We start from the raw sequence: 121896 nt of genomic DNA, 5'->3' as shown, positions 1-121896 counted from the left end.
ATGGCACATGGACTGATGTCACACGCAGGCACTTAACAAAAGGAAAAAATTCTGTGCAAGTCTTCACTGAACATCCCTCATATAGCATTCTGTATCTTGTGTACCTCCTTTCTTGTAAAGCAGGATAATTACAGCAGTCTTCCAGATTTGGGGAATTGTTCACCTGCACAGATATCCTGTAAAAATTTTGAAATTCCTTTTGTATTACTTTATTTTTAGGTTGAAGCCTTTCTATTGACACATCATTTGCAGGCACCTTCCCTTTCTTCATATCTAGAATGGTTTTACACATCTCATTTGACACTGTTTCTAGGATGTCATAATTAACTATGGGATTTGGATTAATCGCTTTAACTGTAGAACCATTTCATTAAATATATGAATGCTTATACAATTTTCTCTGTGTTGTTGGTTACTCTGATGAAATGTGATGACTATGCAATGTAAGTTTCTTCTGTTATTTTCAATAGTTTCTGAAATCAAAACTTTCTAATCTTCTCTAATGCATTACCAATTAATACTGTTTAGTTCTATCAAGTTCCTATTATGGTTTATATGAAATGTTCACTTACTCTTTAATAGATGCATTTTTACATTTGAGCTTTTCATTTAATGCCAAAATGAATATTTTTCAGTGATTGATTTCCAAAAGCAAAAATACTCTTATGTGCAACAAAAATTTCATAAATCCATCCCAGTTTATCTATAAAAATTTACTGCCACTTCAAATGCACATGTATTTGCCACTGGTATACCTTCTCTATTTACCTGATCAGGCACTGTTTTTTGTTTATACTATTGTAATTCTAGAGAAACCACACATCATTATACTGTAATTCATATCTAAGAACGTACATGTTTTGAACATAGTTATAATTGTATAACAACTAAGAGTATACGACACTAGTTATTTGAAAGCATTAAAATTAAAGCAAAATAACATATATAATTTTACTGTGTAGGATTTGGCACTTTATACTCTCAGCAATTGTCACTGAACTGATAGCAGCTGGTCCGTACAGGTCACACATAAGATATTCTTTAAGCTGACCCAAATTTAAATAGTCACTACAAGCATTATAATTTGGTCTCTAATTGGAAAACAGTCAATATGGCGCTGTAAGTAAAAATCATGAACACCAGAGATTGCACTAGTACTAATTTACTAATTTGTTTTACAGAGAGACACAATTTCATATCATGTATTAATGTGGCCATCCTATTACACTCATTTTCAGCCAGCTCATTTCCAGCCTGCTATTCTTCGTACATATATGAGAAAATTCAGTTGAGAAAAATGTTAAATTACAAAGAGTGTGAATGGCTCCACACAAAAGGTGTGTCCTCTCAATTTATGTTCTGAGTGACCTGCCCATCCTTTCCAATCTTCTCCTAACCAATCAATGCTTCTTTCTTTCCTGAGAAAGGAGAGAACAAGTTCGGAAGGCTAGGAATAGTATACTCTACATTTAAGTGTTTCTGTACAGTGCAGTACATCCAATTTTGCCTTCTGAAAGCAAGTACTGGCCCACCACCTTGTCTCTTTGGAACACACACACACACACACACACACACACACACACACACCTATTGAAATGCAGATTCAGTATGTGGCAAATAATCAATACTGAAGCTCATAAGATGGAACGGTTTGTGTTTAAAGATTTAAAAACCTTCTTACATTAAAGCTCTAAAAAGTATCATAATGTGACACCAAAAAAGTAGAAGCAAAAACTTGAAAGTGGTTACTGCCTTTGCATCAGCCTTCAAAAAGCAAGACCTTGGGGTGGAATCCCCGTAACTACATTAAGATCATATGAGTTAATTAATTCAGATTATTTTATGACAGTACTTTATTTGTTGTACAGCTGCACATGTTATATGTCCGAAAATATCCATAGACTTAACATCAAATGTTTACACTCATTTCTTTATTTAATTTTAACTTTTTCTGTGCCATAATTTTCAATATTTACAAACTGTGAAAAGAATTTCTTCCATCAGCAGTATTTTATAGGAGAGTACAAAAAAGAGAAAAAGGAACAAAACATAACATAAAAATAAATAACACAGATATAAGTGTTTCGTGCCTGCAGTCTTCCGAGTACTCTTATTATTTTTGAATAGAATTAAATGATTCCTTTTGGTGATGTAATGAAGTAGAGAGAATTTGAGACTGTATTTGATCCGTAAGATGACTGCTGGGCACTAGCAGCAATGGAAGTTGCATCTTTTTGAATACCACCAAACATAATGAGTTCACCTTTACCTGCGACTAAAGTATACAAAATCATTTCTTCAGGCCCTCTATTTTCCTTAACAGGCAACCATCTCACAACACAGTGTGAAAGGACATTTGAAATATCTAAAACATACATTGACATTGATGACTTTGAAGGTGGAAGCCTTCTCCTTACAAATGCAGGTGTGTCAGTTGATTTACTTGTCTCTTCAGCTTTCGCAGCACCAGAGGATGAACTGTTGCTTCTGCGTGACAAGCTAAGTAGTCTTTCTTCCATTCGACGTAATGATTCTAACTGTCTTTGCCTATTTGTGTTGACATTACTTCTAGATGTATCATGATCTCGAAATGCTACCATATTTCCAATTCTTCGGCACATATTAGAATCTAAATTTTCCGGCTCGCGGCAAACTGGCATCCCCATTGACAAATTTTCAGGATTCTCATACTTTTTGGAAGCCCCCAATCTCAATTTTTGTTGATTATTTGCTTCAGAATTTTTTACTGTCTTTGAAGTGGAATGACTTGCACTGAGATCACTCTGAGAACCACTAGTTAGCCTTTGTTGACAAAGGCTTTCAGGATCACTTTCATCACCACTGCTTGAGCTTGTAGATGCATTTGGTTGTGTGTTACTTGCATGTCTCGTTGACAGACTTCCTCTTCGGCCATTGACATTAAATTCTTTATCCGATGTATTTTCGGTGTTTCTGCAAAACGAAAAAATCACTTTAATTGAGCATACTTCACAGACCCATTTAAACATACATAATGAAATATTAATACTAAATTTATCAGGACATGAGATTGTAGGCATAGCTTATCTACCGTGTGTACAGACACAATGCGTCATCATTCCTTATCAGTAACTACAAATAATAGTCCAGTATTTTAGACTCTACCATTAAAGTAAAAGCCTGTTACCTTGGACAGTTGATATGGCTATAATAGAAACATTGTTGTCACTCTGTTGCACTTATTTGCTCCACACTCGAAATGGGGCATAGAGCAAACATGTAGAGAGAGGGTGGGGTTGGGGTCAGGGTTCATGTGGAGGTGGGGAATTCTTAAGATTAAACTTTCAGAACTCGAGGCTTCCTATTCACCTTTTCAGGGGCTAGAGGGAGGGAGGGAGGGAGGGAGGGAGGGAGGGAGGGAGGGAGGGAGGGAGGGGGGAGAGAGGGAGAGAGAGAGGGAGAGAGAGAGAGAGAGAGAGTTAGTAACTGCAGACAACATGAGAAGTTGTGAATAAAACCAAGGTCAAATGTGGAAACATACAAGATGAGAAGGCAGCAACTGACATACACAAGTAAAATTTGTGCAGCAGAATAATGAAATAATGTTGGTAAATTTATTACAGTAAAAAGACATTAAACACATCACGTATGATTAAAGAACGTGATGAGACAGCGGGGAAACAAACAGCAAGAAGTTGAATGGAAGTACAGATAATAAAACACCCATAGTAAGATAGTAAGTATGAACAGAGTGAGGGTTGTGGAAATAATAGATTACTGAGTGAATTAATCCTGGCATATGAAGTGCCTGGGAAACTATGAGACAATACTGAGTAAGGTCAGGAAAGAAACTGAACTACTTAAAATTACTTTATGATTAGCTCTATTGCACATGACATGGCGTGCTTTCATTACTGAGTAATAGTTCACCCACTTGATGAAGTATTGATTTTGTACTCCCAAATATTTTTGTTGCTTGCACGTTTCTTTTCATGTATGCAGTTTGTGCCTAGCTCCAAGTTGGCAATTTCTGTGTCACATTTCACTTCTCATACATGTGTCAATAGTACTGTGATTTTTCTTGCTTTGCATGAGCCTGGCCTCAGACCACAAGAGGGAATATTATAGGTTAATGTGTGCATCTGCCATGGCAAACACTTGCTTAATGATTATGTTTTACTTCCTTTTGTATCCCGTAAAAAGTTATAATTATGACACAGCAATGATGATTTACTATTATTCAATCAGAGGTCTTAATTTATCTGTTTGCCTTTGTCAAACACATTACCCATATAAACAATGACAGACATCTCAGATAAAGAATCTCTATAACAGATTTCATGAATATTTAGTGGTGAAGGTGAGAACCATGTACCAACAATGGCGAGTATAGTCACAATGTAATGCAGGCCTTTGTATGGTACAAAAGCTACAATTTAGTACAAGATTACTATTTACTAGATAATTTATGACTGCATGTAATGATCGGTTATATAACAACATTAGTATGTAATACATCGGTTTAGCAACTTACAAGCTCAGAAAACGTACAATGATAATTCGCAATATTTTGAAATGGAGTGTATCCGTCACATGCTCCCCTCACTGTTACGCTATTCCTTAGTCAACAAACACCAGTGCACTCACTTTCGAGCAGTAACAGTATGCAGACACTTCATTCAAGAATATGATCAGTGATAAAAGTAACTTATTATTATTATTAATTTTTTATGATACAGTCATAACCAGTTTCGGCCTTTAAAGGCCATCATCAGATGCTACAACAGAGAACAGAAAAGTTTAAATTAAGACCTGAAATAAGTGCAGTTATTTTCACTATGTCTGATTGTGAAATTAGTAAAATGCTATTAACATGCATATGGTATATACCTATGGGATACATTTGATGAACAAGTCTTCATGCACTGTCATTTAAACATAAAATCAGAAACCAGGGAATTATGCACATACAACAAAATGTACTTATCCTTCCCTACTCTTTGCACTAGCTGCGCATGACCCCTATAGAACAACCTTTAACCATGGAAATCATAAAATACAACAATTATCACAATGCTATTTCAATCATTTATTCATAAAGTATGACAGTAAATATAGGTCTTTAAAACTGTAAAACCTATTTACAACAAAGTAAGGCTTTTACAATAAAGGAGATAGAGTAGCAATCTTTACGGTATATTTTTCGGTGCTCAGTGGTGCTACACTCAGGCTTTACACAAATGCACATAACTTTTGGAAAGCTGGCACACAATGGATAACCACGGCAGTTCCTTGTTGCAGCTTTCTGGCACTCTTCCTCTGACTGCAAGGGATTTATATTAGCTAGTTCATGTTAGGAAGCACAAACGCGGCATGGACTCATTCACAAGGCGGCCTATGATCAGCTGGAGCATGTGCGAAGGGAGCTGTGACTAACTCAGCTAAGTAAATCGTCGTCAATTTTAAAATATGCGTTAGTTGCAGACTCATTTTGTTCATTGAGGAGTTTGTACGGCTCTTTGTGTTTTGTGACATAAATCTCCAGTTGTTTCAAAATGTCCAACTGTCTAATTTTTTCAACACTATGTAGAATTTTTAGTAGTTGGTCCATGTTACCAATATCATATCCAAACGCTTGCATATGTAAACCTAACACTGTTTTACTGCTGGTGTGTGTGTGTGTGTGTGTTCTTTGAATCCTAAGTCAAAGAACCTGCCTGTATGGCCGATATAGCTTTTATCACAATCACGGCTTGGTATTTATTACTCGTAAGTGCCAAGTTATGGCACTATCTTATTTTTCTGTTACACGCTTTCATGCACACAATTTTAACTCCCTTTCTCTGGAACATATGCTCAGTTCTACCTGATGTTTTCTTATGTATTTCATGTTACTTTTTAACTTGACTTTATCGGATATTGTGACCTGTCTTAATATGTATAATTCTTTCTTTATTTCTGCTTAGCATAGGAGAAGCCATATTATTCTATGTATCATAGAGTAAAAGTATGCATGCTTCTGAAATAGATGATGACTGGAGAGGGGATTGATAATCATGTTTGTACATGCTGGTTTTCTGAATATTTGAAATGCATGTCTGCTGTTTTTGTTGAAAAAAAAAAAAAATACACTTTGCGTCTACTTTATGTTCCATCATGAATTTGATCTTGGCATGCATATTGCTTGTTTTCTTGGACAAGTTTTCTATTTGCATTTTGTTCCCTCCATAAAGCACAACTGAGTCATCAATGTAGCTTTTGTAGTATACTATGTTGTTGTTGTTAATTTCTGGATTCACCTTGAAAAAAGCCTTCTCCACCAGGTTAATAAAGATATATGCAATGGTTCCTGCTAAGCAGTTTCCCATGGTAAGGCCATCACTTTGCCTGTAACATTTGTTGTCAAATATACAATAGTTACGTGACAAAACAAACTAATATTTCTATCAGTTCTACTACATCAGCCTGGCCTAGGTTTTGTTACATAGCAGATTTATTCTTATCAGTTCTAAGGCTTCATTGACCAGGATATTTGTATATAGGTTCTTGATATCCACTGAAGTGAAAGTAGAGCACCATCTGGTATTTCCCGAGTGAAGGTCGCACTGTTTGTAATATTATAGGATTCTGCATAAATAAAATTTGTTTTCAATATTTTGTTGAGCTCCATATTAATTTTGTATGTAGAACAATCTATATTATTAATTACTGGTCTGACTGAGCAATTTTAATCTCCGCTATCACATTTTCAACTGTACCTGGGTCCTGCTCTTTCATCAGACTGTACTAGTGACCTCGGCAATGCTTCGCAGTTGCAAAAATATGTATGGATGTTGTATAAATATACTAATCTCCCCCCCCCCCTCCAATATCTCTCCATATCCTCACCACCCCTCTCTCTGGCCATCTCCCCCCCCCCCCCTCTCTTTCTGACATTAAGACTTATTTACTGTTATCACTAGGGACGCGTAAAAAATGTTTTACTTCATGATCAAATTTGTCGTTTTTTGCTGAGGTGTTTTTTTACCAACTTTAATCTTGTTTTTTGTATCAAATTTGGTGGTACATTTGCAAAATCCCATGTCGCCAAATTCTGTATTTCTTGCCAAAACCATTGTTTTTGTCAAATTCTGTGTTTTTTTTGCCAAGTTCAGTTCTGTTATTTATGCAGAATTTGGTTTGTTATCTTCATCTATACGGATACTCTGCAAATCACACTTAACTGCCTGGCAGAGAGTTAATTAAAACCACCTCCACAATAATTCTCTATTATTTCACTCTCAAAAACTGCGCAGAAGAAATGAACACCAATATCTTTCCATGCAAGCTCTGGTTTCCCTTATTTTATTATGATGATTGTTACTCTCCATGTAGGTTGGTGCCAATAAAAATACAGGGTGTCTCATGAAAGACGCCCAGGAGGGGTCTGCAGGTCGCGTGGTGTGTTTGCCAGCTATTACCACTGCATCTGCATATGCATAGTTCTTGGATACCAACACTTTGCGCCTGCTACCTACCTGTGTGACTGAGTTTACGGGTTTTTTTTTTTTTTTTAGTTTTTTTTTGTCAAGTTCAATCACTTCAAATATTGTTGCTAGCCATTATTATTGCAACTGCGCCGAGTCCGGGGCTTTCCCTGCCTGTATGTTGCTGGGTACAGTCCTCAGACAGTAACACTGTGCGCGTGTCTTCTGTACTGTGTCGAGTTTCCATTCGGTATGGTATACACGAAAGACCAATGAGTGTTTCTTGTGTTGAACTATGCAAAAACAGAATTACACATGGAATGTAGGTTTGAATTCAAATGAAAATTTTCTGGTGTGCGTGTTCCCAATGACTCGACGATATGCAGATTGTTGTTGTTGTTGTGGTCTTCAGTCCTAAGACTGGTTTGATGCAGCTCTCCATGCTACTCTATCCTGTGCAAGCTTTTCCATCTCCCAGTACCTACTGCAACCTACATCCTTCTGAATCTGCTTAGCGTACTCATCTCTTGGTCTCCCTCTACGATTTTTACCCTCCACACTGCCCTCCAATACTAAATTGGTGATCCCTTGATGCCTCAGAACATGTCCTACCAACCGATTCCTTCTTCTGGTCAAGTTGTGCCACAAACTTCTCTTCTCCCCAATCCTATTCAATACTTCCTCATTAGTTACGTGATCAACCCATCTAATCTTCAGCATTCTTCTGTAGCACCACATTTCGAAAGCTTCTATTCTCTTCTTGTCCAAACTATTTATCGTCCATGTTTCACTTCCATACATAGCTACACTCCATACAAATACTTTAGAAATGACTTCCTGACACTTAAATCTATACTCGATGTTAACAAATTTCTCTTCTTCAGAAACGCTTTCCTTGCCATTGCCAGTCTACATTTTCTATCCTCTCTACTTCGACCATCATCAGTTATTTTGCTCCCCAAATAGCAAAACTCATTGACTACTTTAAGCGTCTCATTTCCTAATCTAATTCCCTCACCATCACCCGACTTAATTAGGCTACATTCCATTATCCTTGTTTTGCTTTTGTTGATGTTCATCTTATATCCTCCTTTCAAGACACTGTCCATTCCATTCAACTGCTCTTCCAAGTCCTTTGCTGTCTCTGACAGAATTACAATGTCATCGGCGAACCTCAAAGTTTTTATTTCTTCTCCATGAATTTTAATACCTACTCTGAATTTTTCTTTTGTTTCCTTTACTGCTTACTCAATATACAGATTGAACAACATCGGGGAGAGGCTACAACCCTGTCTTACTCCCTTCCCAACCACTGCCTCCCTTTCATGTCCCTCGACTCTTATAACTGCCATCTGGTTTCTGTACAAATTGTAAATAGCCTTTCGCTCCCTGTATTTTACCCCTGCCACCTTTAGAATTTGAAAGAGAGTATTCCAGTCAACATTGTCAAAAGCTTTCTCTAAGTCTACAAATGCTACAAACGTAGGTTTGCCTTTCCTTAATCTTTCTTCTAAGATAAGTCGTAAGGTAAGTATTGCTTCACGTGTTCCAGTGTTTCTACGGAATCCAAACTGATCTTCCCCGAGGTTGGCTTCTACTAGTTTTTCCATTTGTCTGTAAAGAATTCATGTTAGTATTTTGCAGCTGTGACTTATTAAACTGATAGTTTGGTAATTTTCACATCTGTCAACACCTGCTTTCTTTGGGATTGGAATTATTATATTCTTCTTGAAGTCTGAGGGTATTTCGCCTGTTTCATACATCTTGCTCACCAGATGGTAGAGTTTTGTCAGGACTGGCTCTCCCAAGGCCGTCAGTGGCTCCAATGGAATGTTGTCTACTCCGGGGGCCTTGTTTCGACTCAGGTCTTTCAGTGCTCTGTCAAACTCTTCACGCAGTATCATATCTCCCATTTCATCTTCATCTACATCCTCTTCCATTTCCATAATATTGTCGTCAAGTACATCGCCCTTGTACAGACCCTCTATATACTCCTTCCACCTTTCTGCTTTCCCTTCTTTGCTTAGAACTGGGTTTCCATCTGAGCTCTTGATATTCATACAAGTCGTTCTCTTATCTCCAAAGGTCTCTTTAATTTTCCTGTAGGCAGTATCTATCTTACCCCTAGTGAGATAGGCCTCTACATCCTTACATTTGTCCTCTAGCCATCCCTGCTTAGCCATTTTGCACTTCCTGTCGATCTCACTTTTGAGACGTTTGTATTCCTTTTTGCCTGCTTCATTTACTGCATTTTTATATTTTCTCCTTTCATCAATTAAATTCAATATTTCTTCTGTTACCCAAGGATTTCTACTAGCCCTCGTCTTTTTACCTACTTGATCCTCTGCTGCCTTCGCTACTTCATCCCTCAAAGCTACCCATTCTTCTTCTACTGTATTTCTTTCCCCAATTCCTGTCAATTGTTCCCTTATGCTCTCCCTGAAACTCTGTACAACCTCTGGTTCTTTCAGTTTATCCAGGTCCCATCTCCTTAAATTCCCACCTTTTCGCAGTTTCTTCAGTTTTAATCTACAGGTCATAACCAATAGATTGTGGTCAGAGTCCACATCTGCCCCTGGAAATGTCTTACAATTTAAAATCTGGTTCCTAAATCTCTGTCTTACCATTATATAATCTATCTGATACCTTTTAGTATCTCCAGGGTTCTTCCATGTATACAACCTTCTTTCATGATTCTTAAACCAAGTGTTGGCTATGATTATGTTGTGCTCTGCATAAAATTCTACCAGGCGGCTTCCTCTTTTATTTCTTAGCCCCAATCCATATTCACCTACTACGTTTCCTTCTCTCCCTTTTCCTGCTCTCGAATTCCAGTCACCCATGACTATTAAATTTTCGTCTCCCTTCACAATCTGAATAATTTCTTTTATTTCATCATACATTTCTTCAATTTCTTCGTCATCTGCAGAGCTAGTTGGCATATAAACTTGTACTATTGTAGTAGGTGTGCACTTCGTGTCTATCTTGACCACAATAAGGCGTTCACTATGCTGTTTGTAGTAGCTTACCCGCATTCCTATTTTCCTATTCATTATTAAAACTACTCCTGCATTACCCCTATTTGATTTTGTGTTTATAACCCTGTAGTCACCTGAGCAGAAGTCTGTTCCTCCTGCCACCGAACTTCACTAATTCCCACTATATCTAACTTCAACCTATCCATTTCCCTTTTTAAATTTTCTAACCTACCTGCCCGATTAAGGGATCTGACATTCCACGCTCCGTCCGTAGAACGCCAGTTTTCTTTCTCCTGATAACGACATCCTCTTGAGTAGTCCCCGCCCGGAGATCCGAATGGGGGACTATTTTACCTCTGGAATATTTTACCCACGAGGACGCCATCATCATTTAATCATACAGTAAAGCTGCATGCCCTCGGGAAAAATTACGGCTGTAGTTTCCCCTTGCTTTCAGCCATTCGCAGTACCAGCACAGCAAGGCCGTTTTGGTTATTGTTACAAGGCCAGATTGCAGATATTTCAAGAGACTGGATCTGTGTTACACAAAAAAAGGCATAGAGAACCTAGTGTTTCAACTGCAAATAAATTAGACGAGATAGGAGAGGCCTTGGAAAGAAGTCCAAGAAAATTTCTGCGCCGTTTGACACTTCCGACTGGTGTGTCAAGAGCATCTACTTGCAGAACTCTGCACAAATTGAGGAACTCAGATACTGTTGCTCAACGTTATTATTGCAACTTGCTGTTACACTCTGTGCATTATGATGAAGTTGATCCTGGGATGCGTTTTTTTCTGATGAAGCATGGCAGCATTTGTCAGGATACATAGATACTCAGAACAATTGACGTTGGAGCTCTGAAAATCCTTATGGATTACATCAACAACCTCTCCACGATGTGAAAACAGGAATGTGGTATACAATTACTGCAAGACGAATTACTGGACCAATCTTTTTCCACGAAACCATACGTTCTGACAGGCATGTGAACAATATACTGCATCCTTTTTTCCAGAACTAACAACTAATGAAAATATGTACCGTTATTTAATGCAAGCCAACACACTGCCAATGCTTCTATGACAGCAATACGAAGTGTTTTTGATGATGGGATAAATGGTTGGCCTCCACATTCTCTAATTCTAAATCCATGTGATTAGTATCATTGGGGAACATTAAAAGTCAAGGTGCATGCAAACCAAACCCTGCACGCTCGAGGAGTTGGAAGACAGGGTTCGGCTAGTCATATCACAGATTTCGGCAGCTGAAATTTGCTGAGTGTTTGCTAATGTGTTCACGAGATGCCAGGTGCTCTTTTCACAGGGAGGGGGGGCATCATTTTGAGCAACTACTGTAAATAAAGGCACACTTAAGTTAATCAGATGGTAATGCTGTTTATGCTTAACTCCAAGGGAGTGTGTGCACATCTGCCTTAGATTAGTGTCCAAGAGTCGGGTGCAGCGGTGGCGGGCGATGTGGATGCCATGGTTTATGGCGGCAACAGCTGGTGGCTGAGCTGCATGACCCCTCCTGGGTGTCTTTCAGAAGACACCCTGTATTTCTGCATTCAGAGGAGAAAGTTGGTGATTCAAAATTTGTGATAAGATCCTGCCATAACGAGAAACACCTTTGTTTTAATAATGTCCATCCCAGATCTCTTATGTCCGTGACACTCTCTCTCTCCTATTTCTCGATAATAAAAAATGTGCTGCACTTCTTTGAACTTTCTCAACGTACTCCATTAATCCTATGTGGTAAGGATCCCACACCATGCAGCAGGACTCAGAGAAAGGATGGACAAGCATAGTGTAGGCAGTCTCATTAGTATATATGTTGGATCATCTAAGTGTTCGCCAAATAAAACGCGGCTCCCTGCCGCCGTTGGATAAGCAGCTGCAGCAGCAAGTCGTATACCACTAGCTTGCTTACTTGTTACATAGTTTAATTCTTAATTTCTTTGCGTGTTTTTGGGTACTTGCATTGTTTAATTCATAAATTTTGGACGTATTATAGTATTTGAGAGTTGTAGCGTCGTGCTTTAGTGTTTACTTTGTAGATTCTTACTTAAATTGCGTGTGAGTTTCGTATAGGAGGTGTAATTTCGAGTTTTATTTACTGTAATCGTAAATTCAGGCAGATTGTAGCGCAGTCGTTAGGCATTTGTACAGGTTAGTTAATACATGCTTTGCGTGTTTCCCTTGCGTTATCTGGGCACGGACCCGTGTTTCAGTAACTGTTGTTCAGCATCGATTAGAATGGACAGGGACTGTGATTGCTGTGTTCGGATGAGGGCTGAATTGGCATCCCTTCGCTCACAGCTGCAAGTGGCGCTGACTTTGGTCGCGCAGCTTGAGGCTGTTGCCAATGGGCACCACTGTGGGGAGCCGGACTTGGGTATCACGGGGATGTCAACCTCGTCCCGTCTGTCCCCAGATCGGTCTCCCGCTGTGGTTGCCCCAGTTCGTGCCCGCAGTGGGGCTGAGCCCTCGCCTGTGGTTGATTGGGAGGTCGTTCCAAGGCGTAGCAGGCAGCGAAAGATGTCCCCGGAGGCTTATCAGAAAGCCTCCCCAGTGCGGCTGACAAACAGGTTTCAGGCACTGTCTCTGGCTGAGCCAGATGCAGCTGCCTGCCCTGCTTCAGAGGATGATTATTAGCCTTCAAGGCCCAGGCAATCACAGAGGGTGGGCTTATTGGTAGTTGGGAGCTCCAATGTTAGGCGCGTAATGGGGCCCCTTAGGGATATGGCGGCTAAGGAGGGGAAGAAATCCAGTGTGCACTCCGTGTGCATTCCGGGTGGAGTCATTCCTGATGTGGAAAGGATCCTTCCGGATGCCATGAAGAGCACAGGGTGCAGCCAGTTGCAAGTGGTGGCACATGTCGGCACTAATGACGTGTGTCGCTTTGGATCTGAGGAAATTCTCTCTGGATTCCAGCGGCTATCTGATTTGGTGAAGGCTGCCGGTCTTGCTTACGAGATGAAGGCAGAGCTCACCATCTGCAGCATCGTTGACAGAACCGACGGCGGACCTTTCGTGCAGAGCCGGGTGGAGGGTCTGAATCAGAGGCTCAGACGGTTTTGCGAATAGGTCAGGAGTTCACTACACTCAGCTGGCGGCTACACAGGTAGCGCAGGCTGTGTGGTGTGGACTGGGTGGTTTTTTACGTTAGAAGGCCTCGGAAAAGTACGGGGTGGGCTGCAATCTCAAAGAGTGCCTGACAAATACAGGATGTGCTTGGATCAAGGAACAGTCGGAATTGTAGTTGTAAATTGTATTGTTGTAGTTGTGCTGGGAAAGTCCCTGAGCTTCAAGCGCTAATAGAAAGCACAGAAGCTGAAATCGTTATAGGTGCAGAAAGCTGGCTAAAGCCTGAAATAAGTTCTGCAGAAATTTTTACGAAGTCTCAGATGGTGTTCAGGAAAGATATATTAGGCAGAATTGGTGGTGGAGTGTTTGTGTCTGTCAGTAGTGGTTTATCTTGTAGTGAAGTCGAAGCAGATATTCCGTGCGAATTGGTATGGGTGGAGGTTACTTAACAGCCGAACTAAGTTAATAATTGGCTCCTTCTACAGACCCTCGAACTCCGATGATATAGTTGCTGAACAGTTCAGAGAAAATTTGAGTCTTGTAACAAATAAATACCCCACTCATACGGTTATAGTTGGTGGGGACTTCAACCTTCCCTCGATATGTTGGCAAAAATACTTGTTCAAAACTGGTGGTAGGCAGAAAACATCTTCCGAGATTGTCCTAAATGCTTTCTCCAAAAATTATTTCGAGCAGTTAGTCCATGAACCCACGCGAATTGTAAATGGTTGCGAAAACGCAATTGACCTCTTAGCCACAAACAATCCAGAGCTGATAGAGAGCATCATGACTGATACAGGGATTAGTGATCACAAGATCATTGTAGCTAGGCTCAATAACGTTTCTTCCAAATCCACCAGAAACAAATACAAAATAATTTTATTTAAAAAAGCAGATAAAGTATCACCAGAAGCCTTCCTAAAAGACAATCTCCATTCCTTCCGAACTGACTATGCAAATGTAGACGAGATGTGGCTCAAATTCAAAGATATAGTAGCAACAGCAATTGAGAGATTCATACCTCATAAATTGGTAAGAGATGGAACTGATCCCCCGTGGTACACAAAACAGGTCCGAACGCTGTTGCAGAGGCAACGGAAAAAGCATGCGAAGTTCAGAAGAACGCAAAATCCCGAAGATTGGATAAAATTTACAGACGCACGAAATTTGGCTCGGACTTCAATGCGAGATGCCTTTAATAGGTTCCACAACGAAACATTGACTCAAAATTTGGTAGAAAATCCGAAGAAATTCTGGTCGTATGTAAAGTACACAAGCGGTAAGACGCAGTCAATACCTTTGCTGCGCAGTGCCGATGGTACTGTTACCGACGACTGTGCCGCTAAAGCGAAGTTATTGAACGCAGTTTTCCGAAATTTTTCAACAGGGAAGACAAATGGAATATTCCAGAATTTGAAACACGAACAGCTGCTAGCATGAGTTTCTTAGAAGTAGATACCTTAGGGGTTGTGAAGCAACTCAAATCGCTTGATACGGGCAAGTCTTCAGGTCCAGATTGTCTACCGATTAGGTTCCTTTCAGGTTACGCTGATACAATAGCTCCCTACTTAGCAATCATATACAACGGCTCGCTCACCGATAGATCTGTACCTATAGATTGGAAAATCGCGCAGGTCGCACCAGTGTTTAAGAAGGGTAGTAGGAGTAATCCATCTAACTACAGACCTATATCATTGACGTCAGTTTGCAGTAAGGTTGTGGAGCATATACTGTATTCAAACATTATGAATCACCTTGAAGGTAACAATCTATTGATACGTAATCAGCATGGTTTCAGAAAACATCGTTCTTGTGCAACGCAGCTAGCTCTTTATTCGCACGAAGTAGTGGCCGCTATCGACAGGGGATCTCAAATTGATTCCGTATTTCTAGATTTCCGGAAAGCTTTTGACACCGTTCCTCACAAGCGACTTCTAATCAAGCTGCGGGCCTATGGGGTATCGTCTCAGTTGTGCGACTGGATTCGTGATTTCCTGTCAGGAAGGTCGCAGTTCGTAGTAATAGACGGCAAATCATTGAGTAAAACTGAAGTGATATTAGGTGTTCCCCAGGGAAGCGTCCTGGGACCTCTGCTGTTCCTGATCTATATAAATGACCTGGGTGACAATCTGAGCAGTTCTCTTAGGTTGTTCGCAGATGATGCTGTAATTTACCGTCTAGTAAGGTCATCCGAAGACCAGTATCAGTTGCAAAGCGATTTAGAAAAGATTGCTGTATAGTGTGGCAGGTGGCAGTTGACGCTAAATAACGAAATGTGTGAGGTGATCCACATGAGTTCCAAAAGAAATCCGTTGGAATTCGATTACTCGATAAATAGTACAATTCTCAAGGCTGTCAATTCAACTAAGTACCTGGGTGTTAAAATTACGAACAACTTCAGTTGGAAAGACCACATAGATAATATTGTGGGGAAGGCGAGCCAAAGGTTGCGTTTTATTGGCAGGACACTTAGAAGATGCAACAAGTCCACTAAAGAGACAGCTTACACTACACTCGTTCGTCCTCTGTTAGAATATTGGAGTGCGGTGTGGGATCCTTACCAGGTGGGATTGACGGAGGACATCGAAAGGGTGCAAAAAAGGGCAGCTCGTTTTGTATTATCACGTAATAGGGGAGAGAGTGTGGCAGATATGATACGCGAGTTGGGATGGAAGTCATTACAGCAAAGACGTTTTTCGTCGCGGCGAGATCTATTTACGAAATTTCAGTCACCAACTTTCTCTTCCGAATGCGAAAATATTTTGTTGGGCCCAGCCTACATAGGTAGGAATGATCATCAAAATAAAATAAGAGAAATCAGAGCTCGAACAGAAAGGTTTAGGTGTTCGTTTTTCCCCCGCACTGTTCGGGAGTGGAATGGTAGAGAGATAGTATGATTGTGGTTTGATGAACCCTCTACCAAGCACTTAAATGTGAATTGCAGAGTAGTCATGTAGATGTAGATTCTCTGGTTTGCCTTCCCCACAACATTTTCTGTGTGTTCTTTCCAATTTAAGTTGTTCATAATTGTAATTCCCAGGTATTTAGTTGAATTTACAGCATTTAGATTTGATTGATTTATTGTGTAACCGAAGTTTAACGGAGTCCTTTTACTACTCACATGGATGACCTTACACTTTTCACTGATTAGTGTCCGTTGCCAATTTCGACACCATACAGATATCTTTTCTAAATCTTTTTGCAGTTTGTTTTGATCTTCCGATTGCTTTACTAGATGATACATGACAACATCATCTGCAAAAAAAGTAAGATGGCTGATAAGATTGTCTCCTAAATAATTTTATAGAAAAGGAACAGCAGAGGGCCTATAACACTACCTTAGGGAATGGCAAAGGTCACTTCTGTTTTACTAAATGACTTTCCATCAATTACTATGAACTGTGATCTTTCTGACTGAAAATCATGAATCCAGTCGCATAACTGAGATGATATTCCATAAGCCTGCAACCTGATTACAAGCCACCTGTGAGGTATGATGCCAAAAACCTTCTGGAAATCTAGAAATACGGAATCAATTTTAAATCCCTTGGTGATGGCACTCAATGTTTCGTGTGAGTAAAGAGCTATTTGTGTTTCACAAGAAAGATGTGCTCTATATCCATGTTGTCTGTGTGTCAATAGATGGTTCTCTTCGAGGTAATTCATAATGTTCGCACACAATATATGTTCCAAACTCCTGCTGCATATCAAGGTTAATGATATGGGCCAGTAATAAAGTGAATTACTCCTATTGCCTTTCTTGAGCATTGGTGTGCCTTGTGAAACTTTCCAGTCTTTGACTATGGATCTTTCGTTGAGTGAGTGGTTGTATATGATTGTTAAGTATGGAGCTATTGCATCAGCATACTGTCACAAGAACCTAATTAATATAAAGTCGGGACAAAGGACTATCTTTTATTAAACGATTTAAGTTGCTTCACTACTCCTAGGATATCTACTTCTAAGTTACTCATGCTGGCAGCTGTTCTCGATTCAAATTCTGGAATATTTACTTTGTTGTCCTTGGTGAAGGTATTTTGGAAGGCTATGTTCAGTAACTCTGCTTTAGCTGCACTGTAATTGGTAGTATTTCCACAGATATCTCGCAGAGAAGGCAATGATCGTGTCTTGCTGCTGCTAGCATACTTTACATATGGCTGAAATGTCTTTGGATTTTCTGCCAGGTTTCGAGACAAAGCTTCATTGCCGAAACTACTATAAGCAACTTGCATCGAAGTCTGCGCTAAATTTTGAGCTTCTGTAAAAGATTGCCAATCTTGAGTATTTTGCGTTCATTTAAATTTGGCAGGTTTTTTTTGTTGTTTCTGCAACAATGTTCAAACCTCTTTTGTGTAACACAGGGGATCTGCTCCATCATTCATTAATTTATTTGCTACGAGTCTCTCAATTGCTGTTCATACTATTTATTTGCATTCAAGTCACATCTGGTCTATACTTACGTTGTTAATTTGGAAGAAGTGGAAACTGTCTTTCATGTAGGCATCAAGCGAATTTATATCCGCCTTTCTGAATAGATATACAGTGGAATGTTGCTTAACGAGCACCTCCCATGATGCACAATTCGCATAATGAGCAAAACAAATCGTAAATAAATGACTCGCTTAATGAGCGATGTTTCGCATAACGAGTGACGACAGTTTGGCATGACATCATCAGCCGTTCATGCATGGTGGGATCTCATTCAGCAATATGAGCACCTTTCATTGTCAGCAACAACTTATGAACAATGTCTTTAGTACATACTGCAGTCTGAGGTTAGCGCTCTTTCTGCTACCATCACAGTGCAGCTTGTGATCACACATTTTTCTAAACTTGTGTTCACATAGTGTTTTCTTTGTGTGCAAATTGTAATAACTTACATAGAAATGTCCCTGAAGATAAAGCCACAAGAACAGGACCACATGAGAAAGAAAATGACCTTAAAAATGAAACATAAAATCACTGAAAAATGCAAACGTGGTGTGAGCATTGCTGCTTTAGCATGCACATATAATCAGTTTACATCAAATATTTGCACCATCCTCAAGAACAAGGACAAGATTAAGGAGTCAGATGCTTTAAAGGTAGTGACAAGAGTATCTAAACAACTGAAACATTGTTCCTTATATGGATAAATGAAAAGCAATTGAAAGGCAACACTATTAACGAGAACATCATTTTTGAGAAGGCGAGAATGATTTTCACCGACATCATTAAGACGATGCCAGAATCATACGCAGCTGAAGAAGTGTTTAAAGGAAGCTGTTGCTGGTTCAAGAACTTTAAGAGAAGAACCGGCATCCATGGTGTTGTGAGCCACAGCAAAGCAGCCAGCTCCAACACCAAGGCAGCAAAGAACTTCACTGGCAACTTCATGATGTTCATAGATTCTGAGGGTTATCTGCCGCAATAGATTTTTAATTATGATGAGACAGGTCTATTCCAGAAAAAGACGCCGAAGTGTACCTTTATAACAGCAGAGGAGAATGCATTGTCCAATCACAAGCCAATGAAAGACCATCTCATGTTGCTATTCTTCGCCAATGCAAGCACTGATTTCAAAATTAAACTGCTGTTACTTTACCATTCAGAAACTTCACGAGCCTTCAAGAAGTGTAAAGTCCAGAAGAGTAGGTAAAATGTGGTGCAGAGGGCCAGCAACAAGGCTTGGGTGATACGTGATCTTTTTTGTGATTGTATCAATAAAGTGATTGGTCCTTGGTGAAAAAAATATTTGGTTGAGAGATGAATCTGACATTCTATGTCTTGCTTGTTATGGACAATGCTCATGCCCATTCTCCAGGCCTTTACGGCCTCCTCCTCAAAGCATTTCAATTCATCAAGATCCAATTTTTGCCCCCAACACCAATCCGTTACTCCAGCCTGTGGACCAGCAGATTATTTCTAACTTTAAGAAGCTCTACACTAAAGCAATCTTCGAGCAATGCTTTGAGTTCACTGAAGGTACCAATCCCACTCTTGAAGGTACCAATCCCACTCTCCGAGTTTTTCTGGAAATATCACTTCAACACTGTTGTGTCAAGATGATTGAAAATGCATGGGAAGGGGTTACCAAGTGAACTCTTACTTCTGCTTGGAAGAATCTTTGGTCAGAGTGTGTTGTCGAATGTGACTGAGGCATTTGAGTCAGTACCTGTGGAGCCTGTTGCCAACAATTGTGTCTTTGGCTAAGACCATGAGACTAGAAGTGGATAACAATGACATCAATAAGCTCGTGGAATGTCACTGCCATGAAATGACCACCAAAGAGCTACTGGAGTTGCAGTGTGTTTCACAGCAGGAAGTTGTGGAGAGGATTTCTTCAGAGAAGGAGAAGGAGAAGGAGGAGGAGGTGGCGGAGCTGGTAAGAGCAAAGCAGCAATCTTCTGGCATGATAAGAGAAATGCTGATAGCATGGGAAGGGGTTACCAAGAGAATTCTTACTTCTGCTTGGAAGAAGCTTTCGCCAGAGTGTGTTGTCGAATGTGACTGAGGCATCTGAGTCAGTACCTGTGGAGCCTGATGTCAACAAGGAGCATTGAAGCCGGTTGCATCATACACTGAAAATCACCACCCCAATAAAGCAGTGGCTACGAGTGCTACAAATTTATCTGATGATAATTGTGTCACATTTTCTCCATGTATTGAAGTGTCGGCAGAAACAAATGACTACAGATAGCTTCCTAGTTTAAAAAAAAAGTTATGTATAATAAAGTACATAATACTGTATGTATAATTATCTTTGAATAAATGGCATGAATAAGATACAACTTTTAGTATTTTTTCTGCGTGGAATGAATTATCATATTTTACATTAATTTATATGGGACAAATTGTTTCACTTAACAAGTAAGATTCTGAAACAAATTATGTGAGGTTCCACTGTATTCCTCATTTATTCATGGAGGACTTGGGAGTTACAGTATTCAGTCTTTCTACGACAATCCTGTATTCACTAATCGTTGCATCTGTTTTGATGCTCATTATTAGCTCAGGATTATTGTTTTCACAATCATATATTATTCGAGTACGCTCACAAACTAACTGCTCGAAATAATTTTCAAAGAATGTGTTTAACGCAATTTCAGATGATGTTTTATGCATACCTTCAGATTTAAACATGTATTTCACCAACACACCTAGGGTAAATTGAAGTCACCACCTACCATAGTTGTATGACTCTGGTACATGCTTGAAATTCCTTTGAACCCCTCAGCAATCATTTTGTGTGAGTTGGGAGGGCAGTAAAAGGATCCAAATATTATTTTATTCTCTATCTATACGAACTCACAGGAACTACCTATTTCAGTATGCTACAAATAAACTACTTCTAATAGCAACGAACACACCACCGCCAACCGTATTCAGCCTATCCTTTCTAACACTGTTAGGTCCTTTGCAAAAATTTCAGCTGAACATGTCTCCAGCCTTAGCCAGCTTTCAGCACCTGTATCGATTTGAACGTTGGTGCTTTCTATTAGCACTTTGAGCTCTGGTACTTTCCCAACACAACTATAACAATTTACAACTGTTATACTGATGGTACATAGATCCATGTTCTTCCTGTGTTCGCCCTGCATGCTTTGAGACTGAAGCCTTTTTTGTGTTTCCCTGAGCTACTCTAATTTAAAAAACCACTGAATCCACACCACATAGTCCCCACTAGCTATCTAGCTGCCTCCTGCATGTAATGGACTCCTGACCTATTTTGCAGAACCCAAAACCCCACCACCATATGGTGCAAGGTGAGAAATATGCAGCCTACACTGTCGCAGAACTGTCTAAGCCTCTGATTCAGACCTTCCACTTGGCTCTGTACCAGAGGTACATAATCAGTCCTGTTGACTGCACTGAAAATGGTGAGCTCTGCTTTCATCTCGCTAGCAAGAAAGGTGGGGTTTACTACTTCTGTTACCCACTCAGAAATACAGAGAGAATCTCTTCTGATCCAAAGCGATACACATCATTGGTCCTGACGTGAGCCACCACCTGCACTGGCAGACTCCTGAAAACAGACATAAACTATCCTATTAACAAAGTTTCAAGAGCCAGCTTTAAATGAATACTCTACGGATATACCACTACTCCTTAAGTATTGCTCACAGTGGGATCATAAGGATAAGGTCAGAATAATTACTACATGCACACAGGCATTCAAACAACCATTCATCCCGCACTCCATATGTGAATGAAACAGGAAGAATGCCTAATAACTGGTACAAAGGGGTGTACCCTCTGCCATGATGTACACGTAGATGTAAATCAGCAGACTTGTGGGTTGTGCTGGATGTCCATTGGATCACCACAGCTGGCTCACAACAATGATGACAATACACTGCAACCTCAAGTTGTGTAACCGAAGCCACCACAGCCTGGGACTGAGAGTGGTGTCACTAACTAGGCTTGCATCCGCGCACAGCATTTTTGCCAAATTCTTTTTCTTTGCCAAATTTGGAGCTGTTTTCTTGCCGAGTTCAGTGGTGTTCTTTTTTTACCAAATTCCATAGTGTTTTCTGCCAAATTTGGTGGTGCTTTTTTCTGCCAAATTTAATTATGCCTTTTTGCTAATTTCGGCGCTATTTACATTGTCAAATGAAAGTTTGTTAGGCAGGAAATGAACTGTTATTTTACGATCATACATGAACCCCCAGGCTTGGGAAGATTAGAAGCCAAAATGCAGTTTTAATATTCAGTAACTATCAGTTATGAATGTCAGTAAATCGCTGTCCTCATTTTTATAACATTTTTACACTCTGCAAGATTACAAATTTCACAATGTACTGTGAAAGTTGCCTAATTCACTTTATTTTGCTAAAATCTGCTAATTTTGCATTACTTTTGCAAAATTTTCCTGTCCCTAGTTGTTATAAATGAAACCTTCACTGGGAAATGAAATCGCTTAAAATGAATGGGTAACTCAATTGGAATCATTAGTGCAAGGGGTAAGAATAGAAGTTTCAATGACAGTATTACTCAGTTCTCTAGGTACGGTTATGAAATTTTGGACGATACAGGGTCCAGTAGTAGTATTTTAGGCAAAGTCGATACATCATAAATATGAATTTCCTCATTCCTCTTAAAACTTCCTGTGAGGAAGAAAACATAACAGAAAATTGTTGAGTAAACAATTTTTGTGGAATAAATAATTTGTCTAATGCTTTCAATGCCCAGCCATCTAAGGTCAAACTGACGGGAAAAAAGAAAAAGGCCTACGTCCCTCAGAACATTTTGTAGGTTTTCATGCATAAATATGAAGTAAAATGGCCAAAAACTTTGAGATTTTTACTAACAGCATGTTCTCTATATGTATTACATATATATTTATGTAGCATAATATTAAAAATACACTATGTGATCAAAAGTATCCTGACACCTGGCTGAAAATGATGTCCAAGTTCGTGATGCCCTCTATCGGTAATGCTGGAAGTCAGTATGGTGTCGGCCCACCCTTAGCCCCGATGACAGCTTCCAATCTCGCAAGCATACATTCAATCAGGTGCTGGAAGCTTTCTTGGGGAATGGCAGCCCATTCTTCACGGAGTGCTACACTGGGGAGAGGTATTGATGTCGGTTGGTGAGGCCTGGAACAAAGTCGGTGTTCCAAAACATCCCAAAGGTGTTCTATAGGATTCAGGTCAGGACTCTGTGCAGGCCAGTCCATTACAGGGGTGTTATTGTCCTGTAACCACTCTGTCACAGGCTGTGCATTATAAACAAGTACCCAATCATGTTGAAAGATGCAATCACCATCCTCAAATTGCTCTTCAACATTGGGAAGCAAGAAGGTGCTTAAAACATCAATGTAGGCCTGTGCTGTGATAGTGCCACGCAAAACAACAACAACAACAACAGATGACGTTCACCAGGCATTCAGCATATCCACACCCTGCCATTGGATTGCCACATTGTGTACCAGATTCGTCACTCCACACAACATTCTTCTACTGTTTAATCATCCTATGTTTTCACTCCTTACACCAAGTGAGGCGTTGTTTGGCATTTACTGGCATGATGTGTGGCTTATGAGCAGCTGCTCGACCATGAAATCTAAGTTTTCTCACCTCCCTCTTCCTTGTCATAGTATTCACAGCGGATCCTGATGCAGTTTGGAACTCCTGTGTGATTGTCTGGATAGATGTCTGCCTATTACACATTATGACCCAGTTCAACTGTCGGTGGTGTCTGTCAGTCAACAGACAAGGTTGACCCAGTCCCATTATGCTCTCTCACAATGTCTAATGGTTACTGAGGTCGCTGATATGGAGTACCTGACAGTAGGTTGCAAAACAATGCACCTAATAAGAATAACGTATGTTTTTGGGGGGTGTCCGGATACTTTTGATCACATAGCGTATGTAGCCTATTTCCTACTGAATATTTATTACTGTATCGTGTGTGTGTGATATACATTAAAAATATAAGGCCATGTCCAACCGAATGTTTAAAAATCTGCGTGTGTATGTGTGTGATATACATTAAAAATATAAGGCCATGTCCAATCGAATGTTTAAAAATCTTAAGTAAGTCAATCAAGAACTTTTCAAAATGTTTGGTAACAACTTTAAACAATGACTTGGCTTTACATAGTGGCACAAATTTACATACCGTATAAACTATATATGTAGCCTACGCCCGTCTGAACATTTATTAGAGCATTGTGTAAAAATATGAAATAAACCAATCAAGAATATTTGGAGAATTTTGCTAACAATGTTTCTCTTTTATATGTGTGTATATACATATTTATATAGCATATATATTTAAAAAAAGATGGCATTTGTACCTCTGAACATTTACTTAAGTATTGCATAAAAATATTGGAGATTTTTGGTAACAACCTTTGCCATTTATACAGACATACAGAGTATCACTCTCTCTTCTGAACTTCTATTAGAGTATCGTGTAAAAATTTGAAGTAAATCGGTCAAGAACTTTTGGAGGTTGTTTGTAACAAAGTTAAATTATGATTTGTCTGTTTGTAGTAGTACAGATTGATTGTAAACCTCTGCTTAAAAGCTAGACCAATCAATGGAAACTCCAGGTTAGAAATCAACAATATTAGAAAGCTATAATGTTTAACAGTCTTTTAGTTGTGCCTATCTGCAACTCAACAGGTCATATTTGTTTAAAAGCCATTCTTTGTCAATGTTTGAAACCATAGCAGATAAATTTCCAACACATTTAAAAAATGTGTGGACTTAGGGTATTTTACTTTTTTGCAGTCTATTTCAGTTAAAAATTAAATTAACCATTTTCTTTTCTTGTCTTGCCCCGACTAAAACTCCTTCCTTGAGCACATGATCCTCAATCATATTCCTTGGTTTGGATAATTATACTGGTGTGGTTGTTACCGAGTGATAGGTGTCCAATCATTATTTTTTCACTTAAGATCTGTTGTATCTTATAGGCATCCCTCAAATGTTTTTACTTACCCTTAACTTACATTCACATTTGATCTTTTGAACACTATGGGAATAATTATTAATTTTTATTCTTGCATCTTTAGAAATTATCCCTAAATTTAAACAGTTCTTATTAAAGTCAGTCTTAGCTTTGTTTGTAAGTTCTTTAATTTTAAGATTGAAGAAAGCCTAACTTCTCAATAAACCTGTCTAGGAGATTAAAATGGACAGTGAAGAAGGAAAATCGAGTAGATGTGAACAACTCAGTACAGCAGTCAAAAGCAAAAGCTCCTAGAGAGACCACAGAAACTTTCACAAAAAGAAGTTACTGACGATAACATTATTCAAAAACTAAATAATAATCTACAAGATGAGAAAGTTCTTGTTATAATGGGGGACAAGGGGATTACAGCCATACTGATTCACCATAATGATTACATTTTGAAAGACTCAAGGACTCTTTAGGAAGAATAACATTTTTGAAGGTACCTGACAAATAACTCAGCTACATAAATTGCTGTAAATATTAAAATATGCAGTAGTTGCAAACTCATTTTGTTCATTGTTTCATGACACAAATCTACATTTCTTCTAAAATGTTTAATTGCCTACATTTTTCAAAAAAATTTAAAATTTTTAGTTGTTGTTGAGTTTTACCAATGTCAAGTCTCTGTATGTCCATCTTTATACAGATGGTTGTGGTACCTTGACTGTTCAGTACAGAATGTCAAATAAAAACACCTTTCAGCCATCTAAATGTTTATGTGTATCTATCGGCTGTACTGAGCTGAGGTAAGTACTGGCCAGCCCCTCTATCTCTTTGTTAGTATTTGTTTCACATCTTATATGAGATTTTCCATTAATCATTTAAATATCCAAATTGTTATTTCACTGAGCTATCAGTTTCGCTGATATATTACGCCACCTGGGGCCCCCTGACTGACTGACGTGTAGAAAGATTCTCACCTTCTGTCCTGTCAAAATGGGTGCCAGCATTCAATGACTGCTGTATGTAGATTTCTGAGACAGCGATAACTTCAATCCTCACTTACTGACTGTTCAGCTGGTAGGAATGACTGAACTGATCACTAGCTAAAATATCTACAGATATTAGTCTTTGAATGCTGGTCCCTATTTTGAATGGACATAAGGTGAGAATCTTCCTACACGTCAGTCAATCAGAGGGCCCAAAGATGGCATAATATATCAGCGAAACTGGTTGTTCAATAAAATAACAATTTGGATATTTAGATGGCTGAAAGGTGTTTTGATTTGATGTACTGAACAGTCAAGGTCCCACAACCATCTGTATAAAGATGGACAGAGAGAGACTTGATACTGGTAACGTTGAACAACAATTAAGTAAACAGTAGACAGTTAGATATCTTAGAAGAACTGGAGGTTTACATCACGAAACGAACAAAATGAGTTTGCAACTACTGCATATTTTAATACCTACAATGATTAACTTGGCTGCGTTAGTTGCTGCTCCTTCCATACATGCTCCAGCTTATCATGGGCCACCTTGTGAACAAGTGCCACACAGTGCTGGCCAGGCCATGTCTGTGTTTCCTAACATCTACCCAGCTAACAGCTAACATAAATACCTCACAGCCAGAGAGCTGCAACAAGGAACTGTCTTGGTCATCCATTCTGTGCAATCGTTCCTACTTATGTGCAGCTGCATAAAGCCTGAAGTACAGAATCACCGGGCACCGAAAAACACACCATAAGGGTTGCTACTCTGCCTCTTTTATTGTTAAACACCTCACTTTGTTAAAATAGGGTTTACGGTTTTAACAGACTGTATTTACTTTCATATTTGATGAATAAATGATTGAAATATTATCATGATAACTGTCATATTTTATGATTTTTATGATTGAAGATTGTCTTACAGAGGACGTGTGCAGCTAGTGTAAAGAGTAGGGATGGGAAAGTACACTTGATAGTATGTAAATAATTCCCCGATTTCTGATTTTTGTCAATCTGACAACACATGAACACTTGTTCATCAAATGCCACCCATATGTATAAACCGCATGCATGTTAATAACACTTTACTAAGCTCACAAATAGACATAGTGAAAGTAACTGCATTTGTTTCAAGTCTTCATTTAAGATTTTCTGTTCTCTACTGCAGCATCTGATAATGGCCTTTGAAGGCTTAAACCAGTTATGACTGTATCACAAAAAAAGTGACTGTGTCAAAAATAAAAAACTCTAATACCTTACAATAAGTCAACATAATATCCACAAATGGAATGTCACTTTTTTTCCAAAATAAAAGAAACTGGTTGTGAATACTTCACTACAGGAAGGCTGCTTGACAGAGTTAAATACAAATGGTTTAGAACTTAGTGTTTTACTCTAACGACCCCATCTACAATACTCAAAACAAGATGTCAGCAACTCACATTTCAGCAAACCATGTAAAAAGAAACTGAAATATCATAAACCAGAGTTCACCAGAATCCCATAACTATTGAAAAACTAATGAATTGTTCCAGTAGTCACTAAAAGATATTTCTCCATTTGATCAGATATTTTTTTCTGCTATGAATAATTTCTTAAAAAACAAACCTTGGCACTTCTGTTCCATCCTCCATTCTACGAATAGGCTGTACAGTGTTGACACGGCAGACTGAAGGCCTATTCCACTGCGGTGAATATGGGGGTGCAGGCGCATTAGATACAGGATTTCTACTGAATACCACAACTTGCTGGCCAATCTGGGGAAAATAGATATTTGTATGCAAGTGTACATTGTACCCATAAGTTAATGATATTTACATTGTTTCATCCAAGGAAGCACACACCTTACAGGCTGGATGACACCACATATGAGAGGCAGACCACTGAGGATTTTCTACTTGAACCTCCAGCCACGTCCACACAGGTTCAGTGGCAGTGAGCAGCCAGACATCACTGAAAACCATATTCGGACCGCCACAGCCACCTATGAAGATTATGCGTTATGTGCTACTAATGAGAAATATAAAATCACATGTTGAGGAAATGGAGCAATAGCAACAAAATGTTTAAGTAACTGTCTCTTCTTTCACAACTATTAGCTGTCAGTGTAGAGGTGAATTCCAATAGTTTCATTTAACTAAACCAAACTGATTCTTAATTTACATCTTTCTTGAATGAATGAAACACCTATTAATTTTCAGTCAAAAGCTCATATTATTGCTGTTGATATGTTACCACATAAAGGAGACTCTGCATCGCAGATAGGCCTGCCTGTGACTCAACGTCTCCTTTATGTCATAAGTAGCAGTCTACCCTTTCCATATTGTTACTACTCCATCCTGCACATTCCACTGTCTGATGTTTATATGTCAAACAAATAACAGTTATTCACAAATGACAACAGGTCTCCCACTCATCCTGGGGTCTGAGTAAACTGACTTTCCTTTTCAACTTCTCCCTTCCCAAGACAGGGACTAGTAGCTCTAATAGCTAGGGTAGTGCCATATATTTTTATACGTGTCAATCAGAAAAGTGGAAGATCAATACAAACAAGTTTGTGTTATGAAGGGAGTAAGGCAAAGTTGCAGTTTACCATGACTTTGTTCAGATTATACATCAAAGAATCAAAAACAGGAACTGAAAGAACATTTTGGAAGAGGAATAAAAGTGCAAGCAGAAAGCTAAGGTCTTCAGAAAAAATAGCCATTCTGGCCAGACATGGAAGATCTAGAAAACCTGCTGAAAGAAATGGACAGCAAACTTAGCTCAGCATACTTGGCATACCCTACATATGGAACGGGACTTCAAAATTGGCCTGGTGCTCCTGCAGGCAACGCACAGTCCTTGGGATGCTTGGGATCTGTGAGAAGTGGGTGACTAGTCACAGCTGCATTGAAGGCGGATATCATTAATGTGATGGTTCTTACTGATGGCAGAAGAGTTGATAGGCTTCATGGTGAGGGAGAATGTAGAAATGTTGCAGCTTAGTGAAGTCAGGTGGAAGGGAAGAGAAAGGAGAAAAATGACGAGAGGACACATACTTTATTGGAGTAGCAGACAAGAGGTTAAAAATGGAGTGCATACAATAGTAAAATCAACTGTAAAAGAATATTTGGAAGCAGTGGAATCTGCAAGTGACAGGATGAATATGTGGCTGAGGACAAGTAATGATGTGAACAACTTCATCCAAGTATATGCACCATAGACAGGAAATACAGAAGAGAACAATGAGGAATTCCTAGAGGAATTATAAAATGAAATTACAGATGTGGAAGTGGTAATGATGAGTGACTTACATGCCTTTGTGGGAAATGAAAGACTATGGAATGAAGAGAGAATTGATCCATATGGATATGGGGGAAAATGAGAAAGGACAAACTGGCTGAGTTTTGTGAAAGAAATGGTTTGATTGTGAAAAACACATGGTTCAGGAAGAAAAATATCCAACAGATAACAAGATTTGGTTGGGGAGAGAGAAGGATTTAGCACAGAATATGCTATATTAACTAACAAAGAGGTCAGGTACAGATGCAGAAAATCAGTCACAATTTCTAAGATGTATCTGATGTATATGGTGCATTATGATAATGGAAAGCCCAGTTTGATGCAGATATTCAGACAGACACGATTTTATCTTGTCTCTTATATGTAGGGGATGCAACTGTTTTGACCAAAAGGAAAGTATCCTACAAAAAAGAATTTATTTGTATAGGACAGAAAATATAAGAATAAGAATCAAAACCTATGGCTTTTAAGGAAAAATATGTCCGAAGATAAAAAAAATGGTGTTAATGAAATATTAAAACTAGTTAAATATTTTAACAATCCAGGATGTGAAATTATGGGTAAACATAATAAAGATACAAATAAGAAACTTACAAAATTCTCAAATATATGTGGTACAATAAATAGGTGCCCCGGGGGGGGGGGGGACTGACATTTTATAAAGCATTGCTGTTCCTCGTTTGCAGTATGAAAGCGAGTCATGGATCAAACATAAACAACGAGAGAGTAGAATGCAGGAAGCAGAAATGAGATTTCTCAGAGCAGTAAAAGGATATAGTAGATTAGAGATAATTAGAAATTATAATATTAGAAATTAAATGAACATCTATAAACTGGGAAAAAACTCCACAAAAACAAAATAATACAGACTTTAACAGACTGAACACCTGACGATAACCTTCCAAAATCATAAGATACGAGCCAAAGTGGAAAGAAGTCAACAAAGAACAAGGGAATGATGTGTATCACAACAGGGAAATTCTTGAAGAAGAAGAAGAAGAAGAAGAAGAAAAAGAAGAAGAAGACAACAAAGGTGTTAATGAGTACTTGTAAGAGGAATAGCAACTCGCTTAACAGCAAAATTGGGAAACACATAGTGACAGAAGAATCCACATAATTCTCCTCTTAGGAAGCAAGATTACACAGGACGGTCAAAGCATGGAAGATATTACAAGTATGGTACAGTTGAAGAAAACATTCTTCAACAAAGATATCTACTAGCAATGATGCAGAAATGAAGAAGCAGTTCCTGAAGTATAGGTCTTAAAACACAATATTGTACAGAAGTGGAACATGAACCGTTTGAAATCTGAAGAAGACACTGGACAAACTTGAAATGTGGTGCTATCACAGAATGTTAAAAAACCAATTGGACAGGTAAAACATGAAATGAAGAAGTAATAAAATAAATAAGCAATATGATAAGTCTATGGATACCAGAAGAGATATATCTAGCAGACAACAGCTAAAGCATCCATGAAAATTTAACTTAGTGATTGAAGGAGCAGTAGATGCAGAAAATTAGTAAGGGTAGACAAAGAGTAAGGATTAATAGACAATGTTAAGTGTAGTAATTATACAGAGATGAAAAAATTAGCATATGATACGAAAAGATCGAGGGCAGTAACAAACCCTTCTAAAGACTGATGACTTACAAGAAAATCAGTTCCTCCTGAAGTCCTCCTTACTGTGTCTTAATTTTCAACTAACATGTTGTTACTGCTTCATCTTTATCTATTAGTATTCAGGAAATACTTTGTTACACTGATAAAAATTTCACTTACCCAGAATTAAAATGCTGCTGTCATCCAAAGTCAGTTGTGACTGTCCATATCGAACATGCGGTTTTAGTTCCGTAGTTGCCTTTTTGCTCCACAGCATGTCATCCATATCAAAGCACCAAACATCATTTGAACTAGAACCAAGACAACAGAAAGTCTTAATAGATATGGTAAAACAGTACTAACAGCAATCCAGCAACAGAAACTAATTAATTAAGCATCTAAAGTAGTAAATCTTTTTGTTTATCAACTTTCTGGTCTCAACTGTGCACCACTACAGGCTACATGTTTTAGAAACAGGCTATAATAAAAGAAATTCACTCTTCAATAAGCTGGACAACTACTACAAATAGAGTTTAATAGTTTTTTATCTTCTTATTTTTCACTTATGTAAAATTGTTTTACAACTTGCTACAGTCACCACTGGCTTAGCTTTAAATCTCCTGCGTACAATAACATTCCAGTATCCATGAAAGATAAGGACAGTGGAGCAACAGCTGCCAGCAAATGCTTTGCATCTTTAACAAATTTTATGCACCTAGTAATACCTAGGCTAGTAGACGGAGAATGTGAGTGGCAAGAGGCCTACATCAGGAACATTTTCCTTATACAGTAACTACCATTAGCAAAAATATTGTACTTAGCAAATATTGGCACAGATCTCCTCTCACCAAAAAAGAGAGTCATTGAGCAGAAGACAGGCACATAAAAAAAAGATGTCAAACAGTTAGGCTACAGTCTAATTCCTTCTTCAGGGATTTTATATTGACATACTAGTGAAGGGAGGCATAATGCCTTTTTGGCCCATCTAGGATTTTGTTACTTATGATGAAGATATGTTGCAAAATGTTACTGAATCTAAATAATAATAGAAACTCTCAGCAAAGTCACATAGCATACTTGTGCAAGTATTCCTATTGGGGGACTCCCAACAGAGGCTGAAATTCAGCCACTTCAGTGTAAGTCATCAGGTGGAAGACCAGAGTCTCTAATTAATTACCAGAAGGAAATTCCCACAGCAGTTATGCATGAGGGCATAAAAATGAAGCGTATCTGTGCAATCTTTATGCTACTATCAGACAAAAATAATGACACAGTACACACCCATCAATTTGTCATTTAACAGTCCAGTACGTTAAATAATCTGGCATCGCTTTATACAAACTGAATATTTCAGATGCTTTCAGTGGAATTCGGTTGCACTGGGCAGTGGCGAACAATTTCGAGCTGAGTTGTGCCAACAATTGTTTCAGTGACTTGTCAGGCAGCTTTTGTCATGCACCAATTGTCTACAGCAATTAAGAAGTAGTGTTTTAAAGTGTAAACATAATTAGCACTGTTCTTATTGCAATTACAATACTGCTGCATATTATTATGGGAATGTTTTTTGAACCTAGCACCTCTCAAAACAGAGTGAAACTGTCACATAAACAGGTAACACTTACAATACAACAAAAGCTTGACATCATTAATAGGGCTGAGAAAGGTGAGAATGGAAATAAGGTTATGGAAGAGTATAAAGTTGGCTCTTCAGCAATCTATGATATTAAAAAAAAAAAATAAAGGTCAGCTTCAACAGTTTGCCTCACACATAGGGACAGTAAAAGACAATGAACCACAAAAAACTTTGAAGAAGCTCAAACTAGATAAGATGAATGAAATTTTGTACACATGGTTCTATCAAATCCAATGAAAAAGAGGGGGCTGATGCAACAAATCCAACATTTTCATCTTCCTGGAATGAAGCAGCTGCTGCCTTTGATACATTTATAAGATTTGCTGAAAGCACCAAATTGTACAACACTATACAACTTGTAAATTTGTACTATATATATAAAGGTTTTTTTTTTTTGGGGGGGGGGGGGGGGGAGGGGGGATTTGGTCTTATTTCAAGTCATAAAATAGAGAAATGCTGTATGTACTGTAGTGAAAAACATACATGGTACTGTACAATATACTACTGTAATGTACTTGAGATAAAATCTTAAAAGTAAACTACAGGATGTGTGCAAGTAAGTTTAATTTTCTCCAAACAGTTGTTTTGTACAGTATTATACATTTTTTATCACTGTAACGAAACAGAGACTGTATGATAAACAATTGCAGGCTGTTTGCTCTTTGTTTATCTCACGTCTCAGAATCTGCACACTGCTATTTCCAGATGAAGTTTGGCAATCTGTCATTTTCAGTAGTCCGGCACTGTCAAGGTCCTGACAGTAGTGGATTAGAGGGTTTCTATTGCATCTGCAATTCTGGAATACTTCTTTATTGGAATAATTTTATGAAGTTAGTTTGGCACATCATATGAACCCCTCTGACATATGCTGCATATTATATACACTGACGTCCAAAGTTACAGCAACAAACTGCTATTTCCCCCTCCTGTGTCTAATTCACATTATAGTCACACAAACTGACAACCAGATGTCCGTATAATAGTGTTCTGCATGGAAGACGGCATTCCAGTCAACGGACAACCATAGCAACGATGACATCAGGGCACCTATGAAATGATATAGTGTTTGCTGGGCAGCCCCACATCCACAATCACTGTCTACAGTCACAGATGGTTCAGTACGACACAGAGAAGATGCCTAGCACCTCTCTGTGATGGAGGGCTATAGGAATAAAGGAAGCGGGACAGTTGCAAACTGATGTGGCTCAATGGCTTAATGTGAATCGTTCTGTAGTTTCTCAGATTTGGCAACAGTTTATAGAGACTGAAACTGTATCCTGAAGACCACGGGAGGGCCGATCACATGTAGCTTCAGAACAGAGGACCATTATTTGGCTGTGAGGGCACAACAGTATCACCTTAGTACCGCATGGCAACTGGTGTGTGAACTTGCAGCATCCACTGGACGTGTTGAATCGAGGAAAATGGTGTGCAGAAGACTTTGGCAGAGTGGCCTTCAATGTTAGAGACCTGCTGTATGTCTACCTCTTATGCATCTTCACAGAAGAGAACATCTAGAGTGGAGTCATCTACATGCCACCTGGACAGTCGAACAGTGGGCCAATGTAGTTGTCACAGATGAGTCCTGATTTAGTCTGGAGAGCGATTCTCGATGGATTTGCATCTGGAGGGAACATAGAACATGATTCCGGAACACAAACATTGTGGAAAGAGACCGATGTTGAGGAAGATACCTTAATGGTGTGGACAGGGATTATGTTTACCACTCTAACACCTCTTCATGGAATTGTACGGGTGAATCGGCAAGGTTTAACTGCTGTCACATATTGTGACATCATCTTGGGAACTCATTTGCAGTTTTGAGGTGCTGTGGGCCCAGACTTTGTATTGATGAATGATAATGCTTGACCTCATAGAGCACGGGTGGTAGATGTTTTCTTGGAAATGGAAGATATTGCGCGCATAGCGTGGTCTGCTTGCTCTCTAGATTTGAATCCCATAGAGAATGTCTGGGATGCACTAGGGAGGCGGCTTGCATCATGTCAGCATCCACCAACCATTCTTCAAGACTGTGAGCAGCTCTGCAGGAAGAGTGGGCATTATTACCTCAACACGAGACTGATGATACTCACAGCATGCCCTGTCGTCAGGCCTATATTGCTGCTAGAGGTGGGCGCACCCCGTACCAAGCACATTAACCAGTTGTTGGAATGTGTGTGTGAATACGTTAAGTTGGATAAAACCAAAGACTTTTTGTTTGCTATCATGCATGTTTCAGATGTTTACATTTTGTATTCTTTACATTGGTTTTTCCTTTACTATCATCTGTTTGTATTGTTTTGTGGCAAAATAAACCCAACCTTGCAAAAATTTCCATTTGTTGCTTTAATTTTGGACACCAGTGTACATTCCACTTCCGTGCGGCACTGCAAAGTTACCAGGACAATATGTCCTCTTCAAACGGAATGATTTAGTTGGACTCCAGAGTACGGTCAACTAAACTGTGAGGCTGGAAACACACACACACACACACACACACACACACACACACACACACACACACAGAGGGGGATGGAGAGGGCGGGAGGGTGAGGGGGCGGGGGCGGGGGCAGGGGCAGGGTGTTTAAGGGACCAAATTACTAGGTGATTGGTCTCTCTCTCCTCTAAGTGTCAAACCAGTTAAGTTCTTCTTAGGGAAAATAGATGGACAGCCAAAATGATCATTACTGTGTTTGTCTCAGATATACAAGGGCTATCCACAAAGTACATTACGTTTTCGATTGCGTCTGTTAGGGGCGGGGCTAGCGCGGCCATCTTGGTGTCACGGCATTCCACCGTTCAGTCGGCATCCTGCCGTGCTAGTGAGAGGTTTGTGCTGTACTCCGTTGAGTTACTGTGACAGTTTGAAATGTCAGCGTTAATTGAAAATGCCGTGAAGTGTGAAGTGCGTGCTGTAATAAGGTTTCTGACTGCAAAAAACTGTACACCGATATAAATCTATCGGCAGCTTTGTGAAGTGTATGGGGACAACATAATCACTGAAGGTGGAGTGTGTCAATGGCTCATAAAATTTAAAAATGGCCAAACTAACGTTCACGACGAAGAGCGAAGTGGAAGACCCAGCATAGTGATTGCCGAACTTGTCGAATCTTGACAGAGATTCACAAAAATCAGCGAATGGCTACACCGTTAACGTTTTTGGACGCTTACGAGAAAGATGGTGACTCATTACTCGATCGCATCGTTACTGGTGATGAAACATGGGTTAAGCATGTGAACTGCGAGACAAAATTGCAGTCAATGCAGTGGGGGCACACAAATTCCCCCAAAAACCCATGAAATGCAAGCAGACAATGTCGGCAAGGAAGGTGATGGTGACTGTCTTTTGGGACAGAAAAGGTGCGATTTTTGTGGATTTCCTGGAAAGAGGCACTACAATAAACTCTCAAAGGTATTGCCAAACTCTGCACAACCTCAGAAGAGCAATACAAAACAAGCGCAGGGGAAAGTTGGGCTCAAAGATCTTGCTGATACACGACAACGTCCGGGCCCACACGGCAAATGCCACTCGTGAAGTTCTCGAATCTTTTAAGTGGGAGTTGTTTCCTCATCCGCCATACAGTCCTGACCTGGCACCGAGCGACTTCCACTTATTCCCAGCAATGAAGAAGTGGTTGGTTATGCAGTGTTTTGATGACGACACACAGCTTCGAGAAGAGGTAACCACGTGGTTGAAGGCGCAGGTGGCTGAATTTTACGACAAAGGAATTTCCAAGCTCGTCCATCGCTATGATAAGTGCCTTAATTTAAATGGCAACTATGTAGAAAAGTAGTATTTAAGTGTGGCTTTTATCTGTATATAATTTAAAAAATCCAATATTTTATTTATTTTTAATTCCAAAACGTAATGTACTTTGTGGATAGCCCTCGTAAAAATTAAAAGGAAAGGATAAAACCAGCTACACAGGAAAGGTAAAGACTGCAAGGTGGGAGAAGTATGCTGTCCAAAAAACAGTCGAAGGCCCTCTGGGGCATGTGCATGTTGTTCTCTAACATGGGACGAGTTGACTGGCATTTGTAAGCAGCTGGAAATTGCCCTAACTACTGTCAAACAATTGACAACTGCTGCAAATCAGTGTTTGGAAGAGCTCCCAAGAGTTGTGTACCTGTGACACCTGTACCAGAGGTATCTCAAGTTCTATCCTCTCCTGTGGATCCTGTCTCCTCTGCAGAAAGTACAGGGTCTGTCATTACCAGTCTACTTGACTGTGAGTGGCATGTCAATAGAAGATCTCGGCATCCTTTACAGGGTGAACGGGGATCAGGGAGGGCTCAGGGTGTTGTACTGAAGCCCCTCACCAACAAGTCTGAGATGTTGTCTTTCTTTCACTGAAACTGAAATTAACCCAGTGGGACTCACTTCACCTGTTGTAGGAAAACTTGTTTTGTCCGATATCAGGAAGAGGCAGACGCAAAAGAATAGGGGTCTATTATCATTGGCAGTTCAATGTATGGCAAATGATGGTACATCTTAGGGAAATGGCAGCAAGGGACAGGATAGGACACCATGTGCACTCAGTGTGAATGCCTGGGAGGGGCCTCATTCAATATGCTGATGAGGCTATTCCAGCAGCCATTGGGCGAACAGTGTGCAACCAACTGCAGATTGTGGCGCACCCTGGAACAAATGATGCCTGTCGTCTGGGCTCCGTAGTCATTCTTGGGTCATTCCAGTGACTAGCACAGAAGGTCGAAAACACCAGCCTTGAGCGTGGAGTTTCAACGAAGCTCACAATATGCAGCATTTTTCCCAGAACAGATTGTGGTCCTATGGTTCTGAGTCGAGTAGAAGGACTGAACCAGAGATTTTGAACGTTCTGTGACAAGCTAGGCTGTGACTACCTAGACTTATGCCATAGGGTTGAGAACTATAGGGTCCCCCTAAATAGGTCAGGTGTGCACTACACATCAGAGGCTGCTACTCAGGCAGCTGACTGTGTGCAGAGTGCACACATGGTTATTTTTAGATTAGGTGACCTCCATCCAATGCAGATAACGACAGCTGTAGGAAACCCAAAAGTATTGGTGTAAGATCGAAAGAAATGCCTCCCACAGGTGAGCGTACTAAAATCCTAATGGTAAACTGCAGAAGCTTTCACAACAATGTGCCACAGTTTGAACTGTTCATGAGAAGCAATGAACCTCACATAACTAGGAACTGAAAATTGGTTGATACCCGAAATTGATAGCAGCAAGAGTTTTGGAGAAAATTTACGTGTATATTGAAAGTATAGACAAATGTGAAATGGAGGTCGTGTATTTGTCACAGTAGAGAAAAAACTCGAATGCACCAAGACAGAAATTGACCCCACATGAGAGGCTTTTTGGACAAGACTCAGTATCAGGGGTGGGCATAAAATGATAATTGGATTCTTCTATTGCCCACCAGACTCATCTCCTGATGTAACCAAAAACTTCAGAGAAAACCTCAGTTCCCTTGTACTTAAGTTCTCCAATCATACTATAATCATCAGTGGAGACTTTAATCATCCAACAATTAATTGGGAAAAATCACAATTTTGGTAGCAGTTGGCATCATGAGGCATTAAGTGAAACTTTACTAAATGCCTTCTCTGAAAACTACCTAGAACACATAGTTAGGAATCACATTCATGATAGAAATATACTGGATCTAATGGCAAAAAATAGACCTCACCTCTTTGAAGAAGTTCACATCGAAACTGGTATCAGTGATCATGACGTGGTTGTGGCAACAAAGTACAAAGGACAACCAAAACAAGCAGAAAGATACATATGTTCGGTAAACTATACAAAAAAATCAGTAATGTCAAACAATTGAAAATCCAGGATGGAATGTAACAATACGAGAGAAGGTAAGTTGCTACTCACCATATAGCGGAGGTGCTGCGAAACGATGGGCACAATAAAAAGATTCACACAATCATAGCTTTCGGCCATTACGGCCTTTGTCACCAGGAGACACACATACACACACACTCACGCAAGCGCAACTACACAGAGCTGAAACTACACTGCGAGTGGCAGCACCAGTGCATTATGGGAGTGGCGACTGGGTGGAGGTAAGGAGGAGGCTGGGGCGGGGAGAGGGAGGGATAGTATGGAGGGAGTGGCGGACAGTGAAGTGTTGCAGTTTAGACGGAGGTCAGGAGAGAAGGTGCAGAGGGGGAGGTGGTAAGTAGCGGAAGGAGAGAAATAAAAATAAATTAAAAGACTGGGTGTGGCGGTGAAATGACGGCTGTGCAGTGCTGAAATGGGAACAGGGAGGGGGTTGGATGGGTGAGGACAGTGACTAACAAAGGTTGAAGCCAGGAAGGTTATGGGAACGTAGGATGTATTGCAGGGAAAGTTCCCACCTGTGCAATTCAGAAAAGCTGCTATTGGTGGGAAGGATCCATATGGCACAGGCTGTGAAGCAGTCACTGAGATGAGAGGTATCACGTTTGGCAGCGTGTTCAGCTACAGGTTGGTGCACTTGTTTTTTGGCCACAGTTTGTCGGTGGCCATTCATTTGGACAGACAGTTTGTTGGTTGTCATGCCTAAATAGAATGCAGCACAGTGGTTGCAGCTGAGTTTGTAAATTACATGACTGGTTTCACAGGTAGCCCTGCCTTTGATGAGATAGGTGATGTTAGTAATCAGACTGGAGGAGTAGGAGGTGATAGGAGGATGTATGAGACAGGTCTTGCATCTAGGTCTATTACAGGGGTATGAGCCGTGAGGTAAGGGGTTGGGAGCAGGGGTTGTGTAAGGATGGACGAGTATGCTGTGTAGGTTCAGTGGACGGCGGAATACCACAGTAGGCGGGGTGGGAAGGATAGTGGGTGGAACATTTCTCATTTCAGGGCACGACGAGAGGTAATCGAAATCCTGGCGGAGAATGTAATTCAGTTGCTCCAGTCCCAGATGGTGCTGAGTTACGAGGGGAATGCTCCTCTGTGGCCAGAGTGTGGGACTTTGGGAGGTGGTGGGAGACTGGAAAGATAATGCGCGGGAGATTTGTTTTTGTACAAGGATGGGAGGATAATTACGATCAGTGAAGGCTTCAGTGAGACCCTCGGTATATTTAGAGAGGGACTGCTCGTCACTGCAGATGCAACAACCATGGGTGGCCAGGCTGTACAGAAGGGACTTCTTGGTATGAAACAGGTGGCAGCTGTTGAAGTGGAGGTATTGCTGGTGGTTAGTAGATTTGATATGGACGGAGGTACTGATGTAGCCATCTCTGAGGTGGAGGGCAACATCTAGGAAGATGGCTTGTTGGGTTGAGTAGGACCAGGTGAAGCAAATGGGGGAGAAGTTGTTGAGGTTCTGGAGGAATGTGAATAAGATGTCCTCACCTTCAATCCAGATAGCAAAGATGTCATCAATGAATCTGAACCAAGTGAGGGGTTTAGGATCTAGGTTTTTAGGAAGGATTCCTCTAGATGGCCCACGAATAGGTTAGCATAGCATGGTGCCATGCGGGTGCCCATAGCCGTACCAAGGATTTGTTTGTAGGTAATGCTTTCAAAGGAGAATTAATTGTGGGTGAGGATATAGTTGGTCATGGAGACTAGGAAGGAGGTTGTTGGTTTGGAATCCATAGGGCATCTGGAAAGGTAGTGTTCGATAGCAGTAAGGCCATGGGAATTAGGAATGTTAGTGTACAGTGTCACTGGCATCAATAGTGACGAGCAGGGCACCGTGGTATTCCGCCGTCCACCGAACCTACACAATATACTCGTCCACCTTTACACAACCCCTGCTCCCAATCCCTTACCTCATGGCTCATACCCCTGTAATAGACCTAGATGCAAGACCTGTCTCATACATCCTCCTACCACCTCCTACTCCAGTCCAGTCACTAACATCACCTATCCCATCAAAGGCAGGGCTACCTGTGAAACCAGTCATGTAATTTACAAGCTCAGCTGCAACCACTGTGCTGCATTCTATGTAGGCATGACAACCAACAAGCTGTCTGTCTGCATGAACAGCCACCGACAAACTGTGGCCAAAAAACAAGTAGACCACCCTGTAGCTGAACATGCTGCCCAACGTGATACCCCACATCTCAATGACTGCTTCACAGCCTGTGCCATATGGCTCCTTCCCACCAATAGCAGCTTTTCTGAATTGCGCAGGTGGGAACTTTCCCTGCAGTACACCCTACATTCCCGTAACTCTCCTGGCCGCAACCTTTGTTAGTCACTGTCCTCACCCATCCAGCCCCCTCCCTGCTCCCATTCCAGCACTACACAGCCGCCATTTCACTGCCACACCCAGTCTTTTAATTTATTTTTATTTTTATTTCTCTCCTTTCTGCTACTACCCCCCCCCCCCCCCTCCGCACCTTCTCACCTGCCCTCCGTCTAAACTGCAACACTTCACTGGCCGCCACTCCCACCATACTATCCCTCACCCTCCCTGCCCCAGCCTCCTCCTTACCCCCACCCAGTCGCTACTCCCATAATGCACTGGTGCTGCCGCTCGCAGTGTAGTTTCAGCTCTCTGAGACTGCAGATGTGTGTGCTAGTTGCGCTTGTGTGTGTGTGTGTGTGCTTGTGTGTATATGTGTCTACTGCTGACAAAGGCCTTAATGGCTGAAAGCTATGATTGTGTGAATCTTTTTACTGTGCCTATCGCGACTCAGCACCTCCGCTATATGGTGAGTAGCAACTTTCCTTCCCTCATAAAAATCAGTAATGCGATATCTAATGAGGAACTTGAAACTTTCAACACAGCTCAGGAGCATGTAGAGGAACTCTGGCTCAAGTTTAAAAGAACAGTTGACCACGCACTGGATAGATATGAACCTAATAGAACAGTTCACAATGGGAGGGAACTTCCATGGTGTACAGTCACAGTAAAGAAACTTCTAAAGAAACAGATATTACTGCATAATGGGTGCAGCACAAAGTGTAGTGCTATAGATAGAGAGATGATACGGAGGGAAATGCATTTGGCTGTTAAGAGAGTAATGCATGATGCCTTAAACGACTACTGTAGCAGAATATTGTCAAATGACATTTCACAAAATCTAAAGAAATTCTGGTCATATGTAAAGGCTGTTAGTGGTATCTTTTGTGGCGGTGTTCGTAGCGACAAACAATTCGCGGTAGAAATGGCTTACGAAGTCACCGCCACACTTTTAATAGCGGGCCGACCGGTCCGCTGGAACAGTGAACAGAAAGATGAAAACCCAAACACTCTGATTAAATAAAAGTCGGTACTTATCTTTATTGACGAAAATACAGAAACACAATAGTGAACTCCGTGTCTACAGAAATCTGTCTAGTTCGAGTCGGAGCGGCTAGGTCAGCGTCGGCTGACGACAAACAACAACTCTGCTGCGATGAAGACACAACTGACTAGCAAGTACACAATTCGGTGGCGAGTATACAACTGAGCGGCGAATACAGAACTGTCCTAGCGCTCGCGACTCCAGCGCTTAAGAAGCCAGAAGCCAGCGGTGGCGCGCGCAGACTTGCGGCGATTTCCTGTCTCGCTGGCACTGCTTATGCGGACGGCGTCCGGACTTTGATGCTGCCAACCTTTTGGCAGCGGGCTCGGGTGGCATTACTGGCTAGGATATAACAGTATCAAAGTTAGTGCCCAGTTCCTAGCGAATGAGATAGGAACTGAAATTGAGGATAGCAAAGCAAAAGCTGAAATGCTTAACTCCATTTTCAAATGTTCCTTTACAAAGGAAAACCTAAGAGAATTGTCCCAATTTAATCCCCATACCACTGACAAGAAGAATGAAACAAGTATTAGTGCCAGTGGTGTTGAGAAACAGCTGAAGTCACTAAAACTGAACTATGGTCCATGACCCAATGGAATCCCTATCAGATTCTATACTGAATTTGTGACTGAGTTAGCCCCTCTTCTAACAACAATTCATCATAGATCCCTCGAACAAAAAACTGTCCCCAGTTCTTGGAAAAATTCACAGGTCACACCCGTCTACAAGAACAGTAGCGGAAGTGATCCACAAAAATACTGTCCAATATCCTCGACATCGATTTGTTGTAGAATCTTAGCACATAATGAGGTATCTTTAACAGAGTGACTTCCTCAATACTATCTAGCATAGTTTTCAAAAACATCCATCATGTGAAACCCAACTCGCACTTTCCTCCCATGACATACTGAAAGCTTTAAATCAAGGCAACCAGGTAGATGCAATGTTTGATTTCCAAAAAGCATTTGACTCAGTACTGCATCTACACTTATTGTCAAAAGTACAATCACATGGAGTATCAAGCAAAATTTGTAGCTGGATTGAGGACTTTTTGGTAGGGAGGACACAGCATGTTATCTTGGATGGAGAGTCATTGTCAGATGTAGAAGTAACTTTGGGTGTGCCCCAGGGAAGTGTGTTGGGATCCTCGCTGTTCATGAATTATATTATTGACTTTTCTGACAATATTAATAGTAAAATCAGGCTTTTTGAAGATATTGCATTTATGAAGTACTATCTGAGAGAAGCTGCATAAATATTCAGTCAGATCTTAAAAAGATTTCAACATGGAGCAGAGATTGGCAACTTGCTCTAAATGCTCAGAAATGTAAAATTGTGCACTTCACAAAAAGGAAAAAAATGTAGTATCCTATAACTATAATAGCAATAAGTCACAATTGGAACCAGCCAACCACACAAATACCTAGGTCTAGCTCTTTGTAGGGATACGAAGTGCCACCCAAAATTTTCGGGACTGGTGCTGCCATCTGTTGAAAACCTTACCCTTCGACTAACAGTCACCATCACCCTCGAAGTAGTTCCCATCTGCATGTACACACCGGTCCCAGCGTTTCTGCCACTGGTCAAACGTTTTCTGGAAGTCATGTTCTTTGAGGGTGTTTATCACCGACGGTGATGCTACTTGAATCCTCTCTAGAGTGTCGAACCGACAGCCTTTCTATTTGAGTTTCAGTTTTAGGATCAGCGCGAAGTCGCAAGGTGCCAAATCTGGCGAGTAAGTGGGTGGGGTACAACTGCCATATTGTTTTTTGCCGAAAAGGTCCTGGTGAGTAAGGACGTGTGACAGGGCGCGTCGTCGTGATGCAGCAACCAGTTCCCTTGACGCCAAAGTTTGGGCTGTTGTTGCCGCAAGTTTTCACGGAGCCGTCACAAAACATCACAGTAGTATGCAGAATTCACCATCTGGTTGGGTGGGACGAATTCTTTGTGCACAATTTCCTTGGTATCAAAGAAAACAATGACTTTGCTCTTCACCTGTCTCACTTTTTTGGGTCTTGGAGAGCCCGAGCTCTTCCATTGGGACAATTGTTGCTTTGTCTCTGTGTCATAATTGTAATTCCAGTTCTCATCACCAGTGATAACCCATGACAAGAAGGTTGGATCATCAGATGCGGTCTGATGATGGTCTGTGCACACTTCAGCACACACTACCTTCTGATCGGCAGTCAAGACCCTTGGCACAAATTTTGCAACAACATGATGCATGCCCAATTCATCAGTGAACGTTCGTTGACATGTCCCATAACCAATACCCACTTCATCTGCAAGATCTTGAATGGTTTAACGTTGGTCTGCATGAACCAATTGTTGAAGTTTGGCAACAATGTCTGGCATTACGCGACTAGCGAGCCTTCAAGTGTGAGCATCATCTTCGACGTCTGTACGGCCGGCCCTGAACCGAGCATACCACTCAAACATATGCATACGGCTCATGTCGCACAGAATTTGATACACATGCGCTGTTCTGTTCGCAGATAAATCGTAAAATCACCACACACCAAACACAGAGTATTACAGAAATCACTGTGGATACGTGACCCATCCTAGAATATTGCTCAAGTGTGTGGGTCCATACCAGATAGAACTAACAGGGGATACTGAATGTATGCAGAGAAGGGCAGCACAAATGGCCACAGGTTTGTTTAATCCATGGGAGAGTGTCAGAAAGGTACTGAAGGAATTGAAATGGCACACTCTTGAAGACAGACATAAACTATCCTGAGAAAGTCTATTAATGAAGTTTCAAGAACTGGCTTTAAATGATTACTCTAGAGATATACTACAAGCCCCTGCGTATCACTCACACAGGGATCGTTAGGATAAGATTAGAATGATTACTGCACGTACAGAGGCACTCATACAATCACTCTTCCCACACTCCATACATGACTGGAACAGGAAGAAACCCTAATAATTGGTACAATGTGATGTACCCTCTGCCATGCACCTCACAGTTGTTTAACAATATAGATGTACATGTAGATGTCGTCGAGTATTAGTGAGAGGCACTTCTTAAGTGGTGCTCAATGCAATTTTTTTATGGCTGCATCTATTTCATGGCTCCACCTCAGTACAAGTTTCTTGAGATGGATCCCTGAGAAGTGAGGCAATGTTACTTCTGCCATTTTTAATACTGCTTTAGAGTTATGTCAGAGGGTAATTTTACTTCCTCCTTCAGAGGAGAATTCAGAATATAACAAAATGATGAAGCTATGCAAGTTGGCATCATTTAAGCTCCAGCTTGGAGAGGATGCTGATGATATTGATGTAAGACAGAAAGAATAATTGGAAAATGGTTGCTGTCGTGTAAATCATCATCCGCCTTCCACCACATAGATGGGAGAAAGCTGGGACTAGAGACTGACAGAACAATAGCCAAGAAGGTACCATATGCTGGACTAATGTATGTGATGCACACTAAGTTTTTTTTTTTTTTAAAAAAAAAGAATCTGTTCTAGTATATTGGCTTGCAGACAGGTTTTGAAACTGCCCTACAGAGTGGTGTGAGCATTAAAATACCGTAGTTGCAAGATCAAGTCAAAGATCACTGGTGTGTGGCCTCCCCATATGGAGATAGATAATGTTGTAGAGAGTGTACAATCAATCATCTATATATGGAAATTCCTGTTACAAACTTCTAAGACTTGTAGAGGGGAGTGACTACATAATACTTTGAATAGGAACCCAAGCCTGGAAATGTACAGTTTCTGATCTATCAGTTCAGATGTGTAATGTGCCCTTGTCTGCTGAGGGCAAGAGAAAAGTCTCAGAGTTGCTTGACCTGTTATGCAACGGGGTAGACAGGATGACATGCACTATGTCAGATGGTCATCTGATGTCACTCAGCGTCTACCTTGCTGCGAGAACTATTCAATGCCGATGTGATTCCAATACAGTAAACATGATTGGTACACGTTTTTGGAAAACACAGACATGCTCCTTGTGTATGGGAAAGCTTGAGGTAATGGAAGAGCTTAGTTAGCTATATAATAAGCGATTTCCATGATGTAGCACGTCATAGCACAAACTTTTTGCCCAAGCTCCAAGAAACATGTACCTTCACTGTGAGAAGTCAGGATTGTGGTGCTCTATGACAATGGCGTATGCCCAGACCTGAAGTAGGTGTACAGCATCACACTGAAGAGAACCCATCAACAAGTACCTGCACAACTGCGCGTGTGGTGATATTTTCTGGGACTATCTGCATGAGTAACAATTACATCTGTAGCACCAATAACATGCACACGCTACGGGTCCAGCTGATTTTCCACAACGCATTGCCTACTGTACGTGATTCCTGCACTGCTGCATCGACACGCTCCTGTTTCCATGTCGAGTTCTGATCACAGATGAATGTAAGTTCACTAGGGACTGCATTCTGAATTTGCGAAACAGCCACATATGGACAAACTAAAGTCTTTGTGCCATGCATGTTAACGTATTTCAGCACAGGATTGGTATTTATGCTTAGGCTAGTATTATGTATAGTCATGTGGTTGGGCCATACCTCCTTCCACTCAAGCTAAATGGTCCTGCATATTTTCTCTTCCTACAAAATGTAATGGGCCTCTTCTTGGAAGCTGTGCCACTGAATGTCCATCCGGAAATGTGGTTTCAACATAATGGTGCACTTCACTTCCCATGTGCAGTTCGGAGACATCTCAACAGACAATATGGTGAAAGATGGATAGGCCAAGTCTGTCCAATCACATGACCACCACAATTGCCCGATTTAACTATGGGCTACTACTTGTAGGATTGTATGCAAAGTATAATTTACGAGACTCCTATAGAGACAGAGGACGATTTGCTGGCTTGAGTTCTGGTGACTGACTAAGAATTGAAGAGACACCAGGTGGGATGGAGAGAGTGTACAGAACACGCTTCATAGGTACTACATCTGGAACAACATTGGTGGTCATTACATTGAACTGTTGGTAATCAGTACTGTTCTGTACATACAGTTTTGGAATAATATAAGCATGTAATGTTCAAGGATTAACACAAACAAAATATGTGCTTAAGTGATAAATGGATGTTTTGCTATGTTTCTTTTGAATTGTTGCCAAATAATTTTACTCTGTCATGCCTAATTCTGTTTCTCGGGCAGAAGTGCACTAGTTACACATCTCGGGCAGAAGTGCACTAGTTACACATCTCGGGCAGAAGTGCACTAGTTACACATCTGAAGTGAAAAATCACAGAATGGGAATGGCACATTTCCAGACCTGTGTTCCTGTTCAAAATATTATCGTACTCACTCCCCTCTACAAGTCCTACAGTTTGTAATCAGAATCTCTGAACATCCTGCATATATTTATTTTGCTTCCAGTGAAGCAGTAAAACTGTTCTCAATATCAATGTATAAACCCAATTTGATGCCCTCCCAAAGTTGGCTTCATGTTTGCAATCCAATATGCTTCATCATGTCTGAGAATAGGAGAGTAGTCTGCGAGGAATGAGCTTTCTTGTAGGGTTATATCAACAGCTGGGTGGAGTGCTGTCAAGTGTTTAAATTAAGTGAGGTGACAGAAATAACCATTACAGTATGAGTGGATATCTGCTGCACATGCTTTGTTTGTTTGTGTGTGTGTGTGTGTGTGTGTGTGTGTGTGTGTGTGTGTGTGTGTGGCAAACTGACCACACAGTCACCCTATCTCACACACGCTAATACAATGGAGAAGGAATAAAAGCTAAAAGATGCTATACACAAGATTAAAACACAAGTAAAATGACAAAGAGGCAAGGCACAGGAAAATCTCACTGGCTTATCGCTTACAGAAAACATGGGTGAGACAGTCGCTCTGTTAACACATTAAAACCATCTCCCTAAAATCTTGGAATAAATGTTGGGCAATTTACAAAACTTTAAAACTGTAACCACATTCGTTTGAATGTTACCTAAAATAGAGGGTAGATCTGTCAGCAAATCTGCCGCACCTGCAATGGTTGGAACGTAAAACACAGTTCAATAAAATGTGGCGTACACTGATCTGTACAATACAAGCAACACACATTGGAGGGTTCTCTTGCCAGAGCAAGAAGTTATGCATCATAGGACAGTAGCCATGTGAAGACTAGTGAGGAGGACCACATGCTATCGATGTAGGTGGAACGAGATACATAAAGGGCCATGTTATGATGGGCTTTACTAGACAAAGCTTATTGTCTGTCAATTCCAGCCAGTCGTCCTACCACCAACGGAAGACTCTGGATCTGAACAGTGAGGCTATGGCATGCAAGGGGATGGCACACTGAAATAACTGATGATCACAACATTCCTCCTTGGCTGCTTGATCTGCCCTTTCATTCCCTGCAATACCCATGTGCCCTGGTACCCAGCAAAAAGACACCTCCTTCCCCAGTCATAATAGTTGGAGAAGGGCATCCTGGATATTCTGGCTCTGCTGTACCTGCTGAGTACAAACACTGAAGAGAGCGAAGGACACTCAGAGAATCTGAACAGACAAGAAACTTAGCACTAAAAGAATGTCTCATCTGCTCCAACGCCCGGAAAATTGCATATAATTCTGCGTCGAAGACAGAAAAGTCTTGAAACACCAGACCCTGAAGACACGACCTGGAAAAACAATAGAGCGACCAACGGAGTCCCCCTCTTTAGATCAATTTGATTTGTAAAGACAGCTACATAGCTGTGGTACTCATATAAAAAGGCACAAAATATCACACTAAAAACAGAATCGGAAGTGCAATCTCTCCTGCACTGCACGAAATCTAAAATTACTCTAAGCCTCTGCAGTAACCGGGGCGGCAGATGGTTAAAATCCTGGATTTGAGGTTGTACTTGCTCCACACTGAGTGACTCCAGCAAATGCTGCATGTGGATCCCAAACAGCATTGTTGCTTGTGGACGATTGGAGAAAAGGCATTCCCGAGATGAACAAGCAACAGTATGGTATGCGAGTCAAGAGGAAGCTGCAAGGAAGTTACATACATGATGCAGCATAAGGAGCTGCCATCAGATGGTGAGTGGTGGTTTCCCAACCTCAGCACAGAGACGAGTTATGGGGCTGGTCGTTAAGCACCTGTGGCCAGCCTAGTCCCTCGTGGTGGATAGCATCAATAATCTTCAGGTAAGAAGGCCTTGCATCCATAGTCTAGCTGTGAACGCACAAACACCCTATAAAACTGGAGCAGACACACCCTGTCTGATCCGCAGGACCTGCAGCTAAGGCACTTTATGATATTCACTGCCTTCTGAACTCTGGTTTTCAGGTCCCTCAGGTGGGGTAACCATGATAATTTGCAATCAAAAATGAGGCCCAGAAACCCCACTGAGTATTTAAAATGTACAATGGTGTCCCTCAGATGCAAGTCAGGTAAATCAGAAGTATGACAAGAATGACTAAAATGCATGAACTCACTCTCTCTCTCTCTCTCTCTCTCTCTCTCTCTCTCTCTCTCTCACACACACACACACACACACACACACACACACACGCTTATCTGTAGAAAACTGAAAACCCATCTTTGCAGCCTACTCCTCCAACCTCTGCTCATCCACAAATAAGGAGCACTGTACAGGACTCTGTACCACAGACCAGATACTGATCTGGTGATGACTATGGCAAAGAGGGTAACATTTAAAACAATGCCCTGAAGAACACCGTTTGCCTGCTCAAAACTATCTGACAGCACATCACCAACTCGAGACCTAAAAAACCTCTTAGACAGGAAGGACATATGAAAATGGGGGGGTGGCCATGAAAGCACCATTGACGGAGATGCACAAGAATATTGTGTCGCCAAGTAGTAGCGTACGCCTTACTGACATCAAAGAATATACCGAGACAGTTATGTTTATGCAGGAAATCCTGATGAATAGCCACCTCTAGTAGGATCAAGCTGTTGATAGTAGACCGAAATCTCCGTAATCCACACTGATAGTGGCTAAAGAATTGCCTGGTCTTTAACAACCAGACAGTGACGCTTAACCATGCACTTCAGGGTCTTTCCTAAACAGCTCATTATGGTAACACTCTGGAAACTACTGGGACATGTGTGGTCCTTTCCTAGATTGAGGAGAGGTGTAAGAATTGCCTCCGTCCGTGAACTGGGGAAGGTGTCTGTCTGCCATATAAGATTAAAACTTTGGAGGAGGATTTTCTGTGATGCCTTTGGCAAATGTTGAAGCATATAGTACTGGATTTGATCGTTCCCGGGTGCAGTGTCACGAGTCTCAGACAGCACTGAATCCAGTTTCCACATGGAGAAATGAGAGGTGTGGCCTCAGAACCGTCTGATTTGAAGTCCAACTTGGCCCTCTCTACAGTCACCTGGCAGTGGCGAAACACCGAGTCCTGGCTTGCATTGGCTGTAGTTTTTGCAAAATGATTGGCCAGCGTCTGAGCGATGTCTCTAGGTGTTGTTTGGAGACACCCCTGTAACACTGCAGCTATTGTTACATGACTTGTTTGCCAGAAATCCTTCTTATGGCTTCCCATACTTTTGTAGAACAAGTGGAATGATTGATTGTATCCAGGAATGCTTGCCATAAGCTTTTCTGACTCTCCTTAGTTACTCATCACTTCTTGGCTCTTGCAACTCGAAAGGTGATGAGGTTGTCTGCTGTTGGATGGCAACTGTCAGACAGCCGCATGCCTGGTGCAGATTGTTGAACTGCACTCATCTGTCCACCAAGGTACAGGTCACCTCCTAAGATGACCTGAGGATTTTGGGATCGACAGATTAGCCGCACAATGGATCACTCATGTGATGTGGTCCACCGATTTCTGGATGCTGTTGTGGTGCTCAAAAACAGCAAGCTGCCTGAACAGCATCCAGTTAGCTTTGCTGACCACCCATTTTGGTGGCTACTCTACAGGAAATGCTCCTTCCAGTAGATAAATGTGGAACGGGAAGTGGTCACTCAAATGAAGGTTGTCAGTGACTTCATACTGAACAGAGTCTACGGGGGCTGTAGAGCAGAAAAGGAGGAGAAGGAAGAGAAGAGAGAGTGACAGTAGTGAAAATTTGTCACAAACCAATGTGAGCCAGTACCAGCTGTTCTGAGCGATTGTTGTCTATTTGCTTAATTTCTGTACGTGGCATTGGTGATTAGGGGGCCATTAGATTTACCAGATCCATCTTTCCCTTCAGTTTCTTCTTTTCTTCCTTTCCCTTCTTTTCATCTCAGGGTTTTACTTCCAGTTGGGAAATGTTTGCCCAGGTTTCCGGAACTGAAGATGAATGGGCCTATTATGGCCCATTTACCACACCTTCAGTCAATGATTGTTGTCAAAGCATGCGGTGATGAGAGTTGTAGGGTGTGACTGGATGAAGGGGTGGGGGTAGGAAGTAGCACTCTATGAGGGGAAGACAATGTTTTGCTCAGGGAGCAGAAGTTGAGGTCCTCGAGATAAGTGTACAAGGGATAACAGCAGGGAGAACACCTTTTCCCTAACGTGGCTGGCTTCGGAGGCCTCATGATGAAGGGGGTGGAGTTAAATGTATTTTTTGCTATAGGCGGTACCTCCGTTATGACTTACGTAAAATTTGTTATCATTTGTACATGATGTAAGCATTCATATTCGTTTCGAGACTCGAAGTACATTAGTCGTTTGAAAGTTTCTTATTCTTGTATTTCGTGTTCTTTTTTGAAGAGATGGGAAGTTGGCGAGCGGGGCGAATGCTCTTCTCCACAATTCGTATAAATCAGTGATTTATCCACCTGGAGTGTTCTCATGTATAGCATTTAATCATCTAGCAGCATGAATGGTTTGGCATCACATCGACAGACTAGCACCTTTACTTTCTTGGGGAGTATGTCATCTTCAGAAGTCAGAATAAATGCTCCAGTGTTTGTCCTGTTATCCATTGGGACTCACTGGACATGATGGACACAGTGTGATACAGTGTTTGCATTAATACTGGTTGGCTACTCATTTTGTTTATGAGAAGAACTCTCTGCACTTATCTTGAATTTGTTTCTACAAATATCAATTGTTTTTATATTCAAGAAGGATTCACCACATGTTCTGCAACTGACCTAGTTTGGGGGGGGGGGGGGGGGGCATATTTTTCTCCTTGTCTCTTTAATCAGTTGCCCTCCTATGGTGCAGCAAAGGGAGGAAATTCTTGCAATTCTATCTCATCTTTCGGGGAGACTGCTGAATGTCTTGAGACTGCATGGAGTCCCTGTGGTCCAAATATGACAAACACATAAAGGCATATATGGAAGTTAACAGCACAGGTACCACAACCCGTGCTACAGCAGTGCAGGTTGTTGACTAAGGTGGAATTTTACATCCAGTGGGACACTGGGCTATGTGCCGTGATGGGCAATCTTCCATGCACACCCTGCACTACGGAGAAAATTTTGAAAATTGGAGGGTCGAACTCACTAACAGGGATCATACTTGATTTGTCACACAAAGACATACGATATAAGCCAAAGAATTGTAATTGTGACTGAAATTAGCTAAGCCTGCACCAAAACAGCCATCATGGTGTATAGGTCAGAAGGGAAGGATAACCAAGGGGGAGAGGAGGAGAACAGCAGCATAGGGTAAGAAGATACGCAACAATGGCTTGGGCCCTGTGTTCACCACACTTACGCTCACAAGTACGACCTGAAATCTTGAGGTGGGAGGGATGGAGAAGGGAGAATTTCTTGAGACTGCATCCCTTGTAGAACTATCACAAGGCATGTCAGTTGTACAGTCTTGCAGGTTGTTTCCCCACTTTTTTTGCAGATGTGGAGGTATATCTCCTACCTTAAGTTAAAGACATTCTGTCACTCTGCCATTTCTTGAGACTGAGGAAGGCGGGGGGGGGGGGGGGGGGGGGGGGGGGGGGACACACTTCTGCAACATAGCTCAATATGTGATAACATGTATGAATATTTTTCCTCATTTATGATCCATCCCATATGGTGGTAATTTCAGTAGAGCATACTCAAAACCAGACTAACCAAGTGAAAGGGTTCATTTTCCTTGGGCCTCTGGGAAAAGGCTATATTGTCAATAAAACATCAGCAATGGGAGATCATTAACAGTTACTTGATCATCAATTTGAATTTCCTAACAATTTTCTAATGATACAAGGACAGAAGTTCTTTTGCGCTATCTGGTGGAAACACTGTTGACAACTAAAGACTGGATAGCCGACAACATATTTGTTGACAGATACATTAACTGGGACTGCAGCTATTGTTATATTTTCAGAGTCACAATATCGGCATTATACTATCAAAGCAGAAAGCCTATTAGCAACAAATCATCATCTGCATCTACATCTGTTGCATCTTCTAAGTGTTCTGTCAATAAAATGCGGTCTTTGGTTCGCCTTCTCCAAAGCATTTTCTGTGTGTCCTTTCCCATTTAAGTTCTTCATAACTGTGATTCCCAGGCATTTAGTTGAACTTAAGGGATTTAGATTTAACTGATTTATCATGTAACTGAAGTTTAATGGAGGCCTTTTACTATTCAGGTGGATGACCTCTTTTCACTGATCAGGGTCAATTGGCAATTTTCACACCGCAGTTTGTTTTGATCTTCTGATGGCTTTACTAGATAAATGACAGCAACATCTGCAAACAAACTAAGATGACTGATCAGATTGTTTCCTACATAATTTTATAGAAAAGGAACAGCAGAGGTCTTATAACACTACACAAGGGGAACGCAAGAAATCACTTGTTTTACTCAATGATTTTCCACCAACTACCATGAACTGTGACTTTTCTGATGGGAAATCATGAATCCAGTTGCACAACTGAGACAATATCCCAAAAGCACGAAATTTGATCACAAGCCCCTTGTGAGGTATAGTGTCAAAAGCCTTCTGGAAATCTAGTAATACAGAATATATTTGAAATCCCTTGTCGACAGCACATTTTCTGTAAGTAAGGAACTAGTTGTATTTCGCAAGAATGATGTTTTCTAAATCCGTACTGACTGTGTGTCAATAGACGGGTCTCTTCAATGTGATTCATAATGTTCAAATGCAGTACACATTCTAAAATCCTGATGCATATCAACATTAATGATACGAGCTTATAATTTAGTGGATTACTCGTACTGCCTTTCTTGAGTATTGGTGTGACCTGTCCAACTTTCCAGTCTTGGGGTATGGATCTTTCGACGAGCGAATGTTTGTATGTGATTGTTAAGTATGGAGCTGTTGCATCAGCATATTCCGAAAGGAATCTAACTGTTATTTTATTAAGTGATTTAAGTTGAATCACTACTCTGAGGACATCTACTTTTAAGTTACTCATGTTGGCAGCTGTTCTTGATTTGAATACTGGAATATTTACTTTGTCTTCTTTGGTGAAGAAATTTTGGAAAGCTGTGTTAAGTAACTCTGGTTAGCAGCACTGTCATTGATAGTATTTCCATTGCTATCGTGCAGACAAGGCATCGATTTTGACTTGCCGCTAACATACTTTGCATGTAGCCATTATCTTTTTGGATTTTCTGCCAGGTTTCGAAACAAAGCCTCACTGTCGAAACTATTACAAACATCTCACATTGAAGTCCACAGTAAATTTCGAGCTTCTGTAAAAGATCACAAGTCACCAGTCTTGGGGGTTGTGTGTTCTTTTAAATTTGGCATGCTTTTTTAGTTGTTTCTGCAACAGTGTTCTGACCTCCTTTGTGTACCAGGGGAGATCAGCTTCATTGTTTTTTAATTTATTTGGAACAAATCTCTCAATTGCTGTCAATAATATTTTTTTAATTTAAGCTACATCTGGTCTTGACTTATATCATTAATTTGGACGGAGTTGAGATTGTCTCCCAGGAAGGCAACAAGCGAATTTTTGTCTGCTTTTTTGAATAGATATATTTTTCATTTAATTTTGGAGGATTTAGGAGTTCCAGTATTCAGTCTTGCTACAACCACCCTGTGTCCACTAATCCCTGTAACTCTGTTGCTGCTCAGTATTAGCTCATGATTATGTAACTTAATTAACAATTAATTAAACAAGAATGCATTTATCTTTAATAGAAGGTGATCACATCACTAAATAAGGAGGACTCTGCTGTCCTGTTATGCAGTCATTATTTTAAACTTCAATTATATAAATACACTTCCAAATAGCAAAATCATATGTGATTTCACACCATAACACTGTCAAAAAGCTGTGAGTTCTAACTTAGCATTTACATGATTTATTACTTTGCCCCATAGAAGGTGGTAGTGATTTTCTATTACCTCACGTATTGTCCTAATGAATGTGTCTTTTGCAGTCCACCAAAAACCACCATTGTTTCACCAAGGACGGAAGCAGAGTGACCAGCCATTGCAGGTGGTGCAGTAGTACTATTTATGGCTCTCCATCGATTGCAGCTGATATAGTAAATGTGTAACTCATTGAAAAGTCGCCAGCCCTATAAACACAAAAGACTTTTCATGCAGTTTATCAATACCCAGTACCAAAGTTCTTTAATTATACAGAAAGGGAAATTTGTACACATACTGAAACTTTAAATGACATAATGACACTAAGGTTAAATTATTAAAATGATATCTTCCAATAACTGACAGAACCATAGGGGGCACAAAATTTACAGCTGTGGTTTCCTTTCTGTAACATTAAAATGACATGATGTAAGAAAATGATGTGTATTTTAAAAGACTGAACATAGTAAAATTCGCTGACAAGGAATTTCTGGTAGTAGAGAAGCACTATCACACCAGCTTGTTCAGAGAAGCTATAGAAACACAAAAACATGGGAATGGCTTCAACAAGAAAGAAGAAAGCCTTGGATCCTGGTTTCCCGTGCTGCAGTGAATTACCGTGGCAGGTAGCAAGAGGAGAACCACACCGGGAATGATCGCAGAGAAGACCTCTGACGGTGTGCCAGGTACATATAGTCAGCGGCTGCGAGCTCGGCTCCAGTTCACCACCCGCTACTGAAAATTCTTCGCTTTGATGATAAAGGCACCTGGGTAGAAAGATGTGTAAGTGACAAATTTGTGCCACTGCATGAGGTATTTCAGGAATTGAACAGAATACTCCCAGGACTTCAGAATTGATATCACAGTGCAAATGATGAAATAGTATGTCTTTTCAGATGTTGTTGTCCTTTTAAAGTTTTCCTCAAAGACAAACCTGGAAAATACAATATACCTGTTAGAATTCTTAGTTGTGCAATTGAACGATACAAAATAAAAATGGAAGTGTACCCTGAAAAAGGCAGTAGACCTGTCTGTGAAAGGGGTCCTTTTGAGATTGTGAAGAGACTGATGGAGCCAACAAAGAATACAGTCTACAATATCACAACTGACCGTTCCTACACTTCTGTGGAATTGGCGGACATTCTGTATGAAGATTAAAAACTTGTATTGGTTGGGACAGTCAAATCCAACAAAAACACATACTACAAGAACTTAAGATGACAACAGGCAGAGAGCTCTATTCCTCCAAATTTGCACTCACAGATCCATCTACTAAGATGCCTCCAGCAACAGGTCTCTTACATCACAAAGGAAAAAAAAAATCTGTTGATGTTGTCAATACAACATCATGATGCAGGAGTAGAAGTTGATACACCAAAAAAGAAAACCCATATAAACCTATACTATTATTCCACACTGGGAGGAGTGGATGCCATAGATCAATTGACTAAGACATACTGTACAAACAGGGGTATGAGAAGATGGCCACTGTCATGTTCTACAACCTACTTGATATGGCTGCCATAAACTCATACACACTGTTCAAGATGAATGTGCCTCAGTGGAAGAAAGAGAAATCAATTGCCAGAAAACTGTATCTCCATGACTTAGGCCTTGAACTTTTGAAACCACATGAAGAAGAGTGATCCAAGGACTTGAAAGTGCTCCAGTAACCTATTATTTGCATGATCGGAGAGACCCTTGGATCAAAAACTAGAGGTAACAAAAATTGCTGCAAATGAAGGAACCAACTACGAAAGCAAATGCTACATATGCTTGAAGAATGCAAGTAACCAGAGAGCCTGAGACAACATCACAAAAACCAAGTTAACGTGTGGAAGCTGTGGTCTCCATCTGTGTAAGACTCATTCAGAATCAATCATTTTGTGTGCAGGAGGTAAATGTCATCTGTAAATGACAGTATTATCACCAAATGAAGAGTGTGTTTTGAAAGTTTTCCATGTATCATAACTATATTTGTACAACTGTTTTTATTTCTGTTTTTGATACTTTCTGAAATGGAGAAAACTGTGTTATTTAGTTATTAGATCAGAGGGTGCTTAGAAACTTTGGACAGACTGTGTAATTAAGTACAAACTGTATGTTTCTAGTTTATACAAACTTTCATTGTTCAAGATTTGACCACTGTTGCTTGTCAATTCACACTGTGTGTTCAAAAAATTATGTTTCTAGTTATATTGTCACTATTTCCTGTTAAACTGATTTCACATGGGAAACAAAATTACTTAAAATAATAAGTATTACAGAACTTACAGCTTACGTAACATGAGCAAAATTTTGCCTTGGTTAGTGCCCATGTAATCTAAAATAGCTTGGTGCTCTAGGATTAAATGGAGATGCATTTAACAAATGACGAAAAGTAGAGCTGAATTTACAATTTTAATCTATCATCATTTAATTTATCACTTTACCAGAAGGAAAAAGGAAACTGGCATTCTGTGTCTGTTGATTTCCAGTGGGGTCATCTTTCTGCTTTTCCTAACAGAATGTAAGACTTCGCATCAACATTATCTGCTTCTACTGTTGCAGTTTTTTTATCTATAGCTAAATAGAAGTTACTTTCTGAACAATCACCATATTTGTTCTACTTGATCATGTGGTATCTTCCTCAAATTGTCATTAAATCACTTCACCATGTTAGACTGAAGTGGTTTCAAGATTTCTACTCTAGCCCTCCATAACTGAAAGATGAGAGAACCACAGCTACAGAAATGTGTGATTACATAGTTAATAGTGTCCAGTGAACAACTGCTGCTTTTCATTTTCTTCTACACTTTTTTTTCTGCTTTACTTTGTGTGAGAATTCTATACTAAAATTTAATTAGGCAAATCAGATTCAATATGACTGCATTCAGTAAATTATGGACATTACAGAAACTGTGATATATGCTTACCTGGTGGAGTGGATAAGGAGATGGATGAGTCCAGCCTCCAAAAAGGATTAAGGTATCCTTATAACAAACAATTGTAGCACATGCCTTAGGTGAAGGATACGACCCCATAGTTAGAGGCCTCACCCATTGCCGCTTGTCAAGATCAAGTCGCCATAAGTCATTAAAAGTTGTGCTTGTGGAAGTACATCCGCCAAACACATACATTGAATTGCCTACAACAGAAGAACAAAGGACTTTGATGTTATGTGTTGCTAGTGGCTGATCCAGTCTCTTACAACAAAGCAATAATACAAGGCAGAAGATGAAGAGAGGTGGGAAGAAGAATTTAGGTGGATGGTACATATAGAATGATAAAAGTATGTATATATTTTGTAAGTGAGGAGGGCGGGGAGACAGTTTGAAAGAAGGTGAAAGATATAACATGTAAAAAAATAATAATAAAAAAATAAGTTAAACATATATCTGCCAGCCTACACCTATTTAAAAAGAAAAAGACGCTGTTGTGCCATGTGCAATGTGTTCACAATTTCATACTTGCTTAGTCAAACTAAAAGCATGTTTTTTGTGTGTGTTGACAGTCACTGTACCCAACAAGAGATAAAACGTGGCTGTAGATCACAAACTCAGAAATCTGTTGTGGACAACAGATACCTACGTAACCAAGTTTCATTTCAATGGCTGACACAGCACTGCAGCACTACTTTAGGGCTGCCACTGTCTGCTCCAAGTGTACTGGCATCTACAAAGCTGTTTACAAAGTGCACATATTCCACCAACGGGCTGAAAGATATCTCTCTCTACCATGGGCTCAAAGATGCTGATAGTCAATAAAACATATTTTCCTGAAATTACATTTTATTTTCGACTCTAGAGAGAGTAAAGCTTGCATGTTATGTTATAAAGGTGAATGTTCTCTCAAAGAATGTTGCACTAGTTAGCAAAATTAGGTCTTAAATACGTCATATACTCCTGTGACAAAACACTTCATAATTTATCTATCGAAATTTAATTTATTTTTGTATGATTATTAATTAAAATAAAAATGTCTTTTTATGAAAAAAGTGTGAATAACTATTCATTATTTAACAGTGCAATTAGCAACAAATACACAATTCAAGTACAAGTAAAAATAAAATGTTGCTGCTGGCAAGATCTGAACCAGTGGCTTTGTAATGACAAGACTTATACAGTACACACTCAGTTACCACTAGTTCTGTTCAAATGCTCGAAATGTTTTGTAGCTTACAATTCTTGAAAACCAATGAAAGTGATTTTTCAGTTTTCAGTTTTTTCAGAAGTGTGTCATGCAGCTGTAGGAAATTTATCTCTGGGCAATGAACCCTTCATATGCTATGAGTATGAAGAAAATCATAGGGGACCACTCCCTAATGTCCCATTCTAAAATTTAGTTCTTTAGGGTACCTTTGGGCATATATGGAACAGCATCCACTAAAGGCACAGACAAGGTTCCCAGAGAAAGAAAAGAGAGAGGAGAGAGGAGAGAGGAGAGAGAGAGAGAGAGAGAGAGAGAGAGAGAGAGAGCAGTATCAAAGTGCTCATCTGAGATAAAATTCCATATTGGGATGCACTGAGCTGAGTGGAACATTCACTTTAAAAATAAGGTTTTTTTTAGCAAAAAATGCCCCAAAAGCCATGAGCAACATCTTAACAACTGGGAACTTTTTTTTTTTTTGTTTTAGAATGGTAGACAGTGGTCTTATATCAATATACATTTTTTTCTTAAGCTCCCAAATTACATTGATTAATATGGGAAAATGGAGCTTATGGATATACAAATGCCATTTCTTTATGGTCCTGAGTATCCCCACCAAAGCAAATGAAATCAATGAGATAAATGTCTGCTTTAACATAGCAAAGGTCTCATTTCAACTGCATGTAAATTCATTAATAAAAAGAAGCAGTATTAGGGAATGGAAATGATCTAAAGACAAAGTGTTCTGACTGACAATAGGGCTGGTGCTTGTTCAAGATAGGAATACAACTGAAACTTTGACAGATTGAGGCTGGGTGCACACAAACTCAAACCCGAGTCCTTGTCTATCACAGGGAGTGTTCTTACTAAGGCCTGAATGTACAGACAAGCCTCACAATTCACCTCATGGTCAAGCCTGCTCATCTCTTTTTCAAACACATCAGCTGAAGAGTGAAATTTTCATTCTGGAAAGAAACTGCAGACCTTAGCTAGCCAGTCTCCACAATGCACTATAACAGACTCTTATCACAGGAGTGCTAGTTCTGCAAAGTATGCAGGAGAGCTTCTATAAAGAAACAAAAGTAGGTAGGCTGAAGCTGAGAGACAGCCTGCAAGGCATATTTGAACAGTTCAGTCAGTAAGGTAGTTCTGTTCCCTCAGGTTTTCTCGACACGGCTGACTAACAGTGTGCTCCCTGGCATACAGTTGAAGACAATGTCCTGGGTTTCAGAGACGGCTTGCAAAGTGTAGACTAGCAAGGACAGCAGCTTCAAACCAGTCTTTCAACTGAAGACCACACCAATAACTATAGCCCCTTTATGTATTGCTCCCATACAGTCTTTAAAGACAAGATTAAATTAATTATGGTGCACAAACATGCATTTAATAATTCTTTGAAATGAACTGAATGGGACGAAACCATAATATGTGGTACAATTCAACATGTCCTCCTAGTGCAGTCAAAATCGTTGCACAACTCGGCATTTTCTCATACAGAGAATGTTGAAATTTTAAGGCAGTTGCTACATTACACTGATAATTCTCTTTTGATTCTTCTTGTCTATTTCACAGAGTAGCCTAGTCAATGGTCCCAGATATACTAAAAAATACCATACAACTAAATATATTTTGTAAAGCCAAACAAACTGCAGCAGAAAGGTCTGAAAAACTGAAAGAATATGACACCCTTCATGAGAGAGTTCTACCACTATAACAAGTGAAATCCATCATACCACAAAAGCATGCAGAATGTGAATATCTTTTGGTAATAGATGGTGTGTACGCCTCAGGAGTTAATTCTTCACATTCTATGAGGAACTCCGTCACAGACCGATTAAACTTCTTTTGTGTATGGCGAATAACATCTGTAACAAATGAAAATGCTTTAACAAGCAGACTTGGTATGTTGGACAATAATTCATTTGCATAAAAATGTAAGGCAAGAAATATGTACAAATGGGTAAACCTGTAACAGTTTAATTAATAAGTCGGTTGCAAGGTATAGGCCTATGCGTTATTCAAATGTGGAAGTTAGTAAAGGTTACGAATCCTTAATACACCGTAGTATACAGATTTTAAGAATCTTTACAAGAGAATAAAATTGGTGCACTGTTCGATTATTAGGACATACATACTTTTTACAGCTTTATGCCATCGTCTACAAACAACGGAACATTCTTCTAAGTCTTTGTATGGGGGAACAAGACTAAGAATATATTCCAAAACTTCATCAGGAAGATCATCTATTGACCTTTCGTATCTGTTCGCGGGCACAGCAGTGAGAGAGGATGACATTTTTGCTGTCAAATTTCGGCATATATTAAGTACATTGCAACTTTTAGCCGGGGAAACTAAATCGCTTCATCACTTTTCAGCCACCACTTGTAAACACACAATGTAAACTGCTTTTAGCGCCATCTCATCGGGATTTGGAACTGCATTCTGTTAACAAAGTACCAACTTCCCGCGATCTTTTAATTTTTCGGCACGTGTAAACACATTCATCAGCTTCTACCGGCAAAGCTCAGTTCTTGGTGACTGATGCATGTTGATAGTGGTTATTATTGGCACATTTTCTTCTAAATAAGCAACAACACTTCTGTAGCGTCTGGCATCACTTAACATATGACTATCGCCTCGCACAAGGCACTGGAATCAGCTGTTCGGTTCAAAATGTAAACAGCACGCGAACATGTTATAGTTGAAAGTATTCGTTCTGCAGCAACTTTAGTGAAATTTTGCGACTAGGCCGTATCGTAAAGACAGACGCGACATGTCGATGCTTACTCAGATAAATCCTTTACTCATAAAAATTCCAAATATTCGATTTGCAGCACCTTTCAGAAACATTAATTTATCGGTCCCTCAAAAGGTATAGTTCTATCGATCAATTATTAAACAATATTTCAGTTACTGTCATACGTAAAGGATTGTTCCTATTGAAATTAAAAGCAATTTTCTACAATGATTGATAGTGTCGTTTGTCTGTTGCCGTACTAAATGAAAATTTCTTGAGGAGGTACAGTATCTTCTTGAATACTGTCATTGTTGTGATAATCTCCGTCTTTCAATTTATTTCAGATAACCGTAGTGTCGGTGACAGTCGGAGTGGTCTTAATCGGTTTTTTAGCAAGATACTTGCGTCGCAGAAGAAGGGTGATTAATTACAACAAACGTGGAGCTAATCAACGTATCTACTCTTCCCGAGGTGCAAAAAGTCCGAATGGAGGTACGTTCATTATTATCAAGTGACCAGGTTGGTACAAGAAGGTTCATAGTTACGTGTTCTGTCATCTATGGCCTGTTTCTATTTGGTGTTTTGTTTTAGTTAGGGTAAATCTCACTTCACATTGTAATTATGTCCATTAATTTTCAATACAACGAAATCGATTGTTGTTTCAATGGATAAGTCCGACCACCGTTATTTGTGACTTTCTATTAGAAGAGCTATTTTTTTGGGTCCCAGTTGTGTTTGTTTCAGTGTCAGACGCCAATATTAATTCCAGTGGAGTGAAGTATTTCATCTTTTCAGCAATAAACTCAGGCTGAATGCATATTTTCCGTTTACCAGAAAGGGGCCGCAGTCAGGATGTCATATAAAATAAATGAGTAATAAACTTGCACGGCATATTTGTTAAGTTATGGCCGATATTTTACCGATAAAATATTCATTACAACAGCATTACTGTGAAACGGTTTGTCGTGTCATTCAAATTCTCTCTGTGGTACTTACACATTTTTATTTCGGCCATAAATATTGCGCCCTGAAATGTAATATGAATGGGCTCACACTGTTTCAGTACCATTGGAAACTGTACCTGGTGTGAGTCCTTGCGCATTTCTCCCCAACACCACTCCGAGTGCAGACTCGACACTTGAAATTTTAGTGTAATTTGTCATATTGTGGTATCTGTTTTCTATTTACAATGAAATTTGTGCTTCAACCATAGTCTAGCCACAGATTTCTATGATAGCCCAGTTGAATGGACATTGAATTTTATCTGATGTATTTTTGAAATGTTATATCCTATGTGTAAGAATACATTTATATTAGTGTTGCATTGCCTTTTTGAACAGAGGTTTTAACAAGTGAGTGCATGGCCAGTATTTCACTTTCAGTTTTTTAATGGTAACTGAGATTAATCTTTTAGGCCATTGCTATATTAAAATCAACTGCATTCTGTACACCACCTAGTTGTAACACAATCCATTGTCAGTGCTGTTGTTAAGTGTTTTCCTAGCTACCAAAGAAGTAACAATAAAAACTTGTTTCACTCTTGCATGAGGCTCAGCAGGTCACCACAGAACCAGTAGCATGAGGCGTATGATGCAAATTTGTCTGCCCTCTCTCCATTTTCATTGCATATGCAAGTGATGTATAAACCTTGTGACAGCTCTATTCAAATCCCCAATTAGACCTTATGAAATTTTACACATAGTTTCACTTTGTCAGTGTATGACCATCAGTGACTATGTGTGGTATTAGCAGATTACTTTCATTTTGTTTCATATTTCAAGAATAGTCATCTTGTTACCAACAATGAATGTAGATGTCAGGGTATACTACAGATCAACCTGGTACTACAACCTTTATCTTGTCACCAAATTGTCACTTTTGAGTGTAACCTGTAACTTACATTGTAACTCTGATTTTTTGCTGTTTGTGTGGGGGAGGGGGGGGGGTTGGCAGGGGAGGGAGGAGGAGGAGGTGATGGTGGTAGTTAAGAGACCAATGTTAAACTTGACTGTAGCCATCTACTTTCTGCAGTGAGTGCAAAATATCCTCCACCATCCATCTGGGATGGGTGCCATTATTACGGTAATGTTCTAGCTATCTCCTTCATATGTAGAGGAGGGAATGGGGTATGAAGTATTTTTGATTTCTGTCTGATAACACTTCTTGACATACATGGAATAGGTCTTCAGATGGGGCACAGCCTAACTTCTTGGAATTTCTGTAACCTCTTTGCAGTTACTGAACAGAATTTTTTTTAACATGGCAATTCCTTTCAGAAGATTCTCAGTGTTTTTTCTTAATATTCCATGCTGACATTTCTGAAGAGTGGTCTGCAAGGCCCGCTTATTAACAGATAAGTCACATCTTCCCAGAAATCTCACTGTATAATAAAGTCTGTTGTTTATACCCCTATGTTGTTCTTCCATCAGTTTGAGGATGTTTCATCAGTGTCAGCCCTTAATACTGAAATAGAGTTTATGATATAAGGACAGCACAGAGCATATATGCAGAGCTGTCCAGTTTATGTATAACATCAGACAGGTTGAAATCAAACCTGAAATGCTTTTTCTTAGCCAGCAATTCTAACAGCCACACCATGGCAGAGAATCATATTGAGTATGAAACTTTCAATTTCACCCTTCATACCACTGATGAACTGTTAACAAATAGAGTGACATGTAACTAAACAGATCAGAAACTGCAGTGATCTTGAGTGTGAAACAAAGTTTTAGGAAAGACTAAAAATCTTGTTCGATCAAAATCCCCTACGCTCCAATAATTTTTCTTCAAAAGAGTTGAGAAATGATTAATAACAGATTTTAATTCTTAAATGTATAATAATTATGAGCAAACCTGAGTTTGGAACCTGGACAGGCAAACACTTTGTGGATTCTGTTACGTGTTCTTGCATGCTTGATACACTGGCAACTATGACTTACCTGTCTGTATCCAATGAACATTACTGTTTGTATACATTTGACAGTTTCTGTATTCATGACTCAGATAATTTAAATTTTCTGGTTAGCTTTATGGTTGTGGTGTAGAGCAGTAGGATACATTACTGTAGGCCTACTAAGTTCCACTCAAAAGTCGATACACACTGATTGCAGCCTACATTATGAAAGAATCTTCAAGCTTACTTTCATTTTGGGAGCACCATGTTTCCACAATTAGACATACGTAACAAGGAAACTAGCTTAATCGCTGCACATCAGATTTGGTTCCCCATGTACTTTATAGTTTTACCTGAGATGAAACTTCCTAACAATGAAATATTGAACCTTCTGTTTCCTTCCAAAAATTAATGCAAGACATTTACAAATGATCATCTAAAAAGAACTTAACGTTTTGTCAAATTATTAACCAAAGTCTCCTTTCCTCCTCTCGCTCATGAACCTCCACTCCTTTCCCCCTCCCTTTCTTGCTAGAATCCACCGTGATGGGTGGAAACGCTTGAGCAGCTCACCTAGCACCTAAGAAAAATAATAGTTCTGCTCAAACTGGTTATCATTCTAATCAATAGCAGGGCAAGTGTTCTACCCTATTTTGGGTGATTATGGGACAGCTGTAGTGCAAATCTTAAATTTCTGTTTGTAGTTGGAGATTTTAGGATGTTACATTGTAGAATTCTAGTCACTCATTTGTGATCAGTCAGGAACATGAAGTAAGAGTTATTTTGCTCCAAAACTGATTTGATTTTTAGTGTATAATTTGATCACTACAATGTAACTATAAAATTTCATTCTACCATAGTTTAAGCATTGTCTGGTGCGTATTATCTGGTGGCCAGCTGACTGGCTACCTACAAAGTGTATGTTCTATTAGTCACACTGGACAAACCTGAGAAACTGCTTCCTGTAGAGCATTTAAATAACATTTGGCCCTTTACTGCTTTATGCAAGAATGCTGAAGACCAATTTATCAAATATCCAAAAGCAACAATCCATTCACCCTACTAATCCTGCTCCGATCAAATCACAAAGCTGTAGGATTCTGTCTGGATCACAGTACAACATAATATGTCTAAATCTCAGATTCAAGTGACGTTCGTGAGTAATCTGCAGGATTGACCAGTATGAAATGAAATGTAATGTTTTTTTATTTTGTTGATTTATTTGGGTTCTGTGACACGAACAGACCATGTCTCTCACTATATGCTCTATACTTGCTGCAAGGTGCATTTATAACACATCCTGTTGACAAAACTCATTTTATTTTTATTGTGCAACATGATGGGTAAATTTGTGACCACAGTTTCCAGCATCCAGGGTTCAATCCCCATTCAAGTCTAGGATTTTTTTCTGTAATTTATCACTTCTTTTCCTCACACAGGGCTCACGACTTTTTTGTGATCACAGCGGCCCCTACTCCCTCTTCTGTGCTGCAATCTTTGCCTATTCTTTCCTTCTCTCTCTTTGTTTCTCACAATGACAGCATTTGATATCAGCATGGCTATTCCCTACGTTCTGCCTTCCTTTCTTTGAATATTCTTGCACTCACCACCTTTTGGCTGAATTAATTTGTTGTACCCTACTTGGTTTGACCTTCATTCTCCAAATTTTTCTGTAGTGTGGATTGAATGGGGAAGAACACCTTAAATAGCACCTACTACACACACTGATAAAGATGTGTCTGTGCACAGTACCTGTGTAGACTGTTACTTGTGCTTCAAAGCCAATGTGGTAGCCAGTCCAATGTGGTGGGGTCATTATATACCCTTTTGGTTGAACCTCAGATGGGGAGAGCCCTTGATGAGGGTAGGTGGCATTGAGTTGGATATTCCACATGTGAAATGTTAAGTTACGGCAAGTCAATGGCCATTCTGATCAGACACGTATAGAAATTTCAATGCGGGTAGAACTTTATAACCTTACTGCTTTCCCTACTGTGGCTGTCCCATGCGAAAATGGACAAGCCAGATACCTAGGAGTGAAACAATTTAGTCAGTACTTAGTATAGGCTTGAACTGATTGGGATACTTTTACTGTCACAAGGCCGTTATTTTTTGTGGAATGCATTGAAGATAAATTTGGAGTTGAGTTATTAGGAAAAATGTGCAGTGGCTCGCTATTGATTGAAGCCACCTCTGCTGCACAATCTGCAGATCTTCAGGTGTGTGAAGGTCTGGGTGACATACCAGGGACGATTGCCATTGCATCACACAAGACATTGAATATAATCTAAGGATTCACCTTTCACTGAGATCTTAAGCTCCAAACATACTAGGACCTAAGGGCTAATCTTGAGTGGCGAGGAGTAGATTTTGTATCGTGCATTCAAAACATCCCAAGGATAATAGAATAGATATGATTTCTTTTATCTGAACCTTCGAAGGGGATGTCCTTCCAGAAAAAGTATGTCATGGTACGCAAGTGTGAAGTGAAACCTTATATTCCACTGCCAATCAGGTGTGTATGCTTTGGTCATAAGTCATTGTGCTGGCAGACCCAAAATTTGGTAACTGCGAACAATCACTCCGTAAAAGTAGTCATTGTAAACAACCTTCTTTGTGTGTTGATTGCACAGAACTCCATCTTTCACGTTCACCGGTTTGCCTGGTCTTTAAGAAAGAAATGGAAACACTGGAATATAAATCTACTGACTGACTGCTGTATACTGCGGCATGTAAAAAATATAAATTCCTACATCCTGTTGACGTGACATACAATTATGCGAAAGTGTCATCACTCCAACTACATCCAATTTTTTCAAAACCAGTTCTCCCACCACCTTCCTCTCTGGTGGCTCCTGCGGCACCATTTCTGGGAACCGCTCCCGACCTTGCTAGAGGAGCAGCCTTCTCCTCTGGCATCTACCGGTGACAGGGCTCCCTTTCAGAATATCTTTCCTTGGAAACCCACAGATCAGATGCCTGACACTAACCAATGGCCAAAGGAAGTGCAACCTGTAGGTCCCAGAGTTGCCCACTCTTTGTCCCCACACTCGTTGTACAGAGGTCCTCACAAAAAACCTGGTCACCGAAGGCTGCAAATGAGAAGAAGAAGAAAAATTGAGACAAGACTACTCCAGTGATGCTAGAGACAATCAATCAACGCCATTGGATTCTGAATCAATGCTCATTGATGTGGTTCCACCCCCATTAGTGACAGACAGTGATCTTGGGGTGTGGCCAGTCCTCCTGGTCCATTCATACCTTCCCTGGACTCCTGAAACATGATCATTCAATGTAACTTTAATGAGTATTACCATCACCTGCCAAAACTACAGCACCTCCTTTCCTCCTCCTCTGCAGTTTACATTGCTGTACATGGAACATATTTTGCTGATGACCATTCCTGAATGCTCCATGGTTATTATGCATTCTGTCAGAACCGTGTTGGCACTGAGCAGCCTGTAGATTAGTTCACGCAGATGTGGTCAGTGTGTGGCTTTTCCTTCATACCACATTGGAAGCAATTGTGGTGGAAGTGCAAACTACCTTAGCGATCATCATTTGCAACATTTACATACCTCCAGGCAGGTCATATACTTACCTTGAATTGATCACCTTAATCCAACAACTTTCACCATCTTTTCTCCTACTTGGGGATTTCATTGCGCACCACCCTCTGTAGGGGAGTACCACTTCAGAAGGTAGGGGCTTTTTACTTAACGAGGTTCTTGGTGACCATGATCTGTGTCTTATCAATGATGGTATTCCTACCCACTTCAGTGTCATGAAAGACAGCTTTTTAGCTATCAATCAACTGTATGTTTCCCTAATCCTGTGGCTTCACTGCATTGGTCACTACATGACTTTGTGGCAGTGACCACTTTCTGGTGATCCTGTCGCTTCCTTGCCACTACCAGACAGACCCACTATCACAATGGGTGCTTCGAAAAGCCGGCTGGCAGTTGTATGCTTCTGCTCCTCCATCACCCCCTGTGTGAGACTGCACAATGACATGCAAAACCTCTTCGATGTGATCACCCACATCACTGGGTTTCTTCCACCTGGTGCCGTGGTGGACCAAAGAAGTTGAAATAGTTGTTAAGGATCGCCGAAGAGCCGTGCAGTGTTTCAAGCAACGTCCTTTGCAGACCAACCCTATCACTTGTAAGTGACTTCATGCTAAGGATTGCTATCTGATTAAACGCAATGAGAAGGAATTGCTGGGAGCACTACACCTCCTCCCTGGGAAAGTATGCCTCTTCATCTGAGGTGTGGGCCAAGCTCTGTTGTCTTCTGGATGACCAACAATTAAAACTGTTCCAGATCTTGTCCTTCAGGGTGGTCTTTGTACTGATGTGGCTCTTCCTGAACACTGTGCCAACCACCTTGTGACGGCATTGGAGTCCTCTTCTGATCTGGTTACCTTTCTACTGCAGAAACGACAAATTGAAGACTACCAAACCGCCCCCGCCCCCCCTTGTTTCACTTCCTGCCAAGCAGAATTGTGTGATGAACCTTTCACTGACTGGGAACTGCTTCAGGCTCTTGCCTTGTCTCAAGATACTGTCCCAGGCCCTGATTCAGTTCATAATCAGATTATCCAACACCTGGATGTTACTCAAAGGCTACATCTACTCAAGGACTACAACTGTATTTGGCTTGCAGGTGTCTTCCCTTCGCAATGGCTACAGTATTGTCATCTAAATCCTTAAGTCAGACAAAAACCCAGCGCATCGCAACAGCTACTGACCAATTAGCTTCACCAACGTACTCTGGAAATTACTTGAAAGGCAGATTATGTTGGGTTCTTGAGCCTCATAGCCTTTTATCCCCTTAGCAATGTGATTTCTAGCAGTGACAATCGATAGGCGACCATCTAGTCCAATTTGGAAATAGCGATCCCAAGGGCTTCCTCCAAATGCAAACACCTCACTGCAGCCTTTTTTGACTTACATCAAGCGTGTGAACCACTTGGCACCATCACATTTTACTTACCCTCCGTGACATGTGCTTTAGAGGGTTTCTACTATTTTTTTTTCATCAGTATTTATACCACTAATTTTTCTGGGTTTGAGTTGGTACTTCACCCAGCTCTCCATGGGTCCAAGAGAAAGGTGTCCCATAGATCTCTGTCCTGAGTATCTTACTTTTACTCATAGCCGCCAATGGGCTAGTGACCTCAGTTGGTCTGCTGGTCATTTCTGAACTCTGTGTCGACAACTTTTGCAACTAGCGCTGCTTCCACTCAGTAAGTAGCCTCGGCTGAACACCAACTCCAAGGTGCCATCTGACAGGCCCCTCCACGGATCCATTCCTATGGTTCCCAGTTCTCTCCTGCAAAAACATAGGTAATCCATTTCTACACTCATAGCACGGTCCATAATGACCCAACATTGTATGTGGACACCCAGTACTTGGAAGTTGTTGCCCAGTCCCGTGTTTTGGGCCACTTTTTTTCTAAAAAGCTAACTTGCCTGTAGCATATTTGTTAACTAAAGACTAGTTGCATGGAGAAGTTTAACACTCTGATTCCTGCCCAAACTTCTTGGAGTGCGGATTGTGTTAATCTTCTCCATATTCCCAAGGCTCTGGTCTCATACTGACTGGACCACGGTTTCCAGGTTTGCGGTCCAACAGTGCCTTCAGCTTTGACATTGTTAGACCCAGTCCAGTACCGTAGAGCTCCTCTAGTCGTGGTGCCGTATGGAATAGTCCCATAGACAGTCTCCTCGCTGCAGTGCTTACCTCTTCAGTTCTGACAGTACCAACTCTTGGTATCTTGGGTAATTGCCATTCGACAAGTCCCTTATCATCCAACATATCTCATTCTTTTTACATACGAGGAGCTATGATACCCACCCCTTGGGTGGGATTACCAGTTGGCATGCACCTCACAGCCTTCTGCCAGGGAATATGCTCCACGTATTTCCTCGTGCATCCCCCCCTTGTTGAATCTTAGTCACCCCCATGACCTTTTGGTGTCTGTGATGATCAGTTCTTCAGCAGTTTCAGAGTGCTACCATCTTTTACACTGATGGCTCTAAAACTGTGGATAAGACACAATATGCTTTTACGTCCCCTGCTGGTCAGGAATACCATCTATTGCCAGGAACATACAGTGTTCTTATGGAGAAGTTGATAGCCGTTAACAGAGGGCGCCCTCCCCCCCCCCCCCCCCCCCCCCCATTTTTCTGATGGCCCTCACTTGACCACATTTTAATACATAGTGACTCAGTGAGGAGTCTTCAGGTCATTGAGCGATGTTACTCTTGTCACCCTTTGGTCTCTGCTATTCATGCTCTTCTCGCTGAACTTACTGCTGTGTTGTCTTTATCTGGGTCCCGAGTCATTTAGGTATTCCAGGGAATGAACTGGCTGACCATTTGGCTGGAGGATCGATTACACACACCCCATTCGCTTTGCCGATCCCAGGTGTGGATCTGCGGGAGCGAATAGGACCTCTCTCATTTGGAGATGGAATGACATCCGGTTGGTTACTGCTCCCTCTAATAAACAGTGCACTATCAAGGAGACTACTGCTGCGAGACGCTGTTTCTTCTGTTCCGCCCAGTCGGAATCCACCATCCTATGTCTTTCTGCATTGGTCATACCAGGCTAATCCATAATTTTATTTTATGTATGAGCCACCCCCACATTGTAGTTGTGGAGCCTTACAGACAGTAGCTAATATCTTGATGGAATGTCCCCTTCTTTTGGCCTTCCATGCTAAGTATATGCAAATCCTCTGCCTCAAATATTGGCAGACAAGTCACGAGCAGTTGGAAGTGGTTCTCCATTTTCTCCGTGAGAGTGGTTTTTATTTTTAGACACAAGATTTTTAGCTATCTTCAGGACATGGGTGAGGTGGTTGGGGTTGGGCGTCTCATACTGGGCCTGGGAGACTCGTGACGGTACTTCCTTGACCACCTCAATCTTTCATCCCTTCTTTCCTCTGTTTCAAGTACTTTAGGATGTAGCTTGTCTCCTTTGCTGCTGCACCATATTTTCTGTTCTAGAGATGGCAGTCTGTGGAATAGTGGGTGCTCTTTAACGCTTTGACTGCACTGGACTACTTCAGTTCCAGATTGGAGATCGCCCTCATCATCGACGCTCAAATCGTCGAAGTGGTGTCAAACGAAAGGCTTCGTCGATTCTGTGGCAGTCTTGGCTGCAGATTTCTGGACCTGCGTTATCGGGTGGAGAATTGTAGGAGTACCCTTGACAGGTCAGGGGTGCACTACACAAAGGAAACAGCTACTCATGTGGCAGAGTACTTGTGAAGTGCACGTGGGGGTTCTTTAGGCTAGGTGGTAGTTTTAGGTACTCTTGATGAACACTCGCCAGTCGTCACCAGGATAGCGAAATCAGACTGCGTTCATAGTAAAGACACTTCGACTGTGAAAATTTTATCAGCAAATTGTCGGATTATTCATAATTATATTCGGGACCGGAAGCAGGCTGAAACCCGAAGTAAAGTTCTGAAATATTTAGCGAGTCATGCTAAAAGATAGATTAGACGCCATAGGAGAGGGATTGTTGATCGCCAGATAGTGCAATATACGAGATACTGGCAGAAGTAAAGCTGTGAGGACGGGGCGTGAGTCGTGCTTGGGTAGCTCAGTTGGTAGAGCACTTGCCCGCGAAAGGCAAAGGTCCCGAGTTCGAGTCTCGGTCCGGCACACAGTTTTAATCTGCCAGGAAGTTTCATATCAGCGCACACTCCGCTGCAGAGTGAAAATCTCATTCTAGTGCAATATTAATTGGAGGCGGCTTCAACCCTCCGAATATAGGCTGGGTCGTCCAAATATTCAGTACAGGTGATATGGTCAATCTTGTGAAGTACTTTTGAACACGTTTTCCGAAAACTACCTTGAGCAGCTAGTTCGACAGTCCACACGCAATGGAAATATTTTAGACCTTGTTGCTACGAACAGGCCTGACCCATTACAGAGACGGGGATTGGTGATCATGATGTCATCGTAGCGACGAAGGTTACTAACGTTAATAAATTATTCGAGAAGGATAGAGTATTTTTGTTAGAAAGAGCAGATAAGCAGTTGTTAGCATCCTACTTAGACTATGAACTGACATCATTTAGTTTAATTCTGATGGATGTAGAGGAATTGGCTCTGAGCACTATGGGACTTAACTCCTGAGGTCATCAGTCCCCTAGAACTTAGAACTATTTAAACCTAACTAACCTAAGGACATCACACACATCCATGCCCGAGGCAGGATTCGAACCTTCGACCGTAGCGGTCGCGCAGTTCCAAACTGTAGCGCCTAGAACCGCTCGGCCACTTCAGCCGGCACGTAGAGGCATTGTGGGCAAAATTTAAACTGACTATAAATCTTGCCGAGTAATTGTATTAAGGACAAAAAATACCCACCGTGGTTTAACAACAAAATTAGGTACATGCTGAAGAAGCAATGACTGTTGCACTCTCGATGCAACAGAGGAAGCGTAAATGACGACAGGCAACAGTTAGTGCAAATTCTTGAGTATGTAAAAAGATCGATGCGCGAAGCATAGAAGAACTACAATCCTCATACCGTAGCAAAAAGTTTTGCCGAGAACACGCGGAAATTCTGGTCCTACGGAGAACCGCTAAGCGGTTCAAAACCTTCTGTAGTCACTCGTTAACAAGTCTGGTGTGGCAGTAGAAGGTAGCAAAAGGTGAGCCGAAATTCTGAATTTCGCGTTTAAGAAATCGTTCCCGCAGGAGAATCGTACAAAAGTACTCTCGTTTGGAAGATATACTAATAGGCATCCTTATCGTAGAGAATCAACTGAAAGATTTGAAAATATATAAGTCGCTAGGTCCGGATGGAAACCCAATTCGGTTTTACAAAGACTACTCTACGGCATTGACGCCTTACTTAGCTTACATTTATCGCAAATTTCTCGCCCAGCGCAAAATCTCAAGCGACTGGTAAAAAGCGCAGGTGACTCCTTATATAGGAAGCGTAAAAGAAGGGACCGGCAAAACTAAAATTAGAGACCAATATCCGTAACACAGGTTTGTTGCAGAATTCTTGAATATATTCTCAGTTCGAATACAATTCCGGTATATTTCCTTGAGACGGAAAAACTTCGCTGGCCGGGGTGGCCGAGCGGTTCTAGGCGCTACAGCCTGGAACCGCTCGACCGATACGGTCGCAGGTTCGAATCCTGCCTCGGGCATGGATGTGTGTGATGTCCTTCGGTTAGTTAGGTTTAAGTAGTTCTAAGTTCTAGGGGACTGAAGACTTCAGAAGTTAAGTACCACAGTGCTCAGAGCCATTTGAACCATTTTTGAAAAACTTCTATCCACAAATAAGCACGGTTTTCGGAAGCATCACTGGTGCGAGATTCAGTTTGCCCTTTTCTCACATGATATTCTGTGAATTACGACTGAAAGGCAACAGGAAGATTCCATATTTCGAGATTTCCGAAAAGCCTTTAACACGGAGCCCCACTGCAGACTGTTAATGAAGGTACAAACATACAGATTAGATTCCCAGATATGTGAGTGGCTCGAAGACTTCTTAAGTAATAGAACATAGTACGTTGTCCTCGACGGCGAGTGTTCATCAGAGACAAGGAGATCGTCAAGAGTGCCCCAGGGAAGTGTGATAGGACTACTATTACTCTCTGTATACATAAATGACCTGACGGACAGGGTGAGCAACAATTTGTGGCTGTTAGCTGATGGTAGTGCGACGTATGGGAAGGTCATTGAGTGAGTTTAGAAGGATACGAGGTGATTTAGACAAAATTTCTAGTTTGTGTGCTGAACGGCTAGCTCTAAATGTAGAAAAATGTAAGTTAATGCGGATGAGTAGGAAAAACAAATCGGTAATGTACGAATACAGCAGTAGTGGTGTGCTGCTTGACACAATCACGTCGATTAAATGTCTAGGTGTAATGTTGCAAAGCTATATGAAATGGAGGGAGCATATTGTAAGGATTTTAGTAGGGAAGGCGAATGGGTGACCTCGGGTTTTTGGGAGAATTTTGAGACAATGTGGTTCGTCTGTAAAGGAAACCGCATATAGGACACTAGTGCGACCGGTTCCTATGTTCTGCTCGAGTGTTTGGGATCACCACCAGTTCGGATTAAAGGAAGACATTGAAGCAATTCAGAGGCGGGCTATTAGATTTGTTACCGGAAAGTTCGAATAAATATGGCGGAGATGCTTCGGGAACACAAATGTGAGTCCCTGGAGGGAAGGCAACGTACTTTTCGAGGAAAACTATTGAGGAAATATAGAGAACCGGCGTTTGAAGCTCACTGCAGAGCGAAAATGATAAGTAGTGGTACAAGATAACCTCCGCCACGCACCATATGGTGGACTGTGTAGTATAAATGTAGACGCAGACGTAGATATAAAAAGAGTTGCACTAGCTGGCCGAACAACCTTAGATGGGGTCTTTCGGCCAATAATGCCATATGCTCATTTAATTTCATCTCATTTATTTGATGTAATATCGTTTGTTATTTATCTTTACTGTCCTGAGTGGTAATAATATCGTGTTAATAAGTTTATACTTTCCAATATTTATGCCTGATGATGATCTACCTCTCTTCCATTCTCTGATCATATCTACATACGTAGATACTCAATAATGTTGGTGACAAGCTACACCTTTGTTTTACTTATTGATGTGTTTGTATTTCAACTGTTACCTCTTTACCTATGTCATTTTTAATTTGTTGTTCATATATTGTAGGCTTTTTGTGACTTCTAGCGGATGTTTTGGTATTCCTTTTTCTTCCATTACTGCCCATTGCTTATTTGTGTGAATTCCGTCAAGTGCTTTTTCATAGTCCACCAATAGTAGGTGACTTTCCAGATTAAATCCTCGTCTCAATTGTACAGGGTGACACAGAATAATGGGAATGTCTGAAATAAGTAGTGGCAGCCATGGGCAGGTGGCAGCACTGCGTGTTGCTGACAGCGAGTAAACAGTCCGCTATTTCAGTAATCATGGATCAGTGGAATGGACAACAACGTGCGGGAGCCATAAAAATGTTTTATAAAAAAAATGATAGTTTTCTAGCGGCACAGAGGGAGCTTCGACGTTTTTGTAGTTTAGGACGTCAAGATGCCGTTCCGTCGAAACACGCGATAAAATGTTGAATTAATAACTTTGAAGAGACTGGATCTGCCCTCAGGAAGAAACCAGCAGGACGACCAAGAAGTGTGCATTCTCCATCGAACATTGATGTTTGTCTTACGGAGGCTATACGCCGTTCAATTCGTAAGCAAGCAGCAGTGGTTGAAATGGGCCGGGAGAGTGTTCGCAGAGTTCTTCATTTTGATTTAAAATTTCATCCGTACAAACTACAGATGGTGCAACAATTGAAGGACAACGATTACCGGTTACGATTCGGATTCTGTCAACAAATGATAACAAAAATAAACAATAACGCTGAATTTCTAAGCAAGTTGTGGATGTCAGAGGAGGCACATTTTCATCTCAAAGGTTATATGAAAAAACAGAACTACCGTTACTGGGCAAACACAGAAGTCACCGCATATCGATATGCGCTTATATAGATGGCCGTAGTACCGAGTACACAAGATATAAAACAGCAGTGCATTGGTGGAGCTCTCATTTGTACTTGGATGATTCATGTGAAAAGGTTTTTGACGTGATTGTGGCTGCACGACGGGATTTAACATACTTGAATGCGGAATAATTGATGGAGTTAGACGCATGGGATATGCCATCGCGGAAATCGTTAGGGAATTCGATATCCTGAGATCCACACTGTCAAGAGTGTGCCGAGAATACCAACATTCAGGCATCACCTCTCGCCATGGGAAACACAATAATCCGACGGCCTTCACTTAACGAACAAGAGCAACAGTGTTTCCGTAGGGTTGTCAGTGTTAACAGACAAGCAGTACCGCTTGAAACAGCCGCAGAAATAATTGTGGGACATACGACGAATGTGTCTGTTAGGACAGGCGGCAAAAATGGCGTTAATGAGCTATGGCAGCAGACGACCGACGCGAGTGTCCTTGCTAACAGCACGACATCGACTGTAGCGCCTGTCTTAAGCTCGTGACTATATCAGTTGGATCGTGGACGACGAGGAAACTGTGACCTGGTTAGATGAGTCCCGATTTCACTTGGTAAGAGCTGATAGTAGGGTTCTAGTGTGGCGTAGACCCCACGGAGCCATGGTTCCAAGTCGTCAATGAGGCACTGTGTAAGCTGATGGTGGCTCCTTTTCGGTGTGAGCAGTATTTTCATGGCGTGGACTGGGTCCTCCGGTCCAACTGAAATGGTTATGCTTGGCTACTTAGAGGCGATTTGCAGCCATTCATGGACTTCATGTTCCCATGACAATGCTCCATGTCACCGGACCATAGTTGCTCGCAAATGGTTTGAAGAACATTGTGGACAGTCTGAGCGAATTATTTGGCTACCCAGATTGCCCAACATGAATCCCATCGAACTTTTATGGTGTTGTGTCTGGGAATCCTGTATACTCAGTTCGATAGACAAACAATCAAACAACTCTTACTAATGAGTTTCATTATAACAAGACAAGTACAAATACTTAACTTTGATCCTACTACAAAAGTTTCTCGAATGAACTGCAGTGACTACTGATCTCTATCTGTGCTTCGTAGAGATTGCTGATGATAGAGGCTACAATGTGTCGTCCAACAAAGTGGCTAACGTTGAAACTGCTATCGAAGTGGGCGCCACTAGTCGGGCACGGCGCTTATGTTGTCTTCACCTAGGGTCCCCTGCTGTCACGGTGTCGTCCTGGAGGGAGATCGGTGCATGCGATTGGCTGACCTCTTCTCACAGCTGTCTCTTGTGTGTCATTCCCGACTGGCGTGCCGGCGCTGACTCGTAACATATGGGACATAATAGAGAGGTGTTGGTTTGCTGTCGATTTCATATCATTGAACTTGTTCACAGTAACTGACTCTTTGTCCTACCTTCCTATTCATAACGATACCTACTGCCGTTATTCCATTTTCCGCTGTTGTTGGTGTTACGTTGTACTCATTTGACCAGAAATCCTTGCCGTCTTTCCATTTTACTTCGCTGACGCCCACTGTATATTGAGCCTTAGCATTTCCCTTTTCCTATTTTCTAGCTTCCCTGTCGTGTCCTAATTTCTGACTTTCCACTCACTGGCTCGTAGAAGTTTATCATTTCGTTGGTTATTCAGTCTTTTCCTCAAGATTGCTTCCATCTTGGCAGTCCACTCCCATAGGTCCGAATGAAGGACTAGTCCAGAATCTTTTGCCACTGGAGAGATCATCATGACACTTTTCCACTTACAGGCTATGTGTCCTGAATACACGTTATGTGTGTTTAATGCAGTGATTCCATTTCCTTCCACATCCTCATGCCGTTGATCATTGCTGATTCTTCCGCCTGTTACAGGCAGTTTCCCTCCCCAGGGGCGAGAGAGACAGTGCCCAGAACTTACATCTGCTCCTCAGCCCTGTTTGATAAAACCAACAACAATAGCCGGCCGGTGTGGCCGAGCGGTTCTAGGCGCTTCATTCTGAACCGCGCGACCACTACGGTCGCAGGTTCGAATCCTGCCTCGGGCATGGATGTGTGTGATGTCCTTAGGTTAGTTAGGTTTAAGTAGTTCTAGGGGACTGAAGACCTCAGATGTTAAGTCCCATAGTGCTCAGAGCCATTTTGAGCCAACAACAATAGTTCAGGTATACATTCTGGTGTGACAAGCAGAAGATGAAGAGATGTAGAAAGTATATGAACATATTGAATGGGTAATTCAGTTGTAAAGGGAGATGAAAATGTAATAGTCTTGGGATATTGGAATGTGGTTTTAAGGGAAGGAGTAGAAGAAAGCGTTAGGGGAGAATATGGGCTTGCTAGTAGGACTGAGAGAAGAGACTCATTTGAGTTCTGCAATAAATTTCAGATGGTAGTAGCGAATATTCTGATTAAGAGTCACAAGAGGAGGAAGAACAATTGGAAAAGGGCGGGAGATACAAGAATATTTCAGGTAGATTACATCATGGTCACGCAGAGATTCCAAAATCATATGTTTGATTGATTGTAAGGCGTATCCAGGGGCAGATATAGACTCGGATCACAATTTGCTAATGTTGAACCCTCATGGGGCTTACAGATCTTTCATGAGTGTGTGTGTGTGGCACCCACGGGCTTGAACTATTGCAGCCCATTATTCCCTCCCAGACTGCATTTCCTTCCCCATACCTCTCCCTCCCTGTCCTTGCTCCTTCCCCATTGCCCCCTCTTTCCCCTCTCTTATTATTCTTATTTATGTTGACCTGGCTATCCATCTGGTTTCCTGTATTCCTTGTGGCTTTGTTCCACTTGCATTTTCTTTTTCAACCTTTTGGCGTTTTTGGTCCACTTCTAAATTTTTTCTCTGTAGTGTGAGCCATTTGGGGAAGAACTCCCACCTCCTACCTTCCCTGCCATAGCCCTCTCCGCCCCTTTAGGTCACCAGCATGTATAGCCAGTCCATGTGGTGGGGCTGTTATGTACCCATCCAGCTGGGCCCCGTGACACCACATAGGTCGCACTTCTGATATGTGAGTTATTACCTCCCCAGGTATGCATAGGAGTGGTTGCTTCTCATTCTGGACCATTGGGGCTCCCAGCGAACGACCACTGTGCCAGATGGCCCTAGCTGTGGCTGGATGGTGACCATGGGGAGAGTCTCTGGGTGTCGTTCCCCCTCCTTGCTTAAAGAAGTGTCCCAGTACTAAGGTACCCACCAGTGACGGGGCTCCTCCCCCTCCCCCCCCCCCCCCCCCCCGAACCTCTCCCCTCAGTGTCTCTCAGGTTAGAGATCTTCTATCACAATTCAGCTATGGGACACGCAGTCTATGGACCCCACTCTTTTTCGGTTTTGGATCTTGGAGAAATCTGCACTCCTCAGCCTATGAAAGAGGAGGAGGAGAAGAAGAAATACAAGTTCCAGGACAAGATGCGTACCCTTGGTGCCCTGGAGGTGTTACCTCTCCTCTCGCAACCTGAGTCTGACCTCTCATTTATGGATGCCACCCAGTCCTCGTTGGTGATGGATGGCGACCTGCTAGTGTGATTTGCCCCAGCCCATTCGCCTTGCATTTGGATATGCACTATGTATTCATTCAAAGGAAGTGTAATGGATACTACTGTCACCTCTTGTAGTTGCAATCTGTTATTGCCTTTTATGTGTCGGTCTCAAAGAATCTCATTTTACTGATGCTCACTCACTGCCTCTTTGTGGGTTCCGTGTTTCCTATCAGAACCAGGTTCGCCCTTTGAGGGCTTCCAGTGGCGTTTGCGTGTTGCTCTCGTATGGATATCGTTAGTAGGTGGATCCCACTTTGTACTGCACTGGAAGCAGTTGATGTCCAGGTTCACTTGGACAGTTTGCAATCTCTATCTCCCTTCTGAAGGGCCACCTAAATCTGCTGCTGTAAATGCCCTCCTTCAGCAGTTCTTCCCTTCCTTCCTCCTCCTTGGGGTTTTCGATGTGTATCACCCTTGGTGGGACAATGCTGTTTCGTCTAGTCGGGGGTTTCTTGGAGACCATGACCTGTGCATTGGTTCCCCGACTCATTTTAGTCCCACATATGGCACTTTTTTTGCCATTCATCTTTCGCTGACTTCCCCTCCCCTTGTTTTTTCCTTACACTTGTCGCCACACAATGATCTCTGCGATAGTGACCACTTTCTATTGACTCCCTTGCTTCCTTACCACCTATTGATGACCAGGTTACCATGGTGGGCTTTCCATCACGCTGTTTGGCCTGTATATACTTCCCAGGTCGTGTTTCCACCATCTTTGTCAGGTTGTATTGAGGAGGTCGTTCGTGATCTGTCCAATAAGATAATCCACACTGTTGGCATTGAGATTCACCACATGAAAGGCCCTGTTCACCATTGGCCAGTTCTGTGGTGGAGCACAGCCATTGCCACAGCTATCAGTGATCATTATTGCACCTTGCAACATCTCAAGTGGCACCTGTCCTCCACCGGTCTTATTACCTTTAAACATCTATGCGCCAAAGCCCGTTGCTTAATCAAACAGAGCAAGTGGGTGTGTTGGGCTTGCTTTATCTCCTGTCTAGTGTCTTATGTCCCTTTGTCACAGGTGTGGGCTACACTGTGCACCCTCCAAGGTTGTCAGTGGCAGTCATCCACTCCTAGCCTTTACCTTCCAGTTGGCCTTTGTAAAGATCCATCAGTTCTCATGGATCACCTTGAGATCCATTTTGCTTAGACATCAGTGTCCGCCTTCTATCCAGCCACCTTTCTTTTCTAGGAATAGTGTTCTGAAGCTTCCTGCTTACGTTTTATACCTTGTCAGACAGAATCCTACAATGAACCTTTTACTGAATGGGAGCTTCTTCTGGCCCCCCTCTTCTTCCCACAATTCACATCCTGGCTCTGATTCCATCTATAACCAATTGCTTCAAGACCTCAGTTCTTCACAAGGACAGTATCTCCTCCACGTATTTAACCATATTTGGTTCCAGTGCATTTTCGTCTCTCAATGGAGAGGCAGTATTGTAATTTATGTCCTTAAACGTGGCAAGGATCTGTCCTCTGTTGATAGATACTGGTCAGTCACACTGACGAATGTCTCATGCAAGTTACTAGAACAGATGTTGGCTCGTTGGCTCACTGAGTCATCTGCTTTGATTGGAAAGCACAGTTCGGCAGTCCTTTTCTCGGCGCCGCCATCTTGTCGCAATTTTCTTCGCTCTTCATAAAGCATCTGACACTGCTTGGCAACATCACATCCTCCTTGTGCTCCACAAGTGGAGCCTTCGGGGCCAGTTCCTGTCAAACCAATCGTTGAGTCCTGGTTAACACCGTTCCCAGCTCTCCACAGACCCAGGAGAATGACATTCCACAGGTCTCCGTAATAAGCGTCCTCGTTTTTCTCATCATTATTAATGGACTTGTGGCCTCTGGCAGACTTGATCACCCCTCGTCTCTATGTGGGTGATTTCTGTATTTGGGCTAGCTCCCCACTCAGTGACCTCTGTGGAACGACAGTTCCACTGTGCCATCTGGCACACTTCCACATTGAATTTCTCGCATTGATTTCAGTTCTCTCCCCTTGAGTTGAGAGTGCAGATTGGCTGTTTCCATTAACTCAATGTCCTTTGCTTCCTTGCCCACACCTCTTGGGGCACAGATCATTCAACCTTCTCCACCTTTACCGGGAATTAGTTCTGTCTCATCTGGACTATGGTTGTCAAGTTTATGGATCAGCTGCTCATTCCATGCTGCTCCTCTTGGACCCAGTTCACCATTGTGGTATCCATTTAGTCGTCAGTGCCTCTCGCACTAGCCTTGTCCATAATCTTCTGGTTGACGCTGGGATCCCTCCCATTTCAATGCAGCGGTCCCAGCTGGTAGTTACCCATACTATCACTATCCATTCTAGCCCTGCTGGCCCCTGCTATTCTATTCTTTTCACAGCTTCGGGCCATCGCCTGCTTGCTGCCTGTCTTCGCGTGGGTTTACTGGTGGAACTCCGCCTGCTTTTCTCCACCATGACTTCCATTTCCCCTCCTTGCCTTCTTACCCACGTTCTCTCCAGACCCCCCTCCCCCTTGGTTAGTTCCTTAGCCCCAGATTTGGGTAGAGCTCTCACAGGGTCCAAAAGCCTCCATCACTCCAATAGTGTTCTGTCATTTGTTCCAAACACTCTTACAGGAGTTTCAGGATGCCACCATTTTTTTACACCAATAACTCTAAATTTGCCGATCATGTGTGATATGTCTTCACATTTGTTGACATTGAGCACTGCCTCTTGCCCACCAAGTGTGGGGTGTTTACTGCGGAATTGATGGCCATCTATCTGGCCCTCTGCTTCATTAAACGGTCCTCCCTCACACAAGCTTTGTTATGTACGGCCTAAATGTATGGCCTTCAGGCACTTGCTTAGTTTTTCCCACCACCCCATGGTCTGTGCCGTCCATGACCTTCTTTCTGTTCTTGGTGATGCTGCTTATTTCCTTTGGGTTCCTGGCCATGGCGGTGCTCCCTGTTGTCTGTGTCCCCTCCAGGGGTAGATTTGTGGCTTTACATCAAATCCATTTTTGCTTAATCGTGGGCTGACTCTCGGGCGGCTGCCCCGACCCCCTCACCAACTTCGCGCAATCAAAAAGACTCCAGCCACGTGACATTCTTCCCTTTGTCTCTCTCAGCAGGAATCTACCATCCTCTGCTGTCATTGTGTTGGCCATATTAGTTGATCTATGGTTTTCTACTCGACAATGAGTCTGCCCCCCCCCCCCCCCCGCCCCTTCCTTTGTAGTTACGGGGCTACGCTCAAGGTGATCCCGCCTTTTGGCCTTTAGTACTAAATATGTCCTCTCACCTTCCTTGTCTCAGGTGTTAGCGGATGGCCCTTGCATGGTTACGTCTGTACTCAGTTTTCATCGTGAAAGAGGTTTGTCCTCTCAGATTCAAGTACTTGACATTTCCTCTGGAATTTTCCTCTGTTAGATTTGAGTCCTTGTGTTAGCATAGACGTTGGTTGTGAGGACCTTGATCTTGCCTCCACGTCGGCCAGGTTCTCCCTCCCTTTTCCCCTACATTTTGTCTGGTCTATTGTGTAGTTCTGTTTTCCCTTTTCTCGTGTCTTCTTCCCTTGGTGGTGTCCCCATTGTATCGTGATAATGGTGTGGTGTGGGTGTCGGGATGGGCCAGTGGTGGTGCTCTCCTGTTCTTTCCTCTTTCTGCTACTCTGACGTCCCTTTTCCTTCTTTGTTTACTCATTATCCCTTCCCCTTTACGGGATTGTGCTGTTTGTGTTTTTCCTCCCTTGATTTCTGCCATCTTAGATGATAGGACCGATGACCTCACTGTTTGGTCCTCTGCCCCCCTCCCTCCCCAATCAATCAATCAACCAACCAACCCGATAATGAAAGAGTAGGCTGAAGATTAAGAGAATAGTCAGGAAGAATCTGTGAGCAAAGAAGTGAGATACGGGAGTACTAAGGAAAGAAGGTATACACTTGAAGTTTTGTGAGGCTACAGGTACCTATAGGTACTGCGATAATGAATTGGCAATTCAGTAACAGTAAGGGACATCTCAAAAAAGGGCAATAACAGAAGTTGGAAAGAAAAACATAGGTACAAAGAAGGTAACTGCAAAGAAACCATGGTTAACAGAAGAAATACTTCAGTTGATCGATGAAAGAAGGAAGTAAAAAAAAGTTCAGGCAAGTACAGGAATACAGAAATAGAAGTCACTTAGGAATGAAATAAGTGGGAAGGGCAGGGAAGCGAAGGAGAAATGGCTGCATGAAAAATGTGAAGAAATCGAAAAAAAAATCCTTGACAGTAGAACTGATTCAGCATATGGAAAAGTCAAAGCAACCTGTGATGAAATTAAAAGCGCGGGTGGTAACATTAAAAGTGCAATGGGAATGCCATTGTTAAATGCAGAGGAGAGAGCGGATATGTGGAAAGAGTACATTGAGGGCCTCTATAAGACAGAGGACTTTTCTGATCACATGACAGAAGGAGAAACAGGAGTCGATAGGGGATCCAGTATTAGAATCAGAACATCTTTGGAAGACTTAGAATCAAACAAACCAGAAGGGATAGATAATATTCCATCGGAATTTCTAAAATCATTGGGGGAAGTGGCAACAAAACGAGTATTCACGTTGGTGTGCAGAAAGTATGAGAATTGGCGATAGACCATCAGACTTTCTGAAGAAACGTCGTCAACACAATTCCCAAGATTGCAAGACTGATAAGTGTGAGGATTATCGCACAATCAGCTTAACAGCTTATCATCCAAGTTGCTGAGAAGAATAATACACAGAAGAATGGAAAAGAAAATTTGAGAGTAAATCACAGAAAGACAAAAGTAATGCAGTAATAAAACCAGCGAGAAACTTAACAACATAACTGGGAATCATGAAGTAGATGAAGTTAAGGAAGCAAAATAACCTATGACGGACGGAGCAAAGAGGAGATGAAAAACAGACTAGCACTGGCAAAAAGGACATTCCAGGTCAAGAGATGTCTACCAGTCTTAATTTGAGGAAGAAATTTGTGAAAATACGTGTGGATCACAGAATTGTAAGGCAGTGAGACGTGGACTGTGGGAAAACCGGAGCAGAAGAGAATCGAAGCATTTGAGTTGTGGTGCTGCAGAACAGTGTTGAAAATCAGGTGGAATGGTAAGTAATGAGGAAGATCACCACAGAATCCGCGTGGATACGAATATATGGAAAACACTGACAAGAAGAAGGGACAGGATGATACGACATCTGTTAAGGCATCAGGGGAGTAACTTCCATGGTACTAGAGGCAGCTGTAGTGGGTAAAAACTGTAAAGGAAGACTGAGACAGGGATACATCAGCAAATAATTGAGGACGTAGGTTCAAATGCTACTCTGGGATAAAAAGGCGCAGGAGAGGAATTCGTGGCGGGCTGCATCAAACCAGTTAGAAGACTGATGGAAAAAAAAGAAAAAAATTAGAGGTCAGTTTGTGCACAAGATCCCGCACTGGTAACATTTTCGCGGCTATGGACGGCTATAGAGGCAGCATGGCTCAATATATCTACAGGGTACTTCCAATGGCTTATTGAGTGCATTCCACGTTGGGTTGGTGCACTACGCCGTGCAAAAGGAGGTCCGACACGAAATTCTGCCACCTCAGTGTAAATACTATATGCAGAAATTGCAGTGTAATTAAAAGACGATCTCTTTGTGATACAGCTTGCCGTGTTTTTGGATTCTGTTTTCGAGTATTTGATTGTGTAATAGACAAGAGATGTTCGAAAACTGCGTACATTATTTTCAGAAAGTTTCTCATCCGAATGAAGTCCGCTGATTTAAGTTCGTTGAATAGTTTGACGTGCTAACTTAAATATGTATGCCTTTATAGCCATTTCTTCACTAGAACTTTTCTTCTTTTCTTAATTATTTGTTTTTTTGTCACTATTTTTCTTCAGTAGTAAAATAATGCAGCAACGGTGGCGGCTCCTCTGGTTTTTAAGGTCGACACTGTAAATTTCCCCTTGCCTATCTCACGACGCGACTTTAATCGAAACACTTCTGCAAGTTCCAGCAGCATATTCTCAAAAATAACATGACCAAGCAAATTGCAGAAGGAAACTTGGGCAGATTTTTATTGTTAATGTAAGCACCTCAGAGAGTGCTTGCAGAAATTACTTGTAGAAGTGACTTGCTAGTTTAGATACGCCTCAACTGGGCGTGTGAGATATAGATATGGTCATGTAGACAGATGTTGCAAATGTGATGCATGGTTAGTTATAACCCTCCTTAGAGTTTTCACGGCTTGTGTCGTGTTGCATGACATCGCAACAGTGAAGATTCGGTAGAACGAGTGATTCATATGTTTCACTTCCTGTGGAAATCTACGAGGGCGCGCCTGAAAGTAATGCCTCCGAATTTTTTATGTGAAAAGCTTTAAAGCTTTTCAAATAAAACAAACGTTATTAACATTCTACATTTTTGTTCTTCGCACCTGCGTATTTGCAGTCTTTTGTTACTGTAGGGCTCCAAATTGTAACATGTAACAGGTTGGCGTGTAACGTAAATATGTCGGTGCGTGAGAAACCTCGTGCTGTAATGGAGTTTCAAATTCGAAGAGTTCGTCCACACATGGAGCATCGTCGTCTTCAGTATGACAATGCCAGACCACACACTAGCGCTGCGGCATCTGCAACAATCCGACGCCTTGGGTTCACCGTCATCGATCATTCCCCTTACAGTCCCGACTTGGCCCCATCCGATTTTAATTTGTTTCCAAAACTGAAAGAACGCTGTTGAGGACGTCACATTGATACTGATGCAGCTGTGTAAGCAGGGGTGAGGTTGTGGCTCCGTCAACAAGGTTAAACATTCTACAATGATAGTATCAACAAACTGGTCTCACGTTGGGAGAAATGTGTTTGTCGTGAGGGTGACAATGTAGAAATAAATATGTTGACATGATGAATAAAGATCTAGACTGTTAATAACGTTTGTTTTATTTAAAAACCTTTAAAGAGTTTTCATATAAAAAATTCAAAGGCATTACTTTTTAGCATGCCCTCGTATTTCGACATTTCTGAAGGGCATAGGATATATCTGTCAAAACTGGTACTAAGATATTCACGACATTCTTGATCGTGCTGATGCTGTCAGCCCGCTATCTATCACTTTAAATCGGTTTTCGCATTATAGCTCTCTCCTTGTGTTTATCATAACGTTTTTCGGGTGGAAAGTGTTGTATCTATAGTCTGGGGTTCATGAGGGAGATTGTTCCTTACAGCATGAGGGCTAATCGGGGGCAAAAAAACGTCCATTCATTCTGATTTTGTCTTTCCTACATTCTAGTTACGGAGACTCTCCCATAGAATTGTAGGACTCTTATCGCTGCTCTCAGTGGAACGAGAGCGTGATTTCTGAATAGTGCACGTATTGCCTTACCCTGTTTCTCAGCTTTCTGTATTCGTCATAGCGGTCGGGCTTCGGATTTGACTTAGAACGGCTGTGATTAGCATCCTTATTCGTCATTCGACGCATCTCTGTTGTCAGCCAAGGAGCAGGAGATCTTCTGAATGGGATGGAAGGTATAGGAGTATTCTTGTCGTAGAGAGCAGTAAACTTCCCAATAAATTCATGAATCTGTTTGACGCCTTTCGGTTGCTGAGCAGACAGCTGTTAGAGCGGCAAGATCTATACTCTCCTAAAAGTCGTGGGACGCGATTTGAGCTTCGGGGCGTGTGAGGAGTAGGCCACGAGTAGTATAGTGTAAGACAAAAGGACGAGATAAAAAAAGACGCACCAAAAAGGAATTATCCGAATGGGACGGAAATCGGTAGTTGTGAAGTACATGTAGAGATAAACGTATGATTACAATTTCAGAAAAATTGGATGGCTTTTTCAGTAGAAAGAGATACATAAACTTAGCAAGTCAGTGACACATTGGTCCACCTCCGTTCCTTTTGCGAACAGTTATTCGGCTTGTCATTGATTGATAGAAGTGTTGGATGTCGTACTGGGGAGGTATCGTGCCAAATTCTGTTCGTCAAAATCCAGAACTACTTGGAGGGCCATGTCCATAATGGTCCAAACGCTCTCCACTGGGGAGAGATCTGGCGACCTTGTTGGCCAAGGTATGGTTCTTCAAGCACGAAGGAAAGCAGTAGAACCTCTGACTGTGCGCGAGCGAGCATCATCGTGCTGAAATGCAAGCCCAGGACTGTTTGCCATGAAGGGCAATGAACCAGGGCGAGGAATATCGTCTTCGCTGCTGACGGCGCTCAGTTTGAAGCAGGACCTATGAGTCTTCAGTCACGCTTCGAACCGAGCCCCGATGACCAGTGGATACGTGTCTGGAGACGCCGGACAATAGGGGGTACCAAACCGTCAGTCCCCCTCTATATGGGCCGACAACCAGGAGTGATGGTTTGGGGTGCCATTTAATTACGTAGCAGGACCCCTTTGGTTGTCATCCGCAACACCCTTACAGCACAGCGGTACATCGACGATATTCTAGCCCCCACTTTGTTGCTCTTAATGGCAAGCCATTCTGTGCTTACATTTCAGCAAGTTAAGGCCGGCTGCACACGCAGAGAGTGTCTGTTGCTTGTCTTCATACTTGCCAAAACACCACCTTGGCCAGCATGGCTCCAGCGGAGAACATTTGGAGCATTCCAATCATCTCGGCATTTTGACGATCTAACACGCCAGTCGAGCAGAATTTGGAGCGATATCCCTCAAGACCACATCCAACAACTCTTATCGGTCAGTGCCAAGCCGAATAACTGCTTTAATAAGGGCCAGATATGGACTGACGCGCTTTTGACTTGCTCAATTTCTGAAGCTCTTTCTCTTGAATAAATCATAATTTTTTTCTGAAATATCATGTCCATTATAATTATCCGGGCTGTTATGCCGTGGTCGGTTGATGAATTCTGTGTCGATTCCCAACGTTTCGTCTCCGACTGCGGGAGACATCTTCAAGGGGGTCCGTAGCTCAATGGAAGGTCCAACACACCCACTGGCTCGCTACTGACTGCCGCTAAATTCCGTGTCCGCGCGCTCCCACGCCGCGGCGTGACGTCACGTGTTTTGAAAACGTCAGTGCAATTGGCCGCTGTCCGTCACCGTCAATCGCCGTTGCCATCACCCAGTAGTGGACGGGTGGTACACATCTTCTTTAACACCGGCATCCATATACCGTTTAATTTCACACCCTCCTCCTTTCGGTTGAAATTATTTGGGTGTTTAGCGATTTCGATTGCCTCCCTGTAGAGCCTTTCGTAATATCCGCTTGTGGCCGCTAGTACTTGCGTCTCCTCGAAACGAATATTGTGGTTCCCTGGCTGGAAAGCATGCTCCGCAACAGCTGATCGTTCCGTTTCTCCTCTTCTACAATTTCTCTTATGCTCTTCCAAACGTTTAGAAACAGTTCTTTTAGTGGTACCCACATAAACATCACCACAGCTGCATGGGATCCTATACACTCCACCTTTTTCCAGTGGTTTGCGAGCGTCCTTGGCAGGCTTAAGGTATTCCTTTATCTTCCTGGTGGGCTTGTAAATTACGGTAATATTCCGCTTCGTCAAGATCCTCCGTATTCTTTCCGTTACATTTTTAACAAACGGCAGGAAGACATTAGATTTTGCAGTAGCCTGTACGTCAGTATGATTTCTGCGTGGCTGCCTCAACGCACGTTTTATTTCGGCGGACGAATATCCGTTCTTCATTAGTGCATTGTGGAGATGTTCCATCTCAGCGTCGAGCAACTCAGGTTCACAAATATTTCTAGCTCTGTCCACTAACGTCTTGATAACACCCCGCTCCTGTTGTGGGTGGTGGTTCGAATCCCGGTGCAAATAACGGTCCGTGTGCGTGGGTTTGCGGTATACTGAGTGGCCCAAACTACCATTTTCGTTTCTAAAAACAAGCACATCGAGGAAATTTAACTTGCCGTCTACCTCCTCCTCCATTGTAAACTGAATTCTCGAGTTTATACTGTTCAGATGTTCGTGGAACCGGCTTAGTTCCTCCCTACCATGTCTCTACAGCACAAACGTATCATCCACGTATCGGAACCATACATTTGGTTTTTTGCTGGCAGTACCTAAGGCCTGTTCTTCGAATTTCTCCATAAAGAAGTTTGCAATTACGGGACTTAGGGGGCTTCCCATAGCCACGCCATCCGTTTGCTCATAAAACTGTTCATTCCACTTGAAGTATGTGGTCGTCAAACAACACTTAAACAGTTCTGAAATATCTGGAGAGTATAGGATCCCATGCAGCTGTGGTGATGTTTATGTGGGTACCACTAAAAGAACTGTTTCTAAACGTTTGGAAGAGCATAAGGGAAATTGTAGAAGAGGAGAAACGGAACGATCAGCTTTTGCGGAGCATGCTTTCCAGCCAGGGAACCACAATATTCGTTTCGAGGAGACGCAAGTACTAGCGGCCACAAGTGGATATTACGAAAGGCTCTACAAGGAGGCAATCGAAATCGCTAAACACCCAAATAATTTCAACCGAAAGGAGGAGGGTGTGAAATTAAACGGTATATGGATGCCGGTGTTAAAGAAGATGTGTACCACCCGTCCACTACTGGGTTATGGCAACGGCGATCGACGGCGACGGACAGCGGCCAATTGCAATGACATTTTCAAAACACGTGACGTCACGCCGCGACGTGGGAGCGCGCGGACACGGAATTTAGCGGCAGTCAGTAGCGAGCCAGTGGGTGTGTTGGACCTTCCATTGAGCTACGGACCCCCCTTGAAGATGTCTCCCGCAGTCGGAGACGAAACGTTGGGAATCGACACAGAATTCATCAACCGACCACGGCATAACAGCCCGGATAATTATAATGGACATGATATTTCCGGCCGTGAAAGTCTACATTTTTCTGAAATAGTAGTAATTTGTTTGTCTGTATATGTACATCGCATTTACCGATCTCCGATATATTCGGATAACTGTTTCGTGGTGCACCGCTTTTTTAATTTTTTTTATAGAGAGCACATCATGCGCTGGGGTATCTGGAGTCGAATTCTGAATGACATGTCATACTTTTAGGTATTTGATAATTATATAACTGCCAAAACTGTCCGCGGCAACAAATAAAATACATTACTCCACTGCCAGTTGTGGAGCAATGTTATCTTTCAGAAAATTTTATTTCTTGAGGAGCCAAAAGCAACAAAATTGATTGACTGATGATAATTTAAGATATTCTTTCATTTAAGTCTTCATCGCACAGCCTCACTACTTGATGACCATGGATGGAGATCGTGTACAACGTCGTATTGGAAGAAGACTGTAATTTCTGATACTCCACCATTCATTCTCAACAATGACTTTGTGAGATCCCCCTGTGGGTCCGAGGGTTAGAGTAGGCCTGAGGTATTCCGGCCTGTCGTAAGAGGCGACTAAAAGGAGTCCCACACGTTTTGGCTTTTACGTGATGGTCCCCTGAAGGATTTGACCTCCATTTTTCAAAATTTTCCCGAAGAGCGAGCCAATGGCGGAAGGGCGCCTTACATGGTGCACCGTGTCCATCGTGCATTGAGATCTTAAGCCCACTTTCTCGTCGTCGCATTGCAGCCCCGCCCATTCTCCATCTCTTGGGCGAGGGCACCTCCCTGGTGCCTTTTCCACCATGCACTATGCAGTGTCACTTTCTGTGCCAACGATGACCATGGACTTCTTTGCACCTCCTATTCAGCACGGTAGCCAGTCCATTGCAGTGGGACCGTCATGTACCCTGTTGTTTGTAGCCCCCTGACAACACAGGGATCGCTCTGCTGGTGCCTGCAAAGTTAACTCACCATGTATGCCAAGGAGTAGATGCCCATCACCCTGGGGCATCGGGACTCCTGTCAATGTCCATCCTGCCAGGCAGCCTTTGCTGCGGCTGGGTGGCGCCTTTGGGGAGGGCCCCTGGTCAGAGTGGATGACATCAGGGCAGATGACACTCCATGAAGCATAGTACGTCATCTCTTGGTGGCGGTCTGCCGCCAGCAGTCTCTAAGCAGGCAAAGTCTAAATTAAATGCTAAAAAATATGACCCCAAGTCGTTCCCCTCCCTGGCCACACCATGGGAAGAACGCCAGTCTAAGGATGGCACTGAAGCTTATTCGCCCCAGTACCTCGTATGTATGAGAGTTGATGGAAATCTTTCATGTCCATGAAGCCTCAGTTTTTTGTGGAGCATTTGGAGTACAAGCTTGTCCAAAATGCGCTGTGGGTCAGTTTGGATAAAAACAGCATCCTCTGCCCATTCATGGGCATTACTCATTTGTGGCAAGTTGGGGGATGTTTTTGTTACCATCACGCCTTATAAGAGCTTAAATATGATCCAGGGTATTATATTCCACAGGGACCTCCTTTCGCAGTCTGACAACGAGCTGCGCGGCAGTTTAGAGCGGTGGGGTGTTCATTTCGTCTGGCGCGTCCATCAGGGTCCAAGGGGTAACCAGGTTGCCACCGGTGCCTTCATCTTGGCCTTCGAGGCTGACACATTGCCCGAGAAGGTCAAGGTGGTGGTCTACGACTGTGACGTCAAGCCATATATCCCCCCCCCCCCCCCCTCCCCCGGTGTGGTGCTTTAAGTGCTGGAAGTTCGGCCATATGTTTTCCCGCTGTGCTTCGAGCCCCACCTGTCGAGATTGTGGATGTCCATCGCATCCCAATACTCCATGTGCCCCGCCTCCTATCTGTGTCAACTGCGGAGAGCATCATTCACCTTGTGCTCGCCAGACTGCAGGATTTTACAGATAGAGAGGAAAATCATGGAATACAAGACTCTGGACCGACTGACCTACGCCGAGGCTAAGAGAAAATTTGAGTGCCTACATCTTGTGGCTATGACCACCTCATATGCTGCTGCTACGAGAACAATTGTCACCCCATCACTTCCTTGAATTCCTGCCGCCTTCAGAATCAGGAGACTACACCTGCCCCCTTGATGGTGGGGGGCACTCCCCTCCCTGTTGCTCCTGCACCACCTACTTTGGGAGCAACCCCCTCCCTCCCCAACCATTCGGTATTTCAGTCCCCACTTCTGAGCCAGAGAAGTGTAAGGCTTCTTCAGCTCCTCTTGCTAGGAAGAGGTCCCTTGGATCACTCCCTTCCCAGGTTTCTGCTAGTGGGAAATACGACACCTGCCAGTGGCTGAAGAGCCCAAAAGCAGCTGGTCGTAGGGCTTCGCACTCATCCTAAGTTCCGGAGACTGATTCAGTGAAGTTCCCCCAGCCAGGCAAACCCAAGGAACAGCTTGAGAAATCGAAAAAGAAGACCCCTAAGAACAAGGGACTTCCAGTGGCACCCACACCACCACCAGCTACAAGCTCTGTGTCTGAGGATGGGGTGGAGATTCTGGCATCTGCTGAGGACCTGGATCTCTCCTGACCCTCAGACACAATGGATATAGACTGCTCAGGCAAAGAGTTGGTGGCAGCAGGTGACCCTGAGCAGGTGACCGCCTCATTGAATGTTCCATCCCTTCCCAGTCTCACGATGATGTTATCCTCCAGTGGAATTGCGGCGGTTTTTCCCACCACCTGGCTGAGCTATGGCAACTGTTAAAGCTCTACACCTGCTTTCTGGATTGCCCTCCAGGAAACCTGGTTCTCAGCAATGCAGACCCCTGCCTTCTGCGGCTATAAGGGATATTAGAGGAACCAAGGCGACTATAATCGGGTGTCGGTGGAGTTTGCGTTTGTGTCCTAAACTCATTCCATAGTGAAACTCTGCCCCTTCAAACCCCTCTTGAAGCTGTTGCTGTTGGAATACGGACAATGCAGGAAGTAACTGTTTGCAATGTATATCTTCCTCAAGTTGGTGCAGTACCCCTGAATGTATTAGCTGCACTGATTGATCAGCTCCCTAAACCTTTCCTACTTTTGGGAGATTTTTATGCCCATAACCCCTTGTGGGGTGACACCATGCTTACTGGCCGAGGCAGAGATGTCGAAACTTTACTGTCTCAGTACGACCTCTGCCTCTTAAATACTGAGGCCGCCACACGTTTCAGTGTGGCTCGAGGTAGTAACTCGGCCATTGATTTATCAGTTTGCAGCCCAGGACGTCTCCCATCTGTCCACTGGAGAGCACATGACCACCTGTGTGGTAGTGACCACTTCCCCATCTTCCTGACACTGCCCCAGCGTCAGGCGCACGGACGCCGGCCCAGATGAGCTTTGAAAAAGGCGGACTGGGGAACTTTCATCTCTGCTGTCACCGCTGAATCTCCCCCACACGCTAACATCGATGTGGTGGTTGAGCGGTGACTAGCACAGTTGTTTCTGCGGCAGAAAACGCGATCCCTCGCTCTTTAGGGTGCCATCGGTGAAAGTCCCTTAGTAGGTCTCCGGAAGTCGCTGAGGCAATTATAGAGCGTTGGCGAGCTCTACAGCGACGTAAGCGACATCCTTCTGTAGAGCATCTGATAGCTTTGAAGCAGCTCTGTGCCTGTGTACGCCTGCTTATAAAACGATTGAAGCAGGAATGTTGGGAGAGGTACATGTCGACCATTATGTGCCATACGTCACCTTTCCAAGTCTGGGCAAAGATCAGACGTCTTTTTGGGTACCAGACCCCAACAGGTGTCCCTGGCGTTACCATCAGTGGCGTGCTACTCTGTATATACTAACGCAAACGTGATTGCCGAGCACTTTGCTGAGTACTATGCTCGAGCTTCTGCATCGGAGAACTACCTCCCAGCTTTTGCAGTCCCAAACGGCGGATGGAAAGGAAAGTCCTCTCGTTAACTACACGCCACAGTGGACCCTATAACGCCACATTTATGGAGCTCCTCAGCGAATTTGCACATTGCCCCGGCACAGCTCCTGGGCCGGGTCGGATCCACAGTCAGATGATTAAACATCTCTCGTCTGACTACAAGTGCCATCTTGTCATCTTCAACCGGATCTCGTGCGATGGCGTCTTTTCCATCACAGTGGCGGGATAGCACCATCGTTTCGGTGCTCAAACCCATTAAAAACCCGCTTGATGTGGATAGCTCTGTCGGCCATCAGCCTCACCAACGTTCTTTGTAAGCTGCTGGAACGTATGGTGTGTCGGCGGTTAAGTTGGGTCCTGGAGTCACATGGCCTACTGGCTCCATGTCAGGGAGGCTTCCGTCAGGGTCTCTCTACCACTGATAATCTCGTCCCTCGAGTCTGTCATCTGAACAGCATTTTCCAGATGCCAACACCTGGTTGCCGTGTCTCTTGATCTATGCAAAGTGTATGACACCACCTGGCGCCATCATATCCTTGCCACATTATACGAGTGAGGTCTCAGAGGCCCGCCCCCGATTTTCATCCAGAATTTCCTGTCACTCCGTACTTTCCGTGTCCAAGTTGGTGCCTCCCATAGTTCCCTCCATATCCAGGAGAGTGGGGTCCCGCAGGGCTTTGTATTGAATGTATCACTATTTTTAGTGGCCATTAACGGTCTAGCAGCAGCTGTAGCGCCGTCTGTCTCACCCTCTCTATGTGCAGACGACTCCTGCTTTTCGTACTTCTCCACCAATATTGGTGTAGCTGAGCGGCGCGTACCGGGAGCCATCCAGAAGGCGCAGTCATGGGCTCTCGCCCACGGCTTCCAGTTTTCGGCCACTAAGTCGTGTGTCATGCACTTCTGTCGGCATCATACCGTTTATCTGGAACCAGAACTTTACATTCATGATGATCCACTCACTGTAGTGGAGAAATATCGATTATTAGGACTGGTTTTCAATGCCCGATTGACTTGGCTACCTGACCTCCTTCAGCTTAAGCAGAAGTGCTGGCAGCACCTCAATGCCCTCAACTGACTGAGCAACACCAACTGTGGTGCAGATCCCGCTACTCTGCTACAGCTCTGCAAAGCCCTTGTTCAATCCCGCCTTGACTATGGGAGTCTGGTTTATGGTTCGGCGGCGCCCTCAGCGTTGCGTGTACTCGCCCCAGTGCACCACTGTGGCGTTTGCCTAGCACCGGAAGCTTTTAGAACGAGTCCTGTGACCAGTGTCCTGGTGGAGGCCGGAGTCCCTCCATTGCAGATCCGATGTGCACAACTGTTCGCGAGTTACGTTGCACACATTTGTAGTTCCGAGCAACCGAATTACCATCCCCTTTTTCCACGCGCGGCATTTCATCTCCCGCATCGGCGGCCCAGGTCAGGGCTAACGATTGCGGTTCGCGTGCAATCCCTTCTGTCTGGAGTCCTTCCCTTTACCACCTCCCATCCAGGTCTGTCCACTTACACCTCCATGGTGTACACCTAGGCCACAGATTCGTCTGGATCTTTCGCATGATCCTAAGAACTCAGTTACTCCTGCCACTCTCCGCTGTCACGTCTCCTCAAATGGTTCAAATGGCTCTGAGCACTATGGGACTTAACTTCTGATGTCATCAGTCCCCTAGAACTTAGAACTACTTAAACCTAACTAACCTAAGGACATCACACACACCCATGCCCAAGGCAGGATTCAAACCTGCGACCGTAGCGGTCACGCGGTTCCGGACTGTAGCGCCTAGAACCGCTCGGCCACCCCGGCCGGCCTCACGTCTCATCGAGTCTTCACATGTTCCGGGGCTCTGAAGTGGTTTACACCTATGGCTCGCTGGCTGATAGTCATGTTGGCTTCACCTACGTCCACAGAGGCCATTTTGAACAGCATTCCTTGCCCGATGGCTGCAGTATTTTCACTGCAGAGCTGGTGGCTATGTCTCGTGCTCTTGAGCACATCCGTTCATGCCCTGGGGAGTCGTTTCTTCTGTGTACTGACTCCTTGAGCAACCTACAAGCTATCGACCAGTGCTGCCGTCGCCATCCTTTCTTAGCGTCCATCCATGAGTCCATCTATGCCCTGCCGGCCGGAGTGGCCGTGCGATTCTAGGCGCTACAGTCTGGAGCCGAGCGACCGCTACGGTCGCAGGTTCGAATCCTACCTCGGGCATGGATGTGTGTGATGTCCTTAGGTTAGTTAGGTTTAATTAGTTCTAAGTTCTAGGCGACTGATGACCTCAGAAGTTAAGTCGCATAGTGCTCAGAGCCATCTATGCCCTGGACAGATCCCGTCGTTCAGTGGTCGGCATCCCAGGCAACGAACTTGCCAACAGCTGGCCAAACAGGCTACGCAGAAACCGATTTTGGAGATGGGCATCTCTGAACCTGACCTGCGTTCTGACTTACGTCGTAGGGTTTTAGGGCTTTGGAAGACGGAATGGCATAACAGGACACACAACAAACTGCTTGTCATGAAGGAGACTACGAATGTGTGGAAGTATTCCATGCGGGCCTTTCGCAGGGAATCAGTTGTCCTCTGCCGGCTCCGCTTTGCCCACGCTTGGGCGATCCACGGTTACCTCGTGCGCCGTGAAGACCCGACCGAGTGTCGGTGCAGCGCCCGGTTGACAGTGTCCCATATTCAGGTGCACTGTCCCACTTTGATTGCCCAGCGACAAAATCTTGGTTGATTGCCCAGCGACAAAATCTTGGGTTACCGGACTCGTTTCCGCTAATTTTATCTGACAACGCTTCATCGGATGATTTAGTTTTACGTTTTATTCGTGAGGGTGGGTTTTGTCATTTGATCTAAGTATTAGCGCATGTCTTTTGTCGGTCTGTGTCCCCCGACCGAGTGCTTCTGGGGTGGAGGTTTTAATGTGTTGCAGAGTGGCTGGCTTCTTTTTTATTCTCATGGTCAGCCAGCCTTGGTAATCCGCTTTGTTGTTTTAATCTCTTCATCTCATTTCTTGCGTTTTTGCGGTTTTCTTACCCCTTTTGCCCACTTACATTTTTGTTGCCCTTCATCGTTCTTGTAATTTTTCCTTTCATTCCGTTTTGTCAGTCTCTTTCGTTTTATTCTCACACTTGTAGCATTGTTTTATTCGGAACAAGGGACTGATGACCTCGTAGTTTAGTCCCTTTTCCCCCTTTTAATCCAACCAATCAACTTTGGGAGAGCGCCGCATCTCCGCGTAGCACTAGACGGACACCGCTAAATTCCGCGTGCTGTAGACATAGCAGTTGGATTAACAGCTGCTGCACATCGGCGGTCCCGCTTTCCCGTGTCTCGTTAACTCTGGTCGTTGAAGGCGCTTCCTGAGAACGGCGGCGGGGGAGAGGGGGCGCTTGTAAACATTTTCACAGTCTCAGTTGAGACATCGGGAACGGGGTTGTAACGGAGCTTCGTCTCCGACTGTGAAAGGCCAGAAATTCCGTTTGAATTTTCAGCTCCGGCTCTGGTAGTTTTGAAAAGGAGGTATTACGAATCTGGGCGGTGCAAATTCTGAAATTCAAAACCCAAAACTTCAAATACGAGCAACAACGTTGCCACTCGTATATCCCGGATGATCGAGAGATGCTGTTGTCTCTAGAAGCGCTTCAGCATAGCTCAGAGACCTTCCACTGTCTATAATTCCATGAGAGCGTACGATGTGTGACTATAAAATAACAGGACTAATGCTTTAAAACATTTTGTTTCAAAGACTTAATATTTAGTTATTGTCATCGTCAACATACGACGGTGATTTGATAATTCTGGTAAAAAGCAAGGAAAAAATGTTTGTTTGGTAAAGAACTCCACAACTTCACGACATATTCTCTTCTGAGGGATATACACTTGACCTGTCGATCTTCCAGCGTTTTCATTCCACCGGAAAAATAGGTTCTGTCAAACTCTGCAAAATACTCGTTGACTTTTTTCATTTCCTCATGTGATGAAAATTTCTACATCTACATTTATACTCCGCAAGCCACCCAACGGTGTGTGGCGGAGGGCACTTTACGTGCCACTGTCATTACCTCCCTTTCCTGTTCCAGTCGCGTATGGTTCGCGGGAAGAACGACTGCCGGAAAGCCTCCGTGCGCGCTCGAATCTCTCTAATTTTACATACGTGATCTCCTCGGGAGGTATAAGTAGGGGGAAGCAATATATTCGATATCTCATCCAGAAACGCACCCTCTCGAAACCTGGACAGCAAGCTACACCGCGGTGCAGAGCGCCTCTCTCGCATAGTCTGCCACTTGAGTTTGCTAAACATCTTCCTAGACAGCTAAAATTTCACGTTAGAGAACAGCAAAAAGTCTCTTGAGGCTATGTCTTGTGAGTAGGGTGGTTGATGAACCAATTTAAAGCCCAGTTCACGCACTTTCGGCATTGTTATCGCTGTTGTGTGGAATGGTACATTATACTGGTGAAAGAGCACTTTTTTACATGCAAGCCTTGGTCTGTTTTCAGCCAACGCAAGTTTCATACGATCCAGTTTTGAAGCATAATAGGATCCAGTTATTGTTCTGCGTTTTTAGAAGTAATCTGTGGCGATTATTTTTTGGAAATCCCAAAAAACAGTAGCCATCACCTTACCAGCTAACAAAATGGTCGTTGCCTTCGGTGCACTTGCACCAGTCTTTGACCATTCTTTTGACTGCCATTTTGACTCTAGTGTATACCGATGGATCTAGATTTAATCAGCAGCCATAATCGGCGCAAAAAAGTCTTGCGGATTACGAATAAACATCGCCAGACATGCTGTTGAAATGTTGTGCCGGATGCGCTTTTGATCGACTGTGACCAGTCGCGAAACCCGCCTCGCACACAGCTTTTTCATAGCCAATTCTCTGTGCAGCATATTACGTACTCGCTCAGTTGAGATGCCTACAGTCTCGGTAATCTTACAAATTTTTATTCGGAGATCTTGCATTACCATACCGTGGATTTTGTCAGTGGTTCCCTTTGTGGTGACCTCAGCTGGACGTCCGGAGCGCGCTTCGTCTTTGGTGCTTGTCCCACCACGTTTGAATTTATTAGTCCAGAAGTAAATGGCCTTCAGTCATGATGCAGAGTCCGCGTGAACGTCATACAATTCTGTTTTGATTTGTGCAGCCGTCCAATTCTTGGAATGAAAATGTTTAATAACAGCACGAAACTCGGTTTTCTCCATTTTCAGTCGCAGTCGACACACTGACCAGTCATTAGGCTGTCAGCAATGATCTGTTTGCTGTACATTCTTGGAACAATCAAGCTTACCAACCATGAAGGCGCAAGAAAAATATTCCATTCTTTCATGGAACTTTACCGGACTTATCAAACCAACCCCGTACTCCCCTCCTCTATGCCTATAACGCTCCGTGTGAATTTTCCGTTGATGGAAACAATGCTGTAAGTTTTCATTTGTGAGCTCCTTGATGACACATGCCGCTTCCTCTTTCAGTACTTCAATGGGCGGAAATCTCGTTCCTTTTAAAGCAGATTTGACTGTAGGGAATAAATAAAAACACATGGTGCTACGTCATGTGAGTAAAGTGAGTGGTCTAACACTGGGATGCTGTACTATGCCAGATACCTCTTTAACAGACAATGCGGTATGAGGCAATTCAGAGTCCTAACGCAGAACCCACAATTCTTACTTTGTCATGGAGTAGAGCAAGAACTGCAGGATAATAATGTTGATTAATAGCTTGACCTTCAATAACCCAGCGAAGATAAAGAATTTCATGAATATCGAAAAAAATCATCATCGCTTTGAATCATAATTTTGATCATTCCAGATTTTTTCGCTCTCGGTGAAGTTGGGCCCTTCCAATGCACAGATTGACGCTTAGTTTCTGGATCAAAAGTAAAGAAGGAAAAAAAAAAAGATTCTTCGCATGTGATCACTCTTCCTAAGAAATTTGTATCATTTTCAGTGGTATTCATAATAGTGTCAATACAAATATTTTCACTAGTGTTTTTGCTCGAGCGTGAGATGTTTTTGCTCGATCGTGAGAATTTTTGGCACCAGTTTCGCACACACTTTTCTCATATTAAACTGGTAATGTAAAATTTGCCTTAAGCATTGTTTGGCAATTCATACAGTTTCAGCAATCGATCGAATACTCTGCCGTCTACAAAAAAAAGTAACAGAAGTGATCCAAACGTCTACGGTCCATTAACCTTCACATTGATATGTTTTATAAAGTGCAGTCAAGTGAAAACGAGACAGACCAAAAACAATATGTAAACTATTTATTATTTCAGAAGTAATCCCATTGTCCGAAGCTAGTCGATGGCCACGAATGTCTTTCTTCTGGGCTACAAAAATATGGAAATCGCATGGGGAGAGCCCGGGACTCTATGGAGGATGTGTAAGAGCTTCGCTGTGGGACTTCTACAGCCTAGTGGAAACAACCTTGGCAATATGTGAATGAGCGTTATTTTGCAACACAATCATGCTGTCCATCAACATTCCTGGGGGTTAGGACTTGACGGCGCGCTTCAGTTTTTGCAAAGTGTCCACATACCATCCTGAACGCTACGGGTCAGTGCAGTCCGGTAGATGCAAATTTTTCGATTTTCGAAAAGCATTTAACTTGGTACCACACCTATGCTTATTATCAAGAGCACGATCCTATGGTCTGTCAAGCGAAGTTTGTGACTTGATTGAGGATTTCTCGGGAGGGAAGACTCAGCACGTTATCTTGAATTCCGAGTCAGCGACTACAATTACGAACAACTTAAACTGGAACGACCAGAAAAAAGTCATGGTAAAATCGACCCAAAGACTGCGCTTTACTGGCAGGGCATTTAGAAGCTGCAGTATTTCTTGATTTTCGAAAAGTATTTGACTCGTTAGCACTCCTACGCTTATTGTCAAACATACGATCGGATGGGTATCAAGCGAAATTAGTGGCTAAATTGAGGATTTCTTGTGAGGAAAGCCGCAGCGTGCTGCCTCGCATCATCATCATCACCACCACCACCACCACCACCACCACTATCAGTGGCTGCAGCTGCAATAGTACAAGTAATGCCAATATTAACTTTGTTAGTTCATAGTATAATTTACTCACACTGCCACCTCAGACACTAAAATCATTTTAATACTAATTGTCATACGAGGGTGTAGTTTCCTTTTAGATTAATGCACTTGGTATAGCGATGTTCCAGTGCCTTGATCCCATCTCGAAAATGAGTTTCCTACAGGCCAGTAAAATAGTTGTCAACTCCGGCTATCAATTCTTCGTTTGAAGTGAGTCTTCGTCCACCAAGAAAAATTTTAAGTTTTGGGAAGAAATGGAAGTCTGACGGCGCCATATCATGTGAATAAGGCGGGTGTGGCAACAATTAATACCTTAGTTCGTGTAATTTTGCCATGGCGATGGCACATGTGTGCGGGCGCGCATGTCTTGATGGAAGATGATTTTCTTCCTTGCTAAATCTGGCCTTTTTTCGCGCATCTTTTGTTGCAATTTGTCCAGGAGGTTAGCACAGTATTCCCCAGTAATTGTTTGCCCAGTGGGGAGATAATCTACAAACAGAACCCCTTTGCATCCCAGAACAATGATGCCATGACCTTTCCCGCCGAAGGAATTGTCTTTGCTTTCTCTGGTGGCGGAGAATCAGCATGCTTCCACTGCTTTGACTGTTGTTTTGCCTCTATAGTATAGTAATGCTGTAACGTTGTTGCTTTAATTTGCTATGAAAGCGGTGCTGATAGACAATAAAAGCGGGTTAAAAGCTGTGAGCTATCTTAGGAAGTTAACCTTACATTACTGCGCAACTGTTTCACCAGGTATCCAGTCTAGCTTACCAAATTCCCAACCAGACTAACATTAATTATAATATAAAAGAGAATTTAAATAAAAAGAAATAAATCAGTTATATTTGGAAATTTATTTTAACATTGATCATTGAAATTTCAGCATATTAAACTTGATTCATAACTAAACTGGTGCCTTATTTAGAATTGTGAAAATGTGAGATTGTAATCTTATGGAACACACCAAATATGGAGCCAAGATTAGGAGACTGCACACAACACTGCATTCATAAAATAACACACGAATAACGTTGAAACAAATGCAAGAGGAAATTAACCACAACCAACCGATTCAATTTTCACCCAAAGAAGTTACGTTCGTAGCGCAATCCTGTCAGTCATGTAATTACCACACACTGGTATACTAAATTCATACTAACTCTCTGTGAAATCTTCCCGAAAAGAGTAGCTGAGGGCTACTTTGATGATTACACCACATACTTCACGTGGTCAACTTGGTTTACACAAAGAGTGTAACTCCACAATAATTCTGACAATTAAAATAAATTAGATCGAAAAGCAATTTACAAAAGAAAAACCTTGAACTGGTTACTAACGTCTTACTATTAACCTGATGGGTCAAACAATTGTATAAGCACATGGTACTGGTCTCAGAAAGTACACCCCACGTGGGTTGAACATAAAGAAAAGTTGCTATATTGAAAAATATTGTCAAGACGAGACGTTATAATCTCACGCACATTTGCATTTAAGATTGATGATCTTAGTTAGAGTTATTGATCAACACGTGTTTCCACTTTACTCACAAAGTAGTGACAAAGCAACTACCGGAATATATTCTGAACTTCACACTCGAATTACACTGCGTTGCAATTTAAGATAACATTAGATATTTTAGAGCTAAACGTGAAATAAAGGTGATAAATTTTCAGTTAGGCTGATCTTAAGAAATCCATTGTCCTACGGACTTAGCAGACACGCGCTTAGCCGGAGATTTTACCACTTAAGACACTCGCCGCGGACAGACTGCCCTGGGCTCCTACCAAGGGTGCTTCCGTATACAAAACGGAAGTGACCAGAGAGGCAGCTTCCTATACCAACATGACAAGGGACGGACAGGACCATACTAAGGATAGAAACCTCTTTGCTTTTAGAAAGCGTAGCTACCTGTTCTGACGTTGGTCCTACTGTTCTCTAGCAGACAGGCTTGTCTGCTACCATCCAGCATGCAATTATAAATACATTTGCTCATTCATCCTCTCACACAGAAGGGAAGGGGGATGACAGTATCTTATCATATACAGTATATAAAAGAAAGCAGATGTAGGTTCCGTATGAGACTGTGTGACATGAATTACATTGTTTTAAAGTGTAGTAGTGTGACAGATCGTTCTTCTTTATGTGTAAAAGTAACACGTTTCACTGCTCAGTCTCCTCCCAGATAGTCAGAAACACCACAGTAAATTTAGAAGAGGAATTTATGCCGTAAATGACAACATATTTAAGAAATTAACATGAAAGGAATCCAACAGAGACCTTTCAATGCACCTAGGTTTCATCTGTGGTCACAAACTGGGTGCAAAAAATCTTGTTCGTTTCTCCTAAATTGGTCCAAACATTGTTCCGATATGTCCATTCTCGTGCGTTTTTGATCCAGCGTCAAGAGTCGCGGCACCCATCTTGCACATAATTTTTTCATTTCTAATTCTTCAGTCAAAATGTGATATACCCTTTCAGAAGACATCTGGCAAGCGTGAGCAGTTTCACGCACTTTCAATCGGCGATCCTCCATGACCACTTTGTGCACTTTTGCAATGATTTCTGGACTAGTGACACATCTTGGCTGACCACTGCGTGGATCATCATCTAAGCTCTCCCGACCCAATTTAAATTCATTTGTCCACTTAGCAATATGAATATGAAGGAGCAGAGTCCCCCAGTGTATTCTGGAAATCAGCATGAATGTCCTTTGCTTTCGTACCTTTCTTTACGAGAACTTAATCACTGCTCGAATCGCGATTTTATCCATCTTCGCTAAGCACAACGCGGAACAACAACAGAGCCACGTCACGGCCACAGCTCTCTTCCAAGAGCACTGACGTGGCACGTGTTTACAGGCAACAGTCCAATGAATATCACGTGAATAGCTCGTTGCGCTAGCGCTGACCTCTCGTGCTCGTGGTGATGCCGAGAACCACCCGCATATTAAAATTGTTATTTCCTTAGGAAACTGTGGTGTAATGGATACTGTTTGTCTGAAACCCTGGTCCGATGTAAGAGAGGGCGCGGTGGTCCTAATCAGATCAGAGTAAATAAGCAAATAAGATGCAACAGATCTTCTAAAGAGATTCCCTGCACTTCGCTTGACCATCCTTGACTGGAATATTGTTGTGCGGCGTGGGATTCTTATCAAATAGGATTGATGGGGGATATCGAGAAAGTTCAAACAAAGACAGCTGCCTTGTATTATTGCGAAATAGGGAAAGGTGTGTCACGGATATTGCGTGGCAGTTATTAAAACGAAAGCGTTTTTCGTTGGGGCAAGAATTTTTACAAAATTTCAGCCACCAGCTTTCTCCTCCGAATGCGAAAATATTTTGTTAACGCCCACCTTCATAAGGAGAAATGATCATTGATCATCGTAGTAAAATAAGAAAAATCAGAACTCTCAGGGAGTGATTTACGTGTTCGTTTTTTCCCATGCGTTACTCGAGAGTGGAACAGTCTGGAAGTGGTTCGACGAACCCTCTGCCAAGCACTTAAGTGTGAACTGCAGAATAGTTATGTAGCTGCAGATGTAGACATAGGTAGAAGTAACTTAAGGCGTGCCCCAGGGAATTGTGTTGGGACCCTTGCTGTTAGTGCTGTAAATTAATGACATAGCAGACAATATAAATATCAACTTTAGACTTTTCGCGGAAGATGCAATTATCTCTAATGTAATAGTGTCTGAAAAAGCTGCACAAATATTCAGTCGTATCTTGATAAGATTTCAATGTGGTGCAAAGACTGCATTTTGCTTTAAATGTTCAGCATAGTAAAATTGTGCACCTCAAAAAACGAAAAAATAGTATCCTATGGTCACAGTTGGATTCGGCCAACTCATACAAATACCTGGGTGAAACTCCATGTAGGAATATGAAGCCGGCCGGAGTGGCCGAGCGGTTAAAGGCGCTACAGTCTGGAACCGCACGACCGCTACGGTCGCAAGTTCGAATCCTGCCTCGGGCATGGATGTGTGTGATGTCCTTAGGTTAGTTAGGTTTAAGTAGTTCTAAGTTCTAGGGGACTTATGACCACAGCAGTTGAGTCCCGTAGTGCTCAGAGCCATTTGAAGCCATTTAGGAATATGAAAAGGAACGATCACGTAGGCTCATTTGTAAGTAAAGCGGGAATACTGCGATTCGTTGGTAGATTACTAGGGAGATGCAGTCAATTTACAAAAGAGATAACTTACATATCACTCGTGCGATCCAGTCTAGTATATTGTTCAACTATGATGACCCATACCATATATAACTAACAGAGGGTATTGAACGTATACAGAGAATGGCAGCACGAATGTTTGTAGGTTTGTTTGCCCCTTGGGGGAGCGTCATTTTGATGTTGAAGAAACTAAACTGGGAGACACCTGAAAATGAACGCAAGCTATCCCGAAAAAGCCTACTTACAAAATTTCAAGAGCTAACTTTAAATTTTGAATCTAGGAATATACCGAAACACTACGTATTACTCCCAAAGGGATCATGTGGAGGGGATTACATTGATTAAAGTGCGTACGGAGGCATTTAAATGGTAATCTTCCCGCGCTACATACATGAAGGGAATGGGAAAAAGCCCTAGAACTGATGTAATGGAAAGTACACACTACCACACACTTTACAGTGGTTTGCAGATTATGGATGCAGATGTAGACTTCTATTGTTGCCAGCTAGCAACTGGTATTGGCGGTATCCTCTTAGAGCATAGTATTTATTTTGATCCTACTGTTATCGCACTTTGCGGTACGCTTCGCTCAAACATCATCATCCGACAACTACCCGTCAGCCTTCCAGCTGAAGAAGATAAGAACCTAGCCTTCACTACTCAACGTCTGGAACCATGTAACACTCCTATTAGTGTGTGGGAACTCCTCAAAGCTCTAACCCTTGGTCATGGCATTGAGCCTGAAGCTCATGAACTGCACTATCAAATGTTACAACATGTAACCATAGATTACAGACATCATATGCTGTCGCTCTTCAGTGCATTTCGTATGATGATGTGTTTCCAACCCTGTGGAGAGAAAGAGTTTTGAGACCAGGTGAAACTGCGTATGAAATGAATAGCATTTGGCCCATCAGCCCCACGAATGCTCTGTTTAAGTTGCTTAAACGAATGGTGAACCGATGACTATGTTGGACTCTGGTGATGAGGGACGTTTTATCTGTAGCCAATGTGGATTTAGAGAGGGTCAAACCACAATTGGCCATAAGGACAGCATTTGCGCATCGCCAACATCTCTCTGCTGTATTACTTGACTTCAAGAAGGCCTATGACCTCTGATAGCGTAGCCACATCCTTGCCACACTGTACGGGTGGTGTTTCAAGGACCACTTGTTTCGCGTCAGAGTTGAGACGTCCTGTAGTACTCTCTATATACAGGAGAAATGGGTCACACAGGGCTCCGTGTTCAGTGTGACACTTTTTCTGGTAGTGATTAATGGGCTTGCAGAGGTTGTGAGGCCTAAGGCCTCAGCTTGCGTATGTGTGAACGACTTTCATATTTAGCACAGCTCTTCAAATACGAATTCCCCCTGCGACGTCAGGGACTGGAACAGACCCACAGTAATCCTTCGCCTGTCGTAAGAGGCGACTAAAAGGAATTCTAACCCTAGTGAAGCTTTTGCGTTGGTGACCAGGTTATTATTCAGACACCTGTCAGTTTGAACTCATTTCACAACCTTTCCCTCAGCCTTTTTTGCTTAATAACTTGTGGTTGTCCCCCTTTTAGGGTTTGACGTCCGCTTGTATAAATTTCACAGAAGTGCTGACAGTTTGAGAAAGGTTGCCGTATGAGGTGCGCTGCAGTCGGGGTGGAGTGGGTCTATGTTCGTATCCTAAATTCAGGACAGTAGCCAATTTTTCGTGTGGGTTCATCATGTACCGTCGCGATTGTAGCCCTCTGACAACGCAGGGATCGCGTTGGTAATGCCTGAATTATAGTTTCTATATATGTGCCGAGGTGCCTGTCCAATCTGGGGTACCGGAACCGGGCAATGGCTAATACACCATTTAGCCTTTGACGTGGCAGTGTGGCGCCCGTAGGCAAAGCCTATGGATCAGAATGAGTGGCATCGGGCAGACGAGCCGCAATGAAACGGACCCAACTCAACCATATTGGTGGCCTTGCCAACAGGGCCGCCTCAGCAGATTGAAAGCAAGTTTTTAATGCAGAGGCTTACAACCCCCCGGCGTTTCTGTCTTTAGACATGGCATTGGATGGGAATCATGTAAGGCGAATTGGAGGTGGACAGTTTGCCTTGTTCTTGGTGTTGTGACTTGGCAAGACAGCCAAGCCACTACGAGGTGAAGCCGAAAGGCACGCTTTTAAGCTCACGCAGGATGGCGTGAGGTCTGGAACAGGTCAGGGATATGAGACTAGCAAAAATAGTACGTATGTGTTGGAATACTTAACTTTAATCCATAATTGGTGAACATCGGTCTGACGGTACATGCATCACAAGATAAATAGCAAATGATAATGGCGCCTTGCTAGGTCGTAGCAAATGACGTAGCTGAAGGCTATGCTAACTATCGTCTCGGCAAATGAGAGCGTAATTTGTCAGTGAACCATCGCTAACAAAGTCTGCTGTACAACTGGGGCGACTGCTAGGACGTCTCTCTAGACCTGCCGTGTGGCGGCGCTCGGTCTGCAATCACTGATAGTGGCGACACGCGGGTCCGACGTATACTAGTGGACCGCGGCCGATTTAAAGGCTACCACCTAGCAAGTGTGGTGTCTGGCGGTGACACCACACTTGGTATGCTCCATAATTGACGGAAAACCTCTTGCAGCAACTAAGTCACTTATTTTCATTGAAAAGATTGAGGATACGTTCGGAGAAGTTGCTACAGTAAAGATACGTTCGGAGAAGTTGCTACAGTAAAGAAAGTGGGAAATGGATCTATGTTGCTCAAACTTTGAATACTAACGAATCACAGGCACTATAAGCCCATGACAAGTTTCTGGATGTACTGGTTACCATCACCCTCTCACTCACCCCCCTCATAGCAAACTCAACAGGATTCAAGATGTCGAATCCCATCGTGACCTAACACTACAAACAGATGAACTTCTAACCTACAGTGGCGTGTAGTTAGTCTCGTTCATTGCATTCAAAGAACACCTAAGGATAACAGAACTGGAACCTTCATCCTAGCCTTCGACTGAAATATTTTACCTGAAAAAGTTAAGGTCATGGTTTATAGCTGTGATTCAAGCACTATTTTCGTCGTCCTATGAGACGTTTTAGGTGCCATGCATGTGGGCACATGGCAAAGGGATGTTCAGATGTTCAATTGTGTGTGAAAATCTTACGGGACTTAATTGCTGTGGTCATCAGTCCCTAAGCTTACACACTACTTAACCTAAATTATCCTAAGGACAAACACACATACCCATGCCCAAGGGAGGTCTCGAACCTCCACAAAGGGATGTGACAACCCCATCGCCCAGTGGGAAACCACTGCAATCAGCCACCCGATAATTGTTCGGAAAATCATCCCTAAGTGAGTAAGGAAGAAACGACTGCCAGCTGTATGATGATCAATTGAGCCATCGGGAAAGTGACCAACAAATCACTGTACACTGATCTAATCACCCAAGTGGAGGTAAACGTGATTCGGAGCAATAATATTAGTCTCGACTGGAGCGAGATTACCCGGACGCTTGAATCATAAGGGAATTAAAGAAAAAGGTTCTGACACACGTCCTCCAACTGTACTAACGAGCGTGCCAGGTACAGCGTTCAGTCCGCTAGGCGGCGTTCGACTGACTCCCCCCCCCCCCCCCCCCCCCCCCCCACTGTTGTAGTTTTCGCTCCGAGAAAGTGCCTCACGCAATAGGTTACAAACTTATTCTCGTACCATAGCGCTCTTTTTCTTCACCTGTATTTGCAGAATTTTTTATTATCGCGATCATCTTGCCAAATGGTATAATTGTGTTCACTCCCACCGAACGTGCACTCGATGTATACATGTAATACGCGCGTGCTTGCAATGCAATTGCTGGTTGGCTATAACACATATGAGGTTTCCTTTAGGATTCACAAATCTTTCACTAACGTTATTGTTGGCTGAAGGCCAGTCAAACATACACATAAGTAGATTGAAAAATTAAATGGTGTTAGTCGCAGAATGTCATTTCTTTTGGTATGGAACTACTGTTACTGGATTTACGAGATGAAGACAGTATATGTGATATTTAAAAGTAAAAAAGAGCACTTTTCTCTTATAATACAAAATTTCAAAAATAATTTTTTGGTGAACGTGGCATGATATATTTAATGAAATCAGAATTTTGTTTGTATTGAGATCGGTCAGATAAAATGTCGTTTTTTGTTGCAAATACTGGTATGTTATAAAGAACAGTATGGGCATTGGTTACCTGTTGTACGAAATTTTGTCACCTATAAGGAATATTGTCATTTTTTGTCTCTCCTGTTGTCAAAGCTCTCACCAAGAATAGAACCATCGATTCACTACTGCAGAATTGTACAAAGAAGAGTCGGAAGACGTTTCACGACGTTCTCCAGCAGTACAGTCACAGCACCACGTAAACTTGTGTTTCATTGAGAACGCGTATCAGTTCACTTTTCACAAATAATCCAGGGACAGATAAAATTTATTCAGATCCACCATCGTTGACATTAAGAACGTTCTAATGGCTTGAAGTATATTGCTTTTATCCAACGTTTCTATGCTTCTGAAACTGCCGCTATACGATTTTCCGCAATAAAAGCGGGAGGTTGTCCCAAGTCTTAGTTCACAATTATTGTTTCCAACAACGAAGATTAGCTATCATCGAAAAGTTTTACCCTTTCTTTTTCTTCTCTATACGTTTCTGAGTATGTGTGGTAACGAGAGAAAATTTACTCATGAATCGTAAGTTGACGAAGCTGTTCCGTGCGTTGGTTTCCCATTCTTGACTGTGACGCCCTGGTTCCCACCTGCGCCTCAGTAGTATAAAAGAGCACTTAACGAAAGCGAGACAGATGGAAAAAAGGTAAGTAAACTATTTGTATGTATCCCACTGAGAGATAAGACGGTCAGTGCTGGAAACATGTTCCCAGTTGCCTGCGGAACCATGATTGTGCTTAGCCGTACTCTTCTTTGTCCGAAGCAAATCGACGGCCACGAATATCGTTCGTCAGGGCTCCAAAAAAGTATGGAAATCACATGAGGAGAGATAGGGGCACGCCTAGGTACAATCACGATTCCGTAGGCAACCGCAAACGTTTCTCCATTAAGGCACTATCTTGTCCCACACCGGAATAAATGTATTAAGTTTGTGCGCTTGCTTTTGAAATAATAAATAGTTTACTTACTTTTCTTCTATCTGTCTCGTTTTCATTTGACTGCCATACATTTCACAAACGTCTAAAATAGGAATGCGCATAAAATAATGTTTAAAGGATTCATAGACATATATATATGACTTTCAGTCTTTCTAATACCTGAAATTTTAACGTAGTAGGAAAAACATACGAATCCAGAATTAAAATTATTACCAAATTAGCGAACTAACGGTGGAGAAAAACAGGTTATAAATGCAACGGGAAAAATTACCTAGGAGATGAAGCAGAGGCAGCTAAATCTATTATGGATTTTAAAACATCTCAGTCCACGAAACTGAGCTACCCCTGAACTCTGAGCTATAAATGAAGATGTCGACTGCACGCAATATGTCTTTCAGACGAAACGGCTGTATTTGTGTAGCTTGTTAGTGACGTGCGAAATCCTCCGGCAGGGGTACCAACTGTCGGAACGTGTACCAGAGCATTTACGTCGAGGGACGCCGGCCAGTGGACTGGCTGCGTTGGTTACCACGCTATCACTTTACGGCTAACGTCTCTCTGGATCCATGGATTTCGATTGGATGAATTCTTACACCCCCAGCTGTTCCGCTCGTAATTTTTCTCTCTTCGCAGGTTACGAAGGACTTGCGACCGTGAAAACGTTTAACTTCGAATAAAGAACGAGCGTTTAGGGCGTCATTGGGTGAGATTGTGATGTATTAACAAGCCTTTCCCTAGCGCCTACTCATTCGCTTCAAATGACAGAATATTGCAATCTTCGCGACGACTATCACATTGCGTTATATGACTTCATTTTAACTTTCGTTGAGATTACCCATGATTTCATGTTCTTTTTTATGGTGTTACGTGATTTGGAAGCATTAATGATTCTTGGTTTCGTTCTAGCTTAACATTATTGTTCCGATTGGTTCTCAGTTATCTTCAGCTTCATGTCTCCCACGTGTAAATCGCCAGGCACGTTGTGATCCTTCTACTTAGTTTCATTACTTCTATCTTGATTCTCAAGCCCACTTTTCATGCACTACTGCTCAGATCCTTCACTTGATTCTGGCTCTGATACAGCAGTCATGTCATCTGCATGTGCTATCATTTGCAGATATTTCCATTCGGACTGAGGCCCTTTCCAACTCTTTTGATATCGCGTACAACTTTTTCAAAGACAAAGTTAAATAATATGGGTGACACTGCATCGCCTTGTCCGTGCCAGTTCATGCTTTCACTTCCCTTGTCATTCCTCCTTGATATCTTACTTTATCTTCCGTCTTTGTTGTACATGCTTTTACTAGGATGATTAATTTCTCATGTACTGCAAACCCCCTGAGGATGTTGTACGGCTCACTTTATAGAAACTATCGTATGTATTTGAAAAATCTGCAGATGTGACGAATACAGTTTTTTTAAATACCCGTTACTATTCCCATATCTGTCTCGTGGTAAGGATGTGGTCAAAATTAGAGTTTTCTGTTCTGAAACATGTTCGGCAATTCCGTACTATTTCTACACCTTACGGTTTACGTTTTTCCAGTTGCCAAGAACATATCTTTTTAAAATATTTTTGACAGTTGAAATTCCTAAATCCTGTAGCAAATAATACACTACTGGCCATTAAAATTGCTACACCACGAAGATGACTTGCTACAGACGCGAAATTTAACCGACAGGAAGAAGATGCTGTAATATGCAAATGATTAGCTTTTCAGAGCATTCACACAAGGTTGGCACTGGTGGCGACACCTGCAACGTGCTGACATGAGGAAAGTTTCCAACCGATTTCTCATACACAAACAGCAGTTGACCGGCGTTGCCTGGTGAAACGTTGTTGTGATGCCTCGTGTAAGGAGGAGAAATGCGTACCATCACGTTTCCGACTTTGATAAAGGTCGGATTGTAGACTATCGCGATTGCGGTTCATCGTATCGCGACATTGCTGCTCGCGTTGGTCGAGATCCAATGACTGTTAGCAGAATATGGAATCGGTGGGTTCAGGAGAGTAATACGAAACGCCGTGCTGTATCCCAACGGCCTCGTATCACTAGCAGTCGAGATGACAGGCATCTTATCCGCATGGCTGTAACGGATAGTGCAGCCACGTCTTGATCCCTGAGTCACCAGATGGGACGTTTGCAAGACAACAACCATCTGGACGAATAGTTCGACGACGTTTGCAGCAGCATGGACTATCAGCTCGGAGACCATGGCTGCGGTTACCCTTGACACTGCATCACAGACAGAAGCGCCTGCGATGGTGTACTCAACGACGAACCTGGGTGCACGAATGGCAAAACATCATTTTTTCGGATGAATCCAGGTTCTCTTTACAGCATCATGATTGTCGCATCCGTGTTTGGCGACATCGCGGTGAACGCACATTGGAAGCGTGTATTCATCATCGCCATACTGGCGTGTCACCCGGCGTGATGGTATGGGGCGCCATTGGTTACGTCTCGGTCACCTCTTTTTCGCATTGACGGCACTTTGAACAGTGGACGTTACATTTCAGACGTGTTACGACCCGTGGCTCTACCCTTCATTCGATCCCTGCGAAACCCTACATTTCAGCAGGATAATGCACGACCAAATGTTGCAGGTCCTGTACGGGCTTTTCTGGATACAGAAAATGTTCGACTGCTGCCCTGGCCAGCACATTCTCCAGATCCCTCACCAATTGAAAACGTCTGGTCAATGGTGGCCGAGCAACTGGCTCGTCACAATACACCAGTCACTACTCTTGATGAACTGTGGTATCGTGTTGAAGCTGTACCTGTACACGTCATCTAAGCTCTGTTTGACTCAATGCCCAGGAGTATCAAGGCCGTTATTACGGCTAGAGGTGGTTGTTCTGGGTACAGATTTCTCAGGATCTATGCACCCAAATTGCGTGAAAATGTAATCTCATGTCATTTCTAGTAGAATATATTTGTCCAATGAATACCCGTTTATCATCTGCATTTCTTCTTCTTATTGTGGCAATTTTAATGGCCAGTAGTGTAATATTATAGTGTGTATGTGCTGTGGTGTATCATACGGGACCCTTCATTACATCTCCTGATGCATTTTGATACCGCAGCTGATTATTAGTAAGAGTTTAACTTTATTAGAGTAACGAGACACATGTACAATACTTGTGCACCCTATTTTTCTCTGATAGATATGTAAAAACAGCAGATGCTGCCATCCAATTGAGGTCCACTGTCTGGTGAAGGCTTCCCTGGTCTTTCCCTCACATTGCGGTCTTCAGGTACATATCTCAATGCAGCTATTGCGTGTTTCCAAATGTCAGCCATCTGGATCAGAATGGAACAGTTAGTTGTTTACAGGGCAGCTACCGTAGCAACAATCAATCGGAAAATAAGGTTGGTCATGCCTTCAGTTCTGTTCACTATTGTCATGTCCCTCTGCTACTTCAGGTGCCAATTGCCACAGTCATTTGTAGACGACACTTTCTGTCAATAACGCAACAATGTGATTAGCTTTTATTTTTTTCATTGTTTGTCTGCGCGGCGCGTTTACACTGAGGTGACAAAAGTCATGCAATAGCGATACGCATATATACAGATGGCAGTAGTGTGACGTACTCAAGGTATAAAAGAGCAGTGCATTGGCTGAGCTTCATTTGTACTCAGGTGATTCATGTAAAAGGTTTCTGCCGAGATTATGACCGCACAATACGAATTAACAGACTTTGAACGTGAAATGGTAGTTTGAGCTAGGCACATGGAACGTTCCATTTCGGAAATAGTTACCGAATTAAATTCTCCGAGATCCACAGTGTCAAGATTGTGCCGCCGTCCGGGGTGGCCGAGCAGTTCTAGGTGCTACAGTCTGGAACCGCGCGACCGCTACGGTCGCAGGTTCGAATCCTGCCGCGGGCATGGATGTGTGTGATGTCCTTAGGTTAGTTAGGTTTAAGTAGTCCTAAGTTCTAGGGGACTGATGACGTCAGACGTTAAGTCCCATAGTGCTCAGAGCCATTTGAACCAAGAGTGTGCCGAGATTACCAAATTTCATCCATTACCTCTCACCAAGGACAACGCAGTGCCCGACGGCCTTCACTTAACGACCGAGTGTAGCAGCGTTTACGTAGAGTTGTCAGTGCTAACAGACAAGCAACATTGCCTGAAATTACGGCGTAACTCAATATGGGGCGCACGGCGAGCGTCGCGTTGTCCTAACGAATTCGTTAGCACAGTGTGGGGAAATCTGGCGTTAATCGATTATGGCAACAGACTACTGATGCAAATGCTTTTGCTACAACATAGCCCACAGCTTCTCTCCTGGGCTCGTGACCATAACGGTTGGACCATAGAGGACTAGAAACCCGTGACCTGGTCAGATGAGTCCCTAATTCAGTTGATAAGAGCTGGTGGTGGGCTTTGAGTGTGGCAAGAATCCACGAAACCATGGTTCCAAGCTGTCAGAAAGGCACTGTGCAAGCTGGTGGTGGCTTCATAATGGTGTGGGCTGTGTTTACACGAAATGGACAAGGTCCTCTGATCCAACTGCACCGATCATAGACTGGAAATTTTTATGTTCGGCTACGTGGAGACCATTTGCAGCTATTCGTTTTACGCATGACATTGTGCCATGTCACCAGGCCACCATTGCTCTTAACTGGTTTGAAGGAACATTCTGGATCATTCTCAAACTAAGACGAATGTGATGCTATATATAATACAGCCCACAATGGGAACAGCTGCTACAATCAGTTCTTGCTAACACTGTTTTCGTATTTCGTGTAAAACATTTAAAATTTATGACACTTCCACGGTTCGAACATGTCACCTCCATCACTGCAGTCGAATGCGCTGTCCGTTGCGCCACGGAACGTCTGCTGGATGGAGGCTCTCTGCTGAGTGCCAACGGAAATCAGCACTAAGTTTTGCCAACAGTGATTTTGTTGTCCTTTGGCCCTTAGCCCATGACTGATAATCGACAATCTAGTTATAATATACGGACCCATTTGCAAAAGTTCTGCAATTCCATAGTTTTGAGAGAGTTTAATGATCTTGCTGCGAATAGGGAAAAGACTGTCCGGCGTTGCACATATCGCCGCTCTAAATAGGTGGAGCATAAGCACATCAACTTTCGCAAGGCTTCCACTATCAGCGTTCACAAAATAACTATTTTTACTTTGTAATTGCGTTTTCCATTACTAAATACCTAAACTGTTTGCAGTAAAAGCACATATAAACCTCATAATTTCGGCTAACGCTCTAGCTTCGTCTTACTCCTAGCCTGTTACGTCACCAGAGCACCAGCCAATAACAGAGCTTTGTCGACCACGTGACCAGATCTTGACAGTTAATGATTCTTAAGCTTTACTTACGTAAATATGTTTAGTCCGAACTATATTTTTAATACAGGAAAATAGCCTATTGTTGGCAGTTTGGTTGAAGAACATTGCGGACAATTCGAGCGAATGATCTGGTCACCCAGCTCATCCGATATGAATCCCATCGAACATTTATGGGACATAATCGAAAGGTCCATTCGTACGGAAAATCCTGCACCGCCTACATTTTCGCAATTATGGACGACTATAGAAGCAGCATGGCTCAGTATTACTAAAGGTGACTTCCAACGACTTGTTGAATCCTTGCCACGTCAAGTTACTGCACCACGCTGAACAAAAGGCAGTCTACATGATATTGGAAGGTATCCCGTGACTTTTGTCACCTCAGTGTATTTTACGCGACAGAATGATCTAAACTAGTCCTGAAATTGCGGAGAAAAGCGATAATACTACTACCAACCTGTTAAGTGAATGAAATGCTGCACGTTGATGGGCAGCGTAAGAACGTATCCGGAACGCAAACGTCTATCTGTTACTGTCGCAGTCATATTATGTGCGCAGATAAAGGGTGAACCAACAACATCGCTCCCTTGCGCAACTGTCCGTTCACTTCGTTGTTTTGATCGCTGTAATCCCACCTTCCACTAGGTTTCGTTCTTTTCATATTCCTGGAACCCAGTGAAGGACTAGCATCCATTCGTCTGGCTACATGTTCCGCTTACATCAATTCATTTCCATTACGCTCATCAATACGTCTTTCACAACAATCTGCTGCTGATCCATTTGTTTGTTTTCATATCTCTCCCAGTAATTCCCAACATCCTTTTATCCAACCCCTAGATTTTGGATGGTTGTCTACATCTACATCCATACTCCGCAAGCCACCTGACGGTGTGGTGGAGGGTACCTTGTAACGTTTAATAAGGCTAAGATGGCGGGAAATATTACGTCGGCGTATTAAACTGGTACACAACACCAGTAGTAAAACGATGATGGTTCGGATATGTTCCATTGACATGTATTCCTTTGTATTCTCAGAGCGTAATGTACCTAAGAGAACATTCCCATAGTTGCAAAATGGAAAACGCCAGATAACGCGGTCGATCTAAAGGAGACGACTACAATGTAATGCAAGCGTAAACGCATAAAATAAGACAGATTAGATCCAGGCACATAAAATGTGAAGATCAGCTCTTGCAAGATTATGAACGGACAGTATCTGCTAACAGAGATTTGGCTGGATGCAGACACTGCTGGCTGCTTCATGTTTGTATCTGAGTACAATGTGTAAGACTTTCAAGAAAAACGTAAGGCAGACAATGGATTTTCCGAGACACGAGGATGTAAGGGAAGAAGGCGATATATAAAGCGAGATATGTGACAGTGGCGGCAGTAAAGCGCGTGGAAGGTTGGCGCGAGTGTTAGCAGTGTCGTTATGGTGCGAGAGAAACGAACTGGATAGACCCCGCCGGCAGCAGCTGGCCTGAATGGGCCCGGTTGTTGGTTGCCCTTTTATGACCCCCATTCATCTGTTCCTCCTGTTTACCGGGCCGTCCTTTTGTCCGCGGCTCAGGCAGAATCCGCCGCGTAGCGAAAACAGCGCTGGGAAGCTGCTGCGTTCCTTCGCTGGGGCTGCTGCCTCCTCTACCTTGGAAATCTTCAACGGCCGCATTTTACTTACTTCAGATTGCATGCAGTTGTTGTTCTGATCATCGTTATACTCACTCACAGCACTGGCGCTAACTTACAAAATAACGGACATTCGTCTGAGATTTGTTCACAGTGGACTGTACTACTTTTTACATTTTGTGACTGGGTGCCAAAGATAGAGTATTCGGCGTGAAACCTATCGTATTATTTCAAACTGTAAATCAGCGACCTCCGTCTTGACTAGGGCTGATCGCAACGGACTTCGCACTCTGCGCAACGGCCCCCTCTTCGTGGATCTGCCAACTGACAAGGGCAATGTATCCGTCATTCCGAATAAAGCTGACTAAGAGGCTAAGATTCAGTCGATTCTCGAGGAAGATACCTACCGAAAACGACCACGGGAGCCGACGTCAAGAATAATGGGGAAAATATCAGAGTTCTTAAAACAGCCGTAATTGGAAGACGCCGTTATTAGGACTCTGCCCCTCAGGCTATTACGTTATGTCCGTGAGGAAGACTGGATACGGCGACATTTTGGTAAACAGGTTCTGTTACGGTAAGGATTTCCGTGCCTACAAGCTGAGGCATCAAAAAAGCAACCGTGAACTATTTCTGGGACACTATACAATTCCCGAGAGGTCGACTTGGCTCTTATTTTTGTACAAAGCGATGTGACGTAAGATTAAGATTGGGAAGGTTGTTAGATGAGTTTGTAATTATGCGCGTGCACTTGGTGGTGTTGCGTCGGTCGCGCTGGGGGGCGGGTAGGTGCGGTTGAGCGCGTGTGTCAACACGCTCTGTGCTATTCTGCCTTCAATGTTAAAGACAAGTGGCGCCTGGAGATGCCTCGAATAAGACTGGCGTGAACGCGCTGTGGAATGCTATGACAGTATAACGGTGACTGTATAGAGGCATGCAACTTTCACCGGTGTTCGGTGGCGGTGGCTGGTGGGTGCGACGAAGCGTCGGTCGTGTCAGGAGCTGTGTCTAGGTGAACACGTATTTGGGTAGGAATTTGTCAGAAATGATGTATGAAAGGGATGTGGTCGCCTCATGTCCTAGGGAGCCTGTGCGTGATTTGACAGCGAACGAACGTGTCACTTCGTGATCCTGTGGACAGGGTGTGGCGGAGGGTGCTTGTGTGCATTGATTGCATTATTTTGCGAGCGGCCCTGTAGTCTGTGCTTTGCGTTATTTGGACAGTTTACGAGTACTGAGCGTGTTTGCAGATTTGTGTTCTGCATCATTTAGGAGCAGTTTGCTATTGTGTAATGAAATTACGAGGTGGTTGCGTGTCTGTGGGCTGTGCGACGTGGCCCCAGGCACATCTGGGTGGGTGTTTTGTGATAGTGTGATATACTCTATCGTTTAATAAGTTGTTTCACAATAAATAGAGTTCTGTCAATCCTTACTCTCCCCAGCAGCCCAGAACAGGCTGAGTCGTTTTGCCACCATTTTCGCTAACCATCCTGGTTTACATCACGAAAAGGACGACAGCGTCCTCTGCTGGTGGTACTGAGTACTAGACCTCGTGGAGAACACACTGATCATGGATAACTGTACTTGGGTCATCAGTTGGTGTCACTGTGGCGTCCTCTGACGGCAAGGAAATGTACTAAGCCAGTTGGGGTCTGGAGCTCGTGGTGAACCCACTAGGTGGCGCTGTCTTAGATTACGGTACTTGCGTCATCACCCGATGTCACTACAACGTCCTCTAGTGGCATCGGCATGAAATAAGTCAGTTGGGCTATGGACTCAGTGGCGAACACACTTGGTGGTGGTGGTGCTGCGGTGTAACGACGTATTAGTCTTTTCGTTTGATATATGACCATGTGCAGACTTCGTCACCTACGTCAGTTACAACCCACTTTCAAAAATGATTCATATTCTTTTAAATTGTCATAGGATGGTTCTTGAACGAAACTGTAAAACATCAGTTGAGTCGTGTGCAGAGAATTACATCACTTGGGCCAATTGGTTTTTGTAACTTTTCCGAATTTAAATTTCGTTTGTTTCTCCTCAGAAAATTATATCGACACACGTTATCTTGATCTAATCGATATCAGAATCACACATTAAATAAACTTTTTAGATTCAAAGTTTCGGCCAACGCTGTCTGAATCAATAATCTTGTCAAATATATTATTAATCCGTTCACATAACTCTTCATAAATAAATCTTCAAGACACGTGTTTCAACTTTAGTAGCATACACTATTTTATTAGCTTCCTACACATACAGATGTGAACTTGAGCGTTGACAGACAGTGACTGACTTCTCAATAAGATTAAGCTCTATTTTTTTTGTCATTGTTGTACAAAAAGAGTATAAAAATTCATTTTTAATTTTTTAGAAACACGACGCAACAACTCGGTTCCAGGATCTTCTGTTGCTCCTTGGCTGTCGACCCGCGACGTATAGCGGCCAGCAATTTCCTCTCTGGTCGCGGCAACGAAGATGCTGTCCCCGTTCGTTGCGCCGATCTCTCCGTACATGAAACACATAAAAAAATACAAAACTTTTAGATAATTCACATCTATTATAAATAATAAGAAAACACATAAACAAAACTAAATTAAACTTATAGTCACCTGCAAACTGGGCTGACTTTGGTGGATGGGTGACGCTTAATTTCGTCCCACTACATACCCCACCCACAAGCTCAGTTTGTCAGGTTTTAACCGAAATTAAAACTTTTCAATATACAATATTTAACTGTTAATACATTTTTCTCACATTTTACGTAACCTAGAGCCCTTGCTCTTAGATAGATTTAATCCTTTTAATACGATATTGTTGTGACTATTTGTCATTTACTCTTAATTGTGCTATTATGGTAATTCGTAGCCGAATATAGGGAGATTGCTCCTCTTCAGTTAATAGTTGCTAATAAATACTAATTTAGTACGTTCTTTAACGTTGTACATTAGGACAGAGCGTTCAAATTGTGATAGATTAGTTTCAGTTTCATTTATTTACTAGAGTTATTCTTTTCAAGAATGTATATTACTAATAAGTTTCTCACAATAACTAATAGTACTATTTACTTTACGTCATTCTCTTCCCTAATGCCTTATTTATGCCTGAGGTCAAGAAGAAATCAAGCAAAACTCTCTTTAGAATCTCGGCACGGCTTTCTTTACCTTCGGACACCTTGTTGGGTAATGGCCATTTATTTAGGAGAAACAAGCGAGAGAGCCCCGTTTGGTGTGTTCTATATTAACACTATTGCAAACCTCTATTAAAGGCACTCTGCTATGTTCTCGTGAGCCATATAGCTCTGGACGCCCATGGTCCCTAAAACTATTAACCATCCCCTTTGGTTCCTACTATCCGAGTAAATTTAAAATACGCAAAATTCCTTTTGACCTAAGAGCAAAAATTTCTTCCATATAAATCCCCCTTTGGGTTATCTTTCTCTTTTTGAAGTACCAGTAGATTATTGTAGAACACTTGTTTAAGCTTTCTGTTCTATTCTTTAAAATAATACGTAACTATCACGAAAAACTTCACATGAATAAACTATGAACGCTCTTCCGTATGTAACATATACTAAATATTAACTTATTTAGGAATGAAGAGTTTCATTTGATCAACACTATATAATCCTTTAATTACACCTGATGAAGGTTCCATAAGAAGTAATGCTTTGGGATGTACAATCTTATGTACAACATATGGACCTTCAAAGATAAAGAAGAATTTTCTACATTCCTTATCGATCTTAGAACTTTTAGGATGAGATCGTACTAACACAAGATCTCCTACCTGAAATGAGGGTTCTATAGCCTGTTGATTATAACTTTTAATTCTCCGTTCGGCATTTTTTACAATCTGTTCGCAAACTTTTTCGTCTGGAATGCATTGTTGTATCTCATTTACTGGTGGCCAAGGTAAAGCAGCTAGTAAAGGCTCACCTATAATTCGTTTGCCTAAAATTTCTATAGGTGATAATCCCGTCGTTAGGTGAGGCAATTCATTTAATATCTTTTCGAATTCAGGCATTAGTTTGGCCCACCGAGTATGTTTATGCGCACAATAAGTTCTACATAATCGTCCTAATTCTTTCATGACTCTTTCTACTAAATTACTTTGAGGGTGATATTTCAAAATTAAGATATGTTTGATTCCATATTGTCTTATCATATCTTGAAATCTTTGACTAATAAAGGCACTACCGTTGTCAGACATAAGTCGTTTAGGAATGCCCCAGTTAACAAAGTAATTTCGGGTGAGGCAGCGTATAACGCTTGCTGTATTCGCTCGTTTCAAAGTATATAGCTTCACATGTTTGGACCAAC

General features: G+C 42.3%; 1 protein-coding gene across 1 annotated transcript; it reads right to left on the bottom strand.

Annotated features, from left to right (window-relative positions):
* Nucleotides 1–1835: 1835 nt before the first annotated feature.
* On the bottom strand, nucleotides 1836–61564 carry LOC124798192 (F-box only protein 42). Its single transcript, XM_047261488.1, has 8 exons — nucleotides 61065–61564; nucleotides 60663–60794; nucleotides 57717–57928; nucleotides 54835–55010; nucleotides 30955–31085; nucleotides 27730–27869; nucleotides 27494–27642; nucleotides 1836–2952 (listed from the first exon to the last, which is right to left on the bottom strand). Exons 1-8 carry the CDS (start codon nucleotides 61222–61224, stop codon nucleotides 2130–2132), a joined length of 1923 nt encoding a protein of 640 aa, XP_047117444.1. The 5' UTR covers nucleotides 61225–61564; the 3' UTR covers nucleotides 1836–2129.
* Nucleotides 61565–121896: the final 60332 nt, after the last annotated feature.

This window comes from Schistocerca piceifrons, chromosome 5, assembly GCF_021461385.2.
Source record: "Schistocerca piceifrons isolate TAMUIC-IGC-003096 chromosome 5, iqSchPice1.1, whole genome shotgun sequence".
Lineage (NCBI taxonomy): Eukaryota > Metazoa > Arthropoda > Insecta > Orthoptera > Acrididae > Schistocerca > Schistocerca piceifrons.
Note: the sequence above shows the minus strand (reverse complement) of the source record. Positions and strands in the feature narration are given on the sequence as shown.

Bases quoted from the DNA above. Each gene is read 5' to 3' on its own strand.
- LOC124798192 (XM_047261488.1), bottom strand. From the start codon at position 61,224: ATGTCATCCTCTCTCACTGCTGTGCCCGCGAACAGATACGAAAGGTCA. The intron at 60,795-61,064 runs GTATGTATGTCC...CATTTGTTACAG, and splicing joins ATGGCATAAAGCTGTAAAAA to ATGTTATTCGCCATACACAA. The intron at 31,086-54,834 runs GTAATAGAAAAT...TCTTGGTTCTAG, and splicing joins TCATTAGGACAATACGTGAG to TTCAAATGATGTTTGGTGCT.